At 31.0% G+C, this 144,179-nt stretch overlaps 16 protein-coding genes and 1 non-coding gene across 21 annotated transcripts; 13 read left to right on the forward strand and 4 right to left on the reverse strand.

Annotated features, from left to right (window-relative positions):
• The first annotated feature begins 2,392 nt into the window (after positions 1–2,392).
• On the forward strand, positions 2,393–4,356 carry LOC114189889 (cytochrome P450 CYP73A100-like). The gene is made up of 2 exons (XM_028078610.1): positions 2,393–3,327; positions 3,439–4,356. The coding sequence occupies exons 1-2, from the start codon at positions 2,462–2,464 to the stop codon at positions 4,172–4,174; spliced, it is 1,602 nt and encodes a 533-aa protein (XP_027934411.1). The 5' UTR covers positions 2,393–2,461; the 3' UTR covers positions 4,175–4,356.
• A 908-nt stretch (positions 4,357–5,264) lies between these two features.
• LOC114190085 (aluminum-activated malate transporter 4-like) lies at positions 5,265–8,620 on the forward strand. 2 transcript variants are annotated; one of them, XM_028078848.1, is made up of 6 exons: positions 5,265–5,785; positions 6,197–6,337; positions 6,454–6,723; positions 7,097–7,233; positions 7,302–7,448; positions 7,818–8,620. In XM_028078848.1, the coding sequence occupies exons 1-6, from the start codon at positions 5,404–5,406 to the stop codon at positions 8,412–8,414; spliced, it is 1,674 nt and encodes a 557-aa protein (XP_027934649.1). In that variant the 5' UTR covers positions 5,265–5,403; the 3' UTR covers positions 8,415–8,620. The 2 variants fall into 2 exon arrangements, with proteins under 2 accessions (XP_027934649.1, XP_027934650.1); XM_028078849.1 differs by having other exon boundaries at positions 6,613–6,723.
• A 1,458-nt stretch (positions 8,621–10,078) lies between these two features.
• Positions 10,079–19,551, forward strand: LOC114192785 (serine/threonine-protein phosphatase 2A 65 kDa regulatory subunit A beta isoform). 2 transcript variants are annotated; one of them, XM_028082601.1, is made up of 14 exons: positions 10,079–10,333; positions 10,903–11,316; positions 11,548–11,794; positions 11,935–12,047; positions 14,670–14,749; positions 15,280–15,421; positions 15,545–15,625; positions 16,670–16,774; positions 16,911–17,093; positions 17,183–17,275; positions 18,570–18,709; positions 18,803–18,869; positions 18,956–19,120; positions 19,294–19,551. In XM_028082601.1, exons 2-13 carry the CDS (start codon positions 10,924–10,926, stop codon positions 19,073–19,075), a joined length of 1,764 nt encoding a protein of 587 aa, XP_027938402.1. In that variant the 5' UTR covers positions 10,079–10,333; positions 10,903–10,923; the 3' UTR covers positions 19,076–19,120; positions 19,294–19,551. The 2 variants fall into 2 exon arrangements, with proteins under 2 accessions (XP_027938402.1, XP_027938401.1); XM_028082600.1 differs by lacking the exon at positions 19,294–19,551 and having other exon boundaries at positions 18,956–19,273.
• Positions 19,552–21,084: 1,533 nt separating this feature from the next.
• On the reverse strand, positions 21,085–22,458 carry LOC114192787 (probable carboxylesterase 6). Its single transcript, XM_028082603.1, has one exon. The coding sequence runs from the start codon at positions 22,337–22,339 to the stop codon at positions 21,299–21,301; it is 1,041 nt and encodes a 346-aa protein (XP_027938404.1). The 5' UTR covers positions 22,340–22,458; the 3' UTR covers positions 21,085–21,298.
• A 5,178-nt stretch (positions 22,459–27,636) lies between these two features.
• LOC114192788 lies at positions 27,637–28,567 on the forward strand. Its single transcript, XM_028082604.1, has 2 exons — positions 27,637–28,146; positions 28,243–28,567. The coding sequence occupies exons 1-2, from the start codon at positions 27,804–27,806 to the stop codon at positions 28,293–28,295; spliced, it is 396 nt and encodes a 131-aa protein (XP_027938405.1). The 5' UTR covers positions 27,637–27,803; the 3' UTR covers positions 28,296–28,567.
• Positions 28,568–28,729: 162 nt separating this feature from the next.
• LOC114192786 (transcription factor TGA2.2-like) lies at positions 28,730–32,054 on the reverse strand. The gene is made up of 11 exons (XM_028082602.1): positions 31,797–32,054; positions 31,574–31,659; positions 31,394–31,467; positions 31,107–31,295; positions 30,670–30,774; positions 30,517–30,576; positions 30,218–30,295; positions 30,061–30,118; positions 29,512–29,783; positions 29,179–29,424; positions 28,730–28,985 (listed from the first exon to the last, which is right to left on the reverse strand). The coding sequence occupies exons 1-11, from the start codon at positions 31,865–31,867 to the stop codon at positions 28,836–28,838; spliced, it is 1,389 nt and encodes a 462-aa protein (XP_027938403.1). The 5' UTR covers positions 31,868–32,054; the 3' UTR covers positions 28,730–28,835.
• A 5,984-nt stretch (positions 32,055–38,038) lies between these two features.
• Positions 38,039–42,224, reverse strand: LOC114192232 (CTL-like protein DDB_G0274487). The gene is made up of 7 exons (XM_028081886.1): positions 42,005–42,224; positions 41,346–41,791; positions 40,277–40,460; positions 39,936–40,160; positions 39,718–39,834; positions 38,951–39,184; positions 38,039–38,550 (listed from the first exon to the last, which is right to left on the reverse strand). Exons 1-7 carry the CDS (start codon positions 42,068–42,070, stop codon positions 38,335–38,337), a joined length of 1,488 nt encoding a protein of 495 aa, XP_027937687.1. The 5' UTR covers positions 42,071–42,224; the 3' UTR covers positions 38,039–38,334.
• A 4,541-nt stretch (positions 42,225–46,765) lies between these two features.
• LOC114192412 (GDT1-like protein 4) lies at positions 46,766–51,021 on the forward strand. Of its 2 annotated transcripts, XM_028082125.1 has the most exons (13): positions 46,766–47,032; positions 47,127–47,195; positions 47,714–47,773; positions 47,923–47,970; positions 48,198–48,286; positions 48,387–48,423; positions 48,510–48,557; positions 49,244–49,312; positions 49,464–49,508; positions 49,588–49,649; positions 49,897–49,969; positions 50,304–50,390; positions 50,838–51,021. In XM_028082125.1, the coding sequence occupies exons 1-12, from the start codon at positions 47,015–47,017 to the stop codon at positions 50,373–50,375; spliced, it is 690 nt and encodes a 229-aa protein (XP_027937926.1). In that variant the 5' UTR covers positions 46,766–47,014; the 3' UTR covers positions 50,376–50,390; positions 50,838–51,021. The 2 variants fall into 2 exon arrangements, with proteins under 2 accessions (XP_027937926.1, XP_027937925.1); XM_028082124.1 differs by lacking the exon at positions 50,838–51,021 and having other exon boundaries at positions 50,304–50,681.
• Positions 51,022–54,819: 3,798 nt separating this feature from the next.
• On the forward strand, positions 54,820–58,576 carry LOC114192380 (uncharacterized protein ycf45). Its single transcript, XM_028082087.1, has 9 exons — positions 54,820–55,370; positions 55,475–55,689; positions 55,980–56,130; positions 56,237–56,428; positions 56,616–56,778; positions 56,885–57,126; positions 57,227–57,403; positions 57,483–57,644; positions 58,016–58,576. The coding sequence occupies exons 1-9, from the start codon at positions 54,969–54,971 to the stop codon at positions 58,307–58,309; spliced, it is 1,998 nt and encodes a 665-aa protein (XP_027937888.1). The 5' UTR covers positions 54,820–54,968; the 3' UTR covers positions 58,310–58,576.
• Positions 58,577–60,755: 2,179 nt separating this feature from the next.
• Positions 60,756–66,022, forward strand: LOC114190997 (glycine-rich RNA-binding protein RZ1C). 2 transcript variants are annotated; one of them, XM_028080106.1, is made up of 4 exons: positions 60,756–60,921; positions 61,031–61,166; positions 64,844–65,355; positions 65,537–66,022. In XM_028080106.1, the coding sequence occupies exons 2-4, from the start codon at positions 61,056–61,058 to the stop codon at positions 65,775–65,777; spliced, it is 864 nt and encodes a 287-aa protein (XP_027935907.1). In that variant the 5' UTR covers positions 60,756–60,921; positions 61,031–61,055; the 3' UTR covers positions 65,778–66,022. The 2 variants fall into 2 exon arrangements, with proteins under 2 accessions (XP_027935907.1, XP_027935908.1); XM_028080107.1 differs by lacking the exons at positions 60,756–60,921; positions 61,031–61,166 and adding an exon at positions 62,389–63,851.
• Positions 66,023–76,288: 10,266 nt separating this feature from the next.
• Positions 76,289–78,431, forward strand: LOC114192773. The gene has a single exon (XM_028082585.1). It carries the CDS (start codon positions 76,472–76,474, stop codon positions 78,266–78,268), a length of 1,797 nt encoding a protein of 598 aa, XP_027938386.1. The 5' UTR covers positions 76,289–76,471; the 3' UTR covers positions 78,269–78,431.
• Positions 78,432–85,474: 7,043 nt separating this feature from the next.
• On the forward strand, positions 85,475–87,554 carry LOC114189851. Its single transcript, XM_028078568.1, has one exon. It carries the CDS (start codon positions 85,516–85,518, stop codon positions 87,322–87,324), a length of 1,809 nt encoding a protein of 602 aa, XP_027934369.1. The 5' UTR covers positions 85,475–85,515; the 3' UTR covers positions 87,325–87,554.
• Positions 87,555–90,414: 2,860 nt separating this feature from the next.
• LOC114192702 (protein NUCLEAR FUSION DEFECTIVE 4-like) lies at positions 90,415–92,620 on the forward strand. Its single transcript, XM_028082488.1, has one exon. It carries the CDS (start codon positions 90,495–90,497, stop codon positions 92,295–92,297), a length of 1,803 nt encoding a protein of 600 aa, XP_027938289.1. The 5' UTR covers positions 90,415–90,494; the 3' UTR covers positions 92,298–92,620.
• Positions 92,621–95,392: 2,772 nt separating this feature from the next.
• Positions 95,393–104,160, forward strand: LOC114191856 (protein RNA-directed DNA methylation 3). The gene is made up of 19 exons (XM_028081289.1): positions 95,393–95,700; positions 95,971–96,221; positions 96,312–96,467; positions 96,693–96,851; positions 96,945–97,028; positions 97,393–97,460; positions 97,543–97,878; positions 98,208–98,259; positions 98,365–98,520; positions 98,620–98,763; positions 98,854–98,956; positions 99,048–99,197; positions 99,288–99,342; positions 99,450–99,514; positions 99,671–99,740; positions 100,736–100,772; positions 100,952–100,988; positions 101,082–103,616; positions 103,850–104,160. Exons 1-19 carry the CDS (start codon positions 95,499–95,501, stop codon positions 103,903–103,905), a joined length of 4,716 nt encoding a protein of 1,571 aa, XP_027937090.1. The 5' UTR covers positions 95,393–95,498; the 3' UTR covers positions 103,906–104,160.
• A 1,337-nt stretch (positions 104,161–105,497) lies between these two features.
• On the forward strand, positions 105,498–108,969 carry LOC114190163 (serine/threonine protein phosphatase 2A 57 kDa regulatory subunit B' beta isoform-like). The gene is made up of 2 exons (XM_028078953.1): positions 105,498–106,934; positions 108,640–108,969. Exons 1-2 carry the CDS (start codon positions 105,774–105,776, stop codon positions 108,931–108,933), a joined length of 1,455 nt encoding a protein of 484 aa, XP_027934754.1. The 5' UTR covers positions 105,498–105,773; the 3' UTR covers positions 108,934–108,969.
• A 4,392-nt stretch (positions 108,970–113,361) lies between these two features.
• LOC114191080 (probable pectate lyase 18) lies at positions 113,362–117,596 on the reverse strand. Its single transcript, XM_028080245.1, has 4 exons — positions 117,160–117,596; positions 116,157–117,054; positions 115,627–115,832; positions 113,362–113,779 (listed from the first exon to the last, which is right to left on the reverse strand). The coding sequence occupies exons 1-4, from the start codon at positions 117,291–117,293 to the stop codon at positions 113,533–113,535; spliced, it is 1,485 nt and encodes a 494-aa protein (XP_027936046.1). The 5' UTR covers positions 117,294–117,596; the 3' UTR covers positions 113,362–113,532.
• Positions 117,597–120,461: 2,865 nt separating this feature from the next.
• Positions 120,462–120,533, forward strand: TRNAM-CAU. Its single transcript has one exon. It is a non-coding gene; the product is annotated as a tRNA-Met (tRNA).
• Positions 120,534–144,179: the final 23,646 nt, after the last annotated feature.

A 144,179-nucleotide genomic window follows, 5' to 3' on the forward strand; every position in this document is an offset into this window, starting at 1 on the left:
GACAACTTGACTTGACTTACGCTATAACCAATTCGACTCAACTTGGTTTGATATATACTCGAACCAACTTGGTTCATCCTGGACCCTAACCATCTCGACTCTATTTGAGTTTGAACAAATTAAACTCTATCCAAATCTAAACCAACTTGTTTCAACATAAACTGACATTAAACTAACTTGACTTTAACTTAAAGAAACTTAATCCAAGCCGCACCCCAATTCTATATTATTCCAAATGTTATAAACACACATTAAATTTTGGAATTCCAAAATCTATAAATTATTTATTTTTATATATAGTTGTAATCCAATTAAATAAACGAGATTAAAATTCCAGAAGTATATTTTTTAATTTAAAATAAGTTATTTTAAATAATCTTAAAACAATATAAATTTAGGTATAATTATAAATTGAATTTAACTAATCCTCATAAACTTTTTAATAAAATATTGGCTTAAATATACATTTGGTCCCTATTTTTTTTGATTTTATTCAATTTGGTCATTATTTTCGTTTTATGTTCAATTAGGTCTTCATTTTCGTCAAATTATGGTCAATTTGGTCCTTTTTACTAACGGTGTTTAAATAGTTAACGTTTTGAACAGTACATGCCACGTGGTAGCTCCTGGTTTTTTTTTTTATTTTTTTTTAAATTGTTTTTAATTTTTTTTTATTTTTTTAATTTCAAAAAAAGTGTCCACGTGTCAATGCTAGTGCCACGTGTCAGTTTGTAGTTGTATTATTTATTTTTGTTCAATTTAGTCCTGATATTCGTTATTTTTGTTCAATTTAGTCCATATATTCGTTATTTTTGTTTAATTTAGTCCTAAAATTTGTTAAAATAAAACCATTTAATTTTTAAAATTGACATTATTATTAGTTATTTTTTAAATTTAATTATAAATTATAATATTTAATTATTAATTGAATATAATTCTTAGATTCAATTGTTAAATAGAATATAATTATTTAAATATTATTAAAATATAATTATTAAAATTTTAAAAATATATATTAACATTTGTAAAATTAACATTTAAATTTAAAATATTTAATATTTTTATTGCATTTTAGATATTAAAATCAAAAATATTTTATATGTAAATGTTATTTTTACAAATATTAGTTTATTTTTCTAAAATATTTTGAATATTTAAAAGATTTGTATATATCAATTTTAAAAATATTTTAGAATACAAATATTAGAAAAAAATAATTATATTCTTATAATATTTTAAATAATTATATTCTATTTAGCAGTTAAATATAAGAATTTATATAATTTATAATTAAATTTAATAATTTATAATTAAATTTAAAAAATAATAAGTTCAAATATCAATTTTAGAAAAGATATTAATATAATTTGTATCAAAGATATTAAATTTAGTGTCAATTTCAAAGGGACAAAATTGATTTATTTGAACAAAAATTGGGACTAAATTGAACAAAAAATAAAATACTACCACAAGTGTACACTAGCATTGACACGTGGCACAACTATGACTTGACACGTGGACCGTTTTTTTGAAATTAAAAAAAAATTATTATTTTTTTTAAATAAAAAAAATTAAAAAATAATAATAAAAAAACAAAAGGAAACCAGGAGCTGACACGTGGCTTGTACTGTTCAAAAACGTTAACTATTTAAACACTGTTAGTGAAAAGGACCAAATTGACCACAATTTAACGAAAATGAGGACCTAATTGAACGTAAAACGAAAATAAGGATCAAATTGAATAAAATCAACAAAAATAGGAATCAAATGTATATTTAAACCTAAAATATTAACACAGAATAAATTCAACAGTAAATCGCTCCTCCTTCCATATCAAAATGAAGTGAATATAAAGTAATATAAAAATAATCAGCCAAAGCAAAATTACTGTTTTATCGTATACAAAAATTGATTGAAAATGAAAGTAATTCGCGTACAAGAATATAATAAAGGAAAATAATTTTTTTAGTGTTAAATTTTGACAACTTTCTCTTATAACTTTTAACATCTTTTTTTAAGTGATTTTTCACTTTTTTTTTTCATTTTTAATACTTCTAAACCAGTTAAAAAATAACATCTCATATTATAAAAAAAAATTGTCAAAAAATTGAACGATCAAAATATCTTCTGGTCAGCCATCATCATACAATGAAGCGATACCGATTAGTTTAAGCATCATAGGTACACGTTGGCCTCACCAATCACAGTATATTTTAAGTCTGCAATGGGTGGCTTGGCTTGACCAAACACACATTTTGACTTCAAAAAATGTTCACTTTCCTATCATATCTCCATCACCTACCTTGCTTTCAAAAAAACTTTCAACCCAGCCCATGGATTTCATCTCAAACCATGGGTCACCAACCTCATCACCACCAATATATAAACGTTTTCTTTCTACTCTAATTATCTCATTCTTCCATTAACTTTAACCCCACAAACACAAAAAACGAGTTTTCAAATGAAGAAACCAATCTTTTCCGCTCTCGTATCAGTATTACTCATTTCAATTACAAAACTCTTGCATTCTTATTTCTCCCTACCCTTCTCACCATTCAGTGTTTCCATTCCTATTATCACGACCCTTTTTGTTCTAATCATATGCAAAATTTTCTTAACTTCTAAAACCCACTCTTCCACTCCACCAGGTCCTCTATCAGTTCCTATATTTGGTAACTGGTTGCAAGTTGGCAATGATCTCAACCACCGTCTTCTAGCGTCATTGTCACAGACCTATGGTCCTGTGTCTCTACTCAAACTAGGTTCCAAAAACTTGGTTGTGGTCTCTGACCCCGAGCTTGCCACCCAAGTGCTCCATTCACAAGGCGTGGAATTTGGCTCGCGCCCACGAAATGTTGTGTTTGATATCTTCACCGGGAACGGCCAAGACATGGTTTTCACTGTTTATGGCGACCACTGGCGCAAAATGCGCAGAATCATGACGCTGCCATTCTTCACCAACAAGGTTGTCCACAACTACAGCAGCATGTGGGAGGAGGAGATGGACTTGGTGGTGCGTGACCTCAACCTGAATGAGAGAGTGAGGAGCGAAGGCATTGTTATCAGAAAGCGGCTTCAGTTGATGCTATACAATATCATGTATAGGATGATGTTTGACGCCAAGTTTGAGTCACAAGAGGATCCTTTGTTCATCCAGGCCACGAGGTTTAACTCCGAGAGAAGCCGTTTGGCACAGAGTTTTGAATACAATTATGGGGATTTCATACCATTGCTCAGACCATTCTTGAGGGGATACCTGAACAAGTGCAAGGACTTGCAATCTAGGAGGCTTGCATTTTTCAACACCCACTACGTTGAGAAAAGAAGGTAAATAGTGTTTATCAGCCTCAAGTTTTGATATAGGAAAAGAAGGTGCATTTGATAACTTCTTTATATTCTGTTTATAATGCGAGTGTTTGTTGGTATATTGCTCTGCAGGCAAATAATGGCTGCCAATGGGGAGAAACACAGGATCAGCTGTGCTATTGATCACATCATAGATGCTCAGATGAAGGGAGAAATCAGTGAAGAGAATGTGATATATATAGTAGAAAACATCAACGTTGCAGCGATTGAGACAACATTATGGTCCATGGAATGGGCGATAGCAGAGCTGGTTAATCATCCGAGCGTGCAAAAGAAGATACGTGATGAGATATCAGAAGTGCTTAAAGGGGAGGCAGTGACGGAATCCAACCTACACGAGCTCCCATACTTACAAGCAACTGTGAAAGAAACACTGAGACTTCACACCCCGATTCCTCTCTTGGTGCCTCACATGAACCTGGAAGAAGCAAAGTTAGGAGGTTACACTATACCAAAAGAGTCCAAGGTGGTGGTGAATGCATGGTGGCTTGCGAACAACCCATCATGGTGGAAGAATCCAGAGGAGTTTAGGCCTGAAAGGTTTTTGGAAGAGGAGTGTGCAACAGATGCTGTTGCAGGAGGAAAGGTTGATTTCAGGTTCGTGCCATTTGGTGTGGGAAGGAGGAGTTGCCCTGGAATCATACTTGCATTACCAATACTTGGACTAGTGATTGCAAAGATGGTGTCAAATTTTGAGCTGAGTGCTCCAGAAGGAACAAAGATAGATGTGAGTGAAAAAGGAGGGCAATTCAGTTTGCACATTGCCAACCACTCCACTGTGTTGTTCCATCCAATTAGGACCCTGTGATTTGGGTTACAGCAAGAACAGTTCTTAAATCTACCGTTGCTTAATTTCAAGATGTATTTGTCTTTCTTTCTACTTCAATTGTATACAGTATAGTGCCTGTAATGTTCCTCCATAAGACAGTTTTAATCTGCTGTTGTTACCACTATTCAAAAGTATAAAACACTTTTTTGTAACCTGTCATATACAACTTTGTTTCTTTCAGATAACAAATTTGTGGTGATGTCGGATAGCGTGCGTCCAACTCATATACATGCACATATTTTTGTGGTCCTCAGCATTTTGTTTCAACCATTACCTTCATTGTGTTCTTCCACTGCTTCACTTCCTCTAGATCCCTCTGTACCAAACACTGCACGCTTCTCGTGACTTCATCAGCCAGAAGGAGAAAAAAAGTTTTAATTTCGTGACTTCGCTTCAACTTTCTTCACTTTTTCAGTCAATTTTAACTGTCTCGTTTTTTATATCTGTTAGAATTTAAAGCTTTTGTAAATAAGTTTAAGACACAAATCATATAAACAAAGAAAAAGAAAAACGCAGAAATCTAAAGAATGGAAATGTACTTGTTATTATTACCTTGCTGAAAAATGTCGCAGATTAAGAATGTCTGAAAGAAGGGCGACATAAGGAAAGAAAAGAGATCAAGAGTGTCTGGCACTAAAGAACAAGAAAAGAAAGAAAGACAGATATGTTTGCAAAGAGATAAGAAAAGAAAAGAAGAAAATTGAATAAAAAAAAGAATAAGAAGTGGATGTATCGATATAAAGGAGGATATAATAATAAATTTAAATATTATTTTATTCAAATAAAGAAAACTCTTTCTTTTTTAAATCAAGAATTAATAAATCTTATATGCTGTAAAAAAACTAGTTATCTGTTCATGAAATTAAACTTTGTTGGAGGTGAATTAGAAAAGATGAATGGAATGCGGATGAATTTAAACTAGTTATCTCCAAAAGTTACCATATTTTTTGTGTTGGAAATAGGAAGGAAAAAAATAAAAAAATGGAAGAAAATTTCAAAAGAAAATTTTATGTTTTTTTTTTTTTTTAATTTTCCAAAAATAACAATAGCGGAAGAAGGGTGTCACTTGGCGGGTTCATGTGCTCTTCCTTCGCTTCGCCACACCCACAGGCAACACTCCCTTCATTCTCTCTGTCCTTCAACTCTCTTCCTCTGTTCCATTCAGAAATGCTCTCTGCCTCATCACCATCATCGTCTCGTCCTTCGCAATGAATAAGATCTCGCATGCACAGAGATTAACCGCACCAGTGGGGTCATTCAGACACAGTTTTCTAGAGAAGAGCAAAGAGAGGCTCCTTTCCAAGAAGGACTTGATTGGTCTCCATGACGAAGTCAGTGAACCCTCCGAACCACGTTCCTTCCTCGACGCCCTCTCCGATCGCGTCGTTAGCTTCCACAATAGGTCCAAAGACTTTGCATATAAATTGTACCAGATGGGTCGCAATGATCGACGCAAAGTCGTTTTTGCGATCAAAGCTGGCTTGTCCTTAGCCATTGTCTCGCTTGTCATTTACGTTGAGGAGGAACAGTTTAGCAAGTACTCTATCTGGGCAATCCTAACTGTTGTCGTCGTTTTCGAATTCAGCATAGGTATTCCATACATTCTCAATGCCACCCTTTTGAGCTTTCAAAGAAAATTTTGTATGCTACACCATTCCGATTAATTTGCACTTTCTATGTAATCAAATTTATATGCTTTTTTCGAGTGTCGAAAAACACCACTACTATGAAAATTGGTCGAAATTATAAACAAGTGGTAGATTCAGACTCACATGATAATTTCTGTTGTACGATAAGCTTGTGTTTATTGTCTCAACCAATCTCTACTTGATGGTTGAGTTTTATTGATGGCTTCATATGTAAAAATTGGTTGGGACAATTATGTGGGAAATGGTGGGACTATATAATACTTTTTGAAAAATTTTGGTTTTGGTCTTTAATTATGTTGCTTGATGAAAATATTAACTTTTTGTTTATTGTTGTGGTAATGTGGGAGTGTAGGTGCAACCCTGAATAAAGGTTTCAATCGGGCTTTGGGAACATTTTCTGCTGGAGTGCTTGCTCTGGGTCTTGCACAAATATCAGTGTTCTTTGGTCGAGCTTTTGAGGAGATTTTTATTGTGGTCTCTATTTTTATTGCTGGTTGGGCGACATTCTTTTCATCTTTTTTGGTGAAAGCATTTTACTTTAGTTGATGGCAACGTTGGGATGATGATATATGTGGATGTGTAGGATGACAGTGTTGTTGTGGTGTGCAGGATTTATTGCGAGCTATGTGAGGCTGTACCCTGCGATGAAGCAATATGAATATGGCTTTCGTGTATTCTTGTTGACATTTTGTATTGTGTTAGTGTCTGGGAGAACTGGATTGCAATTTTTCTCAACAGCTTTTTACAGATTGCTTCTAATTGGTATAGGTGCGGGTGTAAGTTTGTCTGTGAATATTTGCCTTTATCCCATCTGGTCTGGGGAGGATCTGCACAAATTGGTGGTGAAAAATTTCAACGGAGTTGCCGCATCTCTAGAAGGTTTTCCTCCTCTTTTCTCACATGTCACTTGGATTCTGAAATATTAAAAGAATGCAAAACATTTCACAAATATACAACATTAAAGTAGATTTTTAATTCCATAAACTAAATTAAAAGTTACTTGAGATATTACCCTAAAGGGAGACACAACCAGAAAAAAAAATGACTTTTACAAAACTCAACAGTCTATCAATAAAAGTATCTATAATTGAATGAAATTTTGAGAAATCTTTATAAAAGGGTAGTTTTTGCTTAGTACTTTTCAGTTTGGGTACTTAATAATTCAATGCTTGTTGTTTGCATTGGTTCCACATTTTTTTGGTCTGTTCTTGCTGCTGACTTTCAAGGTTGGTTCCTGTGGTACTTTCTTTAGGTTGTGTAAATGGGTACCTGCAATGCGTTGAATATGAGAGGGTACCATCCAAAATATTGGTTTATCAAGCCTCTGATGACCCTCTTTACCAGGGTTATAGAACAGCAGTGCAATCGTCAACTCAAGAGGAGTCTCTGGTATCCCTTCTTTCAAGACTTAAAAGCTAAAGTGTCAACATCTTACACGTCTATTTTTGGTCTTGCAGGTAGATTTTGCACTATGGGAACCACCTCATGGTCCATACAAGATGTTCAACTATCCTTGGAAAAGCTACGTCAAAGTTAGTGGAGCATTGAGGCATTGTGCTTTCATGGTCATGGCAATGCATGGATGCATGCTTTCAGAAATACAGGTGAAGTAAACATTTTCTTCTCCTATTTGTATTTTTTCACATCACGCAATTGTTGTTTGCATAATCTATCGTTTCTGCTTTCAGTCCTCTACAAGCACTCAACAACATATAAGATTACATGACCTTCACTTCCATGAAAATCTGGCTGGTTTAGATAGTAGTTTTGCATGTCATTAGTAAATTTCCCGTCTTTTTGGTCCATAAATGTATTGTGGGTTAACTATTTAAGTTTATGCACATTTAGTGTTTCACATTATCAACTAATTATAAATAACTTCGAACTGATTGGGAAAGTAATTATTGTAAAAATGAATAGACTTATTGTGATTATATACCAGTATACATCTATATATATTGTTTATGACACAGGCACCTCCAGAGAAGAGACTGGTTTTCTTCGAAGAACTTCAGAAGGTTGGTATTGAAGGAGCTAAATTATTGCGATCACTCGGAAGCAAAGTGGAAAGGATGGAAAAGCTAAGCAGCAGTGAGATCCTCTTTGATGTTCAATGTGCAGCGGAACAATTGCAGCTAAAGATTGACAGATTGTCATTCCTCTTAGTCAACTATGAGAGCTGGGAAGCTGTAAGACTGCACAAGGAAAAAGAACACGAGAATTTGATGCAACCAGAGATCACTTCCCTGAATGAAATAATAAGAGATGATCCAAAACTTAGCATAAAAATAGAACCTTCTACACCAGGCAAGAGCGTAAAAATAGAACCTTCTACTCCAGGCAAGAGCTTATTGGGGCGCTCAAATTTATCTTACTGCTCAGATGGGATGATACCTGAACCAGAATCCAGCGTGTATGAAAGTGCCAGCTCCTTAACTTTGGCAACATTTGCTTCAAACTTAATCGAGTTTGTTGCGAGGCTTCAAAATCTCGTCGATGAATTTCAAGATCTTAGTGAGAAGGCTAACTTTAAAGACCCATTTGAAGTGGAACAACCGTTGTTGAAGTAGGAGTTACAGTCTCCTCGTTTATAGATTGGAGGCCATGAAAGATGTCAACCAAAGATATTTTGTTTCACTTTTAAGAAATAACTTTGAAGCTGAAGCTGCATTCCTTTTTCTGGAAAAGTGGGAGGATTCAAACTCAGAGTCCAAGATATCTCATCTGTATGTACTCTGTACGATTTAAGAATAACCATCTCTGATTTGTTTTGGTATGTGAATGTGTCTTTTCAATCTGCTGAAATGAAATAGTGTAATATGAGTTTCTATTTACAGAGATTACACAAGAACTTGAGCATGAGAAAAGGTTTTAAGGACAAAGCCAAGAACACTAGCTGAAATTTAAACAAACTATCATAATAAGAGTGTGTTTGGTTCATTGGAGAATTGATTTCAAGCAAAATTAATTCTTCAACGCATAACGCATAAATAAAAATTAGTTACTTCTTATTCGATGTGAATATTTTATCCTTTAATTAATTTTGGAAATGGAAATCAATCATCTAAAAAATTAATTCTAATCAATTCTACATCACTTACATAGAACCAGACACGCACTAAAGATTTCTGGATGTATTCTGTACCTTTCATGTAAGTATGAAAAACACAACAAGTATAAAAGAAAATAGAATTTAACCAAAATGCCGTGTCTAACTATTTTATAATGTGTCCTCTAGTCTTGCATGATTAAGTCAGATAGTAAGAAAATGAGATAATTAATATTATTGAAAGATTAAAACAGAAAATTAATGTTTTACAAAAGTGAATTTTAGTGGAATTGTTTATACTCTAATATAAAAAATAACTTCTATGCATCAAGTTTGAGCTTCATTGTTGTTATTTTGATAAATCTTAATACAGTACGATCAAATAAATTATAATATAAACTTGTATATTAGAAGTTAAAAATGATTATAAATTACGGAAACAAAACTATAATTTTAGTAAACTAGGTAAAACATAAATTATTTATGTATGTTTTGGTGGTGATATTTCAATTTTTTTATAGTTTATTTGAGTGAAGAAGTAAGAAGGAATTTCTTTTAGGTGATCTTACATCTACAACACTTTTTTTTCCTATGAGTGAGATGAAATAGAAGCAAAATTCAAGTTTTTAATCAATAAAGTTTTTATACAATTGATTTATTACTCTATTCATTATCAACTATTCTTTTACTTAATTAAAGGACTTTTTATTTCTTTCTCAATTATTTTTTATTTATCCAAAAATAACACTTTTTTTTTTGCCTTTTAACTTATTTTATTTCTGTTTTTCTTCTATTAATTATGCAGACAAAATGCTAACATCCGCTGGTTATTACTCCTGTTCGGTCTTGTGCGTGTTTAAATTTTTCACATATACTAAAGTGGTACTGGAAATCATAACAAACTGTTATACTTTTCAATAAAAATATTTTTCAGAAATTACTATACTAAATACATCTCTTAATTTTTTTTATAATAATCAAATTGTATCCTGTTATTTTTTTTTCTAAGTTCAAAATAACTAATAATGACAGAGTGAATATTTAATATTTTATCGTAAAAAATATATATTTTTTCTTCTAAAATTCGAAACAATATGGGAGGGAGTGATATCTTTTTTAAATATTTTAGTTGAAAATGTAAAAAAACAAAACCGAGTGAACTTCCTGAACGGCACCGTTTTAAAGTTAAACTCAGACCAGCATAGGTGATTCCAATGCATTCTTGTGTGCGACCACGTTGCTTCCCTCTATAGTCTTCTTCCTCTTTCTTCCATGGTTTTAGGGTTTCCAGTGTTCATGCATAGCACCTTGCAGTGATGCTTTTTTGAGATTATTTTTCAACTATATCCAACTATCTACTAGAAGAAGGTCGCAATTTCTCCATCTTTGCGTTTCCGTAGCTTGTGAAGTCGAAAGATATTGACACTTTCACTCTACACGGTACAATGTTTTGCTCTTCCTGTCTTGATTTGACACACTAGGTTTCTTTCTTTCAATTTTTCACTAAATATTTTGATATTGGATTTTCAATTATTTTGATTTTATGAACTTTTGACATGTTTTTAGAGTAGCATGCATGTCTTCTAAGTTGGAGAACCCTAAGTAAATTTAATTGAATATTGTAGTTGTGCTCGTGTGCACACTAAGCATGCAATTTGAACTTGCAGTTGCTACTTGCCTGCTATTAAACTCTTGATTTGGTTTTATATGCTTTACTTTAACTGAAGCTGAAAAAATTGGGTGAAGTAATGTGTATTGAAGTAGCTAATTAAGATGGAGTTCCAAGTTCAAGGTTTTTAAGTTTTAATGGTTTATACATTTCACTAAAGCTGAAGAAAATTGGGTGAAGTAACATGTATGGAATTAGTTAATTAAGATGGAGTTCCAAGTTCAAGGTTTTTAAGTTTTAATGATTTATACATTTAACTAATGCTGGTATGTTGATGTACTAGTGTTTGATGCTTGGTGCACTAATAACTGTACTTTGATTGATTTGTTGATTCTACCAGAAATATTGGGAACAAAGCAAAATGTCTATGGCTGACGAACCACTCTATCCAATAGCAGTGCTTATAGATGAGTTGAAAAATGATGACATTCAGCTGCGGTTAAACTCGATTCGCAGGCTATCAACAATTGCACGTGCACTTGGGGAGGAGCGAACCCGTCGAGAATTAATTCCATTTTTGAGTGAAAACAACGATGATGATGATGAGGTACTTCTTGCAATGGCAGAAGAGTTGGGAGTTTTCATTCCTTATGTTGGGGGAGTGGAACATGCCAGTGTGTTGCTGCCACCACTGGAGACACTTTGCACTGTTGAGGAGACCTGTGTAAGAGATAAAGCTGTGGAATCACTTTGTAGAATTGGATCTCAAATGAGGGAGAGTGATTTAGTTGAATATTTTATACCATTAGTGAAGGTCAGTTAATGTTATTATATCTGACATTTTTCCATTTCATTTATGGTTTGGAGCGAATCTGATTATCATATTAACTTTACTTTTTATTTTATGGGAGTTTGAAAAAAATCTATCACCTGAATAACCTGATACTTAATGAGAAACTGGTTGATTAATGGATCTGCATTCATGACATTTTGTTGTTTCCGAGTTCACATTCTGTCCAATTCATGCTATTACTTTTTTGTTCAGAGATTAGCAGCAGGTGAATGGTTTACTGCCCGAGTCTCTGCATGTGGACTATTTCATATTGCATACCCTAGTGCACCGGAAACAGCAAAAACAGAGTTGAGATCAATATACAGTCAGTTATGTCAGGATGACATGCCTATGGTTAGAAGGTCGGCTGCATCAAATCTTGGTAAATTTGCTGCAACTGTTGAGTATGCTCATTTGAAGGCTGATGTCATGTCAATTTTTGAGGATCTAACTCAAGATGGTAAGTGAATACATATTTTTGTTTTTTTTTTTTGGTAGAAAGTGTCTGTCATTTGTCTAGTTCATCGACCATGTTATTTTGTTGTAGAGTCTCCTGAATTTGCTTTACTTTTTTAATATGCTCTTGTAATCTTGGATCAGATCAAGATTCTGTCAGATTGTTGGCTGTGGAGGGCTGTGCTGCTCTAGGCAAGCTATTGGAGCCACAAGATTGTGTTGCACATATTCTACCGGTTATTGTGAACTTCTCCCAGGTATGTGATAGAAACTAACTAACTAACTATATATATGTGTGTGTGTGTGAGAGAGAGAGATAGGACAAGAGAACGATTGAACATTAAAATTGATAACGCAGAGGATAGTAAAGACCCTGCCTCAAGTCAGCTTACTTACCCAGCCTTTTCCCAAGTTATTCCTTACATCCGTCACCCCTCAGATCTCAATTCATAATTGCATGATCATGAATAAGGACGGATTGCATCAAGGAGGAGAAGCTATGGATAAAGATAAAGAGAGGGAGGCAACGGAGGAGCTCTACAGTATTAGAAAACTTTTGAAGAAAGTAGCTAATTTTCATGTAATAAACCCTGTGTTTGGGTATAAGGATAGCTAGGAAGGATGTAAGGATAAGACTTCTTAATTAGTAACCTAGTGTTTGGTTACACATAGAGGGGGAGGGTAGTGTTTGGCTTCCTTCCCACACACCTCCTATATAAGGAGTGCTTTAGGCCATTTTGTAAACACTTTTGGATGGAAATCAATAGAAAGCATTTATGCTTAAGTTTGTGAGAAGTAGAAAATTTCTCTCTTTTAGAATTCGTATTTTGAGAGTTAGGTCTCAAGCGGCAAATTACCTTTATCTCATGCTTATCTCATGAAGATGAGTGGTGCTAAATTCTTTTCTAATTCCTAGTCAATCTTGATTCATATTTTTGAATAGATTCCAAGAAAAACTATCTTTCTCAAAGGTGATCTTTTTTTCCCTAATCTTTGCTTTTATTTCTCTTAGTCTTTTCTCTGTCTTGTTTCTTCTTCTCCATTATTTCAGTGCCATAGTCTTAACTTTTCTAATTCCTAGTCAATCTTGATTCATATTTTTGAATAGATTCCAAGAAAAACTATCTTTCTCAAAGGTGATCTTTTTTTCTCTAATCTTTGCTTTTATTTCTCTTAGACTTATCTTTTCTCTGTCTTGTTTCTTCTTCTCCATTATTTCAGTGCCATAGTCTTAACTTTTCCAATTCCTAGTCAATCTTGATTCATATTTTTGAATAGATTCCAAGAAAAACTATCTTTCTCAAAGGTGATCTTTTTTTCCCTAATCTTTACTTTTATTTCTCTTAGTCTTATCTTTTCTGTCTTGTTTCTTCTTCTCCATTATTTCAGTGCCATAGTCTTAACTTTTCTAATTCCTAGTCAATCTTGATTCATATTTTTGAATAGATTCCAAGAAAGACCATCTTTCTCAAAGGTGATATTTTTTTCCCTAATCTTTACTTTTATTTCTCTTAGTCTTATCTTTTCTCTGTCTTGTTTCTTCTTCTCCATTATTTCAGTGCCATAGTCTTAACTTTGGCCAACCAAGCACCATCCAAATGTCACAAAATCACCACTCTCTTGCTTGAAAAATAAACAGATCATAACCCAATAACACATCAACCAAAATATCCTTTCCATCAAAGGTATTGCTCATCACCAAGAAACCTCCAAGATGAGTACCAAACCATGATGTACAAATCTTCCACACCTTAAAGCAGACCAAACCTATTTCATAAAACAAAGAATCCATGGTTGAAGCTTATGATAGTTGATCCTTTCATTAGAGAAACCTTCTTGAGCTCTCATCACATCACATTTCCCCAATCCCCAGCGATGCCTGATCACTCTGTTAATTCCCTCTCCCTTCTCAACCAAATTGTTCCCTTCCATGCCTCCTTCTTTCTCTTATGCACTATTAGGCCTTTATCCTTATCATTTGGTCCTCATGGCTTTCTTCTATACACATTAGTTATGGGCTTATCAGTACATTTAGGAGTGGGCAAAAGCTATGATTATCTATAATTAATATCTTTTTGTCATTATGCTCATATCATATTTTCTATATAGACGATTCAGCTTCCAAGCTATGTGCTTTACCAGGTAATATGTTATATATTACCTGTGACTTGAGAGTCACCCCCTTCAAACTAGTAAAATTTATTGTCATCAATACATAACCTTAAACTTTTTTTCTTTTTACTGAAATTCCTGGAATCTATGGAATACGATGTATCTTTTAAAATGACACTACGGAATTTCATACATCTTTTATGTGAAAGAAATTACAGAAAGGTTTTGGGGACGAGGAATGATTTTCTGGCCATTCTGAATTACTTGGAAAAAAATCGTCATGCTAACGGATCAAAATGTTAGGAAATTAGCGATGTACTGATGTTAATAAAAATTGTTAATAATACGAACTTGTTATAGAAAAGAGTAATTTAATATATGTTGTTATTAGGTATTTTATTAGAGATTAAACAGGCAAGGGCGAAATAAAGTAAAAATTACCTTTTTGATTTGCTAAAGTGAGAGGCAAATTGAAACAACTTTCATTGTATAAATACAAATTTTGTAAGACAGAGGGAGGGATAGTAAATTTATGGAAGTTTAAAATCATTTTCTTTTTTATTCTTTCATGTTTATTTGAACATCCAAAAATGGTAGAGCAAATCGTAATTTAATCTTACCCTTGCTAAAGTAAATTACAAACTGAATCTATATTTCATTTTACATCTTTCCTTTCCAACTCCCAAATGTATGCTTAGCTATTTAGTCTCTTGCATTTGCATGTCTTTACAGTGTTATTTATGTGATTTTAATTTCATTGTGGATAGGACAAGTCTTGGCGTGTGCGTTACATGGTTGCAAATCAGTTGTATGAACTTTGTGAAGCTGTAGGCCCTGAACCAACCAGGTATAAACTACTATTATTATTATTATTTTGGTGAATATTACATATGCAGCGAGTCTTTCTATCATGATGATATGTTATGTGAACATATTGTATGAAGACTTATGAATGCAGTTCACTGGCTGGTATTTTGGATATTCATGATAGGATCTGGATCCTCTCCTGTTCGTGATTAACAGGAGAAGTCATATTCAATAAATTTTAATTATTTATTTTGTTTATTACTTATATGCATTTGAAATGAAAACTAACAAACCTATTATCGCACTAAAGTAGACTCCCATTTTTTTATAATTTTAATTTGTTCTAATTTCAAGAGTTAGCTTTAATGATAAATGTGATAAATTGTTAGATTTATTAAATAGGATTCTCCTATTTCTGTCAAACGGGAGAGGGTCCAAATTCATTCATGATATGATACACTAAATCATGCGATTTCTATATTGATTTTCTCGTTTTACGAAGGACAAACTCTGAATCGAAAGCAATATATTTATTTTTCTTAAGATTTTTTGTAACTACTGTTTGTGAAGAACGGAATTGGTACCTGCCTATGTGCGATTGCTCCGAGACAATGAGGCCGAAGTACGCATAGCAGCTGCTGGAAAAGTGACCAAATTTTGCCGGATTTTAAATCCAGAACTTTCAATTCAGCATATTCTTCCTTGTGTGAAGGTATGCGTCTCTGGAAAAGAAATTCTAACACGTTGTTTGGAGGCTTTCCTTGGTTTTAGTTGTACAATTCAGTATGCTAAATTTATATGTACAGGTGTAAATTCTTGGGATTTACTTTTGCAGGAATTGTCATCCGATTCTTCACAGCATGTCCGTTCTGCTTTGGCTTCAGTGATAATGGGAATGGCACCAGTCTTAGGAAAGGTATGTACGTATCAAATAGCAGTATCCGTAGTTATTATGCTCTAGACAGGAATATGTACTATCCATATTATGAAGGTGAAGCCTGTCATGTGCTTGGGGCTATTCAAAGTAATTAATAGTTTCTTTTATGAAAATTTCGGTAAAACTTATTTCCCCTCTCAGAGTTCTGTTAGAAAGTTGCTGAAAAAGGGGGTGATTTTTTCTTCAAGTGAAGTTGGTCCAAATGCGTATTGTCGTGCACAACGCAACCTAAACTTGATTATGTTTTACACTTTCCACAATTGAGACTGTTTGTGTGTAGGCCATTAATATTAATTAGTTATATAGGGAAAGAGGTCATTTGCAGGTTTGATTGGCTTGTACAATGGTTCATGATTCAATTTTTAAAATCCACATTATCCCCCATTCTTGGAACATGAATTGAAGGAAAGAAAGAGCCTTACTGCCAAATCTAGACTTACTGCAGTATCTGGGTATCCTAGAGTCATAAACTTCATGAGTGTTATCAATGTCTCACTTGACATTCTTTGTTTGTTTCTCATATTTTGCCATTGGTGAAAACAGCCAATCTACTCGTCCCAATTAAAAATGATTTGTAAGTTCAGGATCTAATTACAAACGTCTAAAGTAATAGCATCCTATTTAAAAAATTATAAAATAATTCAGGAACTAACAAATTAATCTAACCTATTTCTTGTGAAAACAGCCAATCTACTCGTCCCAATTAAAAATGATTTGTAAGTTCAGGATCTAATTACAAACGTCTAAAGTAATAGCATCCTATTTAAAAAATTCTAAAATAATTCAGGAACTAACAAATTAATCTAACCTATTTCTTGTGCTTGACTGCTTGTGTTACCTTGTGGTATTATCTGCCTTTCGTCCCTCGTACTGAATTACCTTCTGTATTACTCTCTGAAATTTGTATCCATCTTCTTTTCTCTGATAAAATAATAGTCCATAAAAACTATTTTATGGGCTAATCATTATTGTAGTAGTTTTGATTCAAATATTAGTCTCAGTTCTACCTTGTCATCCTTGCAGGAAGCAACAATTGAGCAGCTTCTTCCTATTTTCCTTTCACTTTTGAAGGATGAATTTCCTGATGTACGCCTGAATATTATCAGCAAGCTTGATCAAGTGAATCAGGTTGTTATAATTTATTTAGTTACTTTTTCATTTTCAGAATACTCTACATTTCTTTGGCAACCTTTTTCTTTTATGTCTGCAGCTATCGTTAATTCTAGAATGCAAATACATTTTGATCAATCTTTTATTCTTGCAGGTTATCGGGATTGACCTGTTATCCCAATCTTTATTACCAGCCATTGTTGAGCTTGCTGAGGATAGGCATTGGAGGGTCCGGCTTGCAATTATAGAATATATACCCTTACTGGCAAGTCAGTTGGGGGTTGGGTTTTTTGATGACAAGCTTGGTGCTCTTTGCATGCAATGGTTGCAGGATAAGGTTTGTGCTCTCCATTTCCTTGCTGGTGTGAGCTTTTTGGGACTAACATTGCACATGACTACTTTCGTTAATCGCCTTAGTTATTGTAGGTTCATTCAATTCGTGAAGCAGCTGCTAACAACTTGAAACGTCTTGCTGAGGAATTTGGTCCCGAGTGGGCAATGCAGCACATAATACCTCAGGTCCATCTATTTGCTTAATTTGTTGTTAATGGCATGAGACACCAATATATGTCAAAATATTAATTTGTCTTTGTGTGTATGTGTGCATGTCTTTATGTTTATCCTGGCAGTAGTTGACTTCTATACCTTTTTTAATTTAATATGGTTTCATTTTTTTGCTTAAAAAAATAAATTTTAGAAAATACTGTAGCAATATCATTAGAAGTGAATGACCTTACTTGTCTTCAAGTGGATTCCTGAAATACAATACTTGCTCATGTGTCATCATTGGAAGTGGAGTTGGGGACAGGATGCAAAATCTTCCACTATTTGCATTGCATGTGTCTAGGTTGAGCTCAAATAAGCCTGCGGTCATCTTGGTTTGTTTCAGTTTAAGTACAGCATTTTCTTTTCCGAAATACTGAAATAATAGGAATCATCTATTGTCTGGGTGCTTAATTAAAGATGAAGTAAGAAAAAGTTATCAGTTCTCATTGCAAACTCACCTCTGGATTGTATCTAAAATTAGTAAAAGATAGAGTTTATCCATAACTTGTTTGTTTGGCCTCCAGAGATGGTCTTGGAGTCCTGATATTAGTCCAAACCAAATATTACTAAACTTCAGTTCAATAATGCATAGATGTGCATGTTTCTGAGCTCTACTGATATCACACCTTGATATGACGAAAATAGGCCTTATAAAGGCATGGACAATCCTCACCTTTTTTGAGTTAGCCCAAGCTCAAATTCAAGGTGGTATTGGAGGCTATCATATATCCAATACTTGGCCTCTCTCAACTGTTAAAAAAAAAAAAAAGAACTGGCCTGTGAGGCTTTGTGGCTGCAAAATTCAAAATAATTCCTACAATGTTTGTGCTCAATATTTCAATCGTGGGCACGTAGAATGTGTTGAGATCATACAGTGACTATAAATATCATTAATGTAGAGCCTATAAAGGCTTGAACAATTCTTACCTCAAAGCTAGTTTTTAGCGTTGGGTTATACTTAGCCTTAATTCAAGAGCCTTCGTAAATGATTATCATCTTGTAGTCTGATGTGTAACCAGATATAGTGAAGTTCTGTTGAACAATGAATATATTTGGGTTGTTTTGTTCTTTTCCCTTTGTCTCTCCTGAATTTGGTCCAGCCCTTTTCGAATTTTCACTGTAAGGTTGTCTTCTGGGCTTTTTAGGTTCCTACCTATTCCGGGTCTGAAGAAAGTTTACATTGGAATGCTTGTTTTCAATGTGGTATTACCTTCTCTATTTTCCTAAATACATCTTCAGTAGTATCAATATGGAATGTTTGGAACAGGTTTTGGAGATGAGCAGCAATCCACACTATTTGTATCGAATGACTATTCTTCGTGCTATCTCTCTGCTTGCTCCTGTAATGGGGCCCGAAATCACATGTTCAAAGTTGTTACCGGTGGTTGTTGCTGCTTCAAAAGACCGGTATTTTTTCACCTTTTGAATTCTGGGTATATACCATAGTGGACGAGTCAATACAGTTCTGATTCATATTTACTTCCCTTTTGTCCCTTGTAGAGTGCCCAATATAAAGTTCAATGTGGCAAAGGTACTAGAGTCCATCTTCCCCATCGTTGATCAGTCTGTAAGTATCATACTTGTGTTTTCCATTCTCTTCTCATCTTTGTTTGTTTGTCTTCGACTCTTACTTCGAACATCATTGTCATTCAGGTGGTGGAGAAGACTATTCGTCCATGCCTGGTTGAGCTCAGTGAGGATCCTGATGTTGATGTGCGATTTTTCTCTAACCAAGCACTACAGGCAATTGATCATGTCATGATGTCTAGCTAGGCAGGAATGGTTCAACACGCGTTTAGGTTGAAAACGTCAAGAGATGTAATATTTCCAACTATCACAAGTAACACTGCATAGTTATGTTTAGCGCTTTTCAGTCATAATTGAATGGGTTATTTATCTGAGTAACTAGTGATTGACAATTGATGTGATTTAGTTTCCATTATATGCTAATTTCCATATGTTGTGTTTTTTCTTGGTTGTATTCTTCATAGATTCTTTGTCGTTGTCCCTTGTTGTAATTCTGGGCAAATGAATTGCATTTTTCAAACACTATCCAAGCACACCATCATCAGAGGCCTCAGTAGTTCGAGCCTTCTTCTCTTGGCTTTCTGATTTTAATCAGGGCACTTGCGCCCGTATGGGGTATGGACTCTTTTCGTTTGTTTCGTCGTACTCGTACTGTTTTAAACATTTAATCGTCGTGTTTATTTAATTATGTGAAAATTTAAAGGACTTCAGACATTTTAAACATTTTGTCGAAAGAAAATATTATCAGACTAGAAACAGGTAAACCACAGACTGAGCCCAATTTACCAAAAAGGAAGATCTGTTCATAAAATTATAAGATTTTTAATTTTCTATAAAAGAAATTCAAACAATATATTTTTATCATAATATTTCAAAACTTACAAAAGTAAATTAGTCGGTAAAAATTCACGGTTGAAACAGAATGTTAATGATTTACAATGAATCATTAATTTAGCTTGTCTGAAGTGAGAAAGTGTAGCGCAAGTGATTATGAAATGTTGCCACACATCACGTGAATTCACATGTGGAGACTTGTCACAATTCTCAGATGTTTCTTTAACCCATCATTATTAACAAGTTTTAGATTAGGGTGGCATGGGGCTATGGATCTATCTTATCAAACATGACATCATTTTAATTTTTTATTTTTGTATATATTGATAAATAATAGTAACTAGCTAAATTATATTATGTTTAAGAGCTAAAAACAATACTTATATAATCTATCGTATATACGTGAAAGAATTTATTCTAGTTTAGCTGGTGAATAACAAGCGCTATAGTTACTCAATTAACTACCAACAAATTGAACAGAATAAGGAATTAAAGGCAATTTTAATCCTATAATTCTAGTTACAATGTATTATTAAAAGGTTGGAATAAGAACAAAAGTGGATAAAACACATAATTACCTTGTTCGTGCAAAGTATTAATACATACCATTACATAATTAGATTATGCATTTAATCAAATTATTTTAAATTAATATTATTTATTTTATTAGTATCCTATTAAACAAGCTAGAATGAATGACAAAAATAAAAAAAGATTAAAAATATTAGAGATTTAAAAATGACAAAAAATTTTGGAAACTAAAACTTATTCCTGCTTTGAACAAATTTCAATTAAGGATTTCTTTTTCTTTAATTAGATATTGGGTAACAGATACAGTTGTAAGACTAACTTTAAATGCTAGAAGTGAAAATAAACAAAGGTCAATTTCCCAATAATATTCTTGAATTTAAAATTCAATTAAAATTTGCTTGATTTATAATTCCCTTTCGGTCCAATAAACAATGAATTTTCTATTGTCCATTACCAAGTGCAGTTAAGTTTTTTTAGCAGGAAAATTATAGGAGAATAATATTTTAATTACAATTTTTTAACTTTCATTTTTATGTCGTAGATATAATTTAGTGTGTCATTGATTCTTTAAAAAAAAATAATAATATAATGATTTATACTAAATTATATCAGAAAATAAAAATATGAAAGTAAATAAATATAAAAGTCACAGTATCATCGTCGTATCGTATGACTTTCCATTTGAATTTTTTCACCAGACACAATTATGCATGGATATTTTGAAGGAAAACCTCTGCATAAATAGTGTATCCATTTCTCTTCTAAAATTAACTCGAGTTTTCTAACTTACCTCAAATAACAGTGAGAACAATAATCTCGTCACAGATAACTGTTTCAATTAAAATCTTCAATCAATCATCTTAAAAAAAAAAAAAAAAAAATTCCAATAATTCATAACAAAAATTACTTAATCTCATTTTTCACTTCAAATTAAATCGAGGACAACTGTGTATATACAATCTCGTTCATTACCTCTGAGAAATGTTTCCATTATATAGTACAGTTGTTGAAGATTCAGAAATTTACAATAGGCAGTTTAATTTTCAGAAGAGTGAATTAGTTTTATACAGAGAGAGAGAGAGAGCAGAACAGTGAAATAGAGAATCAGAGAGTCATGAAGGACTTAACACGAGCCATCATTTCCTTAGTTCTGTTCTTGGATATCTGAGACTTACTCAAAATCTGAAACGCATGTCCAACACCTTCGAACACCTCATACTCAACCCTTTTCCCTGCTCTCACCAAAGTATCACAAAACTCCAAGTTCCTATCTTTCAATATATCCATCTCCGAGATGCAAACCAAGGTACGCAACAACTTCAACTCCTCCAACTTCACTTTCACCAAAGGGTTGCACCAGGGATGGTCACGGTTCGCACCACAGGGTAACGCCAAGCGCCAATAAGTGTCAGATGCTGCCAAGTTCAAAGCAGAACCCGATGATTGAGCCATGCATTTCTCAGAACCTGTTCTTACTTCCCCACCGAAAAAGGGTTGTATCAAAATAAGACCTTTCAGATTCAAAGGCCTTAAAGCAGCACCATCACATGCAGCTACCCTTGTGGCAACGTTGTAGGCTATGTTAGCGCCAGCACTGTCCCCGCCCAAGAAGACACTGGAGAAGTTACACTTTGTAGTCCACCATTCACTGTCACTACCACTACCCTTGTTGTGTTGCTGATATAGCATTTGTTGCTTCACCCACGTTAGGGCTTTTAATCCGTCATCGTAGGGTGCTGGAAGAGGGTTCTCTGGGGCCAATCGATAGTTCACTGACATAATCACACACCCCACTTTTGCAGATAGCCTTGCAAGGAAATCATGGTAGCAACTCCATGCTGCTGACCCAACACAAAACCCTCCACCGTGGAAATAAACGAGCAATGGCAACTCGTGTTGGCAACTTGGAGCGTAAAAACGTGCCCATGTGTTTGTGGCACTGTCAATGACCATGTCTCGAGATGTCACGTTTAGCTCTGGATTCATAGTACTGGCAGTGACACATGGAAGAACTTGTGGTCGTTCCACGTGTCCATCTTTGTGAACTCTAATAAGCCCTGCTATTTCCTCAACTACACAACCATGATGGTCTTTGGGAACATTGTATTGTGGGCTAAGGTATACGTTTGAGGTAAGAGTAGCCATTATTTTTCTTGTGATGCAAGAGGCTGAGAGAAAAGAACGAAAGAAAGAAAGAAAGCAAGGAATGAATAAATTTTCGGTGACTGGTTTTGCAGTTTGCAACCTCACGCTATGGTTTGCTTATATATATATACAAAGTGAGTGGAACTTAAAAGGTGAAAAAGGGGGTGGAGAAAGGATGAATGAATGTTTTCATGCCACATGTCTCCACGTGAATTCACATGTGGAGGGTCTTCCAAATTTTCAATGCGCCTCCAATTTTCGTAACTCGTTCCTTCCACTGCCTAATTGGGAAGCATCAACCTAAAAAGACACACACTGACGCTGAACCATTGACAGGTTTTAGAAAGTGGCTGGTTGGTGCGTGTCAGAGTTTGCAAATAGACCAATCCACTTTACAAAATGCAGTGGAGGGTCTCACTCTAAAGTTTTAACTCGAATCAAATTACCTAAACGTGAGTTCTTTTTGTGTTTGATTTGCTTCAGGCTATACTTAAAAAATGTGTAAAAAGATTGAGAAAAGTTTTCCTACCGACATTAGGTAAGTGAATAATCCATTTTGTCAGTTATGGTGCACACATTACTGTTAAATTACCCGATCAGCAGCTAATTAAACAGAATGAGAACGTCTACATAGGATGTGTCATGATTACGCCTCAGACGCTGATGTTTGACTTTTGGTCCTTTTTTTTTCTTGTTGTTAGATGCAGGGTTCATTCTCACTGTCTTCAGCCATGTTCATGTAACTATGCATATGCCATCTTCTTTTAATTCAATTTTCCTTAACTCACCCTTACCTTCTATCATTCTATACTGTGGTTATAATAGGAGATGGAAAATCTCTTGTTGCTTATAAACATACCAAGTTTAGGTACATGAAGTCGCATCACACTCTCTGACACGTATTGGACACTGATATACGTACTTGTATGACACACGTGTAAATAAAATGTCCAATTTAAAGATATTTTTTTGTCTTTGATATGATCTTGATATGACTCCAACACATTATTAATAACTACAAATTTAATGATTTTCTAAAAAATTCATAAACTTTTAAATTTATCACATAAATTTCTATTATGATTATAAAAATGAGGAAAAAGTCTTATGTGATCACTATTTTTCATTTTTTTTGGATGTTAGAGAGATAAATTAGATTCTTTTTTATGTTAGTTTATAATATATTAGTTGAAAGTTTGGAATTGATATATACATATATTTTGTGTCCGGTGTCCGATATTTTTTCAATTTAGTTGTATTTTCGTGTCCGTATCCGAACTTTATAGTAGGCATGTGAGTACAAAGAAATAAGACAAAAAAAATTTAAAAATTGAAGTGTTTATGCTTCTGTTGAGGAATCACTTATGAACATGTAGGGCAAGGTTGGAAAGAATAAGTAGCATGACATTATTGACATTTGAAAGAAAGAAGTGAGCTTAGTGGCATGCAAACATTAGGGGCTAACATTAGGTTGCCTCCCATTAACACCATTTGAGGAGCAATGTGGAGACATGACACATTAGAAGTTGAATTAATATAACTCATTCTATATATTTCATAGAGAGTGATAATTGAAGTTTAGTTTGTGGTGATGAGCTAGGGTCACCCATTTTGAGGATATCCATTGAACTTGCTCCTGGGTGAACCTTCAATAAAGCACGCCAAAGTCAGACCTTATTGCCAGTCTTTTTCTTTTCATTTTATCTTCACAAAAAGAAACAGTCTTCGTTGTGCATGAATCATGCTTGCCTTTTCAGTTACATACATGCATCTTCTTCTTCACTTTCTTTTCTTATTTTCAACAATGGAATGATGCCATTTTAGAGTTCAGAATCCGTTCTTCTAATGTGGAAAGAGTTGTGGAAGACTTTCATAATGGCCAAAAGTGCAATTTTGAAAATCAAAATCCAATTTTGAAGGACTATATAAAAACCTAGAGGAAGACGTAAGCGTTATTGACTTTTTTTTCTTGTGAGTTATATATATAATAATGGTTGAAAATTATAATCAAATTGTCAACCACAATTATTAGCTAAGAAGTTCGGACATGCCTCATAAATCATGTTTTTCATGTCCGACAACTGCAAATTTAATGATTTTTAAAAAAAATCATAAACTTATAAACTTATTATATAAGTTTCTAGTATAATAATTAAAATAAACAACAAATCTTATATAATCATTATTTTTTGTTTTTTTGATATTAGATAAATATATTAGATTTATTTTAATTTTAGTTGACAATATGTTAGTTGATAATTTCGAATATATATATATATACACGTCATGTTTTGTATTTTATATTTTTTCAGTTTAATCGTATCTTTGTGTTCGTGTTTTTTCAATTTAATCGTATATTTTTTCAGTCATGAGTATCTTGCTTTTGTGGTTGCAGAATAACAATCTTCTCTATATGTAGCACATGAAGGTAAACTCCATATGTGTTCTTGCAACTATAAATATGTTTCTCATGGCACCTTAAAACACAACGTGAGTAAAAAAATGTTCCTGCACCCATCAAATATGACGATGGTTATGGTTTGATATTGGACATGAAACTTTTTGCTTCCAATAGGGTGGAGTAGGGTGAGACATTAGAGACTGAGATAACGAGTAACTCTAAAGTCAAACATCCAACCACCTTCAAGTACAGTTAATACAGTCAAACATCTATAACAATATATAAAGGGGATTCCCCTTTTTGTGTCCACTTTTTAAAATACCGATTTTACCCTTTAAATATAACAATTTTTTAAATTTTTTAAAATTGACCGTTACTTTTACAAAAATTTTATAAAATCAGATGTCTCTACTTCTTCTTTATTTATTAATGGTTATTCTTTTATCTGTTCTGATGTATTTCACTTTATTTTTAATAAATATAATTCTAATATATATATATATATATATATATATATATTAACTTAATAACATTATCATATTATCACCTACTAATATAATATCACGTATATTTAAAAAATATATACACACAGGCGCGATAGCGCCTGTGTTACACTAGTATCCAATAATCACCTTCAACTATTCTATTTATATACCTATTAATAGAGTAGGGTCTATCATTAATAGAGTTGTAGTATTAGCTTCTTAGCTTCACTGTGTATCATGTAACAATACCGAGAGATATTTGTAATGGGTGATACAATAGTTATGACATCACTATAATATCATTTTAATAAATTTAAGAGTTATTTGAAGTTTAACTCAATTTAACACAATCCGGCATTGTATTGTATAGTCATTTTGGTGAAAGAATCTAATAAACTAATTGCATATTCTAATCTTCAAATTCTGCTTTCAATTATTATGTCCTTGTTTAGATGAATAGTGGCAGAGAATGTAACAGAGAAGAATTGGTAACATGGATGAAAGTCAATAAGAAAAATGTATTTTTTTAACTCAATAAACATTTTCTGTGTTGATAACAATTGAATTGACACAAAGATGCTTACTGTAACGAGTGTAATTATAATTATCATTGTAAAAACTTTTTATTTCGGTTCCAATTATATTCAGGTGTGTAAGATCTTTCGTATCAAATTTGTTAAAATAAATAACAAATATTTTAGACCTTCAAATTTAATGAAATGCGATTTTAGGTGAAGCTGGAATTCCTGGATTATATTTTTTTTAGATGTTGATGCTATTCAAAGCCCATCCAAAATGACACGGCCCACGGATGAATAAACAAAAAATGACGTACATCTCATTTTCATTCAGAAAAATTATTTCAGTTACAGTAATTTGATGATTTATGTTAGTTTCAAACACTGTATCATATTCATACAAACAAGACCCTTCAAAAACAATAGAAATGATAAATGTAACTCTGAGAGGTATAGTAACCCTTGAAATGGAGAGATATGTACATTAATTAGTAATTTATAAATTCATTCACTATTTTATATAGAAAAAGGTGAAGTATGAGAAATGGGACACAAAACAATTTATCGTGACTAATACATTAGGCTTGATATGCAAAAAATGTTAGATAAATAATCTAAGTGAGAACAAAATAATGTATATTCTATTCATAATGAACATAATTTATTTTTATTAGATTTTATTTATCTGCACCAAATCAAGAATCAGATTAATTTTAAAGGAAAAAATAAATCATGTATATAAATACATAAATAACTACTGTTCTAAGCAAGCATATAATTCCATACCATCTAATTTAAATTATTTAAACCATTTTTCTACAACAATTATTTAAAACTTTGATTATTGACATAATAACATTTGAAAAAAAAAAGCGTGGACAAGTATAAGATAAAATAATTAAATAAAAAATCTCCTGCACTTATACAATACTATTACTTTTTTTTCATCATAAAATATTTAATATTTAAATAAAAAAATGAGTTATTTATGACATCTCAATTTCAAGCCAATCCATATTACATATAATGTTTCATTTTCTTCAGATATATTTTTTTCCTTAGGTGTTGATGGTATCCAAAGCCCAACAAGAATGACTCTGAAACGGCCCACAGAGAAAATGGTCCACCACGATCTTCTGTCAACAGCTTTCTGACCCTGTAGCATCTCAATCATTCCATCTTCTTAATATCCAACAATTTAATGATAAATAATAAAAAAAAGATATTAATAGATAGAAAGCAACAACTCACAAATCACAATAATTCAATAAATTGGATTTTACAAGTGAAATTAGTGACTTTAAGCAACTACTCTAAGATAATTAACAACTAAATTATTTTTCTATCTTTAACCCCAAAATTATGGGTGCAGAGAGAAAACTTTTCTAGTATCTTGTACAGAATATGTGTCACATTCATGGATCCATTCGTGTTGAGAATGTGTTCATCATAATATATGCAGAGTCATTCACAGAGATTGAATAAAAGTTTAGTTAATTTTTTTAATAGTGTGATGAGAGTTTCAGCAATCCAAATAACAGCATATAAGATGGACATTTTCTTAACATGGTAGTTATAAGAAGTGAAGCAACACCAATAAGATACTCTAATTTAACATCTACCAATACTTGAATCACAAACAATTCCAGGTTATGAAAGTTACATGGCACAATTTGATATTTTAAAATTTTGATGACAAGGTAACCCAAACCATAAGCATGCCTGATGTTGATGTTTGGTGACAAATAACGACCATTTATGTCGCTACAAATTAACTGACAAATGTCTTGTATTGTGTGTTCTGATCCACTTGGTTTGGCTTATAGATTTAATGATTGCATCATATGATTTAAAGCACAGGACATTTGCTAACGTACGAAATGGACATATTCTTCCAACTTGGACACTATCGGATATCAGATTTACACACGCCTACTTTCACAACACTGACCTCAAACTAATCTCTTTTCTCTCTTATTCATCTATCTATATACATAACCCTCAACACCCATTTATTTTCACGTCCAAAATTATCATCTTTTTCAGCAACATAACCCAACATGGAGATGAATTCAGATCCTAGTGTTATGTCTGAGGCAGAATATGAAGATGATACTTTCTATGCAGAGATTAGGAGGCAGATTCTGCTATTGACATCAGAAGACAACGAGGATTTTGATTTATTACAAACAAGAAGTTTCAATTCTATAAATGTCACTGATGGTGGTTCAGCAAGGTCAGTTTTCAGATTTAGCTGCGCATCACCACCTCCAAGCAATTTTTGTTTATGGGAAAGACATGGTTCTGGTTCACCACCCCTTTGGCTTGTGAACTTATGGAAGGGTGGTAAGGGTACTGGGGTGTTCATTCCCCAAGTGGCATCCAGAAAAATTCATAGACCAGGTAGAGTTTCTTATATCTGCATCACTAGTTTAAATATGATGAAATTGTTTAAAGAAAGATTAATGTTTTAATAGTTACATTATTGATTCTTGGCAGGAAAACTGAATAGCAGGAAAAAGGTCTATAGACCAGTGGATAACAAAAGTTGAAGAATCTTAGATAGATTGGTTGAAGTTGAATATGCTTGATCTTAATCTATATGTAGCATAGGATACAATGATGATGTTGCATCAGTGGAAGAATTACAGAACATAAAAGGGTGAAAAGTTTGTACAACTACTGTTCATTTATGTACAGATCTTAGTTATTATAGGGGAGTAAAACAAAATTTGTGCAGATTGTTTAATGTAATTTTCTGTTCTGTTCCATAAAAAAACACATCATATTGTTCGCATTTCAATGTAGAGCTTTTGTTTTTATATAGAAATGGATGATGAGAAAGGGAATGAAATGATTTATAATTATTTCTATCAATAAAGCCATGTTTTGGTAGAAGTTATTTGCAATAGGTGGAAGGATGCAGAGGTGACACCTATCTGTTTTCAAGAGTGGTGTAAGCATAGCATAGAAAAATATTCATTGAATATGCCAACAATATACAAATTTGTCAATAGCTAAAGAGTTGTACAAATCAAGGTGCAGTAATTAGGCATGTTTCAGATAAGATTAGTTCTGAATATGTGTGACACCTAGTACTCTCTAGGGCACGCTAACCATAGAGAATTAAGAGCTCTGAGCCGTGAAACGTAATCATTTATGACGAGTAGTGCCCGCGCAGCTTGGAAGGTGCTCAGAATTCGTCTCATCTGTTGCAGAGTTTGTTGCCTCAACAGATCAGCCTGACAAAGGAAACATCTAACTCTCAGAATACAATTCAAACAAATTCTTAATGTTTGTGATCATAGTTAGTGAGAATTGACATAGTAACAGCATAGAGGAACCAAACTCATAAGCCTGATGTGGAATTCTACTATTGAAAGTGAGAAATTAAAATACAAATAAAGATTATAAAGTGCTAAGTATTAGTATTACCTGATGAAGGAAACTCTCAAGTGTGGCAAGCTTGCCCAATGCAATTGCCATTTGGCCCATGTACTCAGCAACATTTCCAGAACCACATGGTCCCTGTGAGGGGGTTGAGAGTGTGTCTGACAGAGATTGCTGCAATGCTTCCATGCCTTGTGATAATGCATCTTCAGCCTGCTGAGAAGACTGTTGCAGATTGTAAATTCCCATCAATTGCTCTTCAGTTAATGGCTCAAGCTGGTTTCTAACTATCTGAATATCCAAAGAAATTATTTGATCAACAACTGAATATTTATTTACTCTGGAGACTAAATTTCACTTACTGAAATGGTTAATCACCTTGAGGATTTCAGAAGAACGAAATCCACCAAGCCATATGAAGCATCTTTCTGCAGGAGTCTTCCACATCCCAGAAAGTATGTGAAATACATCAGCCTTTGCCCCTATGCTCTTCAACCTGAATAATTCATCGTAATGTGCCACAACTCCATCAACAAGAACATGCAATTCATTATCACCCATTCGAGAATTTAAAGCTGATCTTAGGTCATTGATCAGCCTCTGATGCTCATCAACCCATCGAGCATAGTCCATGTCAAATGCTAAAGCTCCTGAAGGATAAAAGTAATCACCACACAATCAAAGATTGAGGCTTCAACTCTACCAATATCATGTCAATTTCTATGTTAAAGTTATCTCTCGAATTACCATATACAAATTGTATCGATACAATCAACTAATTTAGCTTCTTTCTTAGCCATGGATGCAGTTTCAAACAATAATTACTGTCATGTATAAACATGTACTGGATAGAGTTCGAAAACATGTACTCAATAGTGAATTACCAATGTTCTGCCACTACAAATGAAAAACAATCTTTTATATTACCATTTCCAACAACTGAATGACCTCGATCGGCTGTGATTCCACTTGCAACAAGAACACCCTGGAGAACGTAGCAACCCATAAAAAACAGCAAGTAAGATAACAGCAAAAATGTGTTATGGATGCAAATTATCTACCAGAAACCTTTAATATCTTACACCTGCTGACGTGCCCGTTGAAGTTCTTGTTCTAATTGTGCAAGCCTAACTCGACTGTTCTCCAACTGCTGCACATATGCCTGTTCATGATCAAACCATATAAACCAATCAAATATATTCCATTAACATAATTCTTACACTTATCTGGAAAAATTAACTTGTTAATTCACTCCCAGTGATTGTGACATGCAGGGAGAAACAAAAAGTAGTAACATTGAAACTAACTAACACAATGAAACTCAGAATAATAAACTGCTGAATTAAGAGTCAATTAGGATAAAGTTCTTCCTTGAGCGATTACCTTTTTCCTCAACCTACTCTTCCTAGCAGCCTCGCGATTCTGAGCTAGCCTACGTACGGTCTAACAGAAAACATTCACAAAAATAAAGCTATCAGCAACGAAACAGGAAATGCTAAACATAGGATTTAGTACCAAAACAAGGATCAAACAAACCTTCTGGTCTTCAGGTTTAACCTTCGTCTTACATTGATCCTGGGAGTCCACAACTACAAGTGCCCCGTCCCCAACTCCAGTGCCCCAAGACACGGTAGAGAAACACTGAACAAAAAATACATTGAAATCAGCAATTCACATTCCCTTTTATCCCGTTAAGTACGTCTGCATCTTTTTGGACAAAACATTTATACTGATAGAGATGCAAAAAATCCAACTGATGCGATACTTTTTAGTAGTCAAGTGGAGTAAGTAGGTGTGACAAACACACAGAATGACCAAATTGAGCAGAAAAACACCCCAGAGACCAAAATTTTCCAACTTCAAAAAATTAAAAAGAAAAAGATAGTGACAAAAACCCATTTAAGCCTTTACAATGACTTTCCATTTCCAATACATAACAGTAACAGCAAGTAAATAATTTTTCAGAAACCCACTTGGTTTTTATCATCGGTGTCGATGTCTGTGCAAGTATCTTCAGTGTGCTGGCTATCATCTGCCCATTTCTCAACATACTGGTTCCCCATGGGCATGGTGGCGCTACTGCTTCCTCTCTGATACATGTGTTGAGAATCTGTCTCAGCACACCCTACAACCGTCGAAGCAAATTCTGCACCTCCAAGGTTCTACACAAACATTCCCATCCGAACCCAGAATAGACAAGGCACGCGTGAAAAAAAAAACATGTATAACTAGAGAAGAAACAAGAGAGAAAAACTGGTACCGTGTTGAATGTCCCACACTGCAAGTTGCTTGCAACAACAGCCATATTGTTCGACTTTGCACCAAACACAGAACCTGGATATAATATAGTTAAAAATTAAAATTCCTACCCGAGAAGGAACCATTGTGTGTAAGTGTGCGTGTTTATATATTGGTGAAGACATAGAAAGAGAGTATTAACTTGAGCTTAAATCAATAGCATCGTGCTGCCGAAAAGAATGCTGAAGATCAGAGAAGCGCGTGGGATTTGGGTTGGCGTCATTTCCCCTGTTACAGAGCAGAGAAAAACAGAGAAACTCTGTTTTACACAACTTTATATTTGTAATACCAAAAGAAAAATAAATTAAGACATGCAGTTGTTGCTGCATGTGAATGGTTCTTGCAGACTTTAGTATGTAATTTACCGGTGAATGAATGAAGAGTGGGAATAGAGTGGTGAGGTTGATTCTGATTCGGTTGGGTTGAAGCTTTGCATTGTTTCTAAGCTAAGTGATTAGGAAAGAAAGCATGAATGACGGTGATGATGGGTTTTGTTGTTAAACAAGTGGAAGCAGAGAACAGAATATGGAAATGCAGTTCGAAGCATAAAGTGTTGGAGGAAGCTTTAAGAAGAGTGCAGTGTAGTAGTGTTGCATCAGCACCCGCACCCCCACATTTCAAGCTTCAACCTTTTGTTTCAGTGGTTTTATTCATATACATTTCTAAAATAATATTTGCTTTAGTATATTATTCTTATTACAAAATTGACTCGTTAAAGGTGTCAATTACTTTTCTTGTGTTTTTCTTTAATTACTAGTAGAAAAATATAATTAGGCTATAAATATAAATAGTATATTAATGGTATGTGTGGTAGTGGAAAAAAATGAAGACAACAGAAAACAGAAAAAATAAATAAAGATAAATAGGTAAAAAGTGAGTTAAAATAGAAAATTTTCGATGAAAAATAAGTACAATTTAATGGAAATAGAAATTGTTTAATTAAAAATAATAATAATTTTAGTCATGGTTAATAACTAGCACACACAAGTCACTTCACATGTTATAAATATATTATGTATAGAAACGATTAAATGGGTTTCAAAATAAATAAAGGATATTAACCTAGGAGTAAAATTTAAACAAGTTAAGAAACTCAATAAGGTACCTATAACTATATTTGAGAATTGAATTGAATTAAATATTCTATAACTTAATCCCTTAAAGTTTTAATTTTTCTTCTTACGAATTGTGGTATTTTAATAATAATAATAATAATAATAATAATAATATACAAATAATAAAATTACATGCATAATATCGTAACAAAAATATTTTTTATTTCTCCTTAAGGTATCTTATTTTTATTTTATTTTTGCTCAATTTTTAATGTTTCATTTCTCTCTTTTATTTTTTTTCCACAAAAAATAAATGTGTGTAGTGATCAAGAGGGTTTTTTTTAGCATGTGAATTTTTCTGAAAGTGAAATGAATATTGATAAAATTAGATGTAACTATAAGGTTATAATACAATGAACAATAAATTATTAAAAATGTTTCTCATATTTGCACATAACCAAGACTAGGATATGAAACAAAACCAATAACTTAACTCTTACTTGTTGCTTCTGCGCAAATATCAAGAGCATATGTAGAATAGTAATTGCAGGATGGGTATAGATTGAAATTTCAATAAATTGAAGAGATTTAAGAGAACTTAATATTATTGAAATACCCACCTTTGTTTTAAATCACAACAAATAAGTCTTGCATGATGCTACTGTAATGATAAGACTGTGTGGTATGGTAATTGGTTGTGTGGGGATACTGCTGCTTGCTGGCAAGTGTGGGGATGACAATCAATTCCAATTCTGATAATATATATATATATATATATATATATATATATATATATATATATATATATATATATATATATATATATATTAATAAATTAAAATGTAAATTTATACTTTTATCTTTATGATTAAATTTAATAGAAAATAAAATACATTTACTTATATATATATATATATATATATATATATATATAAGTAAATGTATTTTATTTTCTATTAAATTTAATCATAAAGATAAAAGTATAAATTTACATTTTAATTTATTAAAATATTTTTTTATCAATTATATCATACACAACTTTTTATTTTAAATTCAGGCAGATGCACTCTCTTTCTTTTAATCCAAATAACACCATAATTCTCTCAATTCCATTTATTTATCCATTATCCTTCAAGTTTTATATCCAATTCAAAGTGTTTGGATTGGTTAAATATTTGACAACTAATTTATATGTTTGAATTTATGATTGTAATTTTGGTTAGATGGTTGTTGAAAATGTGAACACATTGGATTTGATATTTAATGTTATTGCTTATAATAAGTCATTTAAACCAAGTGGACAAAAATAAATTTACTCTATAAGATGGTTTCGAATCATTTCAGGTTTAGTTAAATTAACTTGAAGTTCTTAAATTGCTCTCATTAGCATATGAGTAGATCTTTTGAGCAAAACTTAAGTGGTGACATTAATTATTCTTGCAAAGACTTGTGATTAATTAGTCGATACTCAAACATTTAAGTGTTATACTTTGAACTAGATATAAGTCTAACAATTTTATTGTTCAAAGTTCAAACTCAACATCCGAAGGAAAAAAAAGAAAAGACTAATGTTAATTATTTTTCCTTCAAACTAAATTTTGCTCGAGTCATGTGTGAAAGGTTAAAGAGCAAATTACGTATTTAAAGTAACTAATACAAAATAAAGATGTAATTTTTTAATAAAACCTTTTACACAATATTTCTTTATGATTTAAAATGTAATTTAAAGTGTTTCGGTCAAATAATATCTCTTTGTGGTTTAAAACTTGGTTTAGAGTGTAATGATTTTGTTAAGATTGAATTAACATATTTTATTTGATAAATGTATGTAATTGTATTTTTTTTAATTAAATTGTTTTGTTTATAGTTGGATTTGATGTTCTTAAAATTAGTTGAACATGAATAATGAAAAGCATAAGTTTTTAGTTTGTAATTGACCTTTTGAGATATAAATGTATTAAACACTTCAAACATCAATGATATGTATTCATATTCCATCACTATTATGATTTAGAGTAAGAAACCAATGAAGATTCATATACTCTTACTTGTATATTAAGTATTACAAGTTATCTTGACTTTTGTGAATTACTAAATGAGAAAGTAAGTTTTATGTTATCAGATGATATTATGGAAAGTGTAACATGACATTTTAATGTTTATGATTGATTTCTTTACATTTTAAATTTAATTTAATTATATTATCTTTGCTTGTTGATATGCTATGTATTTACTGTTGCGATATTTTATGAAAATATACAATTGTTCGAGTTCAATACCTAAAAGAACCTTTCTTTGATAAAGGGTGACGTTATCTAATTAAAAACTGACATAAAAAACAGTTATAAAAATATATACTCTATTTATATGATGACATGAATATAATTTTTATTACGTTATGTTATTATTTTTTTATATAAGTATATATGTATTATTTTTTTATTTCATACCAGAGTTGTTCAAGAAATAAGTTTTTTTTTTCGTTTATTATAATTATGTTGAGTTTAAGCATACATTAGATACCCACCACCATATTTAGATACTTAGACTAGTCACATAGATTAGATGAAATTAAAATTAATAAACTAAGCACAAATAATAAAGACATACAAACAGTAGGGGAATTTCACATCGAAATTAAAAACAAAAAATCTGTCTACTATGATTTAAAAAATAAAAAGAAAAACTCCGCATTTAAATAAAGTGAAAGTGACGAGTTACATGGTTCATAAAAAATAAATTTGTATGACCCTTTTTACAATATTATTCTCTATCTAGTCCTCTTCATCATATACTTTTCCCTTGTCTTTTTCCTTGTAATTACTTTTTCTAAGGTATCGATAGAATTTGTCTTTAGTGATAGGTGGTTTCATACTGCAGCAGAAAATCTACGATCGTCACTATTTCTTTGACTAACTTTCATATATTTTTTCTTTCAATCAAAGAAATAAACAAAATTGGAAACTGTGAACATTGATTAGAACAAATATCAGTGATTAATATATCAAATCAAACATTTTTAAAATTAAATCCAGCAAAAGGAGTTAAGTAGGATAGGATCACAGTAAGAGAAAAAAAGGGAAATTTTAGAGGGCTGAATATTCATTCTACTTTGAGTGTATATTTATGTTGTGATTGGTTGTGTGTGGAGGTGTATGAGGTATCTTTGATTTGGTTCATCTTCCAAGACAGAAACAACTGTTTGAGCATCTCTCTCTTCACATTTTCAGATGTTTCAGACAAAAAATGTTATTATTATTAATATGGAGTGTTCTGTTACATTACATGATTGATCCTCTGCATCTGCAACAATCTGATATCTGATATCTGCATTCTGCATTCTGCTATCTGCTATCTGCATTGTGCATGCTTCTCTCCCTCAAGGCTCCAGCATACTACTACAACTGTGAGATGCTCAGTCCTATGGAGCTGCTCTAAACTCTGACCTCACCTCTATCATCTGCAATTTTTTTCAGTACAGAAGGATTATGTTAGCATCTAATATATGATTTTATGTTTATGTGATCAATATTTTAAATTTAATTATATTTTTAGTCTCTAGATTTTTTATGAATTTAATTCTGGATCTCAAAGTTTTGGATAATTATTTTGATTCCTCAATATAAAGGAATACTACTTTTGAAAGGATGAACTTATTTGTGGAGAATCGTAATGTTTTATATTTTTAAATTATTGTATTCTTTTTAGGTGATGTGTCTACTACATCTATTCGAAAACGTATTATTTAATATATTTCGAATACCACATCGATAAGGGTAGCAAAAACCGGCATTCAAGTAATATAATAAATATAAACTGTGTATTTTAGATTCTTCGTATAATTATCCTACTTATATTCTTATTAAATAAATGCTTGGTATGTTCTTGACGCACAGAATATTTGTTTGTTTTTTATAATATAATATAAAAAACTAAAACAATGGATTTGATTTGAAAAACAAGCAGCATAAAAGTTAAAATAGGTTTTTGAAAACCTGAAATGACTAAAAATCTGAATAAATGGGTACCAAGTTAAGAGCTGTATTTATTGGAGCATCTCATATGTTTTGTTTGTTTAATATGCATGTCACGTAAAGCGAGGTTATAGCTATGGGAAGGAGTGCATGCTGAGATCGATGGGATGGTGATGAGATTGAGGCCATGTAAGACCAAAACTAAACCTTCAAACTTTTTTTCTCATTTCTCACTCTCATTTATTATTCCTTCTTTCTCTGTTCAAAGTAATTTTGCTTTCTACTCTCTGCATCAAATTCAAACTGTAATTTCATAAACACATAGTTGTCCATAGTAATGTCACTACTCACCTGCATGATTGATACTGATAGAGAGAAAAAAAAGTGAAAATTGGATTAGATTAGAGTAATGGTTTTGGTTTTGTGGGTCTAAGATGGAAAAAGAGGAGTAGCAATGAGGTAGGTAAGGTTAAATAAAGTAAAATGTTTGCTTGAAAGGAACCTCTTGGTGTTGGGCATGGGTTTGGGTGAAGCAGAAGGAGAAACAGAAACAAAAGCAGTGTTAGAATTACAAGGAGGAGGAGTAGTAGGTTCAGGCTAGAGCGTGTGTCAGAACAAGTTTTTGCATTTTACGCTAACGTTGGCATCAGGCTCAGCCTGGAAGTGTGGAACTGAAATGGGATCAGAATCGTAAAGCTAAATTTGGAAACCCTATTAATGAATTTTATTCGCCATTTGCACTCTATCACGCATCCTTTCTAACTCTTTTTCTGTCAGACACACCACCTTTTATTTGCATAAAAGAAATAAAGAGACCGAAAAATATGAAAATTCAAAACTGGTTACAAATAAATGAAAGTGATGCTAAACTGGTACAATCAATCTTATCATCTATTCAAACATTACACAGAAAGTTGCAGGTCTTGCGTACAGGGTACCTTCTCTTCTCACCCAAAACAAAAATGTACAACAAAATCTAGACATATCTATTTCAGTTCTTCTAATTCGACCACAATCTGTAATTAGGAATAATCGTTTCATTCTGCTTTGTTATAAACAGGACTTTGGTTTCTCACCCAATTCTGATAATAATGGCACGCCCATACAATTGTACTTGTTTTTGCTTACAGGTTATTATTGTAACCTTTTATCTGAAAAACAATAGTGTACTTTGAAGTTTTGACCTTCTTATCTTTTAAAATTATCTCATTTTGATTGTTTTAGGAAAAAATGTTATACTCAAATGAACAAAACATAAAAAGGTTACAGCAATTAAGAAGTACCAAATGATTTCAATTCTGAACCAAATACCATCATGTATCAAATATAAATCTTGTTTTTATAAATGTATTACTGTATGAGACCAAACACAGGCTGTGATTTTCTTCTTTGTTATGTACATATACATGGACCGACTCTCATGGATACAGGTCCATAAAACAGGGCCCATAAATCCATTTATAATTATTACCCAACGTTGTACTGACAATTAGTTTAATAAATACTTCTGACTAACTTTTTCTTCATCTAAATTTGTGATTTTAAATTACATAGACGGAGGGGAAATGCAAATAAGGATAACAAAATTGATATTCTCTTACTATGTCCATTTTTATTTGCCAAAAATAAAGAAACTGTACATTGTTTTGTAGTTTATAGTTGTACAAATCAATTCATACACCTTCAGACAGGACAATCACAAGGTACGGTTACGTCTCTCTGTCCCCTTTCCCATACAAAATACACAAGGCAACCTTGGACTTTCTCCTATTCCTCCTAATTCATCTTAAAATATGAAATGAAAAATATGTTTTTGACATGATGTAATGAAGAAACAAACTGTCGTAAGTTGCAGTACAAAAAATTGTGGTCCCTCAGATACGTGCATTTTGGGGTACAAGGTCATCGAATCGATCGTGGGTTAAAACTTCCCTTGCTCGAGCACTTCTATATTGAAGTCGCTGATGAAGTGTCTCAGACATTTGGTTGAAAAATTCAGCGTCCCATCTTTGAATTAATGAGGGGTCCTCGGCATAGCAGATGTATATGGATGTAACAGCACTTTCCACCACGACCATTGCCAATCCAACCTGAAATATAATTGCATATTTTAAGTCACATTCAACCATGTACAGCTTTGACCGGATTTCATGGCCAACACACGACAAACAGAACGTAGAATACAAGACATGTCATCATTAATCTAGCTGTCTGTCATTCGTAGATATAAAAACAACTGCAAATTCAACATTGTAGTTTGAATAATTTTAATGGTCAACATGTTTCAGGAAAATGATAAGAGCATCATTACAAGCCTTTTGATTTATGGAAAAACCCATGTGTGAAGCAATTATACCGATGCAATCCAATTGATAATAACTGGTTATATGGAAAATCATTGAATGTTCCTCACCAATTTTAGAAAAAAAAAGTTTAGCACAGGTAGTCCCACCAAGAGCAAGCTTTAAACAAGGAAATTGTTTAACATACCAATACCATCCCCATCAGCATGGAAGTGGATCCGATCATAATAATTCTGTCACTCCATTTAACCCATGCCCAAATACCAGAGCAAGTTCCAGTTATCAGACCACCAAAAATAGTACCCATTAGAAGCACAGCACCAGAACAATCATAGGCCACAAGTGCTTCAACCCCGGTTGACTGGAGTAACTCCCATGCATCTCTAGCTGACCGGTTAAAGCTTTTACCATAAACAGCAATCTGAAAGGGAGGTTACCATTAAAAACATTCCAGAATAAGTTTTTCAAGAACCAATACATTCAACACAACTTGACCGTACACTATATCTTAATTATCATGGAAAAACAGGCAGATGCTTTAAACAACCCATGCTAATCTTTTTGTGCCCTTGTAATGCAGAGTGCTCACAGAGAAGGAATGCTTTTCATATCTTTCTAAATTTTTAGTAATTGAAATTCTAGTAATAATTATTCTATTAATTCATTTTTAACCTTTATATCCTTAACTTTGAAAAACAATTAAGATATGACAACAAAGTGGCAATGACATTTCCTTTGGAAGCACTGAATCTGCTTTGGTCCCTTTACTATCCTCAACAAGAGATTTTCACTTCAGGGTGGCTGAAACTGAATTTAATGCAGTGAACCTATTTCCAGGCACTTTTACATATTCTTACTACATAATACCAGCAGTTTAACTAAATGAAAATCCACAAATCTTGTATTTGATTGTCATATAGAGGACTAGTTAATGACACGGTCACAGAAGTGCACCTGAACATAGGCATACTTGTTAAAGAAACGCACAAGAGTCTCCACGAGATGGAAAAGGAAATCGACAAGGCAAAGTAAACACTCGTTATTGCCAATCTTAGACCGAAATCCCCGTATCTGAAAGACAAAACAAAATTTTAAAAGAAGAAAAAATTAACAAGAAAAAACTCCATAAAATTGAAGAGATGAACTAGAAATTGGTCATAACGATTGGTTACCTTCCATCGTAGTGTCCTAATTGCTGCAGTAAATAATGAACCATAGCAAATGCTGCCAAACGATGTGGTTAAAGCATACTGTAGAGATTTCACTAAGGAGTTAGCTGGAATTGAAGCTGCATCTCTACCACCATGAAAAAGAACAAGAAACACCATCCCAGACACTATAACATGCACGGTATTACATAGTACTGCACCTGTCCAAAACAAGCTCACAGAGAGAACCTGCAAACATGAATTGCAACAACAGCATAATCAGATGCGGGAAGTCTAGTAATCTGATGCCAAAACCAGTTCGAACAAGAACAGGACAGAATGAAGAAAAAAACTTGCCAGCTCACCACAAGAAGCCACCAGCGTCCACCATCACCCATGCTTGAAGCCACAACACCTGCTGCTCCAAATGACCATAAGGCCATCCATAAAAGCACAACAAACATAAAAACATATGCCACTCTCATAACCTCAGGAAGATTCCAAATCATCTTCACAGCCTTCTGCAGAATCAACATCGTAAATGGGAGTCTGGAAAAGGAAAGAAGCCACAATGAACTATCTTACGGACTCAACCAATTTCACAAAAGGCTAAACAGAAGCGGCAGAAAAACCTTAACCACAAAATCAGAAGCTGGCAACATTAATCTTTGAAGACACCCAAAGAAAAATTCTGTAAAAACTGAATATAACAAGTTAACAGCTACTTATTTGCATCTCCAGGGATTGGAGACTGTTGAAACCGTAGGGATTGAATGGCAAACAGAGAGAATATATTCAAAATTGCATAACAGTGATATTCTCCTACAAAATGTGTCAATCAACCACCACATTCACTGCATAGGACAAAGAAGAAAGCTAAAGCAGGATGCATTGTTGACTATCAGATAAACCAATATATTCAGAATACCTTACTATCCAGTCCCATTTGCTTATATGAGGGCGGTAAACACATTCATTTTTAGATTCTAAACAAACAGTGAATTGATACCAAAAAACAAAACACTAGCCAAGTATTCTTAGTGCGTGTGTGTTTCCCACTTTGAACGGCCATTTCATACATTCCGATAAATTAAACGTGACTGAAAGATTTTGATGGGATTTAAAGCGGCTTCTCAAACACACCATTAATAAAAACATCAACATTCAAGGTCAAGTCTACAACCCACAACATTTTCGGATACACGTATGATTACAATAATTATCTCCAGTCAGTTACTGATATTAATCTCCTATTCATCTAATGGTGAGTTGTCCCTCTTTAACCAAGTTTTCTCCATAAGCAAAAGTCAAGATTCAAGTTCCAAATCACCTACTTAATCGAACCGAGTCCGTGACCACTATTACGGTCCACAATTTGAGTAACAAGAAAACAACTGAAATCCACACCAACATAAAACATGTAAAGGCCAATACCTGTCTATGACTGATATGACATAAAGGAACTGCAGAAGAGCTCCAATGGCAAAAGCAACCCCCCAGAAAATCTGGCCAGTCCAGAAACACAAAACACTGACCACAGCAAGGTAAGTGGTGAGTATGTGAACAGACACCTTCATCATTTGAGTTGCCTGGGAGCCCAACAACAACAACCAACCCCATCCAAGAACAGTCCCAACCCCACCAGCAGCAGCATAAAGGGGCCAGTAAGTCTCAGTCAACCCGGATTGGTTCTCAGAAAACCGGGAGGTAAACTTGTCAATGTTAAGTCTATTCTCTCTCTCGAACCTATTTAGACCAAGAACCCCCAGAAGGAACCCAAGCCCAATCAAATGGATTAAGAATATTCCTAACCAGAACACGTCGTGCCACCGCCGCGACTGCTCCGTAGCCACCCCTTCTCCACTGCTCCTGGCCGCACTCTATCACAATTCACAACAATCAAGTTCCAAAGTGATCCTTTTTAGGCATTAAGTACATCAAACACAGCTATTACAGTGTGTTGGCAAATGAGTGTAACTGGCTGTACCCAGATTAAGAAAATAGTCCTAAACACTGAATTGACGAGGTAGATAGAGAAATACATCGAAAATGATTGATTTGAGAGAGTTAAAAACAGGAAGGAGTTGAGGTACCTGATTGGCGGTGGCTATGGAAACGAACTCGGAGGAGGATGAAGAGGAAGACGGGGAATCCATCATTATGAGCAATGGAGAAGAAACATTGTCTTGTCTACGTAGAATAAATTATGAATTTGGTAAACATAAGAAAATGAGGCGAAACCTCCGAGGGGACAAGTCAATGGTTTTGGGTGAAGAACAAAGGATTAATTTTATTTTCTAGGGTTTGCGTTTCAACAATGGTACAGTATACTAATACTAATATTTACTATATTTTTTTTACAGTCAAGGACAAATTTGGATAGAAATATGGTCATTGTTTATTTGACATATATTAAGTAGTATCTAATTTTAGTCTAGTAATTAATAAAAATATTAAACATTATTTACATTTTTTTTCTATGCCTTCTTATACAAACACAGTGTAGTTCCATTTTCATAAACAGTGTTTTCGGTGGGTTTCTATCGACCACGCGCTTTATGTGATTGTAATGCCATGGTTTGGCTGCTTCCATTATATGTTTTAATTTTCACTTTTCTGTAAAATTGAGGGAAATGGTCTGAAAAAAGGTAAAAATTTTCCAACTACCACACATTGCCAGAATAAATTCCCATATACACACAATATTTGGTAATAAATTTTGAAAAATAAGTATTTACTGATCTAACAATGTTAACGGGAGCAGCTACAAATTTCATTTCTAGAAAGTCAAATTCTCTGTTTTTTTCCTTTTGGTTCAGAATTAAGATCTGAATAAACCAAATTTTGACCTTAGTTTTTTATTTCTTAAATTGTATAATCTAAATCATAAAATAAATAAATAAATGAACAAAAAATTAGTATAAAATCGTGAATAATATAATCGCGATTTCTTATGTAAGAATTACAAGATATACTTCTATCCATACTTAAACTAAAATTAACTTTAATATTTGAAATTGTAATTAATTTCAATATCATTGCTCAAAAGTATTTCATATCCAATCTTTTCTAAATCACTACTGGTAACCATATTTTTTATTTAAAAGGACATGAAGACCAATATATATGTTGTTCATGCTAAAATTGGAAAGAAATTTAAGTTAAAATACATTATGTGTTTATTTAGTAAACATAATGATTTATAGAAAAATTAGAATTATTATTCACTCTATTACTTTATGGAAATAGAAAGTACTTTCGTATGTATTTCTTATCTTTAAGTGGGTTTGTATCAAATGTCAGACAGAACATTTATCATCAAAAGCTTTAATGATTAGTCAAGGTACAATTTTTTTTACTTAAAAAGTTAAATATTTAAAGTGTTACAGTTTGATTATGACTTGGTCGGACTCTGATCATTTGACAAACATTTTCTTAATAAAGTTTGACAAAGTTTGTTTTTTAACACACACCAAACATTTTTTTATTTTTCTAAGTCAACATTTATTTTATCCATTAAAGTATTGTCATGTGTACTTTGTCAAAAATTTGTTAATAAAACTTTGTCAAATTATATTTTTCCTTACTTGGTCTACGCCATAAGACAACTGATGTTACCTACCTGCAATAATCTTTCTCTCAATAATTGTGTCACTAGGAATCTCACTCTTTGTGACTTGGTCCAGCTGGCTTCCATCACAAGATAATTCTACAATCCACAACAATCTCAAACCCAATATATAAACATAAATACAGTCAACGTCTTATACTCATCTAAAACTCAATACTTGCTATCTCAGATGAATCACAATCTCCCATATTCAAATATTCAAGATAATCTAAAAGTGTTCAAATTATAGATGAATAAATTCAAATTTGACACTTAGTACGAATTGTTTGTGTTATGATAGGGTTAAGAGATCTTTATTTAACACAAAGGAAATGTTAGCATTAACATTTACCAGAAATTATTGAGTAAAAGCCAAGAGGTAACTACGACACAAAGATTGTTAAACACATGTTCTTGTTTTTATTTTTTTCAAAAAGACACCGATGTTTAACATAAACTATTGGGTAGGAATTCAGAGTCAATCAGGTTATCACAAAAGTTATTGAGGGCATCTTTATTTATTTATTTCCCAAAAACAAAGTTAGCATTGATATCTAGTGCGTGCTATTTAGCACGTAAGCGAACACTTAATACAGACTATTTTAACACAAACTTTCTTTTGCACAAAGCCAATATCAGTAATGATGTTCAGTGTAAGCTATATGAGCACCCATATTTTCTTTTATAGAAAGAAAATGCTAATATTGATGGTTATGACAGCTTAATTAAGCACATAGATTTTCTTCTGTACAAAGACGATGTTAACACATACTATATTCGGACATATAGATTTTATTTTGCAAGCAAGACAATGTTAACCTGAAAACTAACTATTTAAAAAAAAGAGAATGATTATTTAAAAGAAAATCATGAATAAAATATTAATAATTAATTTAATAGTTTATAACTAAGAATCAAGATTTTACAAAGTAAAAGTTTGTCCCATTACGAAATAACTAATACTGCAGATTGCTGCGACCGATTTTTAAGGTGGTGCATGGTAAATTTTTCCTATAGCTACTTTAAAAAAAGTTTTATAAATTAGTTTATATGAGTTAAAAACTTTCATAAGTTAATTTACTTATAGACTAAATTTATTGAATTTTAAAGTGTTTTTAATTGTTTGTCAATCGCACGGATCCTACTGTGTTAGTATAGGCTTTAGTTTTAAGTGATACTAGGCTTGTTTGATTTTGGGCCTAACAATTGGGATCATCGGTCCATGGCAAGTATTGGGTTAGTCCAAAATTTGATTTCAACTTGACTATTGATTTAGATAATTGAATACATGTTTATTTTGTAATTATTGTGACTAATTTAAAAATAATTTTTTATCATTTATTTTTTATTTTATAAATTTAAAATTATTAATTTTTAACAAGTACACATAACCATTACTACAGATAAAATATGCGTTCAATCTTATTGATAATCACTCAGAATTATTATATCAAAACAAAAGTATTTTTATTATACTAAAAGTAAAATATATCAATATTTTAATATTTAAATGACTATTTATCTAAACACATATTTAACATCTCAAATAATTCTAAACTTTGCCACTAAAGAAGAAACCTAGATTCTCATTTGTTTTAGAAGGAGATATGCAAGTAGAAATGTGAAATGCAAAAACACAAGTTGGATTAAGAGTCTAATTACTTGTACTTTGAACACAATAACGATTTCATTGATATTTTTTGTTTATTCTCTCCATCTTCACCTAATTGGTCATTAATCAATCTCCGACTTTCAAGGAATAAACAAAGAAAGTGAGGTTAAAAATTTCCAAATGTCAAACATCTCTTTCCATTGAAAGGTAATCAATTGTCCTATATCAGTGTATGGTAGTTGTTAGCTTTTAGTTTTGGTCATAAGAGTGTCCAATTACATCATCACTTATATTGTTTAATGCCCATGCAATAACGTGCTTCTCATGGAACTTGATTTTTCAGATGGATATTTAATTTTCCAAGATTTATTTATTTATTTGTGTAACAAGGAGATAAAAGTGATATTTTGAAATAGGATTTCATGTCCAAACTAAAAAATAAAACCAAGTGTTAACAATTTTAGGTAAAAAATGTGTAAAGTGTAACTCAAAATTTCAATAATAAATTAAACGCTATAAGATAAAGAAAATCATAAATTTAACGTATCGAGATTAGGTTAAATGTGGTATTAATATTTTTTATCTCTTATGTATAAAATGGTGTTCAAGTACTTGGATGCTTCACTTTGAAGAAAATGAAAAAGGAGAAGAAGCTTCCAAAAATGGTTTTTATTGAGCCCGGTACCCTAATTTATTTTTGTGATCCTCATGTCTCTACGTATGAGAACCAAGAAAAGGTGATTTGAGGTTGAATATTATCCATTACTTTGTTAGTACCATTTCCAAACGCAAACAGACACTTTATGTTTTTTAGCATTAAAATAAACTTCAAAAGTTAAACATGGAAGACAAGACACAATACCTTTTTTTGCTATTTTTTAATTAGCTTATTTGGTACAATGTCACTCTAATTTTTTTACATGGTTAACAAATTGTAAAATACCTTAAATATAATTCTTAAAATATTCATTACAAGATGATCATAAATGATATCTCTAAATATTGTATTTATAACTTTCCTAGTTAATATTATGTGCAAATTTTAAACTATTTAATTGTCCCAATTTAAGAAACAAGTTATTTAATAGAACTTTGAATTTACGCAAAAAAAAAAGTTTTTATTATAATTTACGTTGGGATGCAATGATCAAATGTTAAATGTTATTTTCTTTTCACATTGTTCTTATTCTTATTCTATCAGAATGCTCTCAACACAAATAACACAACACACATATTCATTGATTTTTTTTTTTCAGAAAAAAATCACAAAACAAAAAAGACTAAATTATTTATTTAAGTAGTTATAAAATGTCTCTTTGCAACTGCGTGCCGCCGAAAAATAGTTTATGCGGTGCATTTATTTGTTTTTGTTATGACGATTTATTGTTCACCATAAAATCAACGTAATTAAAATCTTTCATTATTTTCAATAATTATGACGATAAGAATAATAAAATAAACTTTTCAAAATTTTGTAAGGCTAAAATCAATTTATATAGTGTGTTAAAAAAACACACGAAAACTTTGTAATCATTTTAAAATTGTTATAATTTGGAAGAAAAAGGCATCTTTTGAACAGAGTCCAAACTTAAATAAAACGCAATGTGTAGAAATAGAAAAAATGTAAAAAGAGAAGCATCTTTCTGCTATGGTTATTTTTAATTTTTTTTATCCAGATTCTGAGAAGGGAATTGAATTCCGTGCTCTGCAGAAAATACATTTTTTTTAAAAGAGAAACGCACTCACCCGCACATGTCACTCTGAGCTTTTGTCACCTTCCTTCTAGCTTCGGTCTCAGGCGACTTTCACTTCAACCAACAACACAACACAGTCTTCAATCTCTCTCTCTCTCTCCGAGTCCTTCTTCTTCGCTCAGCCAACATGAGCTCAATCGTTCAGGTGCTTTCCCTTTTATTGTCATACAAGATTATCTTCTCTCGATTTCTGATTTCATTAACATTAATCGTATTCTTTGTATTCCTTTTTTCATTAGGGTTTCACGAAGTCCCTGGCCATGACTATTCTCTCGGAGATCGGCGACAAAACATTTTTCGCTGCTGCGGTTAGTTTCTACCTTTTCTCGAGTGTTTTTTCTAGCCCTGTTCTACAGTTTTCTATTTCGTCGGTAGATCTTGTTATCAGCTGCACCGGATTAATTGGTTGGTTTATGTGGGCCAGCCTGTCTGGACGGTTGGAGTGGTGTTCTGGACTGAAACCAACTGACATAATATTTTCTGTTTGTTGTTATTATCTTTTTATGGAGTAGTTCTGTTGTGTGTGTATTGTTTGGAATTTGGCCTAGGCACTGAACAAGTATCTGTGAATATTCAAATATGTATTCAGTTGTTTCCTCTGTTAATTGAATTTGTGTAAAACATTCTTCACTGCTCTGTTACCGGCAAACTCACGTGGGAGCCATTTTTTGTGTAGTGTGTTTGAAGAAATGATTAGTGTTTTTATTTGTTATCTCGTTCCATAGTTCCACACAAAGAGGAAAGACCTTTATATTTGTATTTTGTAATCTTGCTAGTAGAAATTAATTAGAACTCTGACTGTTTCATATTATGATACTTATTCAAGATACTGGCTATGAGGCACCCACGGCGTCTAGTCTTATCAGGTTGCTTATCATCTTTGATTGTAAGTTTCTTTTCTCGTTTCTCCTTTATTTTTAACTGCACTGTATTATCTTTTTTGAAGGTTGGATAATTTGTCTATTGTCTGATATAGGTCTTTCTTCTTCCTCCTTTTCGAGTTTCATGATTCCTTGTTAATTTTGAAAATTCTAGGTGATGACCATTCTGTCTGCTCTTGTTGGCTGGGCTGCTCCTAATCTGGTGAGTATTCTCTGATTCTGGTCTCGCTTTACAATTCTCATCACTATTTTTTTATTCCTATAGATTTCTTAAGAAATGCCATGGTATCAGTTCATTGATTAATATGTTGTATGCATTGAGAATAGATATCTGGCACATATGCGTTAGTGGGTGTTTATCTAACTCATGTTTGGCTAAATTACTCTTCCTTGATTTCTGCCTTTAGTGATATTCATATAATTCTGCAGATTTCCCGTACTTGGACTCATCACATTACTACATTGTTATTCTTGGTGTTTGGGCTTTGGTCCTTGAAAGATGCATTATTTGAACAAGGGTGATTATTATTTATCCATCACATCAACTTGCTCACCCTTTTCTATTGACAATAAGCTTGAATCTTTGACTTGTGCTTAATGATTTTATTTGATGGACAGGGAGGCTGAAGAATTGGCTGAAGTTGAAGCTAAATTGGTTAATATTTTTACCTCTATTTTCGATTTCTTATTTTAGGTTGACTTTTTATTGTCTTCTTCATAGCACCCTTGTTCTGTTATTAGGATAAAGATTGGAAGGCTAATAATGGAGCTGCAAAAAATAGCAACAAGGTAAGATAATATCTGTTTTATAAAATTTTCATTTCCTTAATTTTTGTCTGTCCTCGTGTCATTCTCTTTTTGATTTTAAGGCGTACATGATCATATCTCATAAAATGGGCCCATTTGGGTAAACAACACAGTTAAACATTTATGCAATAAGATATTGTTTAATAGAGAGCATATTTATAAGTTTGACTGTGAAGCTTACTGATACAAGCCAAAAAAGGACTTATTTTTACAACTTCACGAAAATAAGGTGAAAAAAAAGCTCATAGGAGGTTACGAACTAGATTCATAAACCCTGAGTAAGCTACCCAAATACCACCTATGACACCCCTTACGTACTTATTTAATAGAGTACATTTTATTTACTTTATAACTCATGATTAGTACTTGGAAGTTTGAGTTTGCAACTATTACTACATAATCCAAGAAAGAGGCTCTTAATAACTCCATTTTAAATCAATTGCTTTATAAGTTGTCAATATCAGATCAGGTAAGGCACATAACATCTTGTAGGCAAAGCTTCAAGACCAAAATTTGAAATTTGGATGACTCGTGTTTTAAGGACTCGATGAGAATTTATGCAACTTATTGCCAACCTCTAGTTGATTATGATATTAACATAAAGCAGAATTCTCAAATGCTATATATTTACTGTTCTGATATTGTATATACCATGTCTCATTTCCCAGGTTGATGATGCCACTAAAAAGGAGCAGCGGTCATTTTTATCTCAGTTTTTCTCTCCTATCTTTCTACAGGTAATAAACTATTAATGGTGGTACCTCTATACAGTATGTTGTTGAAAACTGATCTGGGTGATAAACTAATAATCGTAGTATCTTTATACATTGTGCAATTAAACACTGAACTAGGTTAAATTTGATTCCCTTTATCATCCTTATTCTGCAGGCATTCTCTATCACTTTTTTTGGTGAATGGGGTGACAAAAGCCAGGTGAGCACATTGAATAAGCTCCTTTATTGGAGAATGGAGACTGCTTCATCACTTCATTAAGCATTACTTTCTTTTTCAGCTGGCTACCATAGGTTTGGCTGCAGATGAGAATCCATTTGGTGTGGTTCTCGGGGGAATTCTGTAAGTTTTGGCTTGTAGTTTTCTGACTTTATTTTTGAGTCAGCCTATTTTCTCGAGTCTTTGACGACTACCTATCCTTGGGTTGTCCATGATGGCACATTTTTATTTCAATGATTTGTTACTGTAATTCTGCATACATGTTTACTTACCTTGCAAATGCGTAGTGTTTGTTAGGAGGCATAAATGTAATGTTGAGGTCCTGAAATTGTGGATGAGAGGAGTATAATTGTTAATTGTTTTTTCACAGGGGACAAGCGTTGTGCACCTCTGCTGCTGTTATTGGAGGGAAGAGTTTAGCTTCTCAGATATCCGAAAAAATTGTAACAATTTCTAATCCTTTTAATTTTACTGCTCGTGTCCATCTGTTTTTCTTTCTGAACTCATTTTAAATTCAATATTTCGTATCTTAGAACGTCCTCATACATCAAGTTTAAATAATTCAAATTTAGTTTCAGACTACCAAGAAAACAGAGTATATAAGAATAGAATTGATGGAATAATGAAATGGATGCAAGTGCAACATGTGAACAAAAATAGTACAATATAACCATGAGCCATTAGAACACTTTGGGGTGTAGTGTCCAATTGTGGTATAGAGCAGTAAGCTGAGTGTGTGTATGTTATCTTCTTGATGTTGTACTCAATAATTTGCAGGTTGCACTTTCCGGTGGAATCCTTTTTATTGTTTTTGGAATTCAATCATTCCTTTCTCCTGTGGAATCATGAAGGGCTGTGCTATTGGTTAGTGATTATTCTTTGTGCACTTTACTAGACATGATTGAAAGCATGTTTGTTGTAATGATTGGAATTGGTTGCCGGAAGACCTCAGCTTCATGTCTAACCCTCCTGGGTCGTAGATTTCATTCTCTTCACCCTTTTGTAGTTCAAAATAATGTTAGCACTGTAGAACCAGAGCCAAATTCAACATGTCAACTTGAGTGGATTGTTCTTTTAAGATAAGCACGTGCCTTTTTACATATTCTCTCATTGTATTCTTTGCTCCATCAATTAAATCCATGTGCAAATTTCCAATGCTTGAGGAATATTACAAAGGACACGTTTTTTTGTTTTAGGGGGGGTTGTTGGGGTTGGGTTGGGGAGGAAAACAAAGCTTGCTTGTATGCGTATGATGTTGACACTGTTGAATTAATGCTCCCGGGGTGATCTTTTTTGTCCTTGCTTGTGTAGAGGGGATGAAAAAGCTTTTCCGTCACTGGAGTGAAACTGGTTAGGTCTCAATTTGAATGCACTTGATATGTACAATAATCTTTCCTTTCTAAGTTCATATAAAAATGGGTAGAACCCTCCATCCCAAGTGCTGTAACTTGATATCGCATGTTATTTTTGTCTCACAAGGCTAATCTTTAGTTTAGCATTGTTCCCTCCCAAAGTGTCATGTACCATAGTACAAGTCATACTTGACCCTGATAATTTCACCTGTAACAAGATTAAAATTTCAGAACCGCCCCACCGAACAATTAAATTCTTGCTGTTCAATGTTCATGAAGTTTCTGACCAGTGACTTCCCATCATATCCAGCCTCTCCTACCGTTTAAAAAAATGTTCATACAAAAAAAAATGTGTTCTTTAAAAGTGACTCTTTTTGTTCCAGTTGGTCATACAACCCAAACAATGTTGGACCAGAAGCAATATTTTCTTGTTTGTGACTGAATTAAGTTTTGTAAAGGCGTGTTTCTCGTGAAAGTGTTTACACAAATATGTAAGACTTGACATTTTTCAATTTATAAAGAAATTAAAAAGAAACCAATTGCTCGGTTTGATTTATTGAATCGATAATTGGTTAGGCCATCCACGATATTGACAATTTACAAGATTAACTAAATTTAGGAAAAATTTAATGGCAGATTTTTTTTTTGTTTTAAAGATTTTTAAAATAAAAAATCACGGGGATAGGGCATGTTTTATTATTTCTTGATTATTTTGTTATCTTGTATAATAAGATGTCTTTTATATTTAGAATTTAGATGATTTAATTTTTGTATAATTTTTTGGTTTATTACATAATATTAAACAAGTATTTTACAATTATTGATTCAATCATAATTGAACTACAAAATACGTTTATTTAAAAATATTGCTATTGAATTATTATAACTCAAAATGAATGGTTAATTTTGTGGTATAAACCCATGCCTACATAAATAGTTATAAAATATAAAGTTATTAACTTTACGAAGTTTGCAAACTTAGCCACCTGGTGAAGGTAATAAAGGTTGATTTGTATAACTTATAATCAAATTTGTGGTATATATAAGAAATATATCTCATTGGATATCAACAAAATATTGATCGGTAAATTTAACAAAATTGTACAAAAGTACTATGCAATCTCTCACTCCTCTTTGTTCACTATTCACTACTTATGTTCTAGATACGATTTGATCTTCTTTTTTTTGAGCCGGATCTATTTTTTTCTTCAAGCCGATCATGTAGATTGATCAATAAATTTATAGATATTGTACAAAAAATAATATGCAGTTCTCCACTTATTTATTCACTATTCTCCACCTATATTGAAGTTATGATTTGACTTATTTTTTTTCTTCTTCAAGTCAATCATCTAGTACAAGTAATAAGAGTTGATTTGTGTAATTTATAATCAAATTCATAGTATATAAGAAGTACATCCTCTTAAATGACAAAAAAAGAAAAGAAAAGTAATATGCAGTTCCCAATCCATTTGTTTATTGTTCCCCATTTCAATTTCAGATCTGATTTGACATAATTTTTTCTTCAAGTCAGTCGTCACCTAGGGTAAGTAATAAGGGTTGATTTGTGTGACTTATAATTAAATCCATCCTATATTAGAAGTATATAGAAAGATTAATTAGTAAATTTTAAAATATTGTATGAGAAGTAATACACAACTCCTCACAAATTCGTAGTATATAAGAAGTATGTCTCATTGGATAACAAACAAAATATTGATTACTAAGTTTTAAAAAAATGTACAAAAAGTAATATGCAGATCCCTACTTATTTGTTCATGGTTTCCCACTTAGATCTCAACCACCTAGTGCAAACAATAAGGGTTGATTTGTGTAACTTATAATTAAATTCATTGTACATAGAAGTACATCTTGTTGTATAACAAAAATAAGATTGATTAGTAAATTTTAAAAAAATTGTACAAAAAGTAATATGCAGTTCAAAACTCATTTTGTTCATTGTTTCCCACTTAGATTGCAGATCCTATTTGACCGGAATAAAGATTGATTTATGTAACTTATAATTAAATTCTTGGTACATAGAAGTACATCCATTTGATAAACAAAAAAATATTGGCCGGTAAATTTTAAAAAATTGTACAAAAAGTAATATGCAATTCAAAAGTCATTTGTTCATAATATCCCACTTACATTGCAGATGTGATTTAACCTATATTTTTGTTCAAGCCAGCCAGCTAGTGCAAGCAATTTGGGTTGATTTGTGTAACTTATAATCAAATGCATTGTACATAGAAGTACATCTCATTGGATGAAAAAAAATTGATTAGTAAATTTTAAAAAATTGTACAAAAAGTAATATGCAGTTCAAAAGTCATTTGTTCATTGTACCCCACTTAGATTGCAGATCTGATTTAACCCATTTTTTTGTTCAAGCCACCTGGTGCAAGCAATATATTGATTAGAAAATTTTAAAAAATTGTACAAAAAGTAATATGCAATTCAATAGTCATTTGTTCATTGTATTCCACTTAGATTACAGATCTGATTTTACCTAATTTTTTGTTCAAACCATCCTCCTAGTGCAACCAATAAGGATCGATTTGTGTAATTATAATCTAATTCATGGTATATTAGAAGTACATCCCATTTGATGACAAAGAAATATTAATTAGTAAATTTTAAAATATTGTATGAGAAGTAATACGCAGTTCCTTACTTATTTATGCATTGTGCTCCACTTATTTGCCTATCTGGTTTGATATATTTTTTTTCAAGTCAGTCATTCATTCATTGCATGTAATAAGAGTTGATTTTTGTGTCTTGTTATCAAATTCCTAGTACATAAGAAGTACATCCAATTGAATAACAAATAAAAAATTGATTAGTAAATTTTAAAAAATTGTATAAAAAGTAATATTCAGTTTTCAACTCATTTGTTCATTATTTTCCACCTATAATGCATATATGATTTGACCTACTTTTTTCTTCAAGTCGGTACCCAATACAAGTATACTTTTTTTTCTTTAGATTTAAAATAAATATTCTTCACTCTTATATTTTATTAAATGTTTATTATGTTTTTAATAAAGTAACATTTTCTCCCGTGCTTTATCGTAAAAAAAAAAGAGTTGTTAGTTTCCATTTAAGAAAGTCCTTCAATTTTGATATTTTATTTTTCCGATGATTATTTTTAGATGAATAAAGGAGTTGAACGTTAATTTTAAAATTAGATAGAATATACAAGTGATTTAATATAATTTCAGCAAAAAGATAAACATAATTGCTGTAGGGGAAATGGGATTGGTTATAAGAGATTGCATCCGATAGTTTATTTGTATGCTATATATATTTTTTATTAATACCGTATTTAGTTTTTAATATATAAGAGATAAAAGTTAGGAAAGGAGTTTTGGTGTATATGATTTGTTGATTTGTTGAGTGGAGGGAATCTCACTCCTTGGCGTGAGGAATATTAAATCCAAAGCAACCCTATCTACGTAATCGTAATAATGAGCACCCATACACCACCAACTTAATGATTTTTATAGATTTTCAGTGTTAAGCACTTCAACTCTCTTCTTTATATTATAATAATTTATGCGTATAATAGTAAATTCAAGAACATGTAATTATCTATGGCCCTTTGACATCGCGCTTTCATTCAATAATCAAAAGACAAAAACATCGTCATCATAAATAACAAACTAAATACAATAGTTAACCATTGGTACAACCTTTTACACATGAACACCGAACATAATTATGAAAACTTAATTTCTCTTAATGTTTTACTTGAGAATCCAGTTAAGAAAATAGATTTTTTGTTGGTGATTTTCCAATTGAGAAAGCCGAAAATAAGAAAAAGAAAAGTCCGTGGTTGGTTTGGTTGAAGGTGCGTGAAGGCAAACAATGCGTATTGTGTGCAATGTGTGGTGAGCAATCTCTGACCAAAAACCGTTAACGTCTCTCAACACAACACCGTGCGAAACAAAATCTCACACAAAAGAAGATACCACAGAATCTTCTATTTTTTTCTTCTTTCTCTCTTCTCATTCACTCTTCCCTCCATAATAACATAACCACCACTGCACCTTCAAACACAACACATAATAATAAAGAGAAAAAAAAAATGAGGGCGCTGAATTCGCACGTGCTCCTCATAGATCTCCACTACCACCCTCACGTGCCAACCTCCGCCCTCGCCTACCTCAGAAACTCCCACTTCGTATCCTCTCTCCGTCGACGACCAACCCGTCTCCGATGTACGGCTTCGCCGGAGATTCGTCGCCCCTCCTCCGACCGCTTCTACGGCTCCTCGCCCTCCACCTCTCGCCCGGAGGACCTCAGCCTCTTCCTCGAACTTCTCCCTCTGAAGATGCGAAGGGAGCTCTATCGCCACCGCGAAATCGGAGGCCTCATAGAGGTCGTCATGGATTTGGGGAGAAAGCCTCTTGCCAGGTTCCCCTCCGGCGACTGGGTTATCTCCGAACAACCCATCGAGCACGAAGATTTGCGCCACGCCATTTCCAAGGTAATGTAATGTTTCGAAGAAATAATGATTTGTTATTGTTTTTATGGTGTTAGTCACTTCGCTTGGTTGTGATGACTGATGTATAATTGCGATGGGTTGTTTAGGTTGGTGAGTTTTCTGATGACAACCGGTCGGGTATTGATAGGTCGTTGCATCGGATAAGTGCGATTCGGAATCGGAAAATGCAAATCATTGGGCTTACTTGTCGAGTGGGTCGAGCTGTGGGTGGAAGTGCTGGAATCATACGTGATTTGGTTGAGAATGGAGGTTCTATCTTGGTGATTGGACCTCCTGGAGTCGGTAAAACAACTTTGATTAGGTACACTTTTTATGTATTTTTACTGGTCTTACTGAGTTTATTATTATTTGGGCTGCTAAAGTTGGAATTTAATCAGAATGTTACATTGCCATCCGGTCAATCATTTTTTGTACGATACATCATTCATTTCTATAAATATCTACTTTAAAAGTCACGCTTAAGATGGATTCAGTTTGGTAGAGTAATATATTTAAAGTGATTGACAAAAGATGGGATCTTACTAACAAGTAACTAGTTCTTTTCCTTAACAAGTTAAGGATCTAAAATTAGAAAGTTATTTTTTTGGGCAGAGAGATTGCTAGGATGCTGGCAGATGAGTTCAGGAAGCGTGTTGTAATAGTGGATACATCCAATGAAATTGGAGGGGATGGAGATGTTCCTCATGCAGGAATAGGCAGAGCCAGACGGATGCAAGTTCCAAATGTGAATCTTCAGCATAATGTTTGTACAAATCTCATTCCTTTGTCTTACTTTACTGCTTCTTATTTTGGAAGAGATCTAATCATTTACGATCGTCTGTGACACGGTTTATATGTATTTTATTCAGGTTATGATTGAAGCAGTTGAAAATCACATGCCTGAAACCATTATAATCGATGAAATTGGAACAGAGCTTGAAGCATTGGCAGCCAGTACCATTGCTCAAAGAGGAGTTCAATTGGTTGGAACCGCACATGGAATGACCATTGAAAATATAATAAAAAATCCTTATTTACAGATTCTTGTTGGCGGTATAGAGGTGCGCAGTTGCACTTTTCACTTTTATGATTTATATGAATAATGATTAATTAAATACATTCCTCCTTTCTGGCCCGCTTCTTCTTTCAAAGTGCTAATTGATCTTAAAATTTCAGAGCCGTGTGCAAATGGAATATGTGTAGTGCTTTCCCACATTTCTAATATTTATTGAAGATTTGTTTGAATAGAGCGTTACCCTTGGGGATGAGGAAGCCAGGAAGAGGAAAGTGCAGAAGACAATTCTTGAAAGGAAAGGACCCCCAACGTTTTCATGTGCTGTTGAGATGATATCTAAAACAGAATGCCGTGTTCATCATAGATTAGATGCAACTGTGGATGCCATTTTGGCAGGTATTCCTCACCTTCTGTAATGAAGTATTCCACTCATGTTTAATTGATACAATATTTGAACAGTTGATTAAATTGAAGTGTAATCAGAAAATCCCTTTTATTACAGGCAAACCTCCATTGTTTGAAGTCCGTCAATGGGATGATTATGCCAAGGATTTGGAAAACTATGCCCCAGTGCCTGAAGAAAATCTTGGAGAAACATCTGATTTAACTAACAATAATATCACAAGTTCTGATAGTGAATCTGGTAAGGGTGATAAAGACCATGCACGTACTTGGTCCACAAAATGGAGTACTCGTGGACCTGTGATGAAGAGAAGTTCACCAATGCAAGTTTATACTCATAAGGTAAATTGTCTTAGGTTGCATGCACTTGTTAAGGTCTTGAGTGATTGGGAACTTTATCACAATTTGAATGGGCAATGTCTTTCTCGTTGAATGAATTCAGATTCTTGAAGCTGATCTATTACAAGTATCAAAGGTAATGGGGCTTGAAGATGTAATAGATGTGACTGATGACATTGGAACTGCTGATGCAATTCTAGCAACCGGTTCTGAGATACGACAGAACCCATGGATCCGTGGCGTAGCAAAGTTCCATCATGTGCCAGTATTTGTTATCAAGGTGCCCTCTTGCTGCTTCTTTAGCTTTTCCTTCAGTGTAAATCTCCTTATGTCTTGTAACAAACTTTTGTTTCTTTCAGTCCAATACCATGGCTCAAATGGTCAAGGCAGTACGAATGATCCTTGGGCTAGAATCCTTTGGCCGTACAACAAATAAACCATTAAATGACTGCTTGGATATTGAAATTGAGGATGATGAGCCGAAACGAAAACCATCTCTGGAAGAGATTGATGCCTTGGAGGTACACACCCTTTACAATTATTTAATTAGTATCTGATTGCTCCACTTCATGTTCCATTTTCTGTTTTGGAATTAAAACATGTGCTGTCTACTGTGGTCTTGCAATTGCTTTCTGATCCTAGTTTCTGAAAGAAGATGCACTTAGCAATTGAATTAGTTTATTCAAATAGGAAATAGATCCCTTCCTGAGGACCATCTGTGTTTACTCATTTATGTTACTTGTTTCTCCATCTCCATCGGTGCCTGACTTCATTCTTAGAATACCATATCCCTGATACATTACATTCATTTAAAGAGAAAACCTACAATATTATATATATTAACCACTTTCAAATTGTCACTTTTTAAAATTCTTTTACTTTTTTCTGGCAGGAGGTTCGGCTTGCAATAGAGTACATTGTGATTCCTGGTGGAGAGGCTGTGGAACTTCTTCCTAGACGTTCTGAAATTATTGCCCTGCAGCTTGAACTTGTGCAAAGTTATCAGTTGGCTGCTGAAAAGTCAGGTACAGAACAGAACCCCAGGTTGCAGATTCTTCCCTTGAGGTTAAATACAAAAAAACCCTCTAAATCTACTACTTCTGTTGCCCGCAAGAAAACAAGTCCTACCTCAGCCTCTACTCGTGGCACCGGCAGTGTCACCAGGCTTCCCATTTTGCCTGAATAATTCAATTCTTTTTTCCCAATTCTAACATATTTCACTTCTGTGATTCCTACATGTATTATGTATGTAACATGTACAGTCATGAATGTGGTGTAAATAATTTATTCATAGCCTAAGAGCTTGTAGCTCAGTTGGGGTGTGATATGTATGCCGGGAGTTTGATCCTCCGTCAAGCTGTCCCTTCTTCTACCAAAGTGTATGTATTGAAAAAAAAAATTAAAATCAATCCATATTAAATGTAATATAGTGTATCAGATTTTACTCCTCCAATGTTCTTTCATATTTATAGTGGTAAATTTGTGTAGCTAGAGACAAGAATATTGAAATATGCAAATATGAAACCAAATTAGTTAGTTAAAATGATCAGACACCAAAAGCACTTAATTAGTTAAAATTTCAGACAAGAAAAAAAATGTTGAACGGTCAAAGTAGGAGTGTAAAATTAGGTTTAAAACTGATAGACCCAAATTGATTCATGTTTAATTAGGTTTAATCATGTTTAAGTCAGATTTGAGATGGATTGACAGGTAATTCATCAATATTTTTTTTTTAATTTTTTCATCATTTTTACTATAATTATTTATTAATTTTAATTATTTAAGTATGACATTTTTTTTTAAACTAAAATGTTGTTCAACCAAACACTGTAAATGTTATACTAGATAACACAAAATTAGTAATATAATTTTCACATATTAAACATTTGGTGTATTGCAACTAATTTCTGAATCGTGTAATCGATATATGAACCTTTTAGGCATAATCATACTTAAGCCCAAAAAGTTACGCCTTTTCCACCCTATTGTCGTTTTTAAAGTAGTGTTATATAAAAAAAATTAACATAAATATTAGGTTAACCTCCAAATTTTAAACTCTAAAAAAATTAATATGAATGTTAACACGTTAACTTCCAAACCTTAAACTCCGAAAAATAATAAATTAATATTGATGAAAATTGTTGCTTAAATATAAGTGGGTTTAAGAAGTATCACATGTATTCATAGAGAAAAAATAAGAAAAATAAAAGATACTAATTTATACTATTTTAAAAATAATATATAAACAACATGATCAAAGTTATGACACGCTCTTTAAAAAAAAAATTATATCCATAAAAACAAGAATTTGGAATGATAATGACTGTAAAATTATATTTGACATTGTAGCCTCAGTCACTCTTTTTTCCTTTTCTTTCTCTATTTTAAATGTTTTCTTTTTATTTTCTTCTTTTTGGTTCTCATCTTTGTCAAAATCTAATTATACCTTATAGTAGTTAAGGACCAACAAATATATTTATCTAATCAAATTTGTAATGAGAATAATTTCTTATCTATTCTAAAAATGATTTGTTCTCCCATTGTTTTATGATGTTGTTTCCAATTTTGGTGGAGTCCGTTCAAACAAATGATTTCTCTTGTTTCATTACATATTAAAATTTTGTCATGTTTAAATACCTTATTGCTCATAGTTTTAAAAATTATTTTGAAGATAATCATTTCAAGTAATGAGAGCTAGATTAGTCATAAGATCGATTATATGACACTAAAAGTGATATCGCTAAGTATCATGAATTGTTCAAATTTTGGCCATTTGAGTGAATGGATTTAATATGTTGTTTAGAACTGTATATATCAATTTTAACATAATAAATGAAGAGAAAATTGATTATCAAATACGTCTTTCTGAACTTCTAGATTATGCAAATCCATTTGGATGAGTCATATACTTGTTGAGTGAAGTTCATAGTTTGAAAATCTAAATAAATAAATTTTGGTATCGTATGTATACAATTTTAAAATATACATGATATTATATTAGTAAGTGATAAAATTATATTTATTAAAAATAAAGTGAAATATATTAGAAAAGATAAAAAATAACCGTTGATAAATAAAGTAAAATATATAAAAAATTAATAAATAATTATATTTAAAAGATAAAATTGATATTTTGAAATATGGATATAAAAGATGAATTTCTCTTTATATATTATTATAAATTATAATTTAATTTCATATTTTATTATCATCGTTTAATATGATATTTTCACGAATCTAATTTTTTTATTGAATTAACAAATTTCAAATAATGTACCATATATGTACTCCAATGATTGTTTTATAAAAATATCTATTATACACACGAATTAATATGAAAATGTATCACAAACAACATTTTATCTTATGTTAGGATATAAGACAAGTCATAATATACATGCCGCGACTAATAAGAAAGAATTTGTAAATAAATGGATTTTGGAAACGGAATGAATATTCATCTTCTACCAAATTATGAATAATATGTATTCCAATCTTCTCCTATTTGGTGTTATCTTTTGGATTTTTAAAGATAATCCGAAAATATTAAATTATCAATAAATATTTTTATAAATTTTTATTTTATCATTTGAATTCTAAAAAATATGTTCAAAAACATCATTCTCCAAACGTGAGATACTCCTTTAAACAAACACGGCCTTAACACTCAAAATAAAAGAGTTTTACTTCGCTCTCGTAAGTGAGAGCGTTATCGTGGAGTTCAACTTCGAGGGTTTCCTTCAACACACTGAAATTCTCTCCGTTTTTTTTTTTTTCAATTCTTCAGTTACTCTTTGTGTAAGTATCTCAAAGTTCTACTTGCAGAAGGTTTCGTTGCCCTGTTTTTATTTATTTATTTTTTTCAATTGATTTTTAAACTGTCGGCATTTGTTTTTGTACGGTTCAGGATTTAGCGAGATTTGGAGTGGGTGATGGCTGCGAAGGAAGATAATCGAATATTTGTGGGTGGTTTATCTTGGGACGTCACTGAGCGTCAACTCGAGCATGCCTTTGATCGTTACGGCAAAATTCTCGAATGCCAGGTATCCCTCGTCTTCGCTATCGATTTTGTTTGTATTTTAAATTAAACTATTTCACTACTATGAAAAGAGGATCTTTTTTGTTCCTGTTTCAATCATGTTGGGCATGCACTGTCAGAAATTTAGAGTGGAAAGAAGCTTTTTTTTTTTTTTTTTTAAAATAAAAAGTGACGTTTGAAATGAATCTGAATGTTCATATCGTTATAAAACAGTAGTACTGATAATTTTGGGTGAGACTATTATGATTCATGAAGTGGACCTGTTCAGTGCCTTTGTGGTTTCTAGTTTAGGATAGGGGCGATTGTAGGGTCTGATTTTGGCTGAGTTATTGCGTAGGAATCTTTTTTTTTTTTTTTTTTTATTGTGCTTTAGGGTTGAAGTGTTATGATAGGATTCTGTACTAATTTTCTTTTTCGTTTTCTGTCTTTATGGAATGCTGATTTTGAATCTTGTGATCTTTAAGATGCTGTGGATGGATTTTTTAAAAGATGTTTTACCAGAATGATTTCTTCATGGCTGAAGCTCATTTTCAATTTTCTGATAAAATGATAGTTTGTGGTAGCTGTAGAGCTTCAGCTGGAGATTAGTGTGGTTTGGAAATTGTAATTTGGTGCAAGGAAGGTCGTTGATCAAATAACAGTCTGAGCTGTCTTCTATTCTGCAGAGATTTCTTGTCTTTGATGTGCTTATGATTTGTTAGTAAAAGCATTGTAATTTGGAATGGGTGTTTTGCTTTATAATTGGGCTGGGAAGTGACATTTCGACAAAGTTAATACTATAACATGCGTGTTGGAGTATGCTATTTTTTATTTTAATACTTGTTTTTGTGCGGCTCACAGATCTATGCCTTGTTGAATGACTAATGAACTGAGAAGTTTGTGACACTTGTTTAGTTGAGTTGCATTTAATTCTTTTGGGTAAAGAATTTTTTTCTGTCCAAATCCAAAGTTCACACAGAAAACCATGCTGCATCTGTACGGCGGCTTCCTTCCTTTTCTAGTTGCAAATCTATCTTGTGGTGGCAATTGTTACCAGTGGGATATATAACAAACTTATGCTGGGTATTGCTTCTTTTTCTTCTGGCTCTTGATCAATTGTTGTCCAAGATAATTATAGGAAATTAGAAACAGGCTTCAAAGACTGCTTTCTCACATTATGCGTTTTGAAATTTTTGTCCTTGGATATATTGGTATGTTATGAACACTGCTTATACCTGTTTGTTTAGTTGTAGAGGCATGGGCAACAGATGTGCCATTTTATGAACTGACAATGCATTTGGTAAGGTCAAGGTGGCATTTCTAGTGGTCCTGAAATGTGGAAAGATTCACATACACGCAGTTCCTGGGGAAGAGAGTAATATACTGCTTTTAATGGAAATGAGAATTACCCCACTAACTAATGTACTGTTCCATTCGAAGTATAGATATAGAACGTTTCAAAGAGCTGTGATTTGTGGTGCTCAGTAGATCAGTTAAAGTGAGTTCAAGAATTTGTATGTGCTTGCTTCAGTTGAGCAGTCCAATGTTGCTGCACCTTTGGCAGTTTTCATTAGTTTCTCATAGCAATGTAAAGTTCTGGTGTTTGGACATAGCTTTGTGTTTGGCTGATGTCATCGCCCTTCTAACAAATATATATACTTATAGATATCCAAACCGTGTGAGTTTGGCTCTACAACACCAACAAATTCTGCATCATTACGGGTCCTGTGAGTACTTTGGTGCTGCAGAGCTCAATATTTTCAATCCGAAGCGTTGACACTATAGACAGTTGCTGCTCAGAGATTGGGTTCCTCCTTTTTTGTTGACATACTGTATCTCACCAGTTGATCTACCTATTATTGCTAACAGTATCGAAGGTCAAATGATTGAATATCTTGGATTTAGTCATTTTTCCTTACTTGGATAGAGTTCATTGCTTGGAGATGTTTTCTTTGGTTTGAATGGTTCTGCTTTTGTCAGTGTACTCTTAGATAAAGAATCCTCATCTGCATAAGAATGGTTTCCGCTAAAATGCTGGTGTGTTGGATATTGTCAGTTAAGTGGCAGCAGAATTACCTAGAGTGATAGGCATTTAATTGCAGTATAGTCAATATTATGCATTCATCTCCTATGTTGCTGAGTATTATTGTTGCTGCATAAGATTGATTTCTTGCATCTGGTGAGGCGAATAAATCACAGGAAGTAGATGAATTCTTTCAAAAAAACGTGAAAGCAACATCTTCAAAAGGAATGCTGTGAATGCCTGTGTCCTGCTTTTTGTCTTTCGGAATTATGGAAAAATATTTGCTGGCTGAGTATTTTTGTTTTGAAGAGATACCGAATGTGAAAGTCATCGTAAAATTGAAGTTGTGACAAAATCCGTTGACTGCTGAAGTGAAAGCTACAGTTGGATTTGATGGCATATCATTCATTTGTGGTAGATGTTGTAATGTTAGTTCTTCTGGGTCAGGAAATAATAGTATCATAAAATACAGTGCTTTTTTTTCAAATAAGTCGGATGATAAGAATATGTTTGAGGGATTAAATTGTTAAAGGTCTATCTTGAAGTCATGAATCACTATGGAACATGCTGAAATTCTATCTCAGAATGTGGAAGTGTTTGTTGTAAGAGATATTTGTTGTCAAATATGGGCTTGGGATTCCTCTGAAAGGCTTAACTATATGAAAGCATTATCATTGTAACCGAGAAGTAAGTTGTCTGGTTACAAGTTTTTCTTTTTAATTTAATGTTGTTTGCATCTGGTAAAGAAAGTACTAAAACCAACATGCAACACTTTGTTTGAGCTGAATGTCCATTTCAAATATTTTGGATTCTGTTTATGTAAGCACAATTTTAGTGACTATCAGCAATTTGGTGTAATACATTATGCAGTAATTGTGTGACATTTTCTTGTGTTTTTATCAATTTTAGTTTCAATGGTAAGGGAGGGGTTATTTAGTGGATGGTTTATAAGCCTTGTTGAATTTAGATCACCCTGTAAAATGTCTGAGATTATTTTCATAGATGGTGTGTTGGCTGAAACACAATTTAAGAAAAGAAAAAACTTCAGGCAACATTAATGGATGACATTCTTGAGTGTCCATTAGAAATTGGTTGATCAACGCTGTGATCACATAGTCTCCAGCTTTTGTAATTGAAATCTTACAAAAACATCATACTTAATTTTTTTATTTTGAACAAGCAATCATTTCTATAACAGTTTCTTTTAGGCATCCAATTTTCCTAAGAAATCTAGAAAGAGAGCTTTTTTGTTTGGCTTTTGGTGGGTGGAGAGTTTACCATATGATGGCCATGGGGCGGTTTTTATTGTTCTTTTTGTTACATATAAGCTACTTTTACTACCTTTGACTTTTCTATCTGTCTGTTTTTTCCTTTTTATCCTCATATCTTTTTTGTATGATGTGATTCTAATTTACTGGTTTTCAAATTACTAGTTTTATATTGCTGCACTTTCTTTTACTACAGTAACTTGTGTTTTTTATTTACTTGTACTGGTTTAGTTAACTATTCCTTGCTATTACAAGTGTTCTGTATGTTGTTCTCACTACCTATATGCGAGTCTTACGATAATGGCTATACAGTGATATTGTCTGTTCCCATAAAGTACTGTGAAATATTGTTAGCATTAAGTGTGAATTACTAGTACTTAGTATGAGGTTCTCAAGCGATGCTTCATGTAGATCATGATGGAAAGGGATACAGGCCGTCCACGTGGATTTGGGTTTATCACATTTGCAGATCGTAGGGGAATGGAGGATGCAATCAAGGAAATGCATGGAAGGGAAATTGGTGATCGCATCATCTCTGTCAACAAGGCGCAGCCTAAGATGGGGGGTGATGATATAGACCAAGGTTACAGAGGTAGCAGCTACTCATCAGGTGGTAGGGGAAGCTACGGTGCTGGAGATAGGATAGGTCAAGATGACTGCTTCAAATGTGGGCGTCCGGGACACTGGGCCCGAGATTGTCCTTTGGCAGGAGCTGGAGGTGGAGGTGGTCGTGGTCGTGGTGGCAGTTCATTTTCTTCACACCCAAGGTTCGGAGGAGGTGGTGGTGGACACGGTGATCGCCTTGGTGGTGAACGTGATCGATATGTGGATGACCGTTATGATGGAGGACGCTATGGAGATAGGGATCGTTTTGACAACCGTGACTACAAATATGGCAGCCGTGACCGCTATACCAGTGACAGGTATACATATGGTTTGTGGTGGTTACAGAATTAATTTGTTGGTGGCATTTGTTTTTCTTGGTTTAATCATGGGAAGTAGTTAAAGATTTGATCTGCTCTGTTATCTGGTTTGGCGTTAAGTGGAGCAGTGCTCCTGCTATGTGTGTGTCATCATCATGTTTATTAAAAGAAGATTGCGCAGGTACCCAAGCAGTGGAGATCGTTTTGCAAGCGATCGATATGGCAGTGGCTCAGATCATTACCCACAAAATGGTTATGGAAAGGAAAGAGGGTATGAGCGATACGGTGGTCCACGAGGCGGCGCTGATAGGTATGGAAGTGGAATAGCTTCTGGTCGAGATGAAGGAAGGAGTTATAGGGGTAGGCCTGGTCCATATGACCGTCCAAGCAGGGGCTCTCGTCCATCACTCGACCGTTACTGATTTCTACTGTTGCTGTTTTTAACGGGAAATTACAATGCAGAAGCCACATTAGAGACCTAGTTCTTGTTATTCTTAGTTTGCGACAACAACTGCTAGATTATAGTTTCATAGATTCTGGATTTCCTAGTTTATTTCCTTATTTAGATTATTGTCACAATCCCCCTTGTTTGTTTCACTAACTTCCCTAATGCAAGTGACCATGATTTACTGCTGGATTCCAATTTTTTTGGTGTTATAGATGTCTACCATCTCTGCTATACTAATCCTCACGCATTCATCACTACACTTGCTCCCAACCATTACACCTACATTGCTCTACCATCAACAACATCATGCTTTTGAAAAAATTCGTTCATTTTTCTGTTACAATTACATGAACTATTTTTTAAATCAATCAAAAAACCTTGTTAAAATAATTTTTTTTTATATTTTTGATTTTTTAACTTTTGTGAAAATTAAAATTAGTCTTTTTTTAAAATTTTGATTTAATTTATTATTAATTTTAAAAATACGTAAATTTAATTTTTTTAATTAAATTTTATTAAATTTATCTGGCGTTTCAAATGTATTTTATGATAGGATTTGAATTATTTATTCTGTATATTTAAGAAATATATTTGAATCGTTAAATAAATTTAAAAAATTAGTTAAAAAGATTAAATTTCTGTATTTTATAATTAATTTTTATTTTTATTTAAAGTTAAGAATGAAAATTATACTTATTTTTTATTTTCAAAAGCACACCAAAAAACAGTAGACTTTTTTCAAAGAAGTTTATTCTTTTCATGAAAAAAAACACTTAAATGTTTTCTGGTTTAACTTTCAAACTGATGAAAAATTGAAAATTGAAAATTGAAAATTATTATTTGTAGCCTCGTTAAAAGTACATATCTTTGCTCTTAAATGTTTAGAAATAATTAATCCAGTGACACTATATCTCGTTTCAGTTCCAATTGCATACATGCATTGCCGGTACAAGTCATATTGTTGAGTTTTACAGTTACTATTTTAAAAAATCCTTCCTTACATGTTTGTAATCTATTACTAATATAAAGAGTATTTCCATTTTTGTGTCCACATTTCATAATTTCAACTTTATCCTTTACAATTTAATTATTTATTAAATTTTTGAAAATTAATGGTTACTTTTACAAATTTTTATAAAATTATTTACTTATCTTTTTCTTATTTATTTTTCTACTATTCATCAACAATTATTTTTCTCATATTTTCTTCATATATTTTACTTTATTTTTTATAACTATATGTAAAGGAGATTCCTTCTTTTGTGTTCACATTTCATAATTCTAACTTTACCCTTTACAATTTAATTATTTATTAAATTTTTAAAAATTAATAGTTACTTTTACAAATTTTTATAATATTATTTATTTATCTCTTTCTTATTTTTTTTTCTACTATTCATCAACAGTTATTTTTCTCATATTTTTTCTATACATTTTACTTTATTTTTTATAAATATATTTTTATTTTGTTAATTAACTTAATAACTTTACAATATCATTAATTATTAATATAATTCAAAAAATACATATACACATGCGCGAGATCTCGCACCTGTGTTTACGTTAGTTTAGTATTAAAATAATTGCTCTATTAATTAATTATACATTTTAAATATAAATTTTAAAATGCTAAAAGACACCCTTCCAAAAACATGATTTCTGAAAGCGAAACAGACACCCTTCCAAAAACATGATTTCTGAAAGCGAAACTTGACTCCTTGCTTTTACACCATTTCCATGTAGCCATACCTTGAGTTCAAAATTCAAATACAACCAATGCAGCTATGACTTCAAACTGCTTCGTCAATGTCTTTACTATTGCTGGTGCTTAAGCTCACAGTTTAATTAGTCACATGTTACTCAATTTCGTTTAGATATGTTAATTTAGTATCAATTAAATTCTAACTTTTGAAAATATGTTTTAATTAAGTTTTTTTCAGAAAAAAAAAATATTAATGCAGTTAACGATATTGATATTTAAAATATTTATAAAACTAAGTATTGATATTTATATTAAAATTTAGTGATAAAAATCATGAATAAAATTAAGGGCGTTAATAATTTTTTTTCTAAAAATGATCTAATAAGACATTTTTTCAAAAATTAGGATTCAATTGACACCTCTTCTAAAACGGATATCAAACTGACTCATCTATCAACAAATAATATAATCCCACTAATTAAATCTGAACTCAATCTCACGTAAATGAGAACTAAAGTCAATAAAACTGTATGTTAGATTTTTGCACCACATAGAACCATTTTTTACTTTATAAAAAACTGATAGCAATTTTCTTTTGGTTAGTAAGACTAAAACTTGAGTTGGTGCTCCTATGCAAAATGTTATTTTTTGGTGAAAGGTGTGAAAGCAATATGGAATAAGATTTGTGAGCACATGACACAATTTTCTTAACAAGATATCAATCTTCTTACTTTTGTCAAACAAAGTAATGAGTTCTTATTTAGAAAAAAATATTTTATAAGAAAAAATATATATTATCTTATTTTGAATTTGACTTAGATTTGATTATTATTGAATAAAGTTGAAATTCTTTAAAAAAAAAAAAAAACTAATACCACAAAAAGTATTTCCTTTTCATTTCTGCATCTGACATTGGAAGTGTGAATTGCAATTCTTAATACTGCATTTACAGCTCTAATCCGAACATGTCTAAACCACGTTTGAAATTTATTTTTGAAATACAAATATTTTTGATTGAAAAGGTGAAGAAATAGAATAAGCTGTTCAATTAGTGATGGCTGATTTCTTCCTCCCATTTTGGATATTCCCATATGCAAAAGTTGACTTTAAGGAAACCAGATGGTTTAGTCAAGTGGAACGGGACCACTCAAAATAAATAATGGACTTTGAATTTCATTACTTAATAATCTGACTTTAATCAATAACAACAACTATTTCCTACCACAGTTTTACTAGTTTATTATTCAAAGCTTAAGTATTTTTTCTATCCATTCAAAATTAATTTGTATTAACTTTAATATTTCTATTTTTTTATATTATAAATTGTTAGTTCTTTTGAGAGGAGATTATCAGAAAGATACAATACCAATTAAACAAAATTTAACTAACACATAAAGAATTGACATTACACTTAATCTTAAATCTTAAGACAATAAATTTATGGGTCTTCCTCCTTATATGATATTTAACTTTCTCATTTTTACTTAATATAAAACTTAGACTCACATTTCAATTTTCGACCTATGTGATATTTTGATAAGATATTTGTACTCAGAAGTGATATAACCAAATTGATATGTTTATTATAAAAAAATATTGGAAAAAAAATTAAAATTTATATTGCAATGTAGCTTGTGTGGTTTATGAGTGTGTCTCTATCCAGTGACTTGTGTTGTGGTATCGTATTTCTTTGATCTAGAATCATAATTTTCCTATTTTACGTGATCATTTGAATGAGCCCATCTTAATCCTCAGATAAACAATAGAATGTAAAAGGATAGTGTTGAAAAAATACAGTAAGAAGAGTTTTTGGTATGAAATAGAAAAAGCTTTTTCATAGTTTGTCGGTTTGTCCATTTCTATGCATTAGATAGGTTAGAAACTATAAAACGGGACCATGTTTGCGTGTAAGAGCTTATCCACCATTAATTCTTTGGCTGCCTTTCTTGACTACACACTTCACTCCTAATCTCCGGTGTGAGGAAAGTTCCTATTTTGTTTTTTATTTTGCAGCAAAATATTTTTATTTAGAAAATTTGTTCTCAAGCATAATTTAAGTCTTATATTGAATAAAAATAAAAAAAATATGCATTATATGAATATTAAGACTCACAAATTCATTTATAGGTGATATAAATTTTTTATGTATGAGTTAAGTTATATTTCATTAGTGTTTTCGGTTATCTTCTCTTAAAGACTCATCGAAATATTTAAAAAAAATTGCTTTTATATGATAGATTGAGTTCATGTTATGTTCATGATGACATTTCCTTAAAGATCCATCAAAATATTTAAAAAAAAAATTGTTTTTATACTTAAAAAAAATGTTTTTATACTTAAAAAAATTAAAAAGGTTATATCGTATCTTTTAGTTTTTAATAAAAATAAGTTAATTATTTTATGTGTGAATTAAACTCATATTTTATTTTTATTGGTGTTATATGTTTTGGTGATTATTTTTGAAGGTCTCAAAATATTTATAAAAAAATTGTTTTTATACTTAAAAAATAAATTCTGAAAATGTTTAATCGTATTTATTAACCAAATTCGATATCGTTAAATGATATCTCATGTTTAAGTATCGTGGATGAAAAGAAAAATACTTTTAAGAGTTAAGATGTAGAATGATATGCATTTCTCAAAAGAGTGAAAAAGGAAAGCAAAATTTTAGCAACTTCGTCTATTTTTCTTGGTGGAAGCGAAATTTGTTTTTTATTTATATATATTTGTTTTGGTATAATTGTTAATTTTGCAATTAAAAATAGTTACCACTAAATGAAGCTATTGAATAGTATGCATTATTTGATGGTAGATTCAAAGACCAATATAATTATTATTATTATATACCTGACTTAGCAATAACAAGAGTTAATTCTCTCACTTCTAAAGTCAAAAGGAAAAGATTTCTTGAATTATAATGAATTGAAAAAAGTTAGAATAGTGAAAAGCACGTGACGTTCTTGGAATGTGATCCCCCAATTCACAAGTATAAAACTTCAGAATGTAATGTTTTAAAAATCTAATTACTTTTATAATCAACCTTTCTATTTGAACCGATATAAAATCGTATATAAATATTTTAAAATTTTAATTATTTAATTTTTAAAGATTTATTAAATTAGAATCTATACGTGAATCTACATTATCTAAATTATGACCACTATGTCATTCTTATTATTTGTCTATTAACGTTTAATATTCTGTCGTTAGAGTAATGGCTATGAGATATTCTTGAGTAATATAGGTGATAGGGTCTAACCTTAGTATAACCTTTCCATAATTTTTCTAACCATCTAACCATAGTTGAATAATTTTTCTATGCTAATACTGTCATGTCAAAATAGTATATATTAATGTAATTATTAGTTGAATAATACATCATGCTGTCAAGAATTATAAGTTTTTTTAATCATTTTAAAACATCAATTATGAGTTTGATTTCGTAATTATTTATTTAGGTTATAAACTTTGACTTAAAACGATTTATTTAACAAGAGTTTATTTCATTTATCTACTGCGCTTTTTATGCTAGTCAAAGTAATTCCTATGATAATAAAACTTCACATAGACCATTTAATATTAAATTATTTCTTTTGACGTGTTACGTCACTTATTTTAATCGTTACACCATTATCTTTAGTCTTTGTAAAATGTTTAACTATAAACTGTTAAGGTTGAGAAAGAATTAAAAATAAAAAATTGTAATCACCTAAAAATATTCTTTTTAAAACATAAAAATATCATTTTACATCTGTAAGCGGAATCATCATTGAGCTTTTACCAGCATCTAAATAAACTTTTAAGAAACTTTTAAATTTTCAATATTAATCCTTTTTATCCTAAGTTTTTCCGAGTCCATTGAACCCATATTAATATCATTTTCAATAAGAACGTGAATATTTCTGGTCTAAAACAAGATTTTTGCACAAGATGAAAAATAAACTCAATTTTTTTCCTTATTTAGGGCAAACAATAATTGATGAATTGCTTTGAATTAATTATCTGTATTTGTACCTAACATAACCGCGTCATGAATAAAGTTTTGTTTTTTAAAACAGTAAAGGCAAATTGTGTACTAAATAGTTAATATGTTGCGTTTTATATCATGCGTTGACTTCATAGATATTTTTACGAGCATAGCTATACTCCAACTAAATCAAAATTTACAACCTAGCATAATAAAATATGATTTTTGGTTTTCCATATATAGTTTAAAAATTGAACCATCTATCCTAAAAAAGAAAACGTAACAATTTGGGAAGCATAAAAAAATGGAGGCTTTAGATAAAGTTTTTATTTTGAAAGTATTCAGATAAAGTTGTTGAAGTGAAATCTTGACTGCTGCAATCTCTATATATATGGCCATAAATAGTTTATATAAGATACGTATCAAAATTATTGACTTTTTTACCCATTCCAACTCCAATTGTAGTATAGTTTTTACATGTTTCTAGATGAAACATACTTCAACAGTTGAACCTTTCAAATAAAACGGCTTTGATATATCCATTCACTCAAATTTAAACTCAGCAAAGTTTTTACATTTGAAGATTTTGATGTTAATCAAAGGAACACTTTAATTTATAACATTCCACTTCCACCCCCCGCTCAAATACAATTTCATTTATACTATTTTATTTGTTTCAATGAAAAATATTACCTAACTTATTTTAATTATTACAATAATATCTTTAACTTTTAATAGAAAACTAACGTGTAAGACTTGATTTTTTTTTTTTTTAGAGATAAGTTTGAAATAAACTAACAATGAAAAGCTATAAATATGAACTAATTTTCTGTCTTTTATTTAATTGGAAATTCCATCTAGAATAGTGATAAATTGATTCGAACTCAACATTTTAGATTTTGATTAATGAAAAAATAAGTTAGTGTGCGTGATTTGGATTAAAAAAAAGTTTGTATGTCTCTGTAGTTATATCAAAAGCAAGACTGTAATACAAAGTTTAAAATCTCAGGCTAAATTCTATGTTTAACAAATTCGATCTCGGTCGACAACTACTTCTTTTCATCTATTTGATTCTAATAGTAAAATCAGAATTATCTCAGTTCAGTCCCTATTTTTTCCGTATCGTCATTCTTCTTAACGGGACTCGCTTATCTAATTCATTATCAGGAAGACTTTCAATACAGAACCTATATCACTGTTGGGTTTTTCAAGGGAGGATCACCGAAGAGATATAACACCAATGAGCATGAACTCAATCCACACATAAGAGATTGACACCACTCTTAATCCAAAACGTTAAAATAATAAGTTTATGAGTCTTTATCCTTATAAGGTGCTCAACTTTATCATTTTTATTCAATATAAAACTTAAACATACACTTGGATTTCAAACAACTAACTGATTGTTCTTTTCATACACTACACACATCTAATTTCAGTATAAGCCAATATCATTACATCAAACATAACCACAATGAAAATCATAAAACTCAAAACATTCTCATAGAACCAGATAGCGTCCATGGTATGGGAAGGATGTCCAAGCATTCATCAGAGGGTTCTATCAAGTGAGATTGCAACGGTACCATAAACGTATGTGAAATATAAAATCAAAATTTGCACCAAAATGATGGAGTTAAACATATATATATATATATATATATATATATTAGAATTGGAAAATAAATTGTAAAATAGTGAATTTTAAAATATATTGAAGCGTATCATTAATCAATAAAAGGACTAAATATTTTTCTTTATTCTATAGTAGGGAATGCTCTGTTTTTGTATTCACTCATATATGAGGGAGCCTGATAAACCAAAAACAATTTTCACAAGTGTCACAGATGATAAACTTGAAAATTCTAATGATTTGTATATAACATTTTCTTTTCTATTTCTTTACTCCAAAACTTAATAGAACAGTTAGTGTTAATATACACAATAATAATATTAAAACTTACTTTCTATTCATAATAAACATGTAAAAGCAAAACTAAACCACCCGTTAATTAATAAACAAAAAGCTTTTCAATAAACATCAAGTTGCAAGGTTATATATCTTTTTTGTTAAATACATAAAATCCTTTTTTTATATTTAAAAATATTTTTTACGTTTAGTTTTTTATATAGGCATGAGAAATGAAAATAAATTACTATAATCATATTAAGAATTAAATCTCAACTAAAATTAAATCAGGGACTTCTTTTTAATTTTCAATCGATGTATCATAGATCCTTACACCTGTTCTTCCCTCATTCTCATTTATATAATTCAATTATAAGTTAGGATAAGCCATAGATAAAACAAAATTGCAACACGCAAGAGTATAAAATGTTGAAAATTAAACATTGGAATAAATAGAATGAACAAAAATGTAGTAATATACAATTGTTAATGAATACAAAAAGAAAGATAATTAAATCACTGATTTTAGAAGATAAAAATTGGATTCCAAGATGAGGTAAGCAAAACAAGGAACACAACCAAATCTCAAAAATGCACCGAGTTATCTAATCTAAAATGATTTCATACATCTTTATATTAATCAAAATTGACATAATATATATATATATATATATATATATATATATATATATATATATTAAAATACATTTAAATACAATTAATTTGATGATTTGACTTTAATTCTACTTTAATAAACAATAATAACACTGTAATTTAAGAGTTATGTTTATAAAATATTACTTATTTTTTCTCATAATCCCTCCCCACATCAATGGATGTAGCTATCTTTAACTTAAGCGTTAAATATGTTTTTGGTCTGTTAATTTTTAGTAAATTTTGGATTTAATCCAATTTAGTCATTTATCTTTCGAAATACATGAATTTATTTCTTTTAATCAAATTTTGTTAAGTTTATTTGACATTTTAAACATGTTTCATAATAATATTTGACTTAACATTAAAGTAAAAATGTATCAAACAGTATAAACAACTCAAATACAATCCTGAAATACTTACGAAATATCAAATAATATTTAACCTAATATGTGGTTGATGTGAACCGAGTTTAAGGCAACCTACGATTGTTTTTTGACAAGTCCAATGGTTGAGAAATAATAGAACAGATCACGTTGATGCCTAAACCTAATATTTGGTTGAGAAGCTAAGTTTGGGGAAAACAACCATGTCAGGTTGAAAGGTCACGAACTAGAACATCCCTTAAGTCCAATAGTTGACAAGTAGTTGAAAGACACAGGATACCTATTACTGTCATCAACCACGTGCATGCCTATGAAAAAACTTATGATGTTATGTAGTACCAGTAACTACAGCACGCAAGTTTGAGTCAATAATCTTTCAGATGTTTAAAATAATGGTCAGAGTAGTTTTATGCAATATTCATAATCCAGTTTCAAAATATATGAAAATCGATCATAATAGTTTATGGTGGTTTTTGAACTCATTTAAAAGTCCTCATGGGATGAGTTCTTTGAAGACAAAACAAAGAGGCACACACTATTGTTGAAATCCAGTTGTAGTTTTTCAGACAATAATTGTTTGTTTATGAATTTTCTACATTACCTGTTTCTGTTTATAATTAGAGAGTTATTATCAGATGATATCCTTTGTCTTCATATTAATATAGCACGGGTGGACAAAATCCGTTTGAAAACAACTTCTAGTTTTTAATAGTCATTAGTTTATTGGCCAAATATATTAGATTATTATTAGAGAACCCAATACACAGGATTCCAACTAATTTTTAGTCCCTGATCTATTTATTTAATAATAATGTTAGAGGGGGATTTTAAGATGGTTTTTAGCTCTTATTTTAATTTTCACTTTAACCCTTTAATTATAAAAATATCATCTTCTTTTTAATCTCTCTATGTTTGTCTTTTTAAACTTTATATAGAAAATAGAGATTTTTTTTAACATTTTCTGTGCATCAAATGTAAATAGATTAAAAATAAAGTAAAATTTTTAGCTAATTATACAAAAAAAATGTAAGTAAAGACTTCCTAATATTTTTACCCATCACATTTTTTTAAACTATTAATCAATAGATGATAATGACATAATAGAGCTTAACCTAGAAAATGATTACAAATACTTAAATTAAAATTTAAGGAAGGAACTTTATTAACTTGGGAGGTCTAGAAATTTTTTTTTAAATATTAATTATTTTAGGAAATTAAACTCAATTTTATTTTATAAATTGGTATATTATAATGACTGATTATTTTTATCTCTAAAATTGGTTATGTAAGAAATTTAATAGTGTGAAATATTATTCTAATATTTATATATTTTAAGAATATAAATATTTTGAATAAAAATAATTAATAAATTGTATTTTTTAAATAAAATAATTATATATAATAAAAAATAAATTCTTTATTATAATGATGGTTATTTTACTTTTAACATAACATATATAATAGTATTTATGAATTCATGAAATACAAATTAAAAATATAGTATATATTTATATATGTTCACACGATATTTTAATTGTATTCTTAATTAACTATTTATAAATATATTATAAAAAAAATTTATTATTTATAAAAAAATATGACATTTAAATTAATTATATCTTTATTCTTCTATTAAAGGAAATTAAGAATGTTACTATTAAATTCAATTATATCTTACTCTTTTAATAGCATTTCATTTAATTAAATAGTATTCAATTAATACACTCTTTTTAATAGTATTTCATTAATTATAAATATCTTACTCTTTTTAAGAAGATAAAATTTCGAGGAAGGAAAACAAATTCAAATTTTATTTAAGAATATGGAATGTATATACAGATAGTTTTGTTTTTCTCTTCCTCTCGTGATTCAGCTGCCATCCCAAGTGAGAAAAGAACAACTCTCTGAATATTAAGTAGGAACAAAGAGAAAACAAGTCTATATATATTTAATACACACTCTCACAGGAGAAACACACTGTATCCACATATACATTGACTTCAATTTCCACGCACCTTATTCTACTACCAGGTGCTTGCTATCCACAAACATGGCGATAGGTGCAGTTTCCATGGGTGTTCATGGATGGGGAGACATGAAGAGTCTCAGCCTCCAAGTCATCACCGGTCGATGGTTCGTCGTCTTTGCCTCCTTTCTAATCATGGCTGCTGCCGGAGCCACCTACATGTTCGGTCTCTACTCCGGCGACATCAAATCCACCCTTGGCTACGACCAAACCACTCTCAATCTCCTCAGTTTCTTCAAGGACTTTGGTAGCAACGTTGGAGTCCTCTCCGGTCTTATCAACGAGCTCACTCCACCTTGGGTGGTCCTCGCCATCGGTGCCATCCTAAACTTCTTCGGCTACTTCATGATATGGCTTTCCGTCACTAAGAGAATAGCCAGACCCCAAGTGTGGCAGATGTGTCTCTACATCTGCATAGGCGCTAACTCTCAGTCCTTCGCCAACACCGGTTCCCTTGTCACCTGTGTCAAGAACTTCCCAGAAAGTCGTGGTGCTGTGTTGGGCATTCTCAAAGGCTACGTGGGTCTCAGTGGTGCAATCATCACACAATTGTACTCTGCTATTTACTATGACGACACCAGGGCTTTGATTTTGCTCATAGGTTGGCTCCCAGCTGCTATTTCCTTTGCTTTCCTTCGAACCATTCGCTACATGAAGCCGGTTAGGCAGACCAATGAGCTCAAGGTTTTCTACAACTTTCTCTATATCTCTCTTGGCCTAGCTGGGTTTCTTTTGGTCATGATTACTATACAGAAAAGGGTCAACTTTACTCAGAGTGAGTATGGTGTGAGCGCCGGTATCGTCATCTTCTTGCTCTTCCTCCCACTTCTTGTCGTTTCTATAGAAGAACATAAGATCTGGCACAGTAAAAGGCTTGCTTTGGTTGACCCTTCCCCGGTGAAAATAGTGACCGAGGGTGAAAAAGTGAAACCGAATGAGGCTACTAATGGGAACGCTTCAGTTACAGCAGTTTCCAACGACACAAAGTGGTGGGAAAATGTGTTTAGTCCACCAGAAAGAGGTGAGGACTACACGATACTTCAAGCGCTATTCAGCATAGACATGTTAATACTTTTCATAACTTGCATATGCGGTGTTGGGGGCACGCTCACTGCAATAGACAATTTGAATCAGATAGGATCCTCTCTTAGATACCCCAAGAAAAGTATAAGCACTTTTGTGTCCCTGGTGAGCATTTGGAACTATATGGGAAGGGTTTTCTCTGGATTTGTTTCTGAACATTTTCTCCGCAAGTACAAGTTTCCCCGTCCTCTCATGCTTTCTCTAACTCTGCTCTTATCCTGTGTTGGTCACCTTCTGATAGCATTTGATGTGCCAAACGGGCTTTATGCTGCGTCGGTGATCATCGGGTTTTGTTTTGGCGCTCAGTGGCCTTTACTTTTTGCCATTATATCAGAGCTTTTTGGACTAAAATATTATGCAACTTTGTACAATTTTGGAAGCGTAGCAAGTCCATTAGGGTTATACGTGCTTAATGTGGTGATGACCGGGCATTTGTACGACAAAGAAGCAAAGAAGCAACTCGCAGCGTTGGGGCTTGAGAGAAAGGAAGGACAGGAATTGAACTGTATCGGGGTGGATTGCTTCAAGTTATCCTTCATCATTATCACAGCTGCAACTTTCTTCGGTGCCATTGTTTCACTGATTTTGGTGGCTAGGACGAGAAAGTTTTACAGTGGTGACATATACAAGAGATTCCAGGATGCAGCGACGGTGTCAGAAACTGAAATGGCAGAGGTAGAGAAGACGAGCAAGGCAGAGAAAGATGCCAAACATATGGTGCCGCCGACTCAGAACTAGGACTAATATGGTAAAAGATGATCTTGTTGTAGTCAAGCTTCACACAGAGATTAATTAATTAATGATGTCGCCTTAAATATTAGACAATGTAATATGTAACATTATAGTTTGCCACAATTTCTTTGCCGTAGTGTATACTTTTCGTTTTCTCTGTCACACAAAACGACGTGCCCTTTTTTCGCATTTATTCTAGAACGAGTAAAATAGAATAAAAGAAACATGATTGCCGCGTTATTGTAGCGGTTGACTATTCTTGCTTCGGCTTCGTGGTTTGACTATATATATCTTTTCAAATCAGCAAAGGGTAACACAAGATCAAAGAAAAAAGAAATTTAAAGTTTGCACATTTAATTATAATATGCAAGTGGCTGCATGGCTAGTGTCTGATTAACAACACTATACATGGACTAAACTATATTATTTATCAAAATGAGTCTAATTTTAAATATATATATGATGTATACCTAAAATAATAATATGATTCTTACAGCTAATCAAGTCAACGTATATCACTCTAATCAAAGTTTTATTTGTCATGGCACTCAACAATTTGACATTTAAATATTAAAGAAAAGTTCCAAGAAAACACTTGTAGGAAGATATAGTAAATAAGTAGGAAAACACTTGTAAATGGGTTGAGGCATCTTCGGGTGTGTTATGCTATGATAAAAATAATTATATCATTTTCATATCCAACGAACTTTTACATACACTTTGCGTTTATTATTTTACCTTTTAATTTCTCTTTTTTTTTTTTACAAATACAAAATTAACTCTTTCAATTACTAAAATATTTTCAAAAGTGAATTGATGAAACTTCGACATTTCCAAGACAATAACCGAATTGGGTGAATCTCTCCTATAATTTGATGATTTGGAAAAAAAGTGATATATAAACTAAATCTTTGAAACCATTTAGGTAAGGTAAAAATATAGGACACCAATTACATACACTAAATCAAAATTTATCTCCAAATTTAAATTTAAAATAAGATCCATAGAATTCTAATTACAAACTGATTTTTTTAGTTAATCAGCAAATATTAGTTTTTGTCGATTAAACTCACAACCTCTTTTATTCTTACTTCTGAATCTACTAAACTAATTTTATTTCTTCACATTATTTAAATTTAACACATGACCTTTTTCTCCATCCTTTATAAATCCTAGTCCCTTTCTTTACTTTCTTTCCATCTAACCACTAAACTACTTTATTATTCTTAGTTATAAACAGATTTAACTCTCATTAGTTTTCACTTACCTAATTATTATTTATTTTTGAAATATTGTAAATATTGTTAAACATAATAATTTAACAGAATCTAAAATTTACTATATAACTGAAAATATTTTATACTAATCACATTTGCATCAATATTTAACATGTATTTAACTTGAAACTGTTCAAATCAAAGTTTATAAGTTATAATCCAACTGTGTTAACTGACAGATGAAGGAAACAAGGGAATTCAACAACTGTCACCCACGTGCATGTATTTCTAATTCTAGTCAAACTATTACATGCATCATCATGGTAGCAATAACATGTTTGATTAATAATAATACAGAATAAAGGAAATTTACCTAAACAAAAGTTGATGATGGGAGATGAGCGGTGGTCGGAGATTTCTTCCTCCACCTGCTGGGTCTGTGGTTTGCGTAGGCAGATAGTATTAGGTTTACATCCAATTTTAACCATAGATTATGATACCACTTATTAGGTTTACAGAGGAGGTTTTACCGGAGAGATACAACACTAATAAGACCTGAGTATAAGAAATTGACATCACTCTCAATCCAAAATCTTTATGAGTCTTTATTTTTATATAATGTTCTACTTTCTCATTTCTAAACAATGTAAAACTTAGACTTACACTTAAATTCCAAACAAATAGAAAGAAAAACGAAAAAAAATAATAATTGAGAAAACTAAATATAAAATTATATTAAAAGAAAACACAATTTACCTGAACATAATCCTAAATAATAACCGGTACGAGGACACATATTTTCATTGGACTTCGTATTATTAGTGGTTCGTTAGTTCTGTTATAAAGTTACGCTAAATCAAGAATAAAGGAATTTAAACGAGTGTTTATTATGAATGCCAGTGATGGTCAAAATAAGGAAATCACAACTCATGGTCAAAAAATTTCAAGTGTCTATCTATAGTCACAATGACTATACATCATATATATCTAAGCCTTCTAAAAAGATAAGAAAGATGATAAATGATATAGTTTTTTTTTTACTAAAATATCTCGAAGATTATAAGGAATTTATTTATAATTATTAATTACATCAAAATCACTTATAAATGCTTGAACTCATGTATTGGACCCATGTCCAATTGTCCCTTTATACTCTTTACCCTGTTGTGTCAGTCCAGGAATGTCACCATATTTTTTAGTCGGTCTAAGAAATGTCATGACCTTACATAAGATGAAGATATATCAAAAATTATAATTTGAAAAAAAAAATGACAAATTTTTTTTGTTTATACTAAGATATTGTTTTTTATTTTTATTTTTTATTTATTTTTAAAAAAATTCACTTGTTAGGAAAAGGTAAAAAAGTTATCAAGTTTGTTAAAGATTTTTTTGTCAAAATATCATTCCTCAATATATATTCTCACTGTGTTCAAAAATTAAAGAGAGAGAATTTTTTATATAAACTACAAAATTTGAATAACAAAAAAATAATGCTCCAACAAAAATTTCAGTTAAAATAATCTAATATATGTAGTTAATTACTACATATAATCAAATCCTGTTTCAAAATAGTAATTTAATTTTAAAAATAATAATTATATTAATATAGTAAAATTGAATTAAAATCTATCATATAGTATAAAATTTTAGTTTAAAAAATAAGTGATATAATTTAAAAGCTTAATTGAATGTAGTAATGACATATAGACAATAAAAATGTATTTATTAAATTATAAATTAATATATATATATATATATATAATAATTTTAATATTTTTATTATAATTATTTTTAAGAAGTATATTAATGATAGTTTTATAATTAATTAATATCAAAATTGTGTGGCTTTATTCCGCATATTCATTTTTTTATTTCACTTCATCTATATTTATATATAAAGAAATTTTTATTTTTTTTATTTATGTTTATCAATTTTATTATTTAAGTAAAAAAATAAATTTAAGTAATTATTTTATTAACTTTACTTTTAAAGTGATTACTTTAACTTTTATAAGTAATATGATTAAAGGATTTCTCTACTTTATAGTGAAGCGATCAGGCACTTAAAATAAAGTATGATGATAATTATTATAATTGTTATTATTTGATTCCAAAATTACTGTTGTAATTATAATTAATTTTAAATTCTAGCCAAAATATATTAAGGTTGCCATACTTTTAAATAGTTAATTTAGGAATAAACTGTTATTATTGTGCTTCTATTTTTTTAAATGACGAACTTCAAATTGTTCTACACTTGCTTGAAGAATTTGTATTATTATCGAATATGAATTGCAAATTAACATAAACAATATTAATACAAATTTTCCTAAGAAATCACATGACTTGGCAAAAATACTCACATCCATTGATAAAATCCGTGACGAATAAATACTACATGCGGATATTTATTATCCGCGGATAGCGGGTAACGGGTATTTTAATACCCGCTTATAAACGGGTCGGATACGGATATCATACTATCCGTACCTGCGGGTATCCGTTACCCGCAAAAAAATAAAAATAAAATTTAATTTATATTTTATTAAGTTAAATTTAATTAAAATTTAATTAAAAATATATTTTATTATGTCAAATTTAATTATAATTATAATTTAATTTAATTTGATTTATATTTAATTTATATAATTTAATATTAAAAAATTTATAAAATATATATTTTTTTTAAAATATTTGCGGGTATCGGATATCCACGGGTACCCGCGGGTTTTAAAAATATCCGCAGATATTTTTTAAACGGATATCCAACGATTAAACGGGTGGGAACAGACAGATTTTTTTTTGGTAGATCGGGTTGCGGGTGGACACTATCCGTGCCCGACCCGACCCGTTGCCATTCCTACACAGGACTATTAATTTTAATTATTTCCTATTACAATCTGAAATTAATTTGTAATAACAAATTTTAATCCTAAGCAAGTGTTCCTAAAATAACTTCTTTTAATAAATTTGGATTTTCTACTAGTTTTTTATGTATTATTTTTCTACTATGCTTTCTTAATACACGGATTACCATTAATTTTAACATTTTAAAATATATTAAAATGATATTTGAAATATCAGTACAGTGTATTCGTAATGTCCAATAGATGACAACACAAAAAAAAAAACATTAGAGAATCTATATTTTTTTAATATGTTTCATATAATTCTTTTTTATTATTTAACATTCTCCATAACTAAGAGAAGATTATTATAACAAGCCATGAATTATTTGTTGTGAAGATTTTTGTACTCTGATTATCTAAATATATATATCAGGAGACAGATACGATTGGAGTATATCATTTGATTTTCTTGTAGAATATTATTACACGGAATTGTTGAAAATCACTTATATTTTTATCCATTAATTATTTATTAGTGAGTTTTCTACGTTTCGTATCTATTGATCAGATCCAGATTCCACAAGAACCCAATATTCCAGGGTCAACAACTTCGCTCTTTATTTAATATAATAATATTAATAATAATATATAATAAAATAATTCCAGTTACCTAGCCGCCCTGTTGCCCATGAGCTGGTTTGATTTACACAATAATATGCGTCTAAACATAAAACTTACAATTAAGATTAGATTCAATTGAACACACATGCTTTAATTATATGATAAGAAGTTTAAACAAAATAGATATTTTATATTTTTTAGTGGGATAAACTTACAATTAGAGTTGTGAAAATAGGTAATTCGATCCAATTCACCATTGATTAATCATTTAGTGAGTCAATTAACCCGACTCATTTATTAGTGAGTCAACAAAATTCAAACTCGGTCCAATTCACCATGAGTTGGTGGATTAAAGAGGTTGGCTCACGGATCACTTAATTTAAAAAAAAAAGTACAATTTTTTTACTTTTTTTCGGTCAAAACTAAATTATAATTTTAATTAAAATCTAAATAAATTTTATACAATCCAAATACAAACTAAAATCACAAAAATACAACTTATCTATGTGTTGGTTAAAAAAATAACCTAACATGAACCAAATGCAAAAATCAACTTAATAAAAAACATTGAGTGACCATTTATTTGCAGATTGGCGAACCAAAACAATTCACTACGGGTCCAATCCGGGAGAGTCAGGTTCTAGGTGAGTCGGATAAAAAATCAACCGTATTGAAATTTTTAAACAAATTTCAACCCAACTCAACCTAAACCTGTGATAATCTTATTGACTCGCGAATTAGAGTTCTACTTACAATATATTTGGATATGAGCATTTTAACATGATTGGACAGTGGATGATTTATTTAACAAAACAAATTTGAAGTTATTCAAAGATTTTAGACCACATGAGCAACTTTTTTTTCTAAGTAAATACAAACCATATATTTATTATTATTATTATATGAAATTTTGTTTTGTTAATAAATTGTTTAAACCTTATTATAAAGGTACTTTTATATATTTAAAAATATTATTAATTAAGTTTTAAGTTTTTTAACAGTTTGTATATTTTCAATTGAAATATTTTGTTAATTGTGTGATATGATTGTTATTTTCTCTTCTCATTTTTAAATTTAAGATTTTATAATTAATATAAAGCAATATAATAAAAAAAATTTAATAATTATAAAAAAATCTTATGTGTTTTAATAAAAGCTGAACAAAAAATATAAAAATTTATAAAACACTTAAAATTTAAGTTTAATGTAATTATTGAACTCATTGAAATTCAAGTTAACTCATGTTTCTATCTTTGCCTCGCCCTCATACTTTAGTAATAGCAAAATTTTAATTCTACCTTTCATTTGCAAATATGACCAGAAATTAAATTTTAATGAATCAAGATTTTCTTAATGTTTGAATTCAATTAAAATGTTTTATTTGAAATTCACAAAATACACTTTGTCAAAAAATAACTTAATAGTTTTTGGTAAGCAAAAAATTTATGGTAATTTCTCTTAATTTTAAATTGAAATTATTTATTCTTTTTTATATACAAACTACAAAATAAAGTTGTAAAATACTCCAAACAAATATAATAAAAGATTCATTATGGCTGCCAATCCTTTTCCTTTTAAATATTATACAATAATTTCAATCTTCAATGACGAATATACAACGACACTATGACTTATTTTTTAACCACGACAAGGTCAAATGTTTTTTTTATTATTAAACACAGTGAAGAATGGAAGAACAACAAAGAAAGACAAAAACAGAATTAAGATACAAATAAGTGTATAGAAGATGGAAAAAAAGTGAGAAATGGTGGAAATTTGGTGACAGTGATTTATCAGATACCTCATACACAAGATATCAAATAAGATCACCATAATTGTGGCTACAAATCAGAAATGGAAGCTTACAAAATCTCTAACAGATTATGCATTTAAAGCCAACTAACAATGTTAAATATCTTTAGGATTTTCAAACACCCTCTCTGTCATCTATATTCCATATGTGGAAAATTATCTTGCAATCTTCTGTCATCTTTATATTTTTTAAATAAAATGAAAGAAGTTAGAGAAAAGTCAGTGGTTAGTGTGGTTGAGTAAAACGGTAGACAGAATAATGATTTAAAAGTAATTATAAACAAAAATTATATCTTAATTAGATATAAAAGGTTCACACACTAGAAAATTTTATAGTTGTGAACCCATCATCACTCTTTTCCAAAATATTTAAAAATGTAAAACTTACACTTCCCCAGTAAATATGTAGAAGTGAGTAATATATTTCTCATGCGCACGTTGACTTTACACTTTATTGGTCCATTCTCATTTCCTTTTTATTTTATCTTTCAATTTATGTTATCCATCTACTGTATATACTAATTTTGGTGAGTTCACAAAACATTTTCTATAAGAGGTGATGTAATGACAAATTAAAAAATAAAAGTAAAGAGTAATAGATTCTAATGTCATAATACATGACTGAGATTCCTTTAAAAAAACTGTAACGGTTAACTATGGTTGTTATATTTTTCATATTTTAAATACTCAGACACACTATATATATTAATGGTAGCTATTGTAACAAGCTGGAAGTGCTTGGTATTCACAAAACATGGTGATGGGTGCAGCTTCCATGGGTGTTCATGGATGGGGAGACATGAAGAGTCTCAGCCTCCAAGTCATCACCGGTCGATGGTTCGTCGTCTTTGCCTCCTTTCTAATCATGGCTGCTGCCGGAGCCACCTACATGTTCGGTCTCTACTCCGGCGACATCAAATCCACCCTTGGCTACGACCAAACCACTCTCAATCTCCTCAGTTTCTTCAAGGACTTGGGCACTAACGTTGGAGTCATGTCTGGTCTTATCAACGAGCTCACTCCACCCTGGGTGGTGCTAGCCATGGGTGCTGTCCTAAACTTCTTCGGTTACTTCATGATTTGGCTCTCCGTCACCCAGAAAATAGCCAGACCCCAAGTGTGGCAGATGTGTCTCTACATCTGCATAGGTGCTAACTCTCAGTCCTTCGCCAACACCGGTTCCCTTGTCACCTGTGTCAAGAACTTCCCAGAAAGTCGTGGTGTTGTGTTAGGCATCCTCAAAGGCTACTTGGGTCTCAGTGGTGCAATCATCACACAATTGTACTCTGCTATTTACTATGACGATACGAAGGCTTTGATTTTGCTCATAGGTTGGCTTCCAGCTGCTGTTTCCTTTGCTTTCCTTCGAACCATTCGCTACCTCAAGCCCGTTAGGCAGCCCAATGAACTCAAGGTTTTCTACAACTTTCTCTATATCTCTCTTGGTCTTGCTGGGTTTCTTTTGGTCATGATCACTATACAGAAAAGGTTGAACTTTACTCAGAGTGAGTATGGTGTGAGCGCGGGTATTGTGATCTTCTTGCTCTTCCTCCCACTTGCTGTTGTTTCCATCGAAGAACATAAGATCTGGCAGAGTAAAAGGCTTGCTTTGGTTGATCCTTCTCCGGTGAAAATAGTCACTGAGGGTGAAAAAGTGAAACTGAACGAGGCTACTAATGGGAACGCTTCGGTTACAGCGGTTTCCAACGACACCAAGTGGTGGGAAAATGTGTTTAGTCCACCCGAAAGAGGCGAGGACTATACAATACTTCAAGCACTATTCAGCATCGACATGTTCATCCTCTTCATATGTAGCATCTGTGGTATTGGGGGCACGTTGACTGCAATAGATAATCTGGGTCAGATAGGAAACTCGCTTCGATACCCCAAGAAAAGCATAAGCACTTTCGTGTCCCTGGTAAGCATTTGGAACTACCTAGGACGGGTTTTTTCTGGATTTGTTTCTGAACATTTTCTACACAAGTACAAGTTCCCTCGTCCTCTCATGCTTACTCTAACTATGCTCCTATCGTGTGTTGGCCACCTTCTGATAGCATTTGATGTGGCAAATGGCCTTTATGCGGCTTCGGTGATCATAGGGTTTTGTTTTGGAGCTCAGTGGCCGTTACTTTTTGCCATTATATCAGAGCTTTTTGGACTAAAATATTATGCAACTTTGTACAATTTCGGAAGTGCAGCGAGTCCACTAGGACTATATGTTCTTAACGTGGTGATGACTGGGCATTTGTACGACAAAGAAGCAAAGAAGCAACTCGCAGCGTTGGGGCTTGAAAGAAAGAAAGGTCAAGAATTGAATTGTATAGGGGTTCATTGCTTCAAGTTATCCTTCATCATTATCACAGCTGCAACTTTCTTTGGTGCCATTGTTTCACTGATTCTGGTGGCTAGGACAAGAAAGTTTTACAAAGGTGACATATACAAGAGATTCAGGGATGCAGCCACGGTGTCAGAAACCGAAATGGCGGGGGTGGAGAACGCAAACGGTGCAGAGAAAGATGAGAAACATGTGGTGCCAACTCATCGTGATCAGAACAGCGACTAACGATAAAGGATGATGATGTTGTTGACGATGAAAGGTCCAAGGGAGAAACTAATTAACAAATAATTTGGTCATACATGTTAGAAAAATGTGTAATGTGTTACATTTTCTTTGCTATGAGTATACTTTTCAGTTTCTTTGTCACACAAAAGGACGTGTCCCTTGTTCTTGCATGTATTCAAGAACCAGACAAATAAAATAAGAGAAACATGATTGCCGTGTTATTGAGTTAATTGCTAGTTTACTGATTTAATTATGAACTCATGCAACGCAAGTTACCCTGTTCCAGTTTATGCCTATCATCTTTAATTGTTTTATGTTTTGTTAAGAAGCTTCTTAATAGTGGGTTAGTGAAATATGAACTGTGATGTAACCAAGTACGAGAGATATTTTATACTTTAAACTTAGAAAAAATGTTAAAATTAAAATCATATTTATATTTTTGTGGAAAACGCTAATCCATCATTTTAATTTCCCACCCTTTTCTTGTTTCTTGGTACAATTACTTCTCGTCAGAAACAAAAAGTCTAAGAAGTGAAATCAGCAAGTTGTAAGCATTTCACATTGGTGTCCACACCAAACAAAAAAACAAAAACTGAGAAATGATCTGCATTTTTGGATATCTGCGAAATTGTCAAAGCCATGTTGGTGACAGAAATAGATGTTCACGGTTGGATAAAACAGACAAATTGTGCAGAAAAAATTAGTAAACGTTCAATTTAGTGATTTGTTGTATTTCGTAGCCATAATAATAATTTAAGTTTCTGAAATTTATTTATTTATTTATTTTGACGTGTATGATTGTTAGTTAAGTTCTGAAAATAGAGATCAATATAAAAAAATATAATGATTTAAATTTTTAAATAAACTCTAAACTTTCGATAAAGCTTTTAATTTCTTTTAGTTTAATAATTAATATAATAATGAGATAAAATTTAAGTGTACTAAATTAGCCATTTAAACTGTTGGTATGGTATGAACCTCTTAATGGTTTATTTAGATGACATAAAGGGCCCATTTGACCCATTTTGGTTGCCAACAAGTTACGGCCCATAAGTGGATTGATCAAGTTGATATGTGAATTAAAAACAGTCTTTTTCTTTTATATTTTTGTATCTGAGCGAATCCTGTAACGTTAAGTAATAAATGAATAAAATATAAAAGAATAATTGTTAGAACTGAAAATAAAAAACCAAAGCAAATAAAATCAGAAAATACAATCAAAAAGCATAAACGCCACTAGACTTTATTATTATTATTATTATTAAACGTCCTATCTTTGATCTTTGTTCACACACTTTATTCTTTTTTTAACTGATTATCATTTCCAATCTACTAATATATTTTAAATTAAGTTTAATATACTTTTTAAAAATTAAATTCCTAAAAATATAGTCTTATATCATTATTATAATCCCTGTGTTTATATGTAAATTAGAGTAGTAATCATGTTAAATAAACATTTAGCTGTCGGTTTTTTCAGAAGTATCTGTAAATGGTTTCTACAACATAAGTGTTTTTAGAATCTTTGAACATCTCATAATTTTTAATATAGTAAGTTCCGAGTTTAATTTGTTTATCTTTAAGAGTAATTATAAATAATGTACTTAAAACTAAATTTATATGTACAAAAGCAGTCATCATCAAAAAATTAGCCATAAATTTCACACGTTTTAAATTTTATTCCTTGTAAAATTTATATAGAGAAAAAAAATCTTAGACAAGCGGGACACTCAAAAGAAAATTTCTTCTTATGCTCTGTTTTAAAAGATAGTGAAAAAAAAAAACTTTAGAATTCAAAAATCCCAACATAATTTTAATTTTAAATATCATTGACTAATTTAGATGTCGTTGTGATCATTAATATATTATAAAAATATTGTCAAATAATTGTATATGAAAAATAAATGTGAATTCGTGTTTTTCACAAGTATAGCTCTACAAAGTATACTCGTAAAGTGTTTGTTTAGTTCTTAATCACTCACGATAAGTGTAGATTTGATGATGTGTTTGACTAATTAGGCATGCGAGTTGTGTTAGATACATAGTTGCTGGTATTTCATAGTTTCAATAAGGTCACTTGCGTATGTTGTATTTAAGCGGAGTGATACCACAAATTTAGTAAATCATGGTAGCAAAGAGAAATTTCATAAAATTGTAAAATTTAGTATGTTTTGTTAGTTTTCAATTTTTGGATGGATTCTAACATATATTTAATGGTCTGGATTCAAATTAAACAATTTCCTAGCAGCAGATAAGTTTGGAATTGATTTAATTGAGTTAAGTTTGTTTTTGTCGTTCAAACTTAAAATTGTTTTTTCTAATCATATTTTGAAGAAAGTTTCAATTGGTTTCTCAGTTCAAATATCTTTCAAAGACTTCAATGTCTCGTAGGATAAGGAGAAGGAGAAATACGTAGAAAAGTAAAAGTTTGAAGAAAAAGCTGAAAATTGAAATTAGTAATTTTGAAGAAATAAAAGACCAAAATAGAATTATTTAAAATTTTAGAAACCGTGTGAAAGTGACCCCACCATTCCCATACACTTGCAGGAGTCCAAATTCAAAAAGGCTATTAGGTGGCCCTACAAAATTTGGTCTTCCGTTGACTTACATGTGTTTCAGGGGAGTACCTATTAAGACCGTTGTTTGCATATGTTTTGCTGTAACAAGATAAAAAATAAAAATAAAATTATCAAAAATATATTGTGAAAATAATAGCCTTCCAAAATGTATATCTTATTAATATTATTAAAGATAAGGATTTTAAAAAAATTATTTCAAGAAAAAATTTCTATATAATTCAGTCAAATTATTATGACCTAAATACGTTAAGAAACTTAAACCATTGCAACCTGGAAGAGTGAACATTTCTCCAATCACATGTGCCATTCTTGGATGTTCAGTGATAGGTCTTGTCATGTATACTCTTCTCTTATTATACACAGCAGTATGGAAACCCTCACTCTAAGGTCAAAGGCTATTATTTTGATAACTCTTTTTTCATAAATATATTATTTGATAATTTTACCATAATAGTAAAATAATGTAATATTTAAGAATTAACTTGTTAATTTAAATACTTATATTATATATCTATATATGTATGCATTGGCTCGCACATCTTCAAAGTTAAATAAAACCCTGCAACATCGCAAACTCAGTGACTGACAAACATGGCAGTTGCAGTAGGAGGTATGGTGAACACCAATGGCCTCTTCGTCCAAGTCATCACCGGACGGTGGTTCGTGGTGTTCGCCTCCTTCCTTATCATGGCCGCCGCCGGCGCCACCTACATGTTCAGTCTATACTCCGGCGACATCAAATACGCCCTGGCCTACGACCAAACGACCCTCAACCTCCTGAGTTTCTTCAAAGACCTGGGGGGCAATGTCGGCGTGCTCTCCGGTCTCATAAACGAGATCACTCCCCCGTGGGTGGTCCTGGCCATGGGCTCCCTCCTCAACTTCTTCGGCTACTTCATGATATGGCTGGCGGTCACAAAAAGAATACCCAAACCGCAAGTGTGGCAGATGTGCCTCTACATCTGCATCGGCGCCAACTCTCAGTCCTTCGCCAACACCGGTTCCCTCGTCACCTGCGTCAAGAACTTCCCCGAGAGCCGTGGCGTTGTGTTGGGCATCCTCAAAGGCTACGTGGGTCTCAGTGGAGCCATCATCACCCAGCTCTACTACGCCTTCTACTTCGACGACTCCAGGTCCTTGATTTTGCTCATAGCCTGGCTCCCAGCGGCTATCTCCTTCGCTTTCCTTCGAACCATTCGCTACATGAAGCCCGTTCGACAACCCAACGAGCTCAGTGTCTTCTACAAGTTCTTGTACATCTCACTGGGTCTCGCTGGCTTCCTCTTGCTCATGATCATTCTTCAGAAGAAACTCTCCTTCTCGCAGAGTGAGTATGGCGTCAGTGCCGGGGTTGTGCTTCTCCTGCTCTTCCTCCCTCTTGCTGTTGTTTTTGTTGAACAATTTAAAATCAGGGAAACGCAGAAGCTAGCATTCATTGACCCATCCCCGGTGAAGATATCAGCCGAAAGAGAGCTACCGGAGTCAGCAAACGGTGACTCCAACCCGGTTCTGGGTCCGATTTCAAAGATCGAAGAGACCAGATGGTGGCAGAAAGTGTTTAGTCCACCGCCCAGAGGTGACGACTACACTATTCTTCAAGCACTATTCAGCTGGGACATGATACTTCTATTCGTAGCCGGCACGTGCGGTGTTGGGGGGACTTTGACCGCAATTGATAATCTTGGTCAGATTGGGAGCTCGCTAGGGTACTCCAAGGCTAGCATAAGCACGTTTGTGTCGTTGGTTAGCATTTGGAATTATATGGGGCGGGTTTTTTCTGGGTTTGTCTCTGAACATTTTCTGCAAGAGTACAAGTTCCCTCGACCACTCATGCTCACTCTAATCCTGTTCTTATCCTGCGTGGGTCACCTTTTAATAGCCTTCGACGTGCCGAACGGACTCTACGTGTCATCGGTGATCATCGGGTTCTGCTTTGGCGCGCAATGGCCTCTGGTGTTCGCCATAATCTCGGAGCTCTTCGGACTGAAGTACTATTCAACGTTGTACAACTTTGGCGGTGCAGCGAGCCCAATTGGGCTCTACGTTCTGAACGTGAGGGTCACCGGGCACCTGTATGACAAGGAGGCTCTGAAGCAACTTGCAGCGGCGGGGATCCCAAGAAATGGTAGCAAGGAATTGACTTGTACTGGGGCCAGCTGTTTCAAGTTGTCTTTCATCATTATCACTGCAGCCACCGTTTTGGGTGCCATGATTTCACTCATCTTGGTGGCCAGGACCATTCAGTTCTACAAAGGTGATATATACAAGAGGTACCGTGACCAAGCTGAGGAAAGCGCAACCGCAACCGCGACAACAACCGGCAGGACCACCGAGATGAAGGTGGTCGGAAGCGGCGGTGAGAGAAGAGAAGAAAGCGTGGTGGGAGGAGATTGAATTGAAGAACGTAGTACTTACACGTCAGTGCGTGAGTTAGATAGTGATCAATTTCCAGCCCCACGACATGGATGGCAAACCAAATAAAAGTTAGTGAATGGAAACACAAGTAGCAAGTAACAGATAGACTGACTCAAAATAGAGTTGGGACCACTTCTTTTTCTCTTTCTTGGACTGAAAAATTCGAGGGACTGAAAATTAAAATATAATTATTGTAGGGTGTGTATAAATACGTACAGCTGCCACTTTTATTCCATGAATACAGTAATCATCTTGTGGCTACACTTGTTTTAGCATGAGAAATAGACATTGAAGTATTTGTACTCCAGGAGTCGGAAAAGTTCATGATATATTAACTACTAAATTTTAATAATTTTTTTTTAATATTATATAATTTTAAAATGTTAAAGAAAAAAAGATAGAAAAATGAAAAACTATTTAAAAATGTTATCTAAAAATACAAAGGAAATCGTCAAATCTTAATAATAAAACATCATTTTTCGTTTGCAAAATTGTCATCTCAACTCGTTTTGGTTTCGAGGGTAATTAAAAGTTGAAAATATTAGCTTTTTTTTTCTTTTTTATTTAGAGCACGATACGTGTCATAAAATTTTATATGATATAGCGATATATATGTATAATAATTTTTAAAAATATAATAGATATATGATTTTTATTGTGTGAATCTAAATTAAAATCATGCATATTAAAATTATCAACATATAGTTATTCTAAAAAGTTAAACAAAAATACATGTCAAATAGATATGTGATCCAAATTTAAAGTATTAGTGTATTAGATATTGAAATTGGACTAAGTTGATGGATAAATCAGTTAGTTTTTTTCTTAATTTTGTTTATATATATTATATATTATAAATTTTAAAAGTATAGATAACTCAATAAATAATTTTAAAATTTTTAATAGATTAATTAACGTTTTTTAATCAAATAAATTTAAATAATATTATTTTTATATATTAAATTACTATATTACAATTAATAATTATAACTTAGTTTTTATATATTAATCATTGAATTTATAATTATACTGAATATCTATATCTATAACAGATTAATTATTAAATTATGTTTTATTTTTTCTGAAATAAAAACATATCGAGAGTTAGAGACTAGTCTGTCTCGTTTATCTCTTACCCGTCAATTTGATAAGTCGTTTATCTTTTTCCCGCTAATTTATCTCTTCCCCACCAATTTGAAGGACAATGGATGAAAGTGATCTCACGTTTGAAAATAGTAAACAAGTTTAGAAATTAGTTTAAAAGTCATATCTTTTAAATATAAATCTAAGTTATTTTAAATGTTTTCTCATTGGTTTTAAAATTTTAATGTTTTGTGAAATAATAAAATTAAAACTAAACTCAGTGAAAAACTATTAAAATAAATAAGATATAAGTTAAAGTGATATATGATTTTTTAAATTGAGTATAAAGATAAGAATGATTATAGGATTCATATCCCACTCTACGTCCTCCATTCATTCTATTTCATTCTAATGTTCATATTTATATTTATGTGTGAGACTCAAATTCACACTTCCAATCCAAAATGATGTCTACATTATTAACTATGTTCTTAACGAGAAACTAATTTCGAACATTGTGAAGAATAAAACTAGGAGGAAGGGTAGCAGTAAATTAATTATAAAATTGTTGGGAATAGTCCAATTGTGAGTCAAAGTCCCACATTGAATAAAATAGACAAAGTTAAATACATAAGAATAAAGATTCATAACACATTTAAGATTTTGGAGTAAATGATGTCAAATGTCTATATGTATAAGATTAATGTCATATAATCATATGAAACAACAATCTCTCACAATAATGATATCAGAGATCAGAGCCAATGATTCAAATTGACTAACCATATAATTATAATCATAAAAAAAAGTCATATATATATATATATATATATATATATATATATATATATATATATATATATATATCACCTTATTTATTTTAAAATGACCATTTCAGCCCTTATATCTAAGGGCAGTTGTGGCTTTTAAATTACCATTTTATTATTTTAATTTCATAACAGTTATGATTTTTAAATTATTTTTTAGATTGTCTAACGTGTAAGTTTTCTAGATTGAAAAATATGAAAGTTTGCTGGATAGAGTACAGCCAGAACATAATAATATCCGGATTGTGAAAGTTTAAAAAATTCTCACAGGGAAGAATTTTACATTATGTTATAATAACAATATATTTTGAGTTCTATATTTAGCAATTTAGAATTTGTATTTTTTTACTTTTAGATCGATTAATTCAATACTAATTTTGTTCATTTTCAAATTTATAAAGTAGGATTTAAGATTTTTTTTTTAATTTCCAAACCTACTTGAGTATTCTTGGGGATCTCACTTTCATCTTTTTGGCAACATCTTGCATGCTAAATGCCTACAGAGAAATTGGAGGGTATCACACATTATTTTCATCTCATTAAAAAAAAAAATGCACAGTACCATCAGGATTTTATCATGACCCTCCAGTTTTCCATCTTGAAAAATTGAAAAAAAATAATAATAGACATTGAACTTTTCAAATTCCATAGATAATTTATGGTTTTATTAATCTAAAACTCAAACAGTATTATTTTGGATTATTCTTCTTCTCAGTGTATTTTCTTGGTAGTGAAATTTAAAACTTATCCTATTCTAACTGTGGAATGTATGATCTGAAATATTACAATTAATGTTTAAGATCACATTTCATAATTACACTAAGACTTAAACTACTGTTTGGGATTACTTAATTTAAAAGATTTATAAATTGGATTATTCAGAAAATATTTCAAGAAACCATGAGGGTTATTATAGAATGAAAAAAAGGAAGAAGTCATAATTTGAAAATAAGCGATGTGCAGGAAGAAAAAAAGTGGTGTAAAGAGCAAAATCCAGAAATCCAATTCCTCCCAATTTTGGGAAGTGATTTCCTATATATATATAGAGAAATCTGCAACTTTTGCATTTATCAATCTCACCGCAGAGAACTTTAAATCCCAATTTTTTACTGTCATAATTTATAATTAATATTTATAAAATAAAATCATAAATATAAATTCATTTCCAACTCTCCCCTGATCACAGTGAGAGTCACACTCTTCTTGCTTCCTCCTCTCTCTCCATTTAGCGGAGCATGCAAAGGCATCAGTCTCAGCATTTTCGGTAGAAATGACGAACAAGGGAAAAGGAAAGGGCAAAGAGGTTGCCGGAAAAGCTTCGACCGGCAAGCGCAAGGCCACCTTCGACGATGACAAGACCGGTGGCCGCTTTAAGTCAGCAGCCATGAAGTTTTTCGATGACGCCGCTGACGTTGATGACAGCGATGACAGCGACGACAACGATTTGAGCGAAGAGAGTGATTTCGGCGACGGTACATAATGGAATACCTTTCTCTCTCTCATTCTCTTACATCATCGTTTGTTCCTCTCTCACGAAAATGGTTAGGGTTTTGTACTCATTTCTGTGTTTAGTTAAATTTCATGACCTTGTTTGTTCTGGACGTGCATATAGGGAGTTTAGTGGCTTCATTAACGAGAAATGTTTGAGTCCTGTCTGATTTTATGGTTTTGGAGTTCATCTTCTGTGGTTAGAATTTTAGAATTTCCCGTGGTACCGTACACCTTCTAATTTTTTGTAACAGATTTTTCTGACGAGGGTTTTGATGCCTCTCCGAGAAGAATGAGCGAGCCAGGCCCGAGCAGTTTCCCGCGTGTTCCTAAAGAGGAATTAGTGGACGAAGAAGAGTTTGATAGAATACTTGAAGAGCGCTACGCTGATCCATCCAGGTTTATCAAATTTGCTGATGAGTTTGATGACAAAGGCAACAATCCAAATTCTATTCATGACGCGGTCATGGAATTAATGCCCAACATCTGGAAAGTCAAATGCACTGTAGGGTACCTTGAACTCGAATCTATGACTTTGCTAATATTTGTTTCTTTTAAATTTCTCAGTTAGGCAAGTTTTTCCCTTTTGCTGCAGGTTGGCCGGGAGCGGCTTTCAGCTTTGTGTCTGATGCAGAAGTTTGCTGATTTGTTTTCTTTGGGTACTGTCTTGAAGATAAAATCTGCTTTTGCCGTAGATCATATGAAAGGTTTTGTATACATTGAGGCTGAAAGACAGTGTGATATAAATGAGGTGATCTTCGTACTGGGTATTTTTGTTTGGTTTAATTTTATTGCTAGACATGGTTTTAAATTGCGGTCTCAGCAGGTTTTCTATGCTTTGACTAGGAATTTGCAGACTAACGTGGCCTTAATTTTGTCTACCACTGTTTTCTAGCACTATATTGCCAGTTTTCAGGTGAAGCATTTCTACCAAAGACTGATTCTGTTCACATTTGTTATTAATTCATGGTTTCAGGCATGTCAAGGGATTCCCGGAATCTATGTTACTCGAGTAGCACTTGTACCAAATAATGAGGTCTATCATCTGTTTTCTGTTAGAAATAGAACCCCTGAAATTTCTGAGGGTATGTGGGCTCGAATAAAAGCTGGTAATTACAAAGGGGATTTAGCACAGGTACTACATGATTTTACAAATAATGTTTTTTGTTTTATTTTTCCATCCAACTTGTGAAATGCTTGATCCTTCTATCTATTATTCTTTTTGCAGGTGGTGGCTGTAAATAATACCAGGAAAAAGGTTACAGTTAAGCTCATTCCAAGAATTGATCTGCAAGCTTTGGCTGCCAAATTTGTAAGGAGACCTGTGTCCACTTGATTCGTTACCCATTTTTTTAGGCAATTCATTAGTTAACTTTGATTATGCTTGTTTTGTTTTAGTTGCTGTATATATGATATGATATCTGCTGGTAATCTATTTTTTTAGTTAAACTTAATTTTTAATTAAACATATTTATTTATCTTTTTCTTACACTTTCATTCATTCGAACAAGAATTTTTTTTACTTTTACCTTCTTATTTCTATCTGTTCAAACAAAAAATTCTTCTATTTTATTTATTTTTATTTTTCCTATTTCTTTCCTCTTTAATTTACTTGCAACCCAAACAGAGCCACAGAGTGAGCAAATTGTTGATGCATCTCTTTTCTCGTGTTACAGGGTGGAGGTTATAGTCGCCAAAAGGTTGCTGTACCGGCCCCTAGATTAATCAGCTCGAGTGAACTTGAGTAAATAATACATATTCTCATATTTTGTTAATATTTTTACTGGATAGTTTTCATGATGTGATTATTTTAAATGACTCTGCAGGGAGTTCCGACCACTCATTCAGGTCAAGCGTGACCGGGAAACGGGCAAGGTTTTTGAGGTTCTTGATAGCTTGATGCTCAAGGATGGGTATGTATACAAGAAAGTATCTCCGGATTCATTAAGTTTATGGGGTGTTGTGCCCACAGAAGAGGAGCTGTTAAAATTTGGGACTTCTGAAAACAATGAATCAAATGATTTAGAGTGGCTTGCTCAACTTTATGGTGGTAAGAAGAAAAAACGTGTAATAAGACCCAACAAAGGAGGTGGGAAAGGAGAGGGTTCATCAGATTTGGTTGTGGAAAATGATTTTGAACTTTATGATTTAGTATGTTTCGGGTAAGTCCTTGTTTTACCTAGCTAACATTCGCAGCACCATATGAATTATTTTTCTATCGCACTTGCATTTGCCCAATCCACACTTTTACACACATCAATGTTTGTACTGAAGAAATGCAGATGCGTGCACATGTACTGTACATACTTGCACATGTGTCCTCTTTCATGACCAATATCTCCCATTGCAGTACATTCATGGTATTTGGAGAACCATTTCTCTCGTTCACGCATACAAACATGCACTTAAATGATACATGCAGATACTCACACGTTCCCATGCCTGCACATTTCTAAACATGGCTTCCTGAAGAACCTTTGCTATTTTTCAGGAAGAAGGACTTTGGTGTAATAGTAGGCATGGATAAAGATGATATTTACAGGGTACGGCATTCAGCTTATGGAAATTCATTTGTTCTAAGCTTTTTGATTTGAGAGCCTGCTATTTTTTAAAAGTACATTTCTACTTTGTTTGTCTTGTATATATAGATTCTAAAAGAGAGTTCAGATGGACCTGCTGTTATAACTATTGAACGAAAGGAAATAAAGAGTGGGCTATTGGATTTGAAACTCACTGCCTTTGATCAGCACAATAAGGCTATATTGGTTAATGATACTGTCAGGGTTCTAGACGGTCCATCTAAGGTGTGATTTGTATTTCTGAATGTGAAGATTTCTAGTTGTATATTTGGGGTTTTTCATGCCTTTCATGATACTTTTGCAACTATCATGTCTTTTTTGTAGGGTAAACAAGGCATTGTTAGGCACATTTATAGGGGAATTGTCTTTTTACATGATGGAAATGAGGAAGAAAATGGAGGTTACGTCACATGTAAGTCTAATATGTGTGAGAAGGTCAAGCTTGATGCCGGTGATTTCAGTGGAAAGGTTTGAAATCTTTCTAGTGTCCTGCCATGTTACTAACTGTTCAATGATTTCATCTGATTTTTTATGTTTTGAATGCTACTTCACACTCAGGATAGTGAACCAGGTCCTTTATTCTTTGAAGACCAACCATCATCACCAAGATCTCCCTTGTCACCCAAAAAACCATGGCAAGCAAGACAAAATAATCGTGAATGTCTGTAGAGATACATGACTCCTTAAAAACTATTTTAGCTGTGGATATATGCATTTATTAATTTTTCTCAATTCAATAATTGTGCATGTAGTTAACCGTGGGGACAGCAATAACATGTTTAACATTGGTCAGACCTTGAGAATTAGGATAGGTCCTTTGAAGGGGTACCTTTGCCGTGTCATTGCCTTGCGCCGCTCTGATGTAACTGTGAAACTTGATTCTCAGCAGAAGGTTCTTACAGGTTTGTTTATGACGAGGACTCTTGTGTATTTTTCTTTTGATATATTAGATCACTGTTTAGAACAATTTGTACAAAAAATATTTTTCACAGTTAAATGTGAGCATCTTTCTGAGGTTCAGGGGAAGAGTGCTGCCATTTCATCAAGGTATTTCTGATATTTACGTTAACTTTGTATGCCACGACTACTTATGATTTGCTTTGATTCTGTCTGTGAATATTGTCCTTAGTTTCTCAATTTTTCTTTTATATCAGTGGTGATCCAGATGCAAGTTCATCTAAGCCATTTGAGCTGCTGGGTGGTGAAGGAAGCTCTGGAGGTGAGAATACCTTGTTCTCTACTTCTTTTATCCTTTAAAATGAAAAATAAAATCCAAATTAAATGGATTATAGTGTCAATTAGCATGTGTATAGAAATCTTCCCTGATCTCTGTCGTTGATGTTTTATTGAAACCTTAATCTTGACAATTGGAAAGGTTGGCTGAGTGGAGTGGGAACTTCCACTGCCAGTGGTGGATGGAATGCTGCTGGGGCATCATCTGAAAGGTATATTTCACCGTGATATTAGTCATCTGCTTATAAGCAGTATTATGTTCGCCCAATATATATCCTTGCTCATTTTGCACGATGGATTTAGTCGTCAATAATGAGATTCTAGTAATGTCCAGGTGGTGTTCAGTAATGTAGAAATTTGTGGTAATTGGGAAGGGTTAATTCATGGCTACGGAGTATTGATGCAGACAAGGATGACTCAGATGACAATGCAACCAAGGCATATTTTTGCCAAATAAATAATAATGAATAATGGTGAATTGACTTATGCAAGTATAACTATTCTATCTAGATGTGGTAGTTGTTCCAGCTTTATGCCATTCCATTTTCTAAACGTTCCTCTGATATGAAGTGTTACTATTTTAAATTGCGTATCTAATTGATATATTAAGGGATTAGAGTGTGTTATTGTATTTATATGATAAACACTCAAATATGTGGGGAGCCCACCCTTGGAATTAAGGGGGGGTAGAACCAAACACTTCAATTTTTAGCTGTCTGTCTCATACCACTCGATGCAAGACTTTGGCACCTCATACTATATAAGTCATATCATATTACCACTCTAAGATCCGATGGTTTGACAGATTTCATTCCACAACAATTTATTTCGTAACACTCCACTCAACTACCTCGGTAGTTAGAATTCTCTAATGGTCAAAACCCTCTGTGAAGAGTTCTTTCCAAGACATTGGCAATTAGTTCTGATACCACTTAATAAACACCCAAGAACTAGGGAAACCCACTCTCAAAAGGTAGATATTAGGGGATGAGATCCAAACACAAATACTCCATGGACATCACCTATTACTAGATGTGAAATTCAGACACTGCATAGTACCAAGGCTCCATGATTTTGTCATTTTGTATTTTTAAATAATTGGGCAGATTATTTTGAATTGCAAGCATCCAGTTTTCTTTCTTATTCATGATTAGTTTTAATCTCAACTAAGTTAGTTACTCTTTTGTCTTGCGATAACATTTTTCAGGGGAACATGGTCTAATGATTCTGCTCCAACCTTATTGGTATGTGTTGCATAACACACTTTATTCTTGTTTTTTTCCCATTCCCATCTGGTCCTGCCTGTGCATTATCCAACTAACCTTCGTATAGTACATCCATGTACTCATTTATATCTATAATTGATTCTTATATTTATTTTACTGCATTTTAATTTAATAAGTATCTGTTTTTCGTTTTACAGAAGCCAGAATCTTCCTTAAATCCTTTCAGTTCCAAGGGTAAAAGTTATAGTATGGAAGTGTTTGGTATGTTTTCGGTTCTAGTCTAATTACTTAGTTCATCATTTGTCTCAATGCTGTTGTAATGTGTAGGTGCAGAAGATTCTGCTTGGGAAACTAAAAGTAATTCAAACCAGAACTCCGCATGGGTTGCTGCAGTGGAGAAGACTGGAGTTGCTTCTAATCCAGAACAGTCTGGTGGCTGCTGGGGAAATGGTGGAGGCAGCTGGGGTCAGGCAGAACGTAAAACTGGAAGTGTGGGTGATGACAACCAGAATAGCAATTGGAATACAACCAATGTTTCTGAAAAGGAATCTTCTGGTTGGAACAGTGTACAAAAGTCAAATGAAACTTCATTGACTGGATGGGGTGATGGCAATGGTTTTAAAAGTGGATCAGATGAAGGAAACCTCACATCTAATTGGCGTGGGTGGAAGTCTGAAACAAGTGGAGTCAAAGTTGGAAATCCTTCTGGTTCTTCAGATATCAATGCTAATAAGGATGCTGGATGGAGCAATACTGGTTCAAGTGCTGTAGCTGAAAATAGTGGTTCTGATTTGGGAAAAGACAGTAAATGGAATGCTGTATCTGATGGTACTGATGGAAATCAAGGGAATGGTTGGGGTCAGAAAAGCAGTTGGAACTCTGGATCTCAGAATGACTCAAATGAAAAGAAATCTAACAGTGGGAATTCTCACTGGGGTTCTGGGCGTACTGAGCCTGGAAATCAAGATTCCAACCTTGACAGGAAAAGCAATTGGAACTCTGGAAGCAGTGGAAACTGGGCTTCTGATCCGAAAAATAGCAATTGGAATTCTGGATCTGATAACTCCAATGAAAATCCAGACAGGGGAAATAATAACAACTGGAACAGTAATAAGCCCTTTTCGAGTGCGGGGAATGAAAGCAAGAATTCCGACTGGAGTTCTAGGCATCCTGATACTGGAAATAATGATCGTAGCTGGGGCAAGAAAAGTAATTTGAATTCTGGATCTGATAATTCCAATGAAAATCCAGACAGGGGAAATGATGACAACTGGAACAGTAATAAGCCCTTTTCGAGTGCGGGGAATGAAAGCAAGAATTCCGACTGGAGTTCTAGGCATCCTGATACTGGAAATAATGATCGTAGCTGGGGCAAGAAAAGTAATTGGAATTCTGGATCAGGTGATGCAGATCAAAACAACAGTTGGAAAAGCAATAACAGCTGGAGTGCAGGCTCAAGCGATAATCAGTTGAATGGTGAAAATGAAGGTTCAAATGAAAATTCTAGAGGAGTAGGTGGTGGGAACCGGAGAGGTTGGAATTCTGGATCAGGTGATGCTAATCAAAACAACACTTCGAAAAGCAATAGCAGCTGGAGTGCAGGCTCAAGCGATAATCAGTTGAATGGTGAAAATGAAGGTTCAAATGAAAATTCTAGAGGAGCAGGTGGTGGGAACGGGAGAGGAGGTTACCAGGGTAGAGGTGGATCAGACAGAGGAGGCTTTAGAGGTAGAGGTTTTCGAGGTAGAGGAGATCGAGGGGGCTTTGGAGGTAGAGGAGACCGTGGGGGTTTTGGAGGCCGGGGAGATCGTGGGGGTTTTGGTGGCCGGGGAGACCGCGGGGGCTTTGGTGGTAGAGGTAGATCAGACAGGGAAGGTTTTGGTGGTAGGTGGGGATCAGGTGGAGGCCGAGGTCGAGGAAGGAGTGATCAATCTGGTAGTTGGAACAATAGGAGGGATTCTGGTGAGGATGGGTCCTCTGACTGGAAGAAGGGTTCAGATAATGTTGAAGGATGGAGTAATAGTAATGGATCCCAGGCTTGGAATCAGGATTTTGGTGACAAAAAAAGGAAGAGCTGGAGCCAAGGAAATGCGGATAAGGAGCATCCTAGCTGGAACCAAGGAGGTGGAAGTGAACAGAGATGGAGTTCAGCAAGTGATGGGGCAAATGATAATAGATCCCAGGCTTGGAACCACGATACTGGGAACAAGGACAAGCAGAGCTGGAGCCAAGGGAATGCAGACAAGGAGAGTCCTAGTTGGAACCAAGGGGGTGGAAATAAGCCAAAGTGGAGCTCAGCAGAAGGTAGAGCTAATGATTCTGGCTGGAATCAAGGAGGTGGGAGTAAGCAGGGTTGGAGTTTAGATAGTGGTGGAGCTAATGATAATGGATCTCAGGCTTGGAACCAGGATACTGGTGGCAACTACAGGCAGAGCGGAAGCCAAGGGAATGCAAATAACTGGAGCTCAGCAACTGGTGGTCAAGCTAACAATTCTGGCTGGAATCAAGGAGGTGGAAGTAAGAAGAGCTGGAGTTCGGTAAGTGGTGAAGCTAATGATAATATATCTCAGGCTTGGAACCAGGGGAATGCAGATAAGGAGCGTTCTGGCTGGAACCAAGGTGCAAATAACCAGAGCTGGAGCTCCGCAAGTGGAGCTAACGATAATTGGAACAACAATGATTCAAGACAGGCTACAGGTGCTAGCTTGAAAAAATCTACAGCTGAAGAGACCAATATCCAGGATGGTGGGTGGAACAAGGGATCTACTTCAAACACTACTACTGGAGTTCTGAAGTGGGGTCAATCTAGTAGTGCTGCAGACAATGGTCAATCTTCTAGTTGGAAGAAAGAATCAGCAGAAGGTAACGAATAAATAATGAAAACCGAATATAACTCCACCCAATTATTCCTCCTTTTTTGTTTATTCAGAAAGAAAAAGACCCATCATACAATGCAACGAACCATTAGTAATTAGGAGTTAAACTACAAATTACAGCAGAATTAATCTATAATGTTTTATCAATATAAATTTGCAAATACTATATTTATTTTCTCCTTAATTCAATCGACTTCTTGACTATATGGTTATATGTAGGTGCAGCAGGTTCATGGGGCAAGAAAAATGACGGGGATGTCAAAGGTGGATGGTAGTTGCTTTCTTTCTAAAACGTGATGGACCGGAACAGGAAATCGAGTTTCGGCACATTTTGGAAATGTAGCTAATGACAAACTTTTTTTTTTTTTGTATATCCGTATAAATCTTTGCTGAAACGTGATTTCTCCCTTAAACTAAACAGATTTGGTGAATGGCTAATCCCTTCTGTTTTATGCCTGATTATGTTAAAATGTTTACTAGAATTGGAATGCGTTGTTGGATTACAATGTGTTCCTTTCTGAGTCTATATAGATTTCAGTGTTGCCCCCACCCCCTGTATTTTGTTAATATGTTGATGGTTATGCTGGGGAGGATATCCTCTACTACTATTGGAAATAATTATACAATCACATGAGGCGTGGACAGTAGAATTCTCTCTGCTTTCCGTCTGATTTTCTGGTAATGGATTTCATACGACAACGAACACGTAGGACAGAGGTCAGAATCCACACATCCTACTCTCCATAACAAATTTATATTCTATTTCTGGGCACACTCAATCATTCAAACGTGTAAGTTAGCCAATTGTGCATATTTTTCCTTCCTTGCTCACAAATAAAAGAACTTTTTCTTTTGTTAATGCCGTATGGTCGAACTCCATGGAAGTGCTAAAGTATCTCTGCCTTGTATTGGAGTATTGGAGCATCTATTATGTAAGACCCGTTTCGTACGTGGAGTTAGTCATTGAGTAAAGAGATATGTTATAAGAAGCATTAACAAAAAAACGTTACTGGGACTGTTAGAGTTTCTCGTGTGATAACGTTGTTTCTGCTTTTTCAGTCGGTATTGAAATGATACCGTATTATCAGTTTGTATTTTGTTATTTAATAACCTTTTTTAATATTTTTTTTTCTTCCAAGATATTGGGTATATTGATCACATTGAGTGTTTAAATGCTTCTTTTTTTAAAGGAAGAAGAGTAAATTAAGGAGTGGAGGAATTAAGAAAATAGATGTTGGAGAAAGGATCACAAAAAATCTGACAAGGTTTTTTAGAAAGATTGCAGTAACATGTCAAATTTTAGGAAAGAGAGAAACGTTGAGATGAAACCATTTACATGAACATTTATTTATATTTAAAAAAATCAATATAATAAATATAAGAGATTTAATATAAGTAAACAAGAGAATGGTCAATAAACTAGATGAGAGATTAAATGAAAATGGAAACAAGCTGATGCGTTTATGCAGAATTAGAAATGAATTCCTAAACAGAATATGAGAGGATATGTGGATTTGGAGAGACGAAAAAATTGACTCTTATACAGTGAAGTCAGCTTACATGAAATTAAAAAAAATATAAAGAAAAATAAAATTTCTTTAATCTATTTTAAAGGCGTTGAACCAAATTTCTTCTTTAAAGTGTAAAGGCGTTACCATCGGCGTAACACTTCGCGTGGAGGGTAATCTAATATAGGGTTAACAATTAAGGCTAATTTTGAGTATTATTATATATTTATATATAAAAGGAATATAGGTTTCGTGCACAATTTTCTCCTATTCCAAAATAATTTTGAAGCTCTTGGTTAATTTGGGCATATTGGCACAATACATAACAGTCCACGTGGCTAACCTCGAATTTTGGCGCCTCGGGCCAGAACAACTAATTTTTGCGCTTTACAATTTTGCACCTTTTGGTCATTATATTGATTCAAGCGATTCAATGACGCCTTGGACGCGAGTCGTTTTCCGCTTCATAGCGGTTATTCGCGGTTTCCACAATCCAACCCAGAAGTCTCACCATTAACCATTAGGGCTTCGGGTTCGCCAAATCCAATTTACCCTTCCGTTAACGTTCCCAATTTCTTGGGCTTTTTGATCCTTCCAACATTCATTTCCCCCGCCATCCAAATAATTCCCAAAAAATGTTCAACAAGATCATAAAGCTCGCTCACAAGAAATGCTCCAAATTGGAATTCCCCGAAAACGGCCTTCAGTTTTACGATGTCGTCGTCAAACACGCATCTCGTAACGCCGCCGCCCCCGCCGCACCCGTCACCATCACCGGCCCCGCCGTCGTTCCCGCCATTTCCGACTCTCAAACCCCCCCACCCGCTCTCCCGCCTCCCAATACCACCGCAATCGAGCCACTACCGCCGCTGCGAGACGTCGACGAATCGGAGCACCGGGCGCTGATCCTTCGTAAAATACAAGGGTGTTGCTTCTTGTGCGATTTCTCAGACACTGTCGACTCCGTTAACGAGAGGGAAACAAAGCGCCAGACACTCGAGGAACTCATTGACATCATCCATTCCGGGTCCTTCGGATTTAGCGAAAATCAAGAAGACTTGATTAACATGGTGTCCGTTAACATCTTCCGTTGTCTTCCCCCAGCACCTCGCGGCACAGAATACTTGGAACCCGAAGAAGACGACAGATATTTGGACCCGTCGTGGCCGCACTTGCAGCTCGTGTATGATATCCTCTTGCGTTACGTTGTCTCACCGGAGATTGATGTAAGGACCTTCAAGCGCTACATTGACCATATCTTTGTCACGAAACTCGTCGACTTGTTTGATTCCGAGGACATGCGAGAGCGCGAGTATTTGAAGAACATTCTTCACCGCATTTATGGCAAGTACATGGGGCACAGGCCCTTCATTAGGAATGCCATCAACGACGTCTTCTACCGCTTTATATTTGAAACTCAGAGGCACAATGGTATTTCCGAGTTGCTGGAGATCCATGCTAGTATCATCAACGGGTTTGCTTTGCCAATGAAAGAGGAACATAGACAATTTCTAATTCGGACTCTTATTCCACTTCACAGGCCCAAATCTATTTCCTTTTATCACGAACAACTGACTTATTGCGTGGTTCAGTTTGTTGAGAAAGACAACAGGCTTGCAGATCCTGTGATCAGGGGGATGTTAAAGTACTGGCCAGTCTCGAATTCTCGGAAGGAAGTTCTTTTCCTTGGAGAAATTGAACTGGTTCTTGAGGCAGCTCAATGTACTGACTCTCTACGGTGCATTGCCTCTCTTTTCAGACAGATCGGACGCTGCCTTAGCAGCTCTCAATTTCAGGTCTACCTTTTTTTTTAATTAATTATGCTTAACTTTTCTTATGTGACTTGTAGTATTCGGTAGTCATGGTTCATAGCTTATGCCCTGTATTTATGATATGATGTTCTTTGCTTCAGACAAATATTATGCCTTACAATTTAGGCTTAATACATAAAATTGGCTTTAGGTAAGTATTGTCCAAGCTTTATGAGAACTACATTGGTAATGTCTCTAGTTAATATGGATACATCCTTCATGCTTAGGTATAAACATTTGGAGTTTGGACAAATAGAGGTAGAGCAATGAATGTATGAGCATCTTAAATTTCGGGTACAGGGCCTAACACTTAACTCAAACCTTGTAAGGACTGCATTGATCGGAGATATCTCTAGTCAAAGTAGAATTTCAATACACTCAGTTATGCTTAGGATTGAACATCTGGAGTGTGAACAGACGTAGTTGACCCATTAAAAACACCTTATGCCTAGGAATAGACATCCTAGAGCATTGACAAATAGGCATGACCTATTAATGGATCTAGAATAAATTCTAGCATTTTCTTACAATTTATGTTTGCAACTACACAGTCCTACAATGCTGACTTATAAACTAAGGATTGTTTGTCTAAGCCTTATAAAGACTCCATTGGTCATGCCTCCGATTGATGTGAAATCTTAATACACATATTCACCTCTGGGATTGGATGTTTGGAGCGTAGAGATAGGAGTGTCAATAACAAAATGCCTAGGAATAGAAATCTGTAATTTGTATTACTTCTGGGGTATGAGGTCTCAAAAATATAAATATTATCATAGAAAAGAGAGGGAAAATGCATTCTCAGGTCTTGATGCCGAAAGTGAGTATGTTCAGTTGAGTTCCAATCCCATAGTAGATTTGATTGCTTAAGAGCTTATGGTAAGTTTTTACATATCCATATTTGAGAATTCTTTGTTACCGAAAATCACGTGTAAACATGCACACAAACAAAGATCATATCTTTATCAATTTATGGGGAGATTAAGAGAACAATCTGTTCTGGACATTGTTGCCATTTGTTCTTTTTGTTTTTAGATTCCAATGTTCCTGTTCCGTCATGTCCCTCATATTGGTATTTGGCAGATCTCTTATTCTAAAGGCTTAATCCTGGAAAATAAGTATGGAGGTTAATCTTAAGACCTTATGTATATTGACCATCTTAAGACAAGAAAGGAGGTTTATAGACACTCATATGCATTGAATGCCTTAGGTAGAAATTACTCCACTTTTGTAAGCAACAGTTCCATTGATTCCTTGAGCATACGCACATAACTTTTTTGGCCAATGTGTGACATGGGCTGCAATATTGATGAACTCGTTTTCTTATCTGTTGGGAAATACTAACCAACTATAAACTGGCATAGTTTGTCTGCTATTTCTTGCTTCAATTTGGCTGATATTTAAAATCCCCCTTCGCACTCACGGCGATGCTATTTAAATATGATATCTAAGCTATGTATATGTGAGATGATTAGCTACCTCGGCCAAGGAAAATTGTCATAAGATATTTTGAATTTGGATCTAGTTGAACGGGTAATGCATTGAGGTAGTCAGATTTTTCTAGATATTATAACGCTATAATACAGTATCAGTCTTAATAAATGATGTTTCTCGTCCTTTGATGTAGTAAAGGAAAAATGTTTCTTATTTTCTCTTGTTTGCTCTCTGACAATTATTGTACCCATGGCAGGTTGCCGAGCGAGCATTTTACTTGTGGAACAATGAGTACTTTATTAGTTTTGTAGCCCAGAATCGAAATGTTATATTGCCCGTAATCTTTGAAGCTTTGGAAAATAACATGAAAGGCCATTGGAGCCAAGTAGTGCAGGGGCTAACGGCCAATGTGAGGAAGATATTTCTAGGGATGGATGCTGAATTGTTTGAAGAGTGTCAAAGACAGTACATAGAGAAAGAAGCGAAGACTATAGAGTTGGAAGAGAAGAGGGAGTTAACTTCGGAGAAATTGGAAGCAGAGGCTGCATAAGCAGTCGTGAGGAAAGAATTTAGATTCCCTACTGTATTTTTTTGTGTTGTTCCTCTGCCGTACTTTTAAAATACACCGAAGGTCACCAATTTTGAAGTTAAAAATATATTAAATTTTTTTTAAAACATCATTATAGTGTGTTTTTAATGCTTGGCAGAGGATATTACTAAACAAATCTGTAGAGAAACTGGACTCAAGGGAAGACATGGTTAACTAAGGTATTCAGCTTGCAACCCTTCTTTTCACCTTGGTGGCTGTGCTGAAAGTTCTTCTTGAATTTCCAATATAGAAAGGAAAGTATCATTTTATTTTAATTCAATTTTTACTAACCATTGCCTAAAGACAATGGTCAAGGAATTAAGAGTAGAAAGTTTTATTGGAACGGGTAACATTCAATGTTACTAATATATTTACATTTTAGTTTCCAATAAAAACCTTCTACTTGATAATTCCTTAGAGTTAGAGTAATGGATAGTAAAATCGATTTTGATTACACGGCAAGGTGCACAAGACACGCAAATCAGCAATCTTGCAAGTCTTGTTTCTTAGAGTGTTTCTTTGGTCTATCCCTCCTTGTCAATTGTAAATAAGGAGATATATTTTTCAACTAAATTGTCGTGTGATGTACCAAATTGGTTCAGTGTATGAAAAAATGGTGCAGTTGGCACTGCTTTTTTAGTGAACGAATGATTTTATTAATGTAATTTAAATATTAAAAAATCACTTTTAATTTCAGAATTTAAATTGTTCATTTTATTTTTTAAGCCGGGAAAGATGATCTATTGACTTAACATATATTTATATTGGATCTAAAAATCATAGTTCGTTTGAAATTCTGAATTATGTAATCCATTTTAGATTATATTATTATATTGTTTTAATACTTTTACTAGTATTTAGAACTTCACATGAAAAGTTGACAAATTATGTTCATTGTTAACATCAACTATTTGATCTGTCTTAACATTTTATTTTTATGTTCATTAGTAACATCAAATAATTGATCCTGTCTTGATATTTTATTTTTAGTAGCTCATATCTTAAAAATAGAAATAATTATGTAATTCAGTTGTATCAAAAATAATTTATCAACAAATATGTTTTTAATTATAACTAAGATTAGCATTTTCAATTTAAATACTTAAGAGTCATATGAATTTTCTTTTATTTTATAAAGAGTTCATTATGCCAATTAGTTTCAATATATATATATATATATATATATATATATATATATATATATATTTGCCCCTCTAATGCAAGAGTTACAAGATCTATACTTTAATAATATTTTATTTATACTTTAATTTTTCAAAATTTAAAAAACATTTTTTTTTTTAATTTTTACTATCCAAAACCTTTAGCTTCATATAGTAAACATGTTTCAATGGAATATCTTGCAAAACTCGTTGCCGACTTTCACTACTAATTCTACACCAGCGATATCTTAATGGTATTGAATATTTATATAAACATCACGATATGAAAAATTTGAATTTTTTAATAAAATTCAGAGGTTCAAAAACATAAGGTATGAGGCTCCACGCTCTACCTATATAATATAAGAAACGATTTGTTTTTTCTTGGAGAAGATTTGTTGTATTATTTGATGATATATGTATCTTCTTTATTCATCAGCACTATATTAAAAGAAAAAAAACTCATTATTTTTTAGGTACTCTGAATAGTTATTATCATTATTATATTTAGATGGATAATGTAGGAAAAGAATGGCAAAGACACCGTCTTTTGAAGTTACATTCACATGCAGATAGCAAGATTCTTTAGAATTGGACGGTTTGACAATTTCTTTTTGATATGGAGACAAGTCACGTTAAACACTTTATTATTACTTACAAAAGTAACATTAAAATTTAATAAATATTTGTCTTAGAAGTTGACATGCAAGCAGAAATGCCACTTCTTCCATTCATATCCTATCGTCTTCTTTCCATTGTTTTCAAATCAATTCAGGAAAAGCCCAGCTAAATATTTTTATTCACTAATCATTAGTTTACCTATATTTTAATTACTCTCTTTTCATTAATCTGTCATATTAATTTTTTTAGCTTTTTTGTTTTATTGGTATCTTTTCTTGTAAATCAATGAGTAATTGTTTCGATTAAATTGGTTAAAATAATTTTGACATGCATAGTGTTCATTTTAAAACATTTAAAATTGTTTTATAATTTATTTTTAAAAGACATCTCTAATAATTAAGAAAATAAATTATTTTTAAATTGTCTATATCATCGTATGTAGAACTATTAAACGTATCATCAATTCAATACAAATTAATATTAACAGAAGCATCTATTATTAATGATGAAGATAAAAAATCATATTTGTGTTTGTATTAAAAGTTGTTTCACTTTCTAACATGTAATTTGACTAACTTCTAAATAACTTATTTTATAACGTACTTAATAATGAGATTAATGTCTTAAATAGTTTAAAATATTTTGAGGAATTGAGCATGAAAATAGTTATGCTTCAAATATGAAATTTATGGGTTTAGTCTTATTCTAAACTAGATCCTAAAAAAGATGAATGTGAATGTACTATGAATGCATTTCGAAAGCTAAGAGTATCATGTAACAAGTAAAGAACTCAAACAATTATTATGACATTTTGTAGGTATTATTAGAACTTTGAATTGTAGCATAATAGATTAATGGAAGGAAGTAAAGCACGTCCAAAAGCCACACTTCAACTTCAAGACCCCACAAATAGAGTCATCAAATTGTATTTACATGTTAGAATAAAGCAATTCCAAGTACACACATTTAATAATTATTGCAGCTTCCATAAGTCGTATAAAAAAACAAGCATCATTAATTGTTGAATAATTATACAAGAGATAAACAAAGATGAGTGGCTAGAGTTGTGACAATTTTTTTGAAAGATAGTATTATTGATAGAATTTAATTTACATGCATGTTAGTCAATATTTTTCACACAAATTTTATCATTGATTAATGTGATTTAAAAATATATATATAAAAAAGGAACAAGTTATCGATTACAAGCAGATTCATAAAATATAGGACATCTATCTCAAGAAAAAAAAAGACACTTGCACATTGACAACGAAATTTAAACTCGTGTTATTATAAGATACAAAATATTATTCTTATGAATTGACAACTTTTAATGTACTTTACACTAACGATAAATTTATATCGAATATTTATATATCGATATTTTAAAAGGATGATTGATATTTTGAATTATTTACAAGAAAAATAATTAAAATGTTTTAAAAAAAGATGTTGAAAATTGGTTTGGTTCTCATGGTAGTCTCATATTATATAGAGAGAGTTGAAAAAGTTTTCCTCAAATATAACATCAATGAAGTGAAAGATTTTTTGTTAAAATGATAATAATACTACAGTACAATTATTGGATCTGTCAATTTTAATTTAAACCAACTCATTTTTTTATAAGTTTGATAGGTATCATTATTATATTATGAAGATCTTTTATTAAAAAAGAAAAAAAAAAATGAAAGGACCACGGCAAACCTATAATAAAAATGTATGTACATATAAACAAAAAATATTTATGATAAACGAACTCATTTTTACTCAAGCTATTTTTTTTTTAAGTTTTAAAATTTATGTTTTTGTTCTTTATATTTACATTTTTATTATAAATGTAAAATGAATATTAGTTTATATATTTAATTGACTTGTGATTTTATTTAAATGAATTATGTGGTATAAAAATGGTTATTAAAAATAATAAAACTAATATAAATTTATAACCACATATTTGAAATGATATATAAATTATTATTTAGATTTGTGTGTTAAGTATTAAAACATGTGTTGTAACAAAGATCACTTAGCTTTAGCTTGACCAGTTTGTTTGGGTCGCATATTAAAATATCATGAATTAAAATATCATGATGGTTAGAAGTTTACAGGATTCTTGCACATATGTGAATTGAGATAATGAACTTATCTTGATTTGTAAATCCAAGTCTTATATTGAAATATGAATCTATGGTAATGAAATTGTTCATTTCATTCATTAGCTTATGTTAAAACTTTATTTTCAATAATCTACCATTCTATTTACTGTTGTATTGTTATTTGCGATGAGAATAAAGATTGTATTTTGACTTGTCTTCCTTCATAGATGTTTATACTTATATTTATTTTTTTGCTGAAATTATATTATAAAATATTATATTTTTTGTAGAGGTCTTCAACTGAAGTACGGTATGGGTAGTTTTTGCTAACATTCTCTTTAATATATTTGCAATATTTAAAAGAAACAAAAAAAAATTCAAAACTTAAATGGTATTTAATATTACTCACTTAGTAATAATCTCAACATTTATAGAAAATGAGTTTGGGACTATAAAATAAAAAGTGAGAGTTGATGGAGTGAATTGAAATTTGAATACATTAAACTATACAGTTGAAGCAATGAGCAATGGTAGTGGAACTAGCTCTATATAGATTTCAATATAATGATAACTTTCAAGAGCTGTGTACATACCTAAATATGATTCCTAGTTTCTAAATTTAAAAACAAATTGTAGAAACATCCATCATTTTTTTTTCTTCGTTTCGATCATTTTTTTGATCATCATAGAATGGGATGGTTGGTCGAAGTGTCCAAAACGAGAATAATTACAAGAGACAAAAAGGTTGTAACAAATGCAATGGACCGAGACGGTGATGACGGTGGCGCTGCGCGGCTGCTGCTACCTCTGAATATCATTCCGAAGAAGTCTCCGTCGTCACTGGTGGACCCCGCCGCACTGTTGCCCTTGCTCGTTGCTCCGGTGACGGTCCCACCACCGTTGAAACCGGGATACAGATCCCCGTTATCCCTGTTCAATTATTCACTCAGAAACCTACTTTTTAGAAAATAAGGACAATAAAAAGTGAAAAGGTATTGGCTTCAAATTGAAGGAATGACAGAGACAAATATCTTCTTTAGTTAGGCCTTCACAATCGTCCTTCATTGGCTTCAACTTGAAGAAAAGGTTGAATAGTATGTATGAGGGATTTAATTTGAGTATTATTGAAATTAATTTGTTGTGTTGTGACTGGTGAAGGCGATTTAATCGGCATTGATTAAAAGGTGAGGATTTAAGAAATGGAAGAAGGAGATAAGGTGCAGTTGTGTAAAGAAACATGGGTGACTAGATTCAACAAATTCAGCCCATCAAGTCAAATTCCAAATAAATTAGTTTTTGTAGTAGTTTTCACTACTTGCCTACCAACATTGTTCTCTTTTTGACACCCTTTACTATCATCTTTCCATTAAAATTCATGTTCAACTCACAAAATGAGGTGTCATACCTTATTTTCTCACTCACTTTCCCCACAAAAGATGACTCAAATAACTCAATGGAAAGTCACTCATGTAAGTAACACATTATGAGTAACACATTTAACGAAGTTCAAACTTAACTCAATTTCATAAAATTGACTCATTGACTCGTAAGATAAGATATATATATTATTTATATATATATTATTTATATACTATAAAATTATTTTATTTCTAATCAATACAGAAGTTCTATCTACAAAAGTCGATGGAAATTGGCATGAGGAGAGAATAGGGGTAGCTGCTAAGTGTGGCAAACAAGTGGTAGTAGGCATTGACAATTGATGTGTTCTAAGTAGTAGTATAGTGGTAGTTACAGTAACATAATCCATGAATGGAGCCTAGAGTTGCTGAGGGTAGTGATGTCATAAAAGTGTTTAACAAAGGGGAGAGAGTCCCTTTCCCAATTATGAACGAGAAGCTGGTTTGATGAGTGTGTTGTCGAATCAGAAAATGGGTCCAAAACACGTTGTTATACTATGGAAGGGTCCCATCTTTACTTGCTGTAAAGCACAAAAAAAGGAATATAATTTCACCAAAAACATCTGACGTGGACCTACGCTCCCAACCCTAATTTCCACCTTCTCTCCTTTCTGCGCTATAATCACACTTCGCAACTTCATCCCACAGAATCATAAAAAAAAAGTTTTCTGCTTTCAAAATCTCAAAGAAAAAAAAGAATCTTTAATATAATATGGTGCATGGGTGAAGTTTGGAAGGAAAAGGTGAATGAATGAGGACAAATGAACTGTAACTAGGGCTGTTAGCCTGTTGGGCCATGAGGCAGAGATTCTCCTTTCCCAATGACCTCACGATCACGTGCACGGCCCAAAAAGCCCCCACTTTTCCCTGATTTACTTAATTATTAATCAACTTTGCTAATCCCAATTACTACTCCATACACCTAATCCTGTAAAGTGGGTTTTAGCATAAACCCAGGTTTGGGAAACAAGACGTGAGACCGGAAGCATGTAAAAAACATTTTACAATATTCCACACAGCTTTTCACACCAATCAGAATCCCAACAACTTGTGCCGCACAGTTGGCAATCTCCTGCACCGCGTCCTTTTAACATTTTTTAAAGGAACCCATGTGGCCCACACAGTGTAAGGGTCATTCCCGTCCCAAAAACCCTTTCCCACACCAATACCCTTTCTAAGGACAGTTAAGGAGACAGGTAATGTCCGTTGTAGGGGCAGATTATTCCATTATAAAATTCACTCCAGAAGGGAATAATAATAATAATAATAATAAGCGAATGAGAATATAATTATAAAAATTATAAAAATAATAAAAAAATTAAAAGGTAAAGGTGATATAATAAACAGTAAAATCAATACCTGGGATCACCGAATACACCGGAATACATGGTGAGCTGGTCAATTTGCACGGCGGATTTGGGTTGCACACTGGTGGCTTCTGCGTACTGTGCACTGAGCCCCGCACCAGATGGTACAAAAAATGCTCCATTTACCATTATGTCCCCTTCCGTTCTCCAATTCCACCCGCTCCACTCTCTGTCGTCTGTGTCCACGCGCTTCGTCACCTGCCATTTCAAACAGACACCAAACCCTCAACTCTTTCCGCTCATTATTAACAAAATCACCCCACGCGCCACCCACGCGAATGCAATATTCTTTCAGCAAGCATATATTCGTTCCAAACAAGAGTCAAAGAAAGTGTAAAAAAAGAGAAACAAACACAGTGGGCACACACATGACATTATTATTACGATGATATGCAACCGTTCATTCCCATTCCCAATACCAGTATTGAAGAGGGATGAGATTATTGATAATAATATAATAATGAAGAAAAGTAAAAAGAGTTAAATAATAAATAAAAAAAAAAAGTTTTTGATTAAGTGTACCTCTTTGGCGTCAGGGTCGGAGGGGGCGGTGTAACGGTTACCCTGGCTGTTGATGGTGGGGTTAGCGCTACCGCCGATAGCATACATCTGCCACTGAGTGAAATCGTTGTTGACGACGTGGATGTAGCCTAGCCTGCAACGTGGCATGCGCTGCACCAAACCCTCGCCGAAGTGATTGAACGCTATGGTGACCTGCATGCCACGGTCGGGGGAGTACTTATCGTTGTGTCCCAGGAGCATAACCTCGTCGTGGTGGGCGAAGTGGTTGTTGGAAATAGTAATCGCGGTGGAACCCATTATGGCGTCGATCAAGCCGTCCGTGCAGTAAGAGAGTGAGCAGTGGTCGATCCAGATCTTCCGGGAGCTGAAGATGGAGATGCCGTCGCCGTCCGATCTCCCCCTCCACCCCACGTGCGTTGGACTGGCGCGTATGTTGGTGTTCCCTGACGGCGTGCAGTGGTGGACGTGGATGTTGTGGATGATGATGTTGGAGACGTACTGGAGGGTGATGCAGCCGTGGCCCGTGACGTGGATGTTGGCGCCGCGGCCGTCCACGGTTTTGAAGCTGTTGAAGATGAGCTCGTGCTTCAGGTTAATGGTCATGTCCGCGGCAAACACGATCCAGAGAGGTTCGTCTTGGATGACGGCGTGGCGGAGCGTGCCGGGGACGGGGTTGGCCGGGTCGCGGTCCGATGAGTCCGTCACCACGTAGATCTGCCCGCCCTTCCCGCCCATGGAGTCTTTGCCGAATCCGATGCCGCACTCCGCCAGCTTCTGGCGGTTGGCCGCCCAGTTGGGGTCGCAGCGCCAGCAGTCGTCGATTGGGTTTCCGGTGAGACACGCGGTCTGTTGGTCCTTGGAGAGGGTTTGCCTTCTCCATAACGAGACATTGACCTTCCTGCATCAGCAAAAGAGAAAGCAGCGAAATTTTTTAGTGTTCGAGAGGAGGGAGAAGTAGAAGTATGTAATGTGGGTTTGTTGGGGGTGTGGAAAGATTGTTTACCGTTGAAGTTCGTGGACTACGGCTTCGGGGTGAGGGTGTTGGTGGGGTAGCACGGTGAGGTTGAGAAGAGCTTCGATTGGGGGTGAGAAAGAACTTAGAAGGCACATTAAAAGAATGCAGGTGATTGAGAGCATTCTTCTTTCAAGGAACAATTATGACGATGGGTTTGGTTTGGTATGGTGTTGTTGTTGCTGTAAAATGATGCTTGGTTTTTGTTTTGGTTTGGGTGCTTCTTCTTGAATGCACAATTACTTAAGGAAGCTCAAAATTTTTGGGAAATGGGATGGGGTTTTATCATAACTGGTTTTATAATAGTGGTAATGGTGGGGTAATTATTCTAGGATGGAAAATTAAGTTACTTTGTGGGTGGGGTTATGAGTTTATTTGTTTATTAAGGAAGAAAGAGATTGCAGTGTTGTGGTTTATGAATAGATAGATGAGAGAAATTTATGAGAGAGAGAGAGTGTGACATAGTTTCCTGGTTTCGTCTTGGTTTTCCAATTCTATTCTGCGTGGTTCAGTTACTCACATTCCTTGCCTTGCCTTGTTTACTAGTCCTTCTTGGCATAGCGGCTAAATAATAATGATGATAAATGCAAGAGGAAAACTAAAACTGCAGAGAAAGGCTTATCCAAATGGTGAAGGGAACCAAAACAAAACCCCTCTCCTTTAGTTTCTTGTTTTTTGTGTTTTACCATGTAAAATGTAACAATAAGTCTTTTGTGGATTAAGATTCTTTGCGGGGGCTTAGTATTTTGTTAGGTCTCATTCGCATTAATCCCTCGCCTCCACTTTTTGAGAGACCTTTTATCCGTTACCACTTTATGAATGGGTGGGGATAGGGTTACTAATCACCAAGATTGCATCTTTTAAGTCAATTTTTTACTCCCACACAGCGCTCCTTCCTTGCAAAGTTCTCATCTTTTTGGTTCTGAAGAAAAGTAGCAAAGACACAGAAACAGAGGAGAAAACAAACAAGTATATTTGGGACTCCATTGGTATCTATCTCAAACTTTCTTGCCCAAAACAGACACTTCAAAAATAAGTTTCAAATATTAATCTTTACATTTGTGATTTGTATATTTTATTCCACTTCAAACAGTTACCTGTTTTTCAACAGGGCTTAATTGCATTTTTAGCTGTCTTGTTAAAACATATGTTAATATTTCAACTATCTAAAGCAATGATAAATACAGATTTTAATTGGTATAACATTATAAAATTTTGTGCGTAGTAATGCCTGAAAATTAAAAGTTTATACTTGAGTTTTCTTTTTTAACATTATTACAGTGAGCCTTTAAGAAAAGAAAATGATAGACGTGTGTTGTGTATATTTAAAGATCTGGCTGGATTCGAGTCATATTTCTTACTTTTCAACAAAGTGCCACAAATTTTTAGAATATATTGAAGCAGCATCCTACGATAGTCTACATTGTAGGCTGCACTGGTTTTTGTATCCAACAAAATTGAATTTCTTTTCATGTTTCTATAAAACTACCGTATACAGAGACTCTTCATAGAATATGTACTCCATCCAACACTTTAAATCCAAGATGTTGTAATCATATAAAGTCATGGAACTAAATTCAGATACTACTCTTAAGTCATATTTTTTCATGAATGTTTATCAAGGGAAAAGAAAACTGAACTTTTAAATAGGCTAAAAGAGAAATAAGATGTGAGTACTTGAGTAAATTTTAGTTATACTATAAGTTTTTTATTTTTCTTTCTCAAAATTTATGACAAAAGTTATCCATACAACATTATTTTAATACATGTTGGCAACAAATATTTAAAAAATTACATTTATTCCATACCTTTGAAAGTGACATGTTAAAAAAATATATATTCTTATAAGTGGTGGAACTACCTTTTTTTTAAAATAGACAACATATATCATCGAATTGGATCATTTAAAATTTTATGCACCTACCTTCATAATCACGTCTTCACAATTCAAATGCATCTATAATTGGTTTTACCAACCATGCATCTATTTCACAACATATATTATTTGACTTTATGATCAGAATATTTGGCCTCTGCTCTTGTTTTTTTAATATATATCTTAACATATATTTATTATTATGATTCCTATCATTGTGAATATTGTTTTTTAAGTTAGGCTAGTTCAGGCCCCATGATTTTATTTAGTTGGGTTGGGTTATTCTGAGTTCAGAAGTTTCTCTGTTCGTATTTTTTTTTTGTGGGAACAAATATGTAACAATTTGGGCCCTAACTGTTCGGGTTCTTTAAATCTTTATCTTTTCTGTCCCCGTACTTTTTAAAATCAATTTGGGCCTTACCTTAGCCCATTCTTCAAAGAAAAAACATGCAGCAGTAAATATCACAAGGCTATTACTAATACAAAAAGATTAAATTACCTTTCACCACTGTACCAAACCGTTTCTATCATTACCACTTCAGAGGAAGAAAAAGAGAGGGAGAAGAGAAAAATGCGAAAAAAAACTCGTTTTTAAAACTTTTTCTTAAATGTATTTCATGTGGAATTTTTTGGAAAAAAAATCATTCTAGAAGGTATTATATGCGTTCTGAAAATTTTGTTTTGGAAATCTTATTCCAAAAACTCTTTTCTAAATGCATTTCATATATTTTGAAAAGGTTTTTTTTAAATATATTTTATATGGGATGTTTCACAAAACTCATTCCGGAAGACAACATTATACTGATACTAGAAAGTTTGTTCTTAATACCTATTTTGAAAAGCGCTTTTCAAAGTGCATTTTATACATTCTGAAAATTTTATTCTGAATACAATTTTGCATCATACAATTTCAACTTTCAAAAACGGCTCCTTACTGAATCTGGCATTTTATTGTCAGAGAAAAAGTGAAAAAGGTAGATAAAGAAAACACCAAAAATAAAATAAAAATAATTCGATTTAAGTACCAAGTATTGAAAATAACTACACACATTATAAATAATTTATATTTTTAAACATCACATCACAATATAATACAAATCACTCAATATTTTTATACAATTACAGTTATTAGTTTTATTTTCTTTACCGGCAATACATAGACGGAATACCCGTTTTTGTGTATAATAAAAAAATTTCACCTCACGCTAATTCAATAGCTATCTTTCTTTTTTCGAAAAACAATAATGTCAATTTTTATTTTAGTGAGGTAACTAAATTCTAATAGGTAATAAAAGTGAACATATATCCATACCATTTCACAGTAAATTTTCTTTCCAAAGGCTAAACCTTAGGAGTTTGTGTTAAAAGATTCCATTTCTATAATAATTTTTAAAGCAGAACACATAATAAATAACAAATCAGAGTGGCGCAGCGGAAGCGTGGTGGGCCCATAACCCACAGGTCCCAGGATCGAAACCTGGCTCTGATATGAGTGGCTTCCAGTTTTTTTCAAATTTTGTATTTTTCTATAACATTTTTTTTTTACAAAAATTGAACTGAAAAATATGTCACACCTAATATAAAAACAAAAACAAAAAAATAAAAGCCTTGATCTTAATTTTCTTTCGAAGCATCAAGAAAACGTATCATATAATGTTCTTGCAAAATTAGTTTTGAAATTTCATATATTTTCTGTAAACCAAATTGAAATGAATTTTTATATTGAGTTTATATTGGTGATTTTAGTTGGTTAAAAGTGTATTTTAACTTACTAAAACAATTGAAAATGCGGATTCGTCCCCTTTTGATAGGTTAAAACACTGTTTTAATTGGTTTACATAATTTAAAGAGAATTTTTAGTGATATTAGTTTATTAAAATATGTTTTAATTGACTTAAGTCAAAGTGGAATTTATTTTTAATAAAAAACAATAATTTTAATTGATTAATTATTCTTAATCAGCTAAAATATTCTGCTCAACAGACTTAACAAAATTGAGAATATTTAACTTATTAAAAAAATAAACTAATTGAAATAAACTTATTGCCTATTTTTTTAATAAATTTAAAATATAAATTCATAAATCGTGTACCTTATGTTCAACTTTATAATCTTTATTCAGTGTAAAACTTATATTAGATTTTGAATACTTCCTAACTAATTCTCCTACAAAGTCATAAACACACATTTTAACAGCTTTAGGATGAAATTGTTTATATTTTTTAATAAGCATATTTTGTTTATAATCGGTTTATTTTTAACATGAATAGTGCTAAACCTACGTCAACAATCAAATCCAATTTGTTTATTAAATAAATAATATAAAAAAATGTTTATTTTGAAACAGTTATTTAAAATTTAAAATAACGCATCTTTATTTATACAAAAATTAAATTGATCGATACCCATTATATTTTATTTTATAATTAATTATTTTCTGGTTGATAACTATAATTTATTGAAAGAGAAAATTTTCAGTCAAATTGTTTCACATAATATATATCTTTTATTATCATTAAATTATATGAAAATTGTCAACTTATAAATAATAAAAGCTGAGTGAGAATTCAAAATAGGAGTAGTTTAAATTTGAATAATTTATTTATTTTTCCACTTTTTATATGGAAAGTTGGGCTACAAAGGTAGTGAAAAAAAAAAGTGGTTGTTGAATATCATTTATCTTTTATGCAGCAACACCTTTCACTGTTAGAAGGATCGCAAACGCCACCACTCTTATACCCTAAGAATAAACAGTAGCTTATACAATTATAAGCGTTGGGACATTTTCCTCCTCCAACTTCGCAAACTGTTCCTGGTGGTGCTCCTGAATCACTCTTTGCCCCTGAAATTTATGCAAAACCTAATTACCAATTTTTTTCTTTCTATTAATGTACTCATATCTAACAATTTAGCACATGTGTATTTATGTATATAACATTATTTGTCATTGTGTTCAATAGAGAGTGTTAGATGCAAATAGAAGAAAATTAATTACAACTAAAAAGCATGCTAAAGAAAACATACGAGTCTATTACCTGACGTCAAGAAAAAATAATATTAAATAAATATAACTATTCTCATAATTAATATTAAATAAATATAATTATTCTCGTACTATTTTATGTATTATTTTTACAATAAATATAATTATAGTATATTACAAAGTATTATTTTATAATAAATAATAATATGTCATGAATATAATTAAATATAATAATTGATATACATATATAAAAATAATAATAAATTAAATAATAAATACTGCGAATTAGCTTCGTTTGAAAATTAATTATTACCTTATACAGTATGCTATATGAAAATGATTTTTGAGAGTTATACAAATTTATGATCATATATAGGATGATAAGTGAATTCTTTTTATTTGAATACTAATTATTGACACTTGTAATAAATATCTCAATATTTCAATTGATTTAAGACACTTGAATTAAGATTGAGGCAAAGTTTGTTTGCACACTCTAATATGTATAAATGTAAATTGGATTGTAATGAACGTACTCTAACGATTAGATGTTAGTCTAAGACAAGATATATTTAATATTATTTTTTCGAAAGATATCAATTGATATTTCGTTTATTGAATATAAATATTATAGTTGTTGTATGTTTAATTTTGAGTGAAAGTAATCAGTTACTTACTAATTAAAATGTGTTTTTTTATATGGTTAAAAAATATCTTTTTAATAGTTTATCCTTTCGTGTGTTATTGGTTACACGAAGAGATATAAGTAAAGGTGCAAAAGCATTACCTAGACAAAAATAAAGACTTTAATATAACTTATATTTTGTAAATAATTTTACTTATATATATATTTTGAGTATGTTTAATTTTGCAAACTGTTTTGGGAGATGTTTGTGTATAATTTCTTTCTCCTAAAATTCACGTAAAATCTAATTACAAATTATGAAATAAATCTTTGTTCATATTTTTCATAAATTCTTATCTAAGTATTTAACTTGTATAGTTCATACTGTATCTTATTATTCAATATAAAGTGTTAAGATGAAAAAAAAAACTTAAAAATTAAGAAACATGATAAACAAAATAGATATAGTTCATTACCTGAAGTTAAGAGGAGAACGATGCAAAAAATTTGAAAAAACGACATCAAAGTTTTGATCTTAATACTCATTCTTTGAAGAGTGTCTTTAGCTTGTGAGACTTGTATGCATTATATGTATATGTATATGTATGGAAGAGAATATAACACGTATACATACATAGCTCCGTGGATGTTAAGTCCTATAATATTATTATTTTATTTAATGAAAAATTTATTATAAATAAACTTAAAGTAGAAAATAATATATTTAATAAATATATACTATTTTTTTCTTAAATTCAAAATACACAGTTAATAACATAATTAAAGCTAATTATATATGAACCTTTGATTTTTTTTTATATATATTAGGTACTGTATTATTATTATTGGTCATAAAATACATTTTAAGTTGACCAATTTTGTAAAGAGTAATTACTAATTTTGAAGAAGGAAATAATAAATATTCATGCTAAATATTTAACTATAAAGGCAAATTAAAAAAATACATTGAATATTATTACTGTTTAAACCAATTAGTTATTAAATAAAAACATTTGTAAACATTATTATTATCTAATCATTTAGGCCATAGTAATTTTGTTTATAGTAAATTTGATTACAGAAAATGCATGTTATTTTCTAATATATATATATATATATATATATATATATATATATATATATTACATTTTATCAGTATATTTTAGTTTTTTAGAGTTAATTACATCATTTTTAAACAATTTTAATAAAAAATGAAATTTTTAAACGAAATATATATTTCATCCTTAGATTATGAAAGTCATGTAAATCACATTTATCTAATAAAACAATGTGAAATGTTTTTTATGGATAACAATACGAGACAAACCATGCATGGTGGTCCACTAAAAAAGTATGAAAAAAGATGGGACAGATCGAGTATTTTAGCCCACTGACCTTTTTAGTTCTTTCCTACATAATTTATATAAAAAAGTATGGGACCGAGTAGGAAATATACCGTTTATAAAATGTTAATAAAATTGTTTTTTTATCTATAAAATTTTGTATCTTATTAATTTAATTTCATTACTTTATTTTTTTAGGCATTATTTGTTTTGTAAATTATGATACCTCTGATATATAGGTATATGTATTGTTTTGTAAATTATAATAACTAATATATCGGTAAATGCATAAGTGCAGGAAAAATATAAGGAAGCATTTAATGAATTTGTAATATAATTGATAGTTAAATGTTGAGGATGTTACAATACATATTAACTATTTTTTTAATAGATTTTAAAACACGTTCAAAACAAATTTGAATAAGAATACCGAGATTGGTTAGCATACTACACGATTAAAAAAAAAAATACAACTCAAGTGACCTAGATTACAAGATCAATATATAGCCCAAAACAATGACATTAAAGACATCAAATATTTTCTTCAAATCTAACAATAAAGAGTTATAATAATTTATTAATTAAACACATGGTTGAAAACCGAACAATAATTGTTACTGTAAAACAATTTATAAATAATAAAATATGGTAAATCGGCTCATGATATTAACATTTAACTCTATTTTTAACTTAGCCTTCAAATCAAATACTTATTACAGATAAATAATGATAGGAGAAGTTTAAATTAAGAAAGTTTATTGATACTCCAACTTTTTTATATCAGTACAAAAAGTGATTATAAAATTATTATATTTTATAAGAAAAAAATTTACATGGGAGGAACATCCTTAATGCAACAACACCTTTCGCTATCCGGAGGAATGCAATACCCACCTTTCTTATATGCAAAAAATTTACAATATTTTTGACAACGATCATTGCCTGGACAATATCCTCCTCCTGTTACGCAAACCGATCCTGCAGGTGTTGGTGTATAGTCACTTTCTCCTGAAATTTATGCAAAATCTAATTAAATTTTTTATCAAAATCAAACTTTTTTCTTATTTTTTATCAACTCATGTCTAACAATTTAATAATATTAATGAAAATAGGAAAAAGGAAAACTTGCAACTAAAACATCAATATGCTAAAGATAACGACTAGAAGTTTATTACCTGAAGTCAAGAGAAAAGCAATACACAAAATTTGAACGAACGATGTCAAAGTTTTCATCTTAATATTCATTCTTTGAATAATGTCCGACTTTCTTTAACTTTTAATTTTCCAGACTTATTAGCATGTGTATGTATCTAAAAGAAGAGAGCTTGTATATATATATACACACAGATTTATGGATGTTAAATCATATAATATTATTTTTAATTAATAATTTTTTTTATTGTACATAAACTTAAAGTAGAAAATAAATTATTTAATAAATATACGTGTGATTTTAAAATTAAAAAATCATCGCATCCATTATTAAAGCTAATTATATACGATATGAGTTTTAATGAATTTTTTACATATATAAGTATTATATTATTATTTGTCATAAAATATATTTTAAATAAGGAACTTTTTTAGAAAATAGTTATTAATTATAAAGAGGAAAATATTTACAATTATACTAAATATGTAAATAGAAATACCACGTTAAGAAAACTAAAAGAAATACATTATATATTTTTAATTACTGTTGAAATTGATTAATTAGCAAATAAAAACATTTGTATTATTGAAGTGTTTTTAAAAATATCATTGAAATTGGTCGAGATACTAATTTTTCTAATATTTTATTTCAAACAAAAATAAAATAAAGATCCAAACTTGATTTTCTTTTTTTTCTTTTCAAAATAACACTGTAACTCAATATTTATATCTATCCAACTTTTGTTCAAGTGAATTTATCTTTTAACATATAGACTCATGTGTAGAAATGTGAAAAAAATTTGTACATGCGGGTATTTGCGGATAAAACTCATAAGGAGTAGGAAAATGATATTATAAATAAATATCTGCGGATTAAAGGTACGAGGTACGAGTTTTTTTAATACCCGCATGTTAAGAGACGGATAAGGGTATCATAGTATTTGTATCCGTGGATACTCATACCCAATATACTCTAATCTAAATTTTAAAAAAACATGATTAAAATATTATCATATTGATTTTGAATGAGTTATTTTTTTATCAATTAGTTTTAAAAAAAATTATTTCTTTCTAAACTGTCATTAAACACGATTTAAATTAGGTTATTTGAATTTTGTTTAAAATTTCTAAATGTTATGTAAATTATTTTATTTTAATTTATGATCAAATTATGTTGTTAAATATTTATTTTTATTTTTTTTAAATACTCATGGATATTTGTGGATATTAAAAAATTATGCAGGTACCCGCATAACGGATACCCGACGGATATGAGGATATGAGTATGGGTATGAGACAAATATTTATCCAGTTGGTAACATCAGTGCAATAAGGGCTTTTGACCATGGTTGTTTTTGATATTTTGTCCCGATTCTAGAACCGAGACATATTAGGACGAGGCTAAAAGGGTGGCTTTTGGCCTTGAGTCTATGTAAATGAAGCCATAGATTCACTTTTCTGTCTCATGTCTCCATAAATCGAAGTTATAAAGCAACTTTTATGGTAGACTTCCACTAACCCCGCCTCTTATATTAGGGCGGGTTTATTTATTATCTCTCCCATTTTCTCAATGTAATAGGCCCATTTTCTCAATGTAATAGGTCGAACTTGTAATTTTTATGTAATTCTACCAAAAACAACCACTTTTGGTACTTTTTTAAAATGTTTTCTTAGTAAGCATATTAATTATAGCATGTTTACTTTTCAAACAAACAGTTTTGAACTTATACTAATCAAATCCAATCAGCACATTAAATAAATAAGGGTTAAATATGTTTTTGGTCCCTTAAGTTCCAATGAATTTTGGAATTAATCCCTCTTCGAAACTTTATACCAATTTAGTCCTTCATCTTTAGAAATGCGTAAATTTAGTCCTTCTTACTAAATTTTGTTAAGTTTATTTGACATTTTAAACGCATTTTATGAGAATATTTAAGTTAACATTGAAGCGAAAATGTGTCAAACGGTGTAAACAATTCAAATACTATCATAAAATGCGCTTGAAACATTAGATAAACTTAACAAAATTGGTTAAAATGACTAAATTCACCCATTTTTAAAGATGAAGGACTAAATTGGTCAAAAGTTTTGAAGAGGGACTAATTCCAAAATTCACTGAAACTTAAGGGACCAAAAATATATTTAACCCAATAAATAATTTTAAAAAATATTTATTCCAAAATTATTTGTTTTAAATTTAAAAGAACTATTCTTTATTTAAATAAAAAAATTTGATACATATATTTTATACTTCGATAACAATAATTTATTGAAAGGTAATTTTTTCAGTAAAATTGTTTAAAATGATACATTTTGTGTTTTTATTAATGGATACAAAAAATTAAATAATGGTTATTGTGATAATTTATAAACAATAAAATATAGTAAAATGGCTTGTGATATTAACATTTTATATATTTGATCATAGGTTGTAAAAAGGTTAACTTTATTTTTTAACTTATTCTTCAAAACAAAGATTTACTAGAGATGAACAATCAAATTTATATTAAAAGAGTTTATTGATGTTCTCACTTTTTGTATGCAAAGTCTCATTACATGGATAGTAAAAAAAGTGATCCTAAAATTATTACATCATAAGAACACTCTTTATTTCACGCAACAACATCTTTCACCACCTTGAGGGATGCAAAATCCACCCTTTTTATAGCCAAAGAATGTACAATATTGTTTACATTTTTCTTCACTGGGACAATATCCTCCTATTTGGCAAACATCTCCAGCAGGTGTTGGTGTATAATTGCATCTTACTCCTGAAATTTATGAAAAAATATAATTACAAATTATATCTAAAAGATCTACTCTTTTTTTTATCAACTCATCTAATAATTGAACTTGTGTAGTCAATATTATATCTAATTTCATTCAATATGTAATAAGTCTTCTAAGAAAAAAAATTATTTGAAAGACACAACTTTTATAAGACGTTTAGTCAAATCAACGCTAATTCCCTAAAAAATCTTAAGAAACTAAATTTATAAATCTTTTACACTTAATTTTATTATTTTCATTTAATATAAAAATTACACTCACACTTATATTTTCAACAAATAATTAGAATAGAGAATAAAATTACAACTAAATCACATGCTAAACACAATTTGAGTTTAATACCTGAAGTCAAGAGCAAAACGATACAAAAAGTTGGAAAGAACGACATCAAAGTTTTGATTGTGATACACATTCTTTGAAGAAAATCTAAGTTTCTTGAACTTTTGAGACTTGTACTTATGTATATGTATGCAAGAGAAGAGAACATGTATAGATATATATACACATAGATACAAATGAATGTTAAACCTTTAATATTATTATTTTAATTAATCAAAATGTCTTTATTGTGCATAAATAGATAATAATGTATTTAATAAATATATAATGTGATTTTAAAATTCAAAATACATCACATTTTGTAACATTATTAAAGCTAATTATATATTACCATTAATGAAATTTTCAAATATAAGTATTATATTATTATTGGTCATGAAATGTATTTTACAATAACTAACTTTTTTAGAAAATAGTTATTAATTCTTAAAAGGAAAATATTTATATTTATATTAAAAATGTAAATATAAATGCCACATTTATAAAATTGAAAAATACATTACATACTATTAATTATTGTTGAAACTAATAAAAATAAAATAAATTTAAAAAAAGTTTCACAGAATTGGATTATAAAAACTATGTCTATTTAAATTTAAAATTTGAAGACTAAATTGTAATCATATTTGAAAAATAAGACAAATTTAAATTTTACATATAAATTTAAATACTAATATTATGTTTAACCCGAAAGTAACAACTCTAAAAAAATTTAATGGTGAATTATTTTAATAAATTATCCTTTTAAAATGTTTCATCCAAACATAACATTAACTATTATTGGAACCTAGATGTTTTACAACATGTTGAATTTATTATAATTTTATTCTTTAGAAAATGTTTAAGAAAATTAAGACAGAAATACGTGCCGCTCGTAACCTTTAAAGTGTTTTTCATGTTTTCTTTGATAAATGGTATGAAAGGTCAAGTAAAGTTTGATAAATTAAAACAAACAACTAATGATTACCAAGTAATTTAACACAAAAAATACTTCAATTTTAGAAAATTGATTGTAACTTTTATATATATATATATATATATATATATATATAAATTGTAATTTGTATTATTATTACTATTATAAATATTACAAGCCATTTAATAAATTTGTAATATGGTCAATAGTTAAATTTTAGGATGTTACGATAATCTATTAATTACTTTTTTGATAGATTTTAAAACACGTTCAAAATAAATTTAAATAAAAATGCCATGATTTTGTTACCTTACTTACAACACAATTAACAAAAGCAAAATTACAACTCAAATGACCTTCTAGATTACAAGAAATAATAAGATCAAAGACATTAAATATTTTCTTCAACTATAACAATAAATATATATATATATATATATATATATATATATATATATATATATATATATATATACTAATTAAACACGTGGTTGAATTTTTTTCTAAATACTCTCGTGATTGAATTCGTTGGACGAATTCTAATTAATTGGAAGAATTAAAAAATTTACTAAATGAGTTGGAGTGTCTTTTTTTTTTAAATTTTTTTTAAAATTTTTTTAACTTTTTTTAACTTTTTATATTTTTTTTCTATAAATCTATTATATATATATATATATATATATAATATAAAAAAAGTATTATTTTTTAATTATTTTTAATTTTAAACATAAAAAAATTTAAAAAAATAAAATAAAAAAATAAGAAAAATGGGTTGACGGGCCAAGGCGGACTGGTCCGTTTTGGCCCGCTAAACTGGCGGGTTAGGCGGACCGGGTTATAGTGGGTTGGTGGGCTGAAAATTTCAACCCAGCCCGCTCTTTTTTGGCAGGCTGGCGGGTCTGGCTCATTTTGACATCTCTACGGATACCCAACGGATATGAATATAGATAAAATATTTATCCAACTGGTAGCATCAGTGCAGTAAGAGCTTTTGGCCCCGATTACTTTTGATATTCTGGGACGAGGTCAAAAAGGAATGACTTTTGGCCTTGGGTATCTGGTACCGAAGCCATAAATTCACTTCTTTACCTCGGTTCTATGTAAACCGAAACCATAAAGCAACTTTTATGATAGACTACCACCAGTCCTGCTTCTTATATTGGGACAGATTTATTTGTCATCTCTCTCGTCTCCTAGATACCATAAGCTGAACTTGTAATTTTTATATAATTCTACCAAAAACACCCACTTTTGGTATTTTTTTAAAATGTTTTCTTAGTAAGCATATTAATTATAGCATGTTTACTTTTCAAATAAACAATTTTGAACTTATACTGATCAAATCCCATCAGCACATTAAATAAACAATTTTAAAAAATATTTAATCCAAAATTATTTGTTTTAAATTTAAAAGAAATATTCTTTAATTAAATAAAATAAAATTGATACATATATTTTCTATTTCGATAGCAATAATTTATTGAAAGGTATTTTTTTCAGTAAAATTGTTTAAAATGATACATTTTGCGTTTTTATTAATTTATACAGAAAATTAAATAATGGTTACTGTGATAATTTATAAATAATAAAATATATTAAAATGGCTTGTGATATTAATATTTTATATATTTAATCATAGGTTGTAAAAAGGCATACTTTATTTTTTTAACTTATCCTTCAAAACAAAGATTTACCATAGATGAACAATGATAGGATAAATTTATATTAAGAGAGTTTATTGATGTTCCCACTTTTTGTATGCAAAGTTTCCTTACACGGATAGTAAAAAAAGTGATCCTAAAATTATTACATCATAAGAACATTCTTTATTTCACGCAACAACATTTTTCACCACCTTGAGGGATGCAAAATCCACCCTTTTTATAGCCAAAGAATGTACAATATTGTTTACATTTTTCTTCGCTCAGACAATATCCTTCTATTTGGCAAACATCTCCGGCAGGTGTTGGTGTATAATCGCTTCTTACTCCTGAAATTTATGAAAAATATAATTAAAAATTATATCCAAAAAATCTACTTTTTTTTATCAACTCATCTAATAATTTAACTTGTGTAGTCAATATTATATTTTATTAATTATATCTCATTTTATTTAATATGTAATAAGTCTTCTAAGAAACTAATTTATTTGAAAGACACGACTTCTCTAAGACTTTAAGTCAAATCAACACTAATTCTCACAAAAAAAAATCAAGAAACTAAATTTTTAAATCTTCTAGACTTAATTTTATTATTTTTCATTTAATATCAAAATTACACTCACACTTCTATTTTCAACAAATAATTAGAACAAAGAAAAAAATTTCAACTAAAACATATTCTAAACAAAATTTGAGTTTAATACCTGAAGTCAGGAGCAAAACGATACAAAAAATTGAGAAGAACTACATCAAAATCTTGATTGTGATACCCATTCTTTGAAGAAAATTTAAGTTTCTTGAACTTTTGAGACTTATACGTATATGTATGCAAGAGAAAAGAACATATGTATACATATGTATACACATATACAAATGAATGTTAAATCTATAATATTATTATTTTAATTAATCAAAATGTTTTTATTATGCATAAATAGATAATAATGTATTTAATAAATATATAATGCGATTTAAAAATTCAAAATACATCACATTTTGTAACATTATTAAAGCTAATTATATATTACCATTAATGAATTTTTCAAATATAAGTATTACATTATTATTGGTCATGAAATGTATTTTACAATAACTAACTTTTTTAGAAAATAGTTATTAACTCTTAAGAGGAAAATATTGATATTTATATTAAATATGTAAATATAAATGCCACATTTATAAAATTGAAAAATACATTACATACTATTAATTATTGTTGAAACTTATAAAAATAAAATAAAGTTGAAAAAAGTTTTACAGATTTGGATTATAAAGACCATGTCTATTCAATTTTAAAATTTGAAGACTAAATTGTAATCATATTTAGAATATAATACAAATTTAAATTTTACATCCAAATTTAAATACCAATGTTATGTTTAACCCGAAAGTAACAACTCTAACAAAATTTAATGATGAATTATTTTAACCAATTATCCTTTTAAAATATCTCATCCAAACATAAGATTAACTTTTCTTAAAACATAGATATTTTACAACATGTTAAATTTATTATAATTTTATTCTTTAGAAAATGTTTGAGAAAATTAAGATAGAAATACGTGTCGCTCTTAACCTTTAAAGTGTTTTTCATGTTTTCTTTGATAAATGGTATGAAAGGTCAAGTAAAGTTTGATAAATGCAAAACAAACAACTAATGACTTGACCAAGTAACTTAACACAAAAATTACTTAAATTTTAGAAAATTGATTGTAATTTATATATTTATATATATATATATATATATATATATATATATATATTTAAATTGGAATTTGTATTATTATTATTATAAATATTGTACAAGCCATTTAATAAATTTGTAATATGGTCAATAGTTAAATTTTAGGATGTTACGAATCTTAATTACTTTTTTGATAGATTTTAAAACACGTTCAAAATAAATTTAAATAAAAATGCCAAGATTTTGTTAGCTTGCTTACAACACAATTAACAAAAAGCAAAATTATAACTCAAATGACCTTCTAGATTGCAAAAAATAATGAAAATCAAAGGCATTAAATATTTTCTTCAACTATAACAATAAATACTTATAATATATATATATATATATATATATAAACTAATTAAATACGTGGTTGAATTTTTTTCTAAATACTCTCGTGATTAAATTCGTTGGATGAATTCTAATTAATTCGATGAATTAAAAAATTTACTAAATGAGTTATGTTTGAGAATGGGATTGATTCTTCCATGGTTGGAATATAGATAGGTTAAGTTGAATTTTAAAATGAGCAAACTCGACACATTTTATGATGAGCTAAAATTTTGTAATCCGGTTCAACTTACCATGGGTTGGTGGGTTAAGTGGGTTGGCTCACTAACTCAGATAATTTTTTTATTTATTTTTAAGTATTCAAATATTTAAATATTTTTTTAAGCAACCCATGAGATGATAATCACAATAAAATCAATAATCAATGTCTTCATCATGCTCACCATCGATATATAATGAATAGTTTCCAAGAAAGTGTCAATGTAGTTCAAGAAAACATAGTTAATATTACACATTTTTCTATCATAATATTAAACAAAATATTAAAGAAAAAACTACACATTTTTGTCATACTAATTTATAAAAAATTGTTTATGAGACTGTGCTTGAGTAATTTACTATAAAGATTAAAGTATCAACGTATATAACTTGATAATCAAATTAATTAAACCTTTAAACTATTCAAATATTATTGAGAAACATTTTAGTATTTAAAAATATGAAATTGTGAACCTATATAATTTGGAGTAGTAAATAATTATAAAAAAATTATAAAAAAAAAATATGTGGGTTAAGTGGGTCCATCCACCTTTAACTTGGCTCGAACCCGTTTAACTCGTGAGTTAAGTGAGTCGGGTTGAGTTCAAGTCACCTTTGAAAAAAAAAACTGAATTTTTCTCAACTCAACCTGATTCAAACCCGTGATAAGTCAGGTTGGCTCACGGGTTAAAACCTATCTTGACATCTCTAATTTCAATTTTTATATGATTATACAAAAAACACTCTTTGGTTTTTTTTTAAAATGGTACTTGATAAGTATGTTTAGCATAATATGTTTATTTTTAAAATAAACAGTTTTGAACTTATTTTAATAACAAATTCAATCTGCATATGAAATAAATAATTTAAAAATATTTATTTATTCTAAATTTACTTTTTACATTTTAAAGAAAATATTAAATTAAATAAAAAATAATTTATTGATAATACTTTTTCTTATTTTATTTTCAAATTAATTATTTTCTATTTTGATCACAGTAAATTATTGAAAGGTAATTTTTTGAGTAAAATTGTTTAAAATGATATATTTTGTGTTTTTTATTAATTTATACAAAAATAAATAAATAACTGTTATTGCAGATAATTTATAAATAACAAAATATGGTAAAGCGGCTCATGATATTCATAATTTATGTATTTAATCACATCTCATAAAATGTTTAACTCTACTTTTTAATAAAGCTTTCAAATTAAAGCTTTATTAGAGATGAATGATGATAGGAGAATTTTAAATTAAGAGAATTTGTTGATTTCTCACTTTCATGTGTAAAATTTCATTACATAGATAGTAAAATAAGCGATTGTAAAATTATTACATTATAAGAATATCATTTATTTGGGACAACAACATCTTTCACCACTAGAAGGAATGCAAAAATCACTCATTTTATAGCCAAAAAATTTACAAAATTGTTTACATTTTTTTTCGCTCAGACAATATCCTCCTATTTGACAAACATCTCCTGCGGGTGTAGGTGTATAATCGCTTCTTGCTCCTGAAATTTATGCAAAACATAATTACAAATTTATCAAAATTAACCTATTCATCAAATAATTTAACATGTGTAGTTAATATTACATCTCATCTAATTTAGATGGATATGAATGTTTTAATAAGAGAATTTACTAAAATAAACAATACTAAATTGAATCTGCATAAAATATTGAAATCATTTCTAACGTAAAATCTCGAGGCATAATAAATTTATATATTTTCTATACTATTATTTCTAATTAATATAAAATTTAGATTTATACTTATATTTTGAAGAAAGTATTAGACCATTTTCAACAAAGTATTAGATTAGAACTAAAAAATATGCTAAACAAAGTTTGAATTCAATATCCGAGGTTAAGAGGAAAATGATACAGAAAAATTGAAAGAACGACATCAAAGTTTTAATTGTGATACTCATTCTTCGAAGAAAATATTAGTTTCTTTAACTTTCGAGATAACTTGTATGTATATGTATCCAATAGAAGAGAGCATGTTATATATAAATACACTAATAGATGGATGTTAAACCCTAGAATATTATTATTTTATTTAATGAAAATATTTTTATTGTGCATAAGATTAAAGTAGAAAATAATATATTTAATAAATATATACTGTGATTTTAAAAATCAAAATACATCACATTCTGTAACATCATTAAAATTAATTAAATATTATCTTTAATGAATTTTTAAAATATATAAGTATTATATTATTATCGGTCAAAAAAAATAACAATTTTTTTAGAAAAATAGTTATTAATTCTGAAGAAGAAAATAATGATACGTATACTAAATATGAAAATATAAATGTCACATTAATCAAATTAATATATATATATATATATATATATATATATTATTAATTATTGTTGAAACCAATTAAAATAAAATAAATTTGTAAACTTAATTATTGTGTAACAATTTAGGTCATACTTCGATAAGTTTCGGTACAAGTACTTTAAAAAATATAAAGCAAGATAAAAAATTGAAATAGAATCTTATCTTTTAAATATTTATATATATATATATATATATATATATATATATATATATATATATATATATATATATATATATATATATATTATAAAAGAAACTGTAAAAGGAAGTAACTTCAGTTCTCCCTAATTCAACAGGAAAGTAATGCATCAAGATAATGGTTTTCACAGCCTTCCATTGAATACTGAAAAATAGTTATAGATTTTTTTTTTTTCAATTCAAAAATAATTTGCTTGTGAACTTGTTACAATTTTGTCTTTAAATTAACACAGAAATATGTATAATAAAATTAATACAGAAATATGTCTTTCAAATCCTCTTAGTTTTACAGGAAAAATAATGTTATTTAAAAAAAAAATGTTAAACATTTATACGTACGTACACTAGATTTATTTTTTAAATTTCAAATAAGTCAAATCATCAATAATTCATCCGTAACTAACGAAAAATGTATAATTAAATCATTTAAAAAAATTAAACTCAATTGAAAAAAATAATAATAAGTAATATAATTAAATAATTTCAACAAAACTTAAGATAAAAAATGTGTTTTAATCCTTAATTTATTTGTAATTTTGTTTAGATATCTTTTCTAAAAAGTCAGATAAAATGAAATTGTTAATATTTATTAATTATATTACATAATTGTCATAAGTAACATTATTATTGTCAAATTTGGGTAATGTACACCCGATTTCGTTTGGAAGAATAAAGTTTGGTTTCAAAAAGTAAATAGTAAAATATGAGTATTTAATTAACTATTTAAAGAAAAAAAAATTATAAAATATGATTAAAATATTAATATATTGATTTTGAATGAGTTTCTTTTTATTAATTAGTTTAAAAAAAATTCATTTTATTGTAAATTGTCATGAAACACTATTTAAATTAGGTTATTTGAACTTAATTTAAAATTTATGAATGTTATGTATTCTATTTTATTTGAATTTACAATTAAAATATGTTGTTAAATATTTTTTTATATTTTTTCGTAAATACTCGTGGATATTAAAAAATTATGCGGGTACTCGTATAACGGATACCCTACGCATATGAGTACGTGTACGGGGTAAATATTTATCTAGCTTGTAGTACCAGTGTAGTAAGGACTCTTGACCACAGTTGTTTTTTATAGGCTTAAATATACATTTGGTCCCTATTTTTGTTATTTTTATTCAATTTGGTCCCTATTTTTGTTGTTTTTATTCAATTTGGTCTTCATTTTCGTCAAATTGTGGTCAATTTGGTCATTTTCACTAACGATGTTTAAATAGTTAACGTTTTTAAACAGTACATGCCACATGTCAACTCCTGTTTTTTTTTTTAAGTTTTTTTAACTTTTTTAATTTCAAAACAATTGTCCACGTGTCAAGTCACAATTGTGCCATGTGTCAATCCTAGTACCATGTGTCATTTTGCGGTTATATTATTTCTTTTTGTTCAATTTAGTCCCGATATTTGTTATTTTTGTTCAATTCAGCTCTATATTCGTTATTTTTGTTTAATTTAGTCCCAAATTTTATTAAAATATAACCATTTAATTTTTAAAATTGATATTATTATTAGTTATTTTTGAAATTCAATTATAAATTATAATATTTAATTATAAATTGAATATAAATATTAGATTCAATGGTTAAATAGAATATAATTATTTAAATATTATTAAAATATAATTATTAAAATTATAAAAATATATATTAACATTTGTAAAATTCACATTTAAATTTAAAATATTTAATATTTTTATTGCATTTTAGATATTAAAATCTAAAATATTTTATGTTTAAATATTAGTTTACTTTTCTAAAATATTTTGAATATTTAAAATATTTTTATATATCAATTTTAAAAGTATTTTAGAATATAAATATTAGAAAAAAAATTAATAATTATATTCTTATAATATTTTAAATAATTATATTTTATTTAGAAATTAAATTTAAGAATTTTATTCAATTTATAATTGAATTTAAAAAATAATAAATTCAAATATCAATTTTAGAAAAAATATTAATATAATTTGTATAAAAGATATTAAATTTAGTGTCAATTTGAAAGGGAAAAAAATGATTTATTCTAACAAAAATTGGGAGTAAATTGAACAAAAATAATAATATTATCACAAACTGACACGTGGCACTAACATTGACACGTGACACAATTGGGACTTGACATGTAGATAATTTTTTTGAAAATTAAAAGATTAAAAAAAAAAAACAAGAACTGACACGTGGCATGTACTGTTAAAAAACGTTAACTATTTAGACATCGTTAGTGAAAAGGACCAAATTGACCACAATTTGACGAAAATGAGGACCTAACTGAACACAGGACGAAAATAGGGACCAAATTGAATAAAAATAACAAAAATAGGGACCAAATGTATATTTAAGCCTTTTTTATATTTTGTCCAAATTCTAGAACCGAGATATATTAGAACTTTTGACCATGGTTAATTTTTTCAGTAAAATTGTTTAAAATGATACATTTTGTATTTTTATTAATTTATACAGGAAATTAAATAATGGTTACTTTGATAATTTATAAATAATAAAATATAATAAAATGGCTTGTGATATTAACATTTTATATATTTAATCATAGGTTGTAAAAAGGTTAACTCTATTTTTGAACTTATCCTTCAAAACAAAGATTTACTAGAGATGAACAATGATACGAGAAATTTATATTAAGAGAGTTTATTGATGTTCCCACTTTTTGTATGCAAAGTTTCCTCACACGGATAGTAAAAAAAGTGATCCTAAAATTATTACATCATAAGAACACTCTTTATTTCACGCAACAACATCTTTCACCACCTTGAGGGATGCAAAATCCACCATTTTTATAGCCAAAGAATGTACAATATTGTTTACATTTTTCTTCGCTCGGACAATATCCTCCTATTTGGCAAACATCTCCAGCAGGTGTTGGTGTATAATCGCTTCTTACTCCTGAAATTTATGAAAAATGTAATTACAAATTATATCCAAAAGAATTAACTTTTTTTTATCAACTCATCTAATAATTTAACTTGTGTAGTCAATATTATATCTCATTTATTATATCTAATTTCATTCAATATGTAATAAGTCTTCTAAGAAGATAATTTATTTGAAAGACACAACTTCTCTAAAACTTTAACTCAAATTAACACTAATTCTCACAACAAATCTTAAGAAACTAAATTTTTAAATCTTCTAGACTTAATTTTATTATTTTTCATTTAATATCAAAATTACACTCATACTTCTATTTTCAACAAATAATTAGAACAAAGAAAAAAATTACAACTAAAATACATGCTAAACAAAATTTGAGTTTAATACCTGAAGTCATGAGCAAAACGATACAAAAAATTGGAAAGAACGACATCAAAGTTTTGATTGTGATACCCATTGTTTGCAGAAAATCTAAGTTTCTTGAGCTTTTGAGACTTGTACTTATGTATATGTATGCAAGAGAAGATAACATATATATATATATATATATATATATATATATATATATATATATATATAGATATATATATATAGATACAAATGAATGTTAAACCTTTAATATTATTATTTTAATTAATTAAAATGTTTTTATTGTGCATAAATAGATAATACTATATTTAATAAATATATAATGTGATTTTAAAATTCAAAATACATCACATTCTGTAACATTATTAAAGCTAATTATATATTACCATTAATGAATTTTTCAAATATAAGTATTATATTATTATTGGTCATGGAATGTATTTTACAATAACTAACTTTTTTAGAAAATAGTTATTAATTCTTAAGAGGAAAATATTGATATTTATATTAAATATGTAAATATAAATGCCACATTTATAAAATTGAAAAATACATTACATTCTATTAATTACTGTTGAAACTAATAAAAATAAAATAAAATTGAAAAAAGTTTTACAGATATTAAAAACTATGTCTATTTAATTTTAAAATTTGAAAACTAAATTGCAAATGTATTTGGAAAATAAGACAAATTTAAATTCTACGTCCAAATTTAAATACCAATATTATGTTTAACCCGAAAGTAACAACTCTAAAAAAATTTAATGGTGAAATTTTTTAATCAATTATCCTTTTAAAATATCTCATCCAAACATAAGATTAACTTTCCTTAAAACATTACAACATGTTGAATTTATTATAATTTTTTTTAGGAAATGTTTAAGAAAATTAAGATAGAAACACGTGTCGCTCTTAACCTTTAAAGTGTTTTTCATGTTTTCTTTGATAAATGGTATGGAAAGTCAAGTAAAGTTTGATAAATGGAAACAAACAACTAATGATTTGACCAAGTAAATTAACACAAAAATTACTTAAATTTTAGAAAATTGATTGTAATAATATATATATATATATATATATATATATATATATATATATATATATATATATATATATATATATATATATATTGCAATTTGTATTATTATTATTATTAGTATTATAAATATTGTACAAGCCATTTAATAAATTTGTAATATGGTCAATATTTAAATTTTAGGATGTTACTAATCTTATTAATTACTTTTTTTGATAGATTTTAAAACACGTTCAAAATAAATTTAAATAAAAATCCCAATACTTTGTTAGCTTGCTTACAACGCAGATAACAAAAGCAAAATTACAACTAAAATGACCTTCTAGATTACAAGAAATTATGAGATAAAAGACATTAAATCTTTTCTTCAACTATAACAATAAATAGTTATAATATATATATATATATATATATATATATATATATATATATATATATATATATATATATATATATATATATATATAAAAACTAATTATACACTTGGTTTAATTTTTTTCTAAATACTCTCGTGATTGAATTCGTTGGACGAATTTTAATTAATTTGATGAATTAAAAAATTTACTAAATGAGTTATGTTTGAGAATGGGGTTGATTCTCCCGTCCTCAGAATATAGATAGATTAAGCTGAATTTCAAAGTGAGTCAACTTAGCTCACATAAGTTGGTTCACCATGAGCTGGGTTAAAAATAAGCAAGTTCAACTCGATTTATTATATGATGAATCAAAAATTTTGCAATCCGACTCAACTCACCACGGGTTGGTGGGTTAAGTTGGTTGACTCACTAACTCACATAAATTATTTATTTATTTTTAAGCATTTAAATATTTAAATATTTTTTTAAGCAAACCATGAGATGATAATCACAATAAAATCAATAATTAATGTCTTCATCATGCTCACCACCAATACATGATGAATTTTATTTTCAAGAAAATGTCCATGTAGTCCAAGAAAACATGGCTAATATTACATATTTTTCTGTCATACTATTAAAAAAAATATAAATGAAAAAAACTATACATTTTTGTCATACTAATTTATACAAATTTGTTTACAAGACGGTGTTTAAGTAATTTATTATAAAAATTAAAGTTAAAGATTAAAGTATCAACATACATAACTTGATAATCAAATTATTTAAATATTTAAACTATTAAAATATTATTAAGCAACATTTTAGTATTTAAAAATATGAAATTGTGAACCTATATAATTTGGAGTAGTAAATAATTATAAAAAATTGTAAGAAAAAAAACTGGTGAATTAAGTGGGTTCACCCATCTTCAACCCGCATCGAATCTGTTTAACTCGTGGGTTAAGTAAGCCGGATTGACTTCAACCCACTTTTGAAAGAAACTAATTTTTTTTTTCAACTCAACCCGACTCAAACCCGTGGTGAGCCGAGTTAGCTCACGGGTTGAAATCCATTTTGACATCTCTAATTTTAATTTTTATATGATTATACAAAAAACACTCTTTGGTATTTTTTCAAATGTTTTATTAATAAGTATGTTTAGTATAATATGTTTACTTTTAAAATAAACAGTTTTAAACTTATTTCAATAACAAACCCAATCTGCACATGAAATAAATAGTTTAAAAATATTTATTTATTTTAAATTTATCTTTTACATTTTTAACGAAAATATTTAATTTAATAAAAAATAATTTATTGATAATAATTTTTCTTAGTTTATTTTCAAATTAATTATTTTTTATTTTGATAACAGTAATTTATTGAAAGGTAATTTTTTTGAGTAAAATTGTTTAAAATGATATATTTTGTGTTTTTTATTAGTTTATACAAAAATAAATAAATAACTGTTATTGCAGATAATTTATAAGTAATAAAATATGGTAAAGCGGCTCATGATATTAATAATTTATGTATTTAATCACATATGATAAAATGGTTAACTCTACTTTTTAATTAAGCTTTCAAATTAAATATTTATTAGAGATGAATAATGATAGGAAAATTTTAAAATAAGAGAATTTATTGATGTTCTCACTTTCATACGTAAAGTTTCATTACATAGATAGTAAAATAAACGATTTTAAAATTATTACATTATAAGAACATCATTTATTTGGGGCAGCAACATCTTTCACCACCATGAGGAATGCAAAAACCACCCATTTTATAGCCAAAGAATTTACAAAATTGTTTACATTTTTCTTCACTCGGATAATATCCTCCTATTTGACAAACATCTCCCGCAGGTGTTGGTGTATAATCGCTTCTTACTCCTGAAATTTATGCAAAACATAATTACAAATTTATCCAAATTAACCTATTCATCAAATAATTTAACATGTGTAGTTAATATCACATCTCATCTAGTTTAACGACGATGGATATTTTAACGAGAGAATTTACTGAAAAAGACACAATATTAAATTGACATTATTTATAACATAAAATCTCGAGATGCAATGAATTTATAGATTTTCTATATTATATTTTTAATCAATACAAAATTTAGACTTACACTTATATTTTCATCAAAGTGTCAGAAAAACTAAGAAATTTGGTACTAAAAAACATGTTAAACAAAGTTTAAGTTCAATACCTGAAGTCAAGAGGAAAACGATATAGAAGAATTGGAAGAACGACATCAAAGTTTTGATTATAATACTCATTCTTCGAAGAAAATATGAGTTTCTTTAACTTTCGAGATAACTTGTATGTATATGTATGCAAGAGAGCATGTATATATATAAACACACAAATAGATGGATGTTAAACCCTAGAATATTATTATTTTATTTAATGAAAATACTTTTATTGTGCACAAGCTTAAAGTAGAAAATAATATATTTAATAAATATGTACTGTGATTTTAAAAATCAAAATACATCACATTCTGTAACATCATTAAAATTAATTAAATATTATCTTTAATGAATTTTTAAAATATATAAGTATTATATTATTATCGGTCAAAAAATAACAATTTTTTTAGAAAAATAGTTATTAATTCTGAAGAAGAAAATAATGATACGTATACTAAACATGTAAATATCAATGCCACATTAATAAAATTAAAAAAAAAATAGTATATTATTAATTATTGTTGAAACCAATTAAAATAAAACAAATTTGTAAACTTAATTATTGTGTAACAATTTAGGTCATACTTCAATAAGTTTCGGTACAAGTACTTTAAAAAAATAAAACAAGATAAAAAAATGAAATAGAATCTTATCTTTTAAATATATATATATATATATATATATATATATATATATATATATATATTCAGTTCTCCCTAATTCATCAGAAAAGTAATGCATCAAGAGAATGGTTTTCTCAGCCTTTCATTGAATAATGAAAAATAGTTATAGATTTTTTTTTTTAACTTTTAAAATAATTTGCTTCGAAACGGGGTGAACTTGTTACAATTTTGTCTTTAAACTAACACAGAAATATGCATAAGAAAATTAACACAGAAATATGTCTCTTAAATCCTATTAGTTTTACAGGAAAAATAATGTTATTTAAAAAGAAATTAAATGTTAAAAATTTATACGTACGTACGCTAGATTTATTTTTTAAATTTCAAATAAGTCAAATCATTAATAATTCATCCGTAACTAACAAAAAAGTATAATTAAACCATTTAAAAAAAATGAAACTCAATTGAAAAAAGTAACAATAAGTAACATAATTGAATAATTTCAACAAAACTTAAGATAAAAAATGTGTTTTAATCTTTAATTTATTTGTAATTTTGTTTAGATATATTTTGTAAAAGGTCAGATAAAATTAAATTGTTAATATTTATTAATTATATTACATAATTGTCATAAGTAACATTATTATTGTCAAATTTGGGTAATGTACACTCAATTTCGTTTGGAAGAATAAAGTTTGGTTTCAAAAAGTAAATAGTAAAATAAGAGTGTTTAATTAATTATTTCAATCAAAAAATAATAATTATAAATCATTTTTTTTAAATTAAAATTAAATTTTAATAAAAAAATTAAAAAACTAGAAAACTCTTTTAAGAAAAGTTTGGACAAGAAAGAGAGAGGAAAAGTTTGAAGGAAGAAAAAAAGAGAGAGAAAGAAAGAGAAGTAAAAAAAGGAGAGAAAAAAAAAGAGAGAAGTTAAAACGTTTTTGTTAGGTCCATCTTTTTCCAAAAACCAGAGATGTGAAGAGTTCTCATTTATG

Source organism: Vigna unguiculata, chromosome 7, assembly GCF_004118075.2.
Source record: "Vigna unguiculata cultivar IT97K-499-35 chromosome 7, ASM411807v1, whole genome shotgun sequence".
In the NCBI taxonomy this organism is placed as follows: Eukaryota; Viridiplantae; Streptophyta; class Magnoliopsida; order Fabales; family Fabaceae; genus Vigna; species Vigna unguiculata.

Coding starts and splice junctions, on each gene's coding strand:
- LOC114189889 (XM_028078610.1), top strand. CDS start 2,462: ATGAAGAAACCAATCTTTTCCGCTCTCGTATCAGTATTACTCATTTCA. Junction 3,328..3,438: donor CACTACGTTGAGAAAAGAAG/GTAAATAGTGTT, acceptor ATTGCTCTGCAG/GCAAATAATGGCTGCCAATG.
- LOC114190085 (XM_028078848.1), top strand. CDS start 5,404: ATGAATAAGATCTCGCATGCACAGAGATTAACCGCACCAGTGGGGTCA. Junction 6,338..6,453: donor GGTCTCTATTTTTATTGCTG/GTTGGGCGACAT, acceptor TGTGGTGTGCAG/GATTTATTGCGAGCTATGTG. Junction 6,724..7,096: donor AGTTGCCGCATCTCTAGAAG/GTTTTCCTCCTC, acceptor TACTTTCTTTAG/GTTGTGTAAATGGGTACCTG.
- LOC114192785 (XM_028082601.1), top strand. CDS start 10,924: ATGTCTATGGCTGACGAACCACTCTATCCAATAGCAGTGCTTATAGAT. Junction 16,775..16,910: donor AGCTTGATCAAGTGAATCAG/GTTGTTATAATT, acceptor TTATTCTTGCAG/GTTATCGGGATTGACCTGTT. Junction 18,710..18,802: donor GTTGCTGCTTCAAAAGACCG/GTATTTTTTCAC, acceptor TGTCCCTTGTAG/AGTGCCCAATATAAAGTTCA.
- LOC114192787 (XM_028082603.1), bottom strand. CDS start 22,339: ATGGCTACTCTTACCTCAAACGTATACCTTAGCCCACAATACAATGTT.
- LOC114192788 (XM_028082604.1), top strand. CDS start 27,804: ATGGAGATGAATTCAGATCCTAGTGTTATGTCTGAGGCAGAATATGAA. Junction 28,147..28,242: donor CAGAAAAATTCATAGACCAG/GTAGAGTTTCTT, acceptor GATTCTTGGCAG/GAAAACTGAATAGCAGGAAA.
- LOC114192786 (XM_028082602.1), bottom strand. CDS start 31,867: ATGCAAAGCTTCAACCCAACCGAATCAGAATCAACCTCACCACTCTAT. Junction 31,468..31,573: donor TGCTATTGATTTAAGCTCAA/GTTAATACTCTC, acceptor TATTATATCCAG/GTTCTGTGTTTGGTGCAAAG. Junction 30,775..31,106: donor ACACCGATGATAAAAACCAA/GTGGGTTTCTGA, acceptor TTTTTTGTTCAG/TGTTTCTCTACCGTGTCTTG.
- LOC114192232 (XM_028081886.1), bottom strand. CDS start 42,070: ATGATGGATTCCCCGTCTTCCTCTTCATCCTCCTCCGAGTTCGTTTCC. Junction 41,792..42,004: donor CCATAGCCACCGCCAATCAG/GTACCTCAACTC, acceptor GAATTGTGATAG/AGTGCGGCCAGGAGCAGTGG. Junction 39,185..39,717: donor ACAAGTATGCCTATGTTCAG/GTGCACTTCTGT, acceptor CCTCCCTTTCAG/ATTGCTGTTTATGGTAAAAG.
- LOC114192412 (XM_028082125.1), top strand. Junction 47,196..47,713: donor AAACATTTTTCGCTGCTGCG/GTTAGTTTCTAC, acceptor TACTTATTCAAG/ATACTGGCTATGAGGCACCC. Junction 47,774..47,922: donor GTTGCTTATCATCTTTGATT/GTAAGTTTCTTT, acceptor TGAAAATTCTAG/GTGATGACCATTCTGTCTGC.
- LOC114192380 (XM_028082087.1), top strand. CDS start 54,969: ATGAGGGCGCTGAATTCGCACGTGCTCCTCATAGATCTCCACTACCAC. Junction 56,131..56,236: donor ATGTGAATCTTCAGCATAAT/GTTTGTACAAAT, acceptor TATTTTATTCAG/GTTATGATTGAAGCAGTTGA. Junction 57,645..58,015: donor AAGAGATTGATGCCTTGGAG/GTACACACCCTT, acceptor TTTTTCTGGCAG/GAGGTTCGGCTTGCAATAGA.
- LOC114190997 (XM_028080106.1), top strand. CDS start 61,056: ATGGCTGCGAAGGAAGATAATCGAATATTTGTGGGTGGTTTATCTTGG. Junction 61,167..64,843: donor GCAAAATTCTCGAATGCCAG/GTATCCCTCGTC, acceptor TGCTTCATGTAG/ATCATGATGGAAAGGGATAC. Junction 65,356..65,536: donor GACCGCTATACCAGTGACAG/GTATACATATGG, acceptor AAGATTGCGCAG/GTACCCAAGCAGTGGAGATC.
- LOC114192773 (XM_028082585.1), top strand. CDS start 76,472: ATGGCGATAGGTGCAGTTTCCATGGGTGTTCATGGATGGGGAGACATG.
- LOC114189851 (XM_028078568.1), top strand. CDS start 85,516: ATGGTGATGGGTGCAGCTTCCATGGGTGTTCATGGATGGGGAGACATG.
- LOC114192702 (XM_028082488.1), top strand. CDS start 90,495: ATGGCAGTTGCAGTAGGAGGTATGGTGAACACCAATGGCCTCTTCGTC.
- LOC114191856 (XM_028081289.1), top strand. CDS start 95,499: ATGACGAACAAGGGAAAAGGAAAGGGCAAAGAGGTTGCCGGAAAAGCT. Junction 99,198..99,287: donor TCAGCAGAAGGTTCTTACAG/GTTTGTTTATGA, acceptor TATTTTTCACAG/TTAAATGTGAGCATCTTTCT. Junction 100,773..100,951: donor ATTCTGCTCCAACCTTATTG/GTATGTGTTGCA, acceptor TTCGTTTTACAG/AAGCCAGAATCTTCCTTAAA.
- LOC114190163 (XM_028078953.1), top strand. CDS start 105,774: ATGTTCAACAAGATCATAAAGCTCGCTCACAAGAAATGCTCCAAATTG. Junction 106,935..108,639: donor TTAGCAGCTCTCAATTTCAG/GTCTACCTTTTT, acceptor TACCCATGGCAG/GTTGCCGAGCGAGCATTTTA.
- LOC114191080 (XM_028080245.1), bottom strand. CDS start 117,293: ATGCTCTCAATCACCTGCATTCTTTTAATGTGCCTTCTAAGTTCTTTC. Junction 117,055..117,159: donor GTAGTCCACGAACTTCAACG/GTAAACAATCTT, acceptor TTGCTGATGCAG/GAAGGTCAATGTCTCGTTAT. Junction 113,780..115,626: donor GGTGTATTCGGTGATCCCAG/GTATTGATTTTA, acceptor ATAATTGAACAG/GGATAACGGGGATCTGTATC.